At 44.7% G+C, this 144,179-nt stretch overlaps 3 protein-coding genes and 1 pseudogene across 10 annotated transcripts in view; 2 read left to right on the top strand and 2 right to left on the bottom strand.

Moving 5' to 3' along the window:
* LOC142566227 (uncharacterized) overlaps positions 1-10,706 on the top strand; it is a 113,550-nt gene extending 102,844 nt beyond the window's left edge. The window contains exon 3 of the mRNA XM_075677064.1: positions 2,738-10,706. Within this exon, the coding sequence (XP_075533179.1) occupies positions 2,738-2,970 (233 nt within the window). The 3' untranslated portion in view covers positions 2,971-10,706. The remainder of the gene's footprint in view (positions 1-2,737) is intronic.
* Positions 10,707-34,333: 23,627 nt separating this feature from the next.
* elgi (E3 ubiquitin-protein ligase NRDP1 elgi) lies at positions 34,334-90,475 on the bottom strand. 7 transcript variants are annotated; one of them, XM_075676627.1, is made up of 8 exons: positions 90,285-90,475; positions 89,828-89,941; positions 85,646-85,945; positions 77,809-77,919; positions 63,747-63,829; positions 51,740-52,008; positions 43,939-44,013; positions 36,827-39,663 (listed from the first exon to the last, which is right to left on the bottom strand). In XM_075676627.1, exons 2-7 carry the CDS (start codon positions 89,915-89,917, stop codon positions 43,961-43,963), a joined length of 906 nt encoding a protein of 301 aa, XP_075532742.1. In that variant the 5' UTR covers positions 89,918-89,941; positions 90,285-90,475; the 3' UTR covers positions 36,827-39,663; positions 43,939-43,960. The 7 variants fall into 7 exon arrangements, 5 of the variants coding, with proteins under 5 accessions (XP_075532742.1, XP_075532744.1, XP_075532741.1 ...); XM_075676629.1 differs by having other exon boundaries at positions 51,767-52,008; XR_012824938.1 differs by lacking the exon at positions 36,827-39,663 and adding an exon at positions 34,334-34,683 and having other exon boundaries at positions 43,939-52,008.
* Positions 71,869-73,799, bottom strand: LOC142566199 (uncharacterized; annotated as a pseudogene).
* Positions 90,476-90,668: 193 nt separating the features above from the next.
* On the top strand, positions 90,669-137,331 carry Rcd5 (microspherule protein Rcd5). 2 transcript variants are annotated; one of them, XM_075676752.1, is made up of 15 exons: positions 90,669-90,833; positions 91,376-91,466; positions 109,743-109,843; positions 111,345-111,590; positions 112,025-112,066; positions 112,189-112,269; positions 112,349-112,458; positions 112,531-112,639; positions 112,706-112,844; positions 116,522-116,597; positions 119,956-119,987; positions 126,647-126,739; positions 129,126-129,208; positions 129,323-129,538; positions 137,104-137,331. In XM_075676752.1, exons 2-15 carry the CDS (start codon positions 91,391-91,393, stop codon positions 137,182-137,184), a joined length of 1,485 nt encoding a protein of 494 aa, XP_075532867.1. In that variant the 5' UTR covers positions 90,669-90,833; positions 91,376-91,390; the 3' UTR covers positions 137,185-137,331. The 2 variants fall into 2 exon arrangements, with proteins under 2 accessions (XP_075532867.1, XP_075532866.1); XM_075676751.1 differs by having other exon boundaries at positions 109,743-109,858.
* The last annotated feature ends 6,848 nt before the right edge of the window (positions 137,332-144,179 follow it).

Genomic DNA, 144,179 nt, shown 5'->3' with positions numbered 1-144,179 from the left:
AAAGAAATCATCGGTTTTTGAGTGCCACTGTTGACCGAGACCTCTCTTGGAGCCCTCAGGTCGCCCACTTGAAGAAAAGGCTCAAATCTGTTGTTCATGTTTTCAAATTCATCGCTGGCAAAACATGGGGATCGTCATTGGGCTCCATGCTACAGTAGTACCGAGCACTTTTTATTAGATTCCTACGCTATAGCTCTCCCGTGCTTCCTAAAACATGAAAATCGAATCGTCGAGAACTTCAGACAGTGCAAGCACAGCCACTACGCGCTTGCCTCGGCCTTCTGCGGAGCGCCTCAACAGCAGCAACTGTTATAATGGCTCAATACCATCCAATCACGACTTACATTACCACCGACACGCTTAGTCACGTTTCACGGATGCAGTCAAGCTCTCTTGCCAGCCTTCCAGAACGACGACTACATGCGTCATTCTGTAACGTGGTCAGCGTTCATCGTGACTCCCTATCCATCGGGCTTCACACCCTCGGCCTTGAAGCACTTTGGCCTTGAAGCAAGCAGCTCTGGATTGTTTGCTCACTTTCTATTTTGACCGAGTCCACATATGTACGGATGGCTCTTCCACTCAGACCAGCCCCACTGGCGCAGTGGTCATACCATTACGATCAATAAGCACCACATACAAGATTTCTCACGTCACAACATCGACCAGTTCGGAGCTTGTTGCACTCCGAGGTGCCGTTGATTATATTAACAAACAACCGGCTAATCTGTGGGCGATATTCTGCAACTCGAAGGCGACCCTACAATGTCTTTTGTCAGCTCTTCGTCGCGGGTCCTGTGAATAGCTCGTGTCGCAGATACGAGAAACGCAGCATCATATAATCGCGAAAGGACACGACGTCGGGTTTCAGTGGCTGCCGGGTCCATTGCGGTATCTCCAGCAACGACCTCGCCGACGAAGCTGCTAGGAAAGCACACGAAGGAGCAAACCTTGTTTCTGTACCATTATCAAGGACTGAAGAAGTCCAACACTTAAGCAAGCTAGCTCACCGTATGACATTGCATAAGTGGCACACACGCTGAATTCATCCAGCATCCATTGCATCCCCTCGACCCATCTATGCAACTGCGGCTGTTAACTAGGCTTCCGCGAAATGAGAAAACAATGCTGTGCCGCTTACGCTTGGGCGTCGCATTCACCAATGCATATACGTGTTTCATTGGAATGGCTGATAGCGCCGAGTACAATGCCTACTGTGTCGAGAAGACTATAGAACATGTACTGTGCTTCTGTCCATCTTTTGAAAATGAAAGACATGACGTCTGCACAGCTCTAAATCAGTTAGATTGCAAACCGTTCACCTTGACCAAGATCTTGAGACCGTGCCCTCGCATATCCCAGCTACAAAAGGTCACAAAAGCCCCTGCTGTGATATTTGAAAGCTGCCGGATTGAGCGACCGTCTTTGATCCCGACTGAGTGACCGTCATTGGATATAGAGCAGAAAACTTTACCACGTCAGCGATACTGACTGTGGACTTTCTCTTCTCCTGTTAATCTTTCCCTCCACTTTCCTCTTCACCCAGTGTAGAGTAGCCAAGCGGGCTCAGTCCTAGTTAACCTCCCTGCCTTTAATTTTAATTCTCTCTCTCTCTCTCCGCTATGCCAAAACTATCTAAAAAGTCAAGCATGTAGATTTGCGAGTCCAGGCTTTCTAAATTTTATTTGGGAATATCACGATGCATGGCCAGCGTCCGCTGTTCGCACATGATTCCCTAACTGCTTACTGAATTTGACTTATTTTGGGAAGCACTAAAGTTTCAGTGCTGCATTGCAGGGAGTGGGGACACATCGGAGCTATTTTGAAACTGCTGTCTCGTCAGTGAGAGCATACAACCCTTTTTATTCTATCTCACTATAATATTGTTAGCGCAATGTATCGCGGAACAACGAATAAAAACAGATGCCAGACCCTTCCGTCGCACTTGTTGTCATAACAGAGTGCATGAAAAGAAAACTGTCATTCTAAAGTGTATGTTGCTCAAAGTAAGTATATGTGGGGACATGCTCTTTCGACTGCCGCGGCGCTTTCCGAGAGGTACATAGGGCATGTACTAGTGAGATCGTCTCGCGTTGCATAGATCCCCTCGGAAAAGTTTTCATAACACGTGCACCCGTGAAAAGGGAGAAGAGCGAAAGAAAATAAAAAGAGCTCACGGCCCGAACGCAGCCAGAGGCGCATAACGCATGCCGCACACAAGTGGTGAAGCAAAGACATGGATACATGGGTGAATGATCATATGACATATTCGCATTGCTAAGGCCGCAATTAAACGGGATGGGTACTGAACTTCAGTGGCCCCCTGTCGATTTTCTGTCGCGTGTCCATCTTTGCGCTAATATTTGCTGTGACACTATTACTAGCCCTAACAAGACTAACGAAAAAAAAAGTTGGGACAGGACCTAGCGCTCTATCCTGTCTCAACTTTTTTTTCCGTTAGCCTTGTTAGCGCTAGTAACTGTCACAGCAAATGCATCAACACCAACTAGCCCAACTTTCTGCGTTAATTGCGCTGATATGTCGTGCTAGTCCAGCATCCTAACAGTACAGTTTACTGCATCTCTACACGCGAGAAGACGAGGCCTTTCATGACTTGTGCATTCCAAAAAGCTTGTGTGAGCACGTCTTGACTCACCATTGAGCTCGCGCGTTCAACCGCGCTCAACATCTGCGGTTTCTGGACGCGGAGGCGTGACACTTTTTCGTGCCCTTGCAGCCCAACAAGGCTTCTTCATCGAGAAGAAGTGCGCCCTGGGTCCCTGCAACCTGCGCGACGAGAAGCAGAGCCAGGGCTTGGGCCTGGACACTTGCGACCGCTCCAAGGACTCGTACAGCTGTTTTGAGTGCTGCAAAGGCGACGGCTGCAACACGAACGCCGCCGGCCGCCGCTCGCCGCTGCTCTCGGTGCTGTTGCTGCTGACCGCTATGCTGGCCGGCCGGAGGGCGTGAGCTCGCGGCGCCACTGCCGAGCCTCCGAGCGCGCCCCGGCCTCTCTTCTCCCGCACCAACCCCACCGCTCGCGTCTGCCACTGCCTTGGCCGCCGAAGGCCGATGGGCGGGCGACGGGCACTCTGCGCACCGCCGCGCGACGTCCTGAACGGTACAAATCACGCCGGGAGCTCTCCCCTCGCCTCCTCCGCACCCCAACACCGCAACACCACGAGAAACCCCGGGCGCGAGGCCGGCGGACGGAGCCGCTGCCTGCAGCCACAGGCATCTTCAGTGAACACCACAAAGATCCGTGCCGTGATCGATACACACCCGGCGGCATGTACACACACGCACAGACACGCGCATACCGACACACACTGCACACAGAAGACTTCGCCCGCGCCTGCCTTTCTGCTCGGCTGACGTCGAATACCAACAGTGTGGCCTCGATGAAACACGACGCAGCGTGATGCAGGCGCACGGAACGAGCGAAAACAAAAGCTGATTTCATTAGTTCGCGCTCCGGCCCAGCTAGTTCTTGCTTGTAGGTCCAGACGCGTCCGTAGTATGTAACGCTTGCGTGTCATTGCTGTGTGCCGACATCGACATGCAAGGACAAGCAAGCTTATCTAGACGTTCGAAAGCGCTCGGAAGAACAAAGCACGAGCGTTTGAGTACTAGTTTGGCCAGCGCCTCTGCTGCCCGCGTCGCGTCGCCGCGCAGCACCATGGCCGAGACTGTGGCTTCCATACTGGTACCTTGGCCTTCATTCCAGCCAAAGCTCAAAGAGTAGAGCATCTTGTGTTCGAGCGCGCTTGTGCGTTCATTTATCGATAGGTTTGCCTCGCACAACCGTGCACGACCCTCCGAAGCGGCTTCAGATATACTTCATTCCGTTAAAACTGTATGGAGACCTCTGGCGTTTTCAGTCGTCGACATAGCCAGGTTCAATGGTTGTCCCCTAGGCCTTTGGAGCCTAGCTGCTTATCTTTCCTTCTTTCGTTCTTTCTTTCTTTCTTTCTTTCTTTCTTTCTTTCTTTCTTTCTTCCTTTCTTTATTTCTTTCTTGAGTCTGTGTGAGTGCTCACGTACGCATCCTTCCCAAAGTCACCAATTGAAGAAAACTTTAAACAATGTTCGAAATAGTATCGCGAGAACAATTTACAAAAGATAACACGAAAATAAACCCCTATTCCTCGCTCAAACAGGGCTTGAAGTAAGATCTAATCATATCTGAGGGCATTTTATTTCATTTCGTTATATATGACCTGGGGCCGTATAACGCAAAACTATTCCAATCTGCTTTTATTCCAATTTCTTGACGTCAAATTTACGTAAACACTAGCGCGAGGATCGGGCGGTAACCCGGAGCTTTGTTTGAAAAACCCAATCAAACGCGCTTCTCGTTTATAGGATATGACTTTCTTTTGCTTTCAAAGCGAATAGCATTGCCTACATTGAGCAGTTTTTCTTATCTATTGGTTGAGAAGAGGCGAGGAGCACGCTCAAGTAGAGAGAGTTCGATGGGGCCGAGGAAGCACAGCGAAAGTAGACAACCAGATGAGGAGGGTGGTGCCAGCGTCTGCGATTGGTCTGCTTCCCCTTACTTGGCTTGCGGTGGCTGGTAGAAAATCGCGGCAGTGTGCAACGGAAGGTTAAACATGCCGTTAAAACGGATCCTCGGCAAAGTAGAGTGTGCAGGGCGATGTCGTATACGTGCCGAGAGGTCTCGATAACCTTATACTGCCACATAAAATCCTTTATTATACGCAAATAAATTCATGCTCCCCGGCAGCTCCGAGTAGCCAGTGCCACAGCGATCGGCGGGCAGCCATCTTCTATTCCTTTTGGAACGGGGCAGTCTCCGGCTATTCAGAAAAACTTTCAGTTTTGTTCGGCATATTAATGCGTCTTTAACCCGTACACGTCATTCTGACGGGGTGAGTTTTCGTGATTTTGTGACGTCGCGTGAGAGACAGGTAAAGTGAGCGGAGCCCGAAAACGTTGGACCAATAGCAATTGGTCAAACGACGCCTTTTTCGCTAATGGCGAAAAAGACGTGGAATCAGAAATTATCATTTTCCTTTTGTTCGGTCTAATCGTGCATAATCAGTGTGCACATATCATAACAGACGGGGCGTCATCACGGTTTTCGTGACGTCGCGTGACAGACAGGCGCAGTGGGTGGTGGCTCGAAATTTTTCTGATCAATTGTGGAGGACTGATTGCAGAATTGGAATAGATAAGTTTGGAATAGCTTCATGTTATAGCGCCCCTGCTCAGACAGAACGACTGCGGGATGGGGGAATCACGGCTTCTCTGTTATCCAATACCCCCATGCAGTTAATTACTTTGAGTAAACAGACGATCGAATCGTAAATGACGTTACGTACATCTACAGATAGATCAAATGACAATAGTTCGAAAAACACAAGACGCGTGACGTTTTCTCCGCATTAACTTTTTAAGTACTGTGCCCACTGAAAGATAGAAACACATCCCTCCTTACTGTTTGTTCCTTTCTTCACGTGGCCAAGTGATCAAGACTCGGCGACGAAATCCGCGCTGTCTCTGGAACCACACTTGAAATATACGCTACACAAAGTCGAACAGTCGAGCCGGTTTTATTAGCATCTTTTTCTTTACCTGGTGTGTTCCAGAAACATATGCTTCCTTTGAGACATGCGGGATATAACGTTATGTCGCACTCATGGAAGCCTCCAAAGATAGTACCAATAGCAAAATTTTCTCGGTTAAGAACTACTGCATTAATAGTACTACAATCGCGCCTCTTTCACCCTTCGTCTCATAGAAAAAAAGAATTGCACGCTATTTGAAAACCATCGTAAATAATTCACTGTAGCTTCTGTACTTATCCAACTACGTGCATCTATGTTGGTTACTCACCAAATTGTGACAGTGTTGGCAGAAAAGTGCGACCCGTTGCCTGTATATGGTGCGCCTGCAAGCCTGCCGCCAGGTCCTCCCGTCGTTATGGCGAACTGCATTTGCTGCGTGAGTCTTCACGTCCGCTTGAAAACGTTAACATGCTCGATGTGCACGGTATTCATATTCCGCCTGACGTATACAATTTATACGTGTGCGGTATATACAAGCATATGTCTTACACAATGCGGTCGAGCGTGGGCATAATACGCTTCGGGCATCCTCCGAAAATATGCACGGCCAAGGTCCACCGAGGTGCCCACCATGGTCAGCGTGAGCTATACAGTATATGTTGTAGTCGGCATCAAGTAATTTCACGCGCATCGATAGCGTAACGTTAACTTTGCTTGACTGTTTTCTTTCCACCGGGCAAAAGAAGACGCATTGCCTTTACGGGAGAAGAGTGGCCGCCATTTCGCTAGTCCCTGCATAACGGATCCTCTTTTCCTCGTGCATAATATATAGGCAAACAGTTACATCTGTACCGTCTGTTCCTCTGCGTCTGTGATCACTCAAACACGAGAAGCAGACGACGTCTTTCGCTACACGCGTTCGTGGCCGCGCGTCTCGCTTTATAGCAGGAGCTTTTTATGATGATTTCGCAGCCGTTTCGGTGTTGTCTAGTGAACGTCTCTACCCCGCCGCGGCTAAGTCCTTCTGTGCTCGCCGGCGATCACGTGTTGTGCGAAGGAGCTCGCAGTAGCGTGGCCCCTCTCACCATTCAACGGTTGTGCCGCAGCCCTGTCTGGTACCGCCTACTCCCCATTTCCAAGCCAGCTCCCCTGCTATCTAGCGAGCGTGCGCAGAGGTGCTTGTCTCGTGCGTTCCAAATCCCGGCCAGCCAAGGGTTGAGAGCGAAGCATCGCCACATTCCTTCTTCGTGCACAACCCTCGCATGGTAGGCCTCTTCCCGCGCGCACGAGGCCTAACTTACTGCGGGCCTGCTTGCACGAATAGCCCAGGAGGCCTAAATATCCCAAAATCCGCATCGATCTTTGCCTTTGAATAGGCAGCCAATTCGGACAAACGTGCCGGCTACCAGTCATCGAGTCCAAAAATTAAGCTGGTTCACTCTTTCAAAATTCTAGAAAATATCAGCAGCTTCGTCGTCCAGAGAGAATGCCGGCCAGTTGAAAAGTGAATTCCGTGTACATGGGGGTAGGTAACTAATTGGTAAAGCGAGTAATAATCGATGCAGAGCTCCTGATGCTTTGACTCAAAGGCTCCATTTGTCGGGCTCCAGGGCAATGGAATGGTTAAGTTTCGCAATTTAACGGAGCCTTTCACATTGCATTCGCTAAGACATGTAATTATGCTCAAGCCTGTGTCGACGCAGTAATGCGTATCCGATGGTAATCCCCGGGTTTTCTTCGTGCAACCAAGCCCCAATTCCCGAGTACATTAACTGTGTACATACATAAAGCTCTAAAGAGTTTGCATCGCTAAGTGAAGTAGTGACCTTGCTCATTATTGATACTCACCACTAGAGGGTCAAGCGTAAGTGCTATTCTAATGTTTTGCATTTGTTCTCTTGTTCCTGTCGGCAGATTTTTTTTTTTACACCGCAGACACCAGGACGTATATAAGTGGGATGCACCCTCTCCGATGCCAACAGACTGAGATGCTTCGCGTTGCGTCTAGCCTACTTTTCATGAGCACTTTTTTTTTTTTAGACTCTGTATGTTCATGTCTAACGTGTGCCGAGATACGCCGAAGGGCGCATAACTGTGGCAGCGCATTGTCTGCCGGCACAGGCGCTTGTTCAAGTGCGGCTTGCTGCCTGTGAAAGACTGGTTTACAGTAAAAAAAAAAATGTACAATCTGCAGGCTCAAGGCTAAAGTTTAATGTATGTTTGGGTTTGTTTCCCCTGTGAGTAGGCGGTTTAAATCGAAGTACTGTGTGAGACACGTAACTGTTGACAGTGCCAATTCTGACAAAAGAGCCGTGCGTTCTTTTTCGCCGACTACCATTTTCATTGCCACCAAGGAATGCTGTACGACGTCTTTGTGTTCCTCGTGTTCATAATGCTTTGTAGTGGCGTCGATTGAACAATGTCCTGTGTTAGTTCACAGCCCCCCGGGAGATCTCATCTGTACAATGTTCGCTGTAAATAGCCCCTTCGTTTTTGTTTTTTGTTTTTATGTACACGGTGAAAGCTCTGTGTGTATAAGCTGGTGCAGCTATCGAATAATCGCGTGTATGTCGCGTCGTTGGTGTCGAGTCTCGTAATCTTTCGGTGCAGTTCGAACGTATGTATCTTCCACCGTCTCTCTCTCTCTCTCCTTTTTGGCATCGCCAACAACTACTCTGCAAGCACAAAGAAATGTGAATATGCACGTGTGGCTTCGAATTCTGACCTCCGTGTGTACTACGCCTGTTGTTCTCCCGGCATATCGTGTGCGTATATAGTATGTCTGTTGTTCCCCGCAGACGCCTGCAAATATAGCGCGTTCAGCTGTAAACACACAAAAAAATAATTGAAAAAAAATGGAGCGCACTTCTTTGAAAGCCGTGGCGTTTGCGTATTCCCTGAAAGACCGCGGGGGCTTTGCGTTTACGCCGCATAGAAGTGGCCGCGTGTACTCTTCGTTCTGGCCGTAGCGCCGCGATTTGCGAGCACTTTTTCGACCTTCGCCAACTGGCGAGGGCTGGGAGTCTGGCATATATGGCGTCCGTCGAATCCTTCTCTGACGTAATGAACACCTGTCGGCTAGCGTCTGGCCTGGAAAGAAGAATGACAGCGCCGATGTGTGAAAGCAACACGATCAGACCGACGCCAGACCGTGAGCAACTCCGATGTTTATATAGAGCTGATCTCGGGCCTCCGGTGACGGACGCACCGGTTACCTATTGCCCTTCACTTTTCTAAACTCTTTCGTCATATCTTCGCAAATTCTAACCTTTGCATGCTATAGCTCAACTGCATGGGTGAGACTGGCGAATGAAAAGGACGCAGAGAGACACGGCCAGATTCCTTCTTGCGCGTGCAAATCCGCGAGCTTATGTAACGCGACGAAACTAACGTGGACGAACAGCTAGCCGTCGTCAGCGAAATGCTTGGGTGAATTCTTTGGCTTTTGCACAAGTTTGATGATTAATGACTGTGGCGCCATTCACAGTGCTTTACTTTTTTTTTATGCGTTTCGCCCACATAAAAGTCGGTTTCACTCAAATCATTGTGAGGGAGCTTCCATGTACCCTCTTACCGATCTATCCAAGTGTTCGGTCTGTCTGAAGTCAGATGTTTATTAAACCCATGCGCGCGATTCTTTAAGCGTATCAGCGGCAGAAACAAAATTTCTCTCTGCAAGCATTTAATGACGACGTGATTCTATTTAACATCAGTTATTTCACATGATAATTGCATTCATATTATTTTAGCTCATCGGTTAGCGCCGCCTCCCAGGTATTAAACACGAAAACATCATGCCTGTTTGGAGCTTCGTTTCTTTTTTCCCCGTCACCGATTCCGTTCCGAGATATTGCAACTCGCTCGCTTAATTAAAATATTACTCCTCGTCTTGGCTTTAGAATAGTGGATTAATGTGAAAATACTTGAGTCAGCTGAGCAAGGCCTTTGCCGTCTGGGCGTAGTATTTACCTCGAACCTTAATTCAGCGAACACCGGTCTCGTAATCGAGCGACTTCTCACTTATCGTTCTATGTGCACTGGACTAGCTAATGCAGGTGCAGTCCGTGTGTACAACGTCAAGCCGGGCGCACACGCAAAAAGCCACTGATGTAATCAAGGTGTGTCATCGTGGGGTAAGAGTGGGATTACGTTTCTAACTTCTGAATCACTACTGCTGATGAAATTTGGCACATTTGAATCGCCACTGCAGGTTCTCCGAGAGTGACTGTTATTCCAATAAAGCGTTTCTCCAGCTCAGACTTTCTACAGCTTTTGCTTGTTTGGTTTTGATGTTTCGGCCCCAGTAATTCGCAACAGTATCTCTCTCTCGTAAGCTGCTCATACCAACAGCTCTCCCTGCGATCATTACGATGAAACTGTTAGAGAACGCAGTGGCACACATTTCCTGAGATATAACAAGACCGCGTATTTAGGAAGTTACAGCCTGTTTCGGTGAAAATCCAAACGTGAGCAAGCGCACGGCTGACATATATAGACATCTTTTTTTACATTGAGCTGTACATGAGTAACACATACCATGGAGTATTTTAGACCATTTGACGGACGTGAATGCCCCAGGATGCTCTACGCCGCTGAAACTTCAAATCCGTCGTGACGGCAATCGTAGAGAGACTGAGTTATCAGCGTCAATATCAAGACGGCTCATTTCAAAGTATAGTGCGTTCAGCGGGTTTGCGTGCGCAACGGGAGATCTGACATGAAGCGCACACGCGGAGAATGCTGACATGCACTTTGCACATTGCGCGCGCGCTACGCTCAAAGATGTAAGTGCTTTGAGTGCGCGAGTCCAGACCTGCTATTCCTCTATGGGTAGGCGATTCCGCTAAGAAGGCAATTCAGGTTATCGACGCTATACAAAAACTTGTAAATTAATCTCTATATGTGATTCTTCCCTTAGCCACTGCGTCTCAAAAGATAAAGCTGTCACGTTGGCGTGCCATGCACGGTGACTTCCATCACACACGAACATTATGAGAAGCAAAAAGCGCCTCATCGTTCGCGGTCTGCACCCATGCACTTGCGCCGCACGTGCGAAATAAAAGAAAAGCGCGGCGTTCTTAAAATATAAGGCTCGATCTATGCCGAGCTTTATACTACCATGTAGCTACAACTGATACTGGCCTGATGTGTTTAATAAAGTTTTTTTCCCAAACTTTCCCTGTCTCTCGTGTGTACCTTATTTGAGTTACTGGCAAACGAGCAAGCGAGAGGGCGGAAGGGTCATCTGCAAGGCCCGCACACATAGGCTTGGAATAAGAATTTGTCGTCGTAACCTTACAGTATATATGTAGTAAAATCCACACGATACAGCGGGAAACAGGAAGAACAGTATGCTGATGAGTATGTTCTCGGTATTTGCCACAGCGCTTAAGCGCTTATGAAGAGCAGGTGATGGCAGCGATGTGATGAAGCATTTCATTTTATTTCCTTAAAGACCCCGTAGTTGGAGTATTACATAAGGGGTGGGACAAACACACACCACGAATACTTCGCCGTTCCTGAACACGTACCTTGTAGATGTTGCCAGCAATTGTTCCACCTAATTATGCGGCACTTAAGTGTTGCTGAGTCTGTTGCCTGTCGTAATACGTATACAGGGAAGAATAATGGCGAGGACAAAGTCGAACTGCGGCGTAGCAGCCTGCGCGTCATCCGTTTTACAATTGCTGTAAAGGGAGCCACGAAAGCGTACACCCAGGAAACATATACAGTAAGTCCAATCCTTCCCTTCTTGCCCTTGCTAACCGTCCACGCTGCTCATCATTCACATTCCCGCTCTGTACCGTGGAGTAACAGAAACACTTGCCTACTAAATGTACACTGCATGCCCTCGTGGGTGCACTCATGTCCAGGAAGCAAGTGATGGGTTTTGTTCCCTGAACACGAGGCCAACCACACGAAGCTTGTTACTGACGCATCGGCAGCAAAAAGGTGACAGCTTTCTTCGGTTATTTCGTCCGTTTCCGCTGTCGGTGGTTGGTGGCCGCAGGTCGGGCTTGGCGCCGACGCCATCCGTATTACTCCACCGAAGTATCGGGCGTCTCGTCGTGAGCGCGCAAGCGTTTCATTCGCTTCGAACGTGCAAGCTAAAGTGGTTAGTAGAGGCACAATAAAGAAATCATGCTGAACTGTTGGACGGAACAACACCTTGGCGACTTTGTTTACATTTGAGAAAGTATGACTACACATAATATAATGTCCAACCGTCAGAGAAGGTAAAAAATGACTTTTCGTAAAAAATAAAACAGATGCCAAACTCGGCTAACGATAAAGGTTAAAAAATTGATTGAACCCTGGAAAAGTAGTGTTTGGTTCTGTCCTCCGAACTATATTTCGAAAATTTTCACGCTCTTAATTAACGAAGCTGTAAAGTGCAGCTCAAAACTGCAGATTCCAGTGCAAGTGCGGCTAAAACGCATTCCCGATACATTTAAGTAATTTCTTCATGCTCATGACCTTTTGCAGCAGTGGACTGTATACACAGTCCACAGACGACACGACGGGAACACTCCGCCATGGAGTATCCTTTAAAAATTCATGGATTTGTCTGAACTTCGTGCTTTTAGCTTTCAACGACTTTGTGCTATTCTAAAGTGATCACGTTCAACAAAATATTGCGTCACAAATGCAAGAGTTTCCAATTATTATGCATGTGTGACTTTTCTTACTGCCTCCTGCGTATGCCAGGTTTACTATTTTTTTAACTATACAAAATTTTAAAAATCGCCCGTAGCAAATAGCATAATTGTAGTCCTCGAGCAGGATTATTCAAAGAGGCGGACATTACATGCACGAGAAATCGAAATGCATAATCGACCCATTAGAAAACAGTTTCAAGGTAACGTTTTCATTCATTATTTCAGGGCAATTATCGCAATTTACGAATTGTAGCCGGCGAGTTCGCAAAGCCTGTCCACTTGGAGCGAAGTTTCAGGGTGACACCAATTTCCCAAAGTGTGTGACGAGATGCATGGGCGTTTCAGTTACTTTTGTGCTTCAATGCTTAAAACCGCATTTTGTTAAAAAAGTAAGTGGAACAGTGCATTATCTTTACCGCAAGTTTGACGGCGCATATCTCGAAACCCGTGCCATCGTCAGAATTCGTTCCAAATGAATATGCCTTGCAAACCCATCGGCTATTATTTGTAAATTTCAATATGTGTTATAAGTAATACGTTATAAAATTAACTAGTCACCTTGTGTTAGTTAGCCGAATATCCATTTAGTTGTCTCGGGCGAGTAATGTCCACCACTTCGAGTAATTCATCTCAAGAGCTACAATTATCCTGTCATTTGTAACTTTTAAAAATTTTGTATAGTCTACAAAAAAAAACATCCTGTAGAAGAATGTGAGCGCTTAGAAATTTCGGCCGATAAAGGGATATAAAGCGTAATAAATAAAGCCACCAGAACGTCTGAAGCCACAAGCACGACGGCTAGACAAATCCACACACTACCCATTATTTTCATGGTAGCTCAACGACCACAGCGCCCTCGAGTTGAAGGAAAATCTATACGCGCTAGGCCACATATCATACGCCAAGCTAAAGTTGCACTGACGGAAATGTTATCGAGCATCATCTGAAATTTTCGCAAGAACCCAATCAGTAAAATTCCGTACTGGTTTTCCAGACATTTAAATTCCAATGAGGCCACCGAGACAGCAAATCGCGGCGCCCCTTGCGGACATCACGAACCACCAGAACTGCACCACATTTCGACGCTGCGGTCACCTACGACGCTGAATAATCGCGATTTCAGACGGGTTACCGAAATCATGAGTTGTCGGCGAGACAAAATAATGGCGCGAGGCGCGATCCACAGAACGTTAGTATCAAACATTTTCTAAGCAAACGCAGCGGCAGATCCATTTACGGATTCTCTTCCTTCTTCCTCTCCTTCTGGTGAATGTTAAAATATGTATGTCCGACGTTATCTGCTTCGGTGTTTCTGTATGTTTCGACAATTTTTTTCCCTTGCTATCTAGTCAGAATCGAATGGCGAGTACTGTACTGGCTTCTGACTGACGCAAAATCTGAACGAGAAACGAGTACAAACTACGCTCCAACCTCCAGTCACAATGATGATGAAGTAGATCAGTTTTATGAAGATGTTGAATTAGCGATGCGAAAAGTGGAAACTCATTATATTGTAGTAATGGGCGACTTCAATGCAAAAGTGGGGGAAAAGCAGGCGGGTGAACAGGCAATTGGCGACTACGGTGTCGATTCTAGAAACGTAGAGGAGAGATGCTGGTAGAATTCATAGAAAGAAATAATCTGAGAATAATGAACACCTTTTTCGGGAAACGTAGCAACAGAAAGTGGACCTGGAAAAGCCTTAATGGTGAAACAAGAAATGAAATTGATGTCATATTTTCTGCCAATCCCAACATAGTGCAGGATGTAGAAGTGTTAGGAAGGGTAAAGTGCAGTGATCATGTGTTAGTGGGGGCTAGGATTCACCTCAATTTGAACAGAGAAAGAGCAAAATTGGTCAAGAATAAACAGGCCAACCTAGACGCAGTAAGGATAAAAGCAGACCAATTCAGGTTGGCACTTGCAAACAAATATACAGTCTTAGAACAGAGAGAAGAAGATGACAAAGAGGCAATGAATGAAACCGTAAATAGTCTGGCTTCAGAAGCAGCAATTTAAGTGAGAGGTAACGAACCAAGGCAGCCAGTAGGTAAGCTCTCCCAAATAACAAAGGACCCAATAAAGAAACGACAAAGAATGAAAGGGTCAATTCAATTCAAATCAAGTTTATTTGCATCTATACATGTACAGATGACAGGAGTACAGACAAAAAGCCAAATGAATTCGGCTTGACGGGGTCTGTACCCCCTACAGAAATGGCACTGTGCACAATAAAGAGAACACAAACATACAATAATGGATAAACGAGAAAAAAAATGAACATTAGTGAACATTGTAAAACAGAAATGCATACGGGTAATGAAATCAACAATAGAATGCTGGCGTCCAACTCACGAGATCAGATAGATTTCGCGGAGGTGTCAAAACTAATCAACAAGGAGAAAATAAGGAATATTCGAAATTATAACGTGAGAAAGACTGCGGAAGCAGTAAAAAATGGACGCAGCCTGAAATCAGTGAGAACGAAACTTCGTATCGGACAAACCAAGATGTATGCAGTGAAAGATAAGAAGGGTAATATCATCAGCAATCTCGAAGATGTTGTAAAAGCAGCGGAAGAATTCTATACTGACCTGTACAGTACCCAAAGCTGTCACGATACCTGCGTTCGAAGTAGTAATAAACAGGGTACAGAGGCTCCTTGTATAGCTAGCGATGAAATTAGAAGGGCCTTGAAAGACATGAAACGGAGAAAAGCGGCAGGATAAGATGGACTACCAGTCGATTCAATCAAAGATGAAGGAGACATAATGCTTGAAAACCTAACGGCCTCTTATATGTACTATCTATCGACTTCAAGGGTTCCAGAGAACAGGAACAATACCAACATTATACTAATTCATAAAAAGGGAGACGTTAAAGAATAGAAAAATTATAGGCCCATTAGCTTACGTCCAGTATTATATAAAATATTCACCAAGATAATCTCCAATATTATACGGGCAACACTGGAGTTTAGTCAACCAAGGGAACTGGCAGATTTCAGGCAGGGATACATTACAATGGATCACATCCATGTCATCAATCAGGCAATCGAGAAACTCGCAGAGTACAACCAGCCGTTCTATATGGCTTTCGTAGATAACGAAACGGCCTTTGATTCAGTAGAGACACCAGCAGTCATAGAGCCATTACGTAATCAAAGAGTACGGGACGCTTACGTAAATATCTTTGAAAGTATCTACAGAGAATCCACAGCTACCTTAATTCTCCACAAGAAAAGTAGGAAGATACCTATAAAGAAAGGGGTCAGACAAGGAGACACAATCTCTCTAATGCTATTCACTGCGTGTTTAGAAGAAGTATTCAAGCTGTTAAAGTGGGAATGTTTAGGAGTAAGGATCAACGGCGAATATCTCAGCAACATTCGATTTGCAGATGACATTGTCCTGTTCAGCAACACTGGGGACGAGTTACAACAAATGACTCAGGACCTTTACAGAGAGAGTATAAAAGTTGGGCTGAAGATTAATATGCAGAAGACAAAAGATAATGATCAATAGCCGGCCAAGGGAACAAGAGCTCAGAATCGCCAGTCAGCCTCTAGAGTCTGCGAAAGAGTACGTTTACCTAGGCCAATTACTAACAGGGAACCCTGATCACGAGAAGAAAATTCACAGAAGAATAAAAATGGGTTGGAGCGCATTCGGCAGACATTGTATGACCTGGACTTGAAGCACCCCTTACCATTATCATTAAAAAGAAAGGTGTACAATCAATGCATTCTACCGGTGCTGACATATGTTACAGAAACTTGGAGACTGATAAAGAAGCTCGAAACCAAGTTAAGGACCGCGCAAAGAGCGACGGAACGAAGAATGTTAGGCGTAACGTTAAAAGACCGAAGAGAGCAGCGTGGATCAGAGAGCAAACAGAAATAGTCGATGTTCTATTTGACATTAAGAGAAAGAAATGGAGCCGGGCAAGTCATGTAATGCGTAGGTTAGATAACCGGTGGACCATTAGGGTTACAGAATGGGTGCCAGAAGAAGGGAAGTGCAGTCGAGGACGGCAGAAGACTAGGTGGGGTGACGAAATGAAGGAATTCGCAGGCGCTAGCTGGAATCGGCTGGCGCAGGACAAGGGTCATAAAATACTGGACAGTGGCCATAAATAGGCTAATGATGATTATGATAATGATGACTATGATGATCCTCAAAATTCCGAGGAATAACTTTCTAAAGAATGCAAGAGAAGGTATGAGTAACTTTACTGACAGATCAAGTTTAGGGCCGTATAATATATATAGGGCAATTTTCGTTCGCGGGACGCCAAGCCGGAACCGCATTTTCTGCGACACGGGGCCCTTAACGCTATTGTGTTAATAGCAAAACCCTGCAAGGCTCGTAACATGAAAAATCTCAGGCCGATGTCATGCACGTCTTGCCTGGGAAAACTTTTTGAACGAGCTCACACAAGACTTACAGGCTTGTCGACACGAGAAGTCTTTTTATGACTGAAAAAAGAAGTACTGTGCCACACAGGAAGTGAACATCTGCTAGCGGCCCTAGACCTCAAACTCGCATTAAACACCATCGCGCACAAACTGATACCGCAAGAACTTGAGGAAACCAGGTGCGGTGAAAATACCTATAATTATAGGCATAGGAGAACCCGATCCGACTCCTTTAATATGCCAAATAGGGGCACACCACAAAAGGTGCCATCCACTCGCCCGTGCTATTCAGCTTGGGGATGCCTAACCTAGCCTATAGGCTGGAAAAATGACCAAATCTTCATTTTGTCTTTTATGCCGATGGCATTACTCTTTGGGCCACTAAAGCTCCAATCGGAGAAAAAGAAATATTTCAAGAAGCAATAAACATAATTTTCGATATCGCCACTGAGAATGGAATGAAATTTGCACCTGAAGAATCAGAAAGAATTACGGTGCACGAAAAATACTACAACTCTCAAAAAAGCTAAACTGGAGCTTGGAGATTCGACACTTAAGGAATCCCAAAGTGTGAGGATATAAGAGATGCGGATACAACACAATACAAGAGCAGACCACATCCTAAAAACTCTAAAGACTTCGGTCAAACAAATCACCAGAATGATGGGGAGAGTTACGCGGAACGGAAGAGGACTAAGTTAATCAGACTCAATATCACTACTTCAAACTTTAACTATAAGCAGAATTACCTACAGCCTCCCGTATCAAGAACTCAACCGTGAAGAAACAGAGCAGGCAGACATCCTAATACGCACTGCGTATAAGACCGCCCTGGGTATACCGCTACGGACATCCACGGAGAGACTGGATGTTCTCGGTATGTACAACACCTTTGAAGAAAACAAAGCAATGACAATGTTCACACAACGAGAACGCCTAAATATGTAACAGATAGGCAGGAGGATCCCAGAGGAGCTGGAATACCCGACTGACCCACAATGCTGCAGCAGCGAACTGGTAGACATACCCAGGGATATACAAGAACCCAAAATCTACCCCATACCTCAGAAAATGAACCCAAAATTTCATGAAGGCAGGCATAAAGCCCGAGCCCAAGAATCACAAAAACGATTCGGCAATGAACCCGATACAATGTACGCAGGCGCAGCACGCGACATTAGGGGACACGTCATCATGGCTGTTTCGAGACCCTCCGGTAAACCAAGAACCGTGACAACAGCTTCGGTCCGCACGGGTTGCACCAGCACAGTGGAGGCGGCTGCAGCAACTCTGGTGATAAAGATACGGGAGGGTGAAGATAGTCCCGCCTACGTCCTTGCGGAATTTCAGGCGGTCTGCCGACTATTCGTCTCTACGGAAGAATCCTTAGTATCGCCCATAACATCTTGGGCGATCGACTAAGAACATGACATTGTATGGTGTCCGGGGCATGTTGGTATCACCGGCAACACAGAGGCAGGCGCTCGTGCTCCCGAGACTTCAAATCCAGCAAAAAAGGACACTCCAATCGAAAACAACCAAATACTAGCGTGCGATGTCTTAGAACATCAATGTCGTTCACGCCAATAACTCGCCGCGTTAAACCCTCAATGAATAGTGGAGGAGGTTCGGCTATACAGAAAAAATGCAGACAACCACCTGCCCACATCTTGGGCGATGGCATGCCATTTTGTCAGCCAGACATGTCAACCGGTCAATGCCCCTATATAGTGTGGGGGGAGGCCATCTTTGCCCTATGTGACATGGGAACAAATCATGGCCCCAAAATTCAAATTCACACCAATTAGCACAAAATTAATTTAGGGAGCCATCCTCGTCCGGACTGAACTGCAGGCTCAATTGAGCCTCCTCGACCAGACCCGGTGCGTGGTGGTGGCCACTGGAGTCCTGGACTGAGGACCCACCCTCCGGCCCCCATAACCCTATTTTTACCTTACTGAAGTTCTCTCTCTCTCTCTATTGAGCTGGATTACTCAAACAGGCGGACATGTAGGATAAATCGAAATGCACAGTAGACTAACTACCGAAAACCACTAATTTATTTTATTTTGAATACGGCCAGTCTCGATATCAAGACAATTCTCTATATCGAGACCAAAAAGAATTAGCCTCTTAATTACTTTACGGCGCATGTTGCAATTCACGAATTGTAGCCGGTGAGTTAGCAAGGCGTGTCCACCTAAACGTATTTTCAGGATAACACCAGTTTCGAGATATTCATTCCCAAAGTGTGCGACGAAATACATGGGTGTTGCTGTTACTTTTGAGCTTCAATGCCTAAAACGGCGGTTCGATAAAAAAATTCACGCTGGAACTTCTCTGTGATTTTTCTAAGTATGCGTAAGCATTGCGCCACTTGCTCCTCTCCACGGCGAGAGCGAAGAGAGCGCGAGGGGGAAAGCGGTGGAGGAGGGTGCAGCTGAAGCATGACGAGGAAAGCGGAGGAAGCCAACTCGAAGCCCCACCAGATGGCGCTCACGTCCACACATCCGCGGCACCGGCCGAGCCCGGGACAGGAAAAAAGAACCAAAAAGCTCGCCTCCCCACACAGCATGCAGGCGAGACGAATTCTGCTCGTCTCTCCCTAGCATTTTCATCTATTTTTCCAAACTACCCAATTCTTGGCCGATCTTCCCCCTCCCCCCGGCGGATATGTGCCATTTGCAGGCGTGGGACTGCCCAAAGTCGTTTAGGAGCAATTTGTGGGTAAGTAAAATTGCGTTTTAGAGCAGTGTGGAGCAGAGAAAATTGCAATTTAGTGTAGCTTGGAGCAGATATAATTTCATTTTGAAGCAGTTTGCTGCAGGCCAATCTGAATTTTGGTGGAATAATGGAATATGAAATATGGCCAGCGCACTTCGAAACCGCGACAGAACACAAAATAAACCAACACGAGCGCTGTACTGCAACTGTTTTAAGCAACGTCTTAGCTGAATTTTGAACCAGATTACCCTGATACTCCGGACAGGCCGCCAATGGAATATGAACCTGGCAACGTTTAACGCTAGAACGTTGTCTAGTGAGGCGAGTCTGGCAGTGTTATTGGAGGAATTAGAGGGCAGTAAATGGGATATAATCGGGGTCAGTGAAGTTAGGAGGCCATAAGATGCATATACAGTGGTAAAACGCGGGCACGTCCTGTGATACCGGGGCTTAGCGGAGAGACGAGAACTAGGAGTCGGATTCCTGATTAATAAGAATATAGCTGGTAACATACAGGAATTCTATAGCATTAACGAGAGGGTGGCAGGTCTTGTTGTGAAACTTTATAAGAGGTACAAAATGAAGGTTGTACAGGTCTACGTCCCTGCATCCAGTCATGATGACCAGGAAGTCGAAAGCTTCTATGAAGACGTGGAATCGGCGATGGGTAAAGTCAAAACAAAATACACTATACTGATGGGCGACTTCAATGCCAAGGTAGGCAAGAAGCAGGCTGGAGACAAGGCAGTGGGGGAATATGGCATAGGCACAATGAATAGCAGGGGAGAGTTATTAGTAGAGTCTGCGGAACAGAATAATATGCGGATAATGGATACCTTCTTCCGCAAGCGGGATAGCCGAAAGTGGACGTGAAGGAGCCCGAACGGCGAGACTATACATGAAATAGACTTCATACTCTGCGCTAACCCTGGTATCATACAAGATATGGACGTGTTCAGCAAGGCGCGCTGCAGTGACCATAGGATGGTAACAACTCGAATTAGCCTAGACCAGAGAAGCTATTAATGCCGATCAATGAGTTAGCTGTAAGAGGGAAAATAGAGAAATTCCAGATCAAGCCGATCAATGCCGATCAGTGAGTTAGCGGTAAGAGCGAAAATAGAGGAATTCCAGATCAAGCTACAGAACAGGTACTCGGCTTTACCTCAGGAAGAGGACCTTAGTGTTGAAGCAATGAACGACAATCTTGTGGGCATCATTAAGGAGTGTGCAATAGAAGTCGGTGGTAACTCCGTTAAACAGGATACCAGTAAGCTATCGCAGGAGACGAAAGATCTGATCAAGAAACGCCAATGTATGAAAGCCTCTAACCCTACAGGTAGAATAGAACTGGCAGAACTTTCGAAGTTAACAAGCATAAGACAGCTGACATAAGGAAGTATAATATGGATAGAATTGAACATGCTCTCAGGAACGGAGGAAGCCTAAAAGCAGTGAAGAATAAACTAGGAATAGGCAAGAATCAGATGCAAGCGTTAAAAGACAAAGCCGGCAATATAATTACTAATATGGATGAGATAGTTCAAGTGGCTGAGGAGTTCTATAGAGATTTATACAGTACCAGTGGCACCCACGACGATAATGGAAGAGAGAATAGTGTAGAAGAATTCGAAATCCCACAGGTAACGCCGGAAGAAGTAAAGAAAGCCTTGGGAGCTATGCAAAGGGGGAAGGCAGCTGGGGAGGATCAGGTAACAGCAGATTTGTTGAAGGATGGTGGGCAGATTGTTCTAGAGGAACTGGCCACCCTGTATACGCAATGCCTCATGACCTCGAGCGTACCCGAATCTTGGAAGAACGCTAACATAATCCTAATCCATAAGAAAGGGGACGCCAAAGACTTGAAAATTTATAGACCGATCAGCTTACTGTCAGTTGCCTACAAACTATTTACTAAGGTAATCGCAAATAGAATCAGGAACACCTTAGACTTCCGTCAAGCAAAGGACCAGGCAGGCTTCCGTAAAGTCTACTCAACAATAGACCATATTCACACTATCAATCAGGTGACAGAGAAATGTGCGGAATATAACCAACCCTTATATATAGCTTTCATTGATTACGAGAAAGCGTTTGATTCTGTCGAAACGTCAGCAGTCATGGAGGCATTACGGAATCAGGCTGTAGACGAGCCGTATGTAAATATACTGAAAGATATCTATAGCGGCTCCACAGCCACCGTAGTCCTCCATAAAGAAAGAAACAAAATCCCAATAAAGAAAGGCGTCAGGCAGGGAGATACGATCTCTCCAATGCTATTCACAGCGTGTTTACAGGAGGTATTCAGAGACCTGGATTGGGAAGAATTGGGGATAAAAGTTAATGGAGAATACCTTAGTAACTTACGATTCGCTGATGATATTGCCTTGCTTACTAATTCAGGGGACCAATTGCAATGCATGCTCAGTGACCTGGAGAGGCAAAGCAGAAGAGTGGGTCTAAAAATTAATCTTCAGAAAACTAAAGTAATGTTCAACAGTCTCGGAAGAGAACAGCAGTTTACAATAGGTAGCGAGGCACTGGAAGTGGTAAGGGAATACATCTACTTAGGGCAGGTAGTGACGGCGGATCCGGATCATGAGACGGAAATAATCAGAAGAATAAGTATGGGCTGGGGTGCGTTTGGCAGGCATTCTCAGATCATGAACAGCAGGTTGCCATTATCCCTCAAGAGGAAAGTCTATAATAGCTGTGTCTTACCAGTACTCACCTACGGGGCAGAAACCTGGAGGCTTACGAAAAGGGTTCTACTTAAATTGAGGACGACGCAACGAGCTATGGAAAGAAGAATGATGGGTGTAACGTTAAGGGATAAGAGCAGATTGGGTGAGGGAACAAACGCGAGTTAATGACATCTTAGTTGAAATCAAGAAAAAGAAATGGGGGGGGGGGCATGGGCAGGACATGTAATGAGTAGGAAAGATAACCGATGGTCATTAAGGGTTACGGACTGAATTCCAAGGGAAGCGAAGCGTAGCAGGGGGCGGCAGAAAGTTAGATGGGCGGATGAGATTAAGAAGTTTGCAGGGACGACATGGCCAGAATTAGTACATGACCGGGGTTGTTGGAGAAGTATGGGAGAGGCCTTTGCCCTGCAGTGGGCGTAACCAGGCTGATGATGATGATGATGACGCTCATATTAACACCGTCTAGTGCATGTAAATGTTAGTAATATAGTGGCTGTAGAGCTTCAGTTAGTGGTAGCAATGACATAAGACATGCATTCTGCCGTAGGGAGCCCAGAATTTCGAAAAGTAATTCTTAAAGACATTCTTTATAAATGTGTTTGTAAATGTCTCGACATAAAGTGTGGATGAAGTGCCTGGGAATCCGCTTCACCAACATACCGTACGAAGGAGCCAGAGTTATGAACTACTGTGGTTTATTGAAAGCAATCTCTACATTTAAAAAAATATAGTTTCGCCTTGCCGCAGGCCAGTCAGGATGCGGGGCGGCAGAAGCGAACTTTGTAGTTATTAAAGCCCCTTGATAATTTGAAAGCAGCGACACTCTCCTCCTCGCGGCGCTTTCCTCCTCGATTCTCCTCGCCCACCGGCTGCGCACGGCACGCTTTTTCTCCTGAGCTCCCGCGGAGGGACCGCAGCATTCTATGGAGGCGTGTTATATTGGGCCAGTTGCGCGCCCCAGTGGTGTTGAAAATTTTGAGAAATGCTGATGACTGCATCGATAATGCTGGAGGCAACAATTATGAGGTTCGTTTTTTCTTAAAGCCGTATGAACGGGACATACTGATGTAAAAGGAGCTTTGAGGCGAGTTCTATACTCCAGACAATTTTTCTGCAACATGATGAGATGCTTTACTTCGTGCGCCTGCCCTAGTATTGCTTCTGGCATATCCCTTTGTGTGGGGCTTATAAGCGAAAGCGTTTGATCTCTGTTTCAAGGTCGCGTTGTGAGCTACAGAAAATATTACGTGAACGAAGGAATGCCGGAAGCGAACGAAAGCATGCGCAGCCGTGTATAAGAGATCATTACTGATTAGCAAAGTTAAGTAATGGTTGATTAGTGATTTGATTAAAACGAATTAAGCCGTCTTGAGGAGGATTAAAGTGTATTAAAGAGAATTTAGGTGGTTAAAGTCGATTGAAGTGGATTAGGGTGAATGAAGGTGCATTAGGAAGAATTATGGTGGATTAGGTTGGATTAACGAGGATATAGGTGCCTTAAGGAAGATTAGGGTGATTTAAGGCGGTGAACGTGGATTATGGTGGATTAAGGATAATTAAGGTGCATCATGGCCACGCACGATTATATCGCCCTTCGTTTCTCTACCACGGGTGCGCTTTAAAACCACGGCGCTGGAATTTTGCTTTCCTTTCCTTCCTCCTTCTCCGCCTTTAAACTGGCCCTCTTAACTACTACACGCAGAGCCAAAGCAACAGCGCGCGCATGCGATCCCATAGATGAGATGATATATATATATATATATATATATATATATATATATATATATATATATAAAATTATCAGTCAGCTCTCGTAGTATAGCCCTCTGGGCCGTTCCCTTTTTTTCGAAAATAGTCCTATTAGGGTTATTATAATTACACGAAGGTATTTCGCCCTCGTCAGCAGCAGTCCCTGAGATAGTTATTCTGGCGGCTAGCTTCCCACGCTATGCGTGCCGCCCTCGCACCTGTTTAAGCTTTTCCTAGACGCTAGAGTTATACTAGGTCCGCGCAACCTTGAGCGATCGGAAAGGGCGTTTTCCCCTCTTGGCCGGCGGAGAAGGGAGGCTTTGTTCCGGCCGTAGAGCCCTCCCCGTCTCAGTAAGGTGCCTGGTGGTGGTCTCGCGCGGACAATGCCCTCTCGGTGAGCGCTTATTCCCCCTCATCTTTTAAGAGGTTCAATACTTACAAGCATTTGTCTCGCAAACCATATTTATTTCAAGAGAGTTTTCCACGTCTCAATAATTTCTCTCGTTGTATTCGAGTGCTGATTGCCGTGTTATAGTTTGTTAACGAAGCTTTCCCTCAAGTCGAAATATTTTAAGGCAGTTTGTCGTGTGCGTATCATGGCCACGCACGCTTATATCGCCTTCCGTTTCTCTGCCACGGTTGCGCTTTAAAACCACGGCGCTGCAATTTTGCTTCAGAGACTTTCCTTTCCTTCCTTCTTCTCAGCCCTTAAACTAATAATAATATTTGGGGTTTTACGTGCCAAAACCACTTTCTGATTATGAGGCACGCCGTAGTGGAGGACTCCGGAAATTTTGACCACCTGGGGTTCTTTAACCTGCACCTAAATCTAAGCACACGGGTGTTTTCGCTTTTCGTCCCCATCGAAATGCGGCCGCCGTGGCCGGGATTCGATCCCGCGACCTCGTGCTCAGCAGCCCAACACCATAGCCACTGAGCAACCACGGCGGGTAGCCCTTAAACTGGCTCTCTTAACCACTACACGCAGAGACAAAGCAACAGCGCGCGCATTAGATCCCATAGATGAGATGAATATTTACAATTATTATTAGGGTTATAATCATATTCGAGTGCTGATTGCTGTGCTATCGTTTGTTAACGAAGCTTTCTCTCAAGTCTAAATATTTTAAGGCAGTTTGTCGTGTGCGTATCATGGCCACGCACGCTTATATCGCCTTCCGTTTCTCTACCACGGGTGCGCTTTAAAACCACGGCGCTGGAATTTTGCTTTCCTTTCCTTCCTTCTCCGCCTTTAAGCTGGCCCTCTTAACTACTACACTCAGAGACAAAGTAACAGCGCGCGCATTAGATCCCATAGATGAGATGAATATTTACAATTATTATTAGGGTTATAATTATATTCGAGTGCTGATTGCTGTGCTATCTTTGTTAACGAAGCTTTCCCTCAAGTCTAGATATGTTAAGGCAGTTTGATGTGTGCGTATCATGGCCACGCACGCTTATATCGCCTTCCGTTTCTCTACCACGGGTGCGCTTTAAAACCACGGCGCTACAATTTTGCTTTCCTTTCCTACCTTCTCCGCCTTTAAACTGGCTCTCTTAACTACTACACGCAGAGACAAAGCAACAGCGCGCGCATTAGATCCCATAGATGAGATGAATATTTACAGTTATTATTAGGGTTATAATCATATTCGAGTGCTGATTGCTGTGCTATCGTTTGTTAACGAAGCTTTCCCTCATGTCTAAATATTTTAAGGCAGTTTGTCTTGTGCGTATCACGGCCACGCACGCTTATATCGCCTTCCGTTTCTCTACCCCGGGTGCGCTTTAAAACCACGGCGCTGCAATTTTGCTTCAGAGACTTTCCTTTCCTTCCTTCTTCTCCGCCCTTAAACTGGCTCTCTGAACTACTACACGCAGAGCCAAAGCAACAGCGCGCGCATGCGATCCCATAGATGAGATGAATATATATATATATATATATATATATATATATATATATATATATATAGAAAATTATCAGTCATAGCTCTCGTAGTATAGCCCTCTGGGCCGTTTCCTTTTTTTTCGAAAATAGTCCTCTTAGGGTTATAATTACACGAAGGTATTTCGCCCTCGTCAGCAGCAGTCCTGAGATAGTTATTCTGGCGGCCAGCTTCCCACGCTATGCGTGCCGCCCTCGCACCTGTTTAAACTTTTCCTAGACGCTAGAGTTATACTAGGTCCGCGCAACCTTGAACGATCAGAAAGCGCGTTTTCCCCTCTTGGCCGGCGGAGAAGGGAGGCATTGTTCCGGCCGCAGAGCCCTCCCCGTCTCAGTAAGGTGCCTGGTGGTGGTCTCGCGCGGACGATGCCCTCTCGGTGAGCGCTTATTCCCCCTCATCTTTTAAGAGTTTCAATACTTAGAAGCATTTGTCTCGCAAACCATATTTATTTCAAGGGAGTTTTCCACGTCTCAATAATTTCTCTCGTCGTATTCGAGTGCTGATTGCCGTGTTATAGTTTGTTAACGAAGCTTTCCCTCAAGTCTAAATATTTTAAGGCAGTTTTCCTAGTCTCTAAAGCCGCTCAAGTTCGCTCTTCTCCTCGGGCGGCCATTTTTCCAAGAAAGTATGCCTTCCAACCAAAAGCGACTATCGCGGACAACATCAGTCCCTTTCCACGTAAGTATGAGGCTCGGAGCAGGAGCTATGGCGCTTGAAAGTAACCTGGGGCCTGACGAACCAACCGACTGAGCTATCTTTCCGGACAACATCCAAGGGTCACGAGTTCAATTCACCTCTTATGTTCCTTTTTTTCCCCAAATTTTTTTTCTTTTAATGCCTTTTCCTTTATTTTATCACTGTACGGGAACCCTCCTTCAAAAAATATATATATATGGTCAATTATATATGGCCACACATGTGCAGGTCATAAATACCAGGTTCTCTAGCCGAGTGCCATCCGTGCGGTATAACCGAGCTCAGATTGGTCCCCCTTGACTGATCAAATAGGGCACCACTGTAGGTGAAATGAGGCGCACAACTCCTGCGGGACCCGCCGTGGTTGCTCAGTGGCTATGGTGTTAGACTGCTGAGCACGAGGTCGCGGGATCGAATCCCGGCCACGGCGGCCGCATATCGTAGGGGGCGAAATGAGAAAACACCCGTGTACTAAGATTTAGGTGCACGTTAAAGAACCCCAGGTGGTCGAAATTTCCAGAGTCGTCCACTACGGTGTACCTCATAATCAGAAAGTGGTTTTGTCCCGTAAAACGCCATAATTTAATTTTTTAATTTAACTCCTGCGGGGACGGTAGAGTATCCGCCTCCCGTGCAAGAGGACCGTGGTTCAAATCTCGGTGCCGCGCAATTCTCCACCGGAAAATACAAAAAAAACCATGTGTTGAGAAAATTGCACAAACAGGCCTGGAGTGCGGCCTGATCCCGGTGACCAGAACCGGTAACGCACTCTCTCACCAGAGCAGGATTGGCCACCCTGGTGCAGTACTTGGCCACAACCTCCTATATGAATACAACAATCAAACCCCGGCCCTCAGTCCCCAGCAGCCGCGAAGCAACTGACCACGGCGGCGGTCAGATCTGTGACGCTGCAGAGGGTGCTAAGAATACCTGGCTCCGGACAGGCCGCCATTGGAATCTGAACCTGGCAACGTTTAACGTTTGAACGTTATCTAGTGAGGCGAGTCTAGCAGTGTTATTGGAGGAATTAGAGGTAGTAAATGGGATATAATAGGGCTCAGTGAGGTTAGGAGGACAGTGCTAAACAGTGATACAGTGCTAAAAAGCAGGCACGTACTGTGCTACCGGGGCTTAGCGCAGAGACGAGATCTAGGAGTTGGATTCCTGATTAATAAGGAAATAGCTGGTAACATACAGGAATTCTATAGCATTAACGAGAGGGTGGCAGGTCTTGTTGTGAAACTTAATAAGAGGTACAAATTGAAGCTGATACAAGTCTATGCCCCTACATGCAGTCATGATGACCAGGAAGTCGAAAGCTTTTATGAAGACGTGTAATCGGCGATGGGTAAAGTCAAAACAAAATACACTATACTGATGGGCGACTTCAATGCCAGGGTAGGCAAGAAGCAGGCTGGAGACAAGTCAGTGGGGGAATATGGCATAGGCTCTAGGAATAGCAGAGGAGAGTTATTAGTAGAGTTTGCAGAACAGAATAATATGCGGATAATGAATACCTTTTTCTGCAAGCGGGTTAGTCGAAAGTGGACGTGGAGGAGCCCGAATGGTGAGTCTAGAAATGAAGTCGACTTCATACTCTGCGCGAACCCTGGCATCATACAAGATGTAGACGTGCTCGGCAAGGTACGCTGCAGTGACCATAGGATGGTAAGAACTCGAATTAGCCTATACTTGAGGAGGGAACGGAAGAAACTGGTACACAAGAAGCCAATCAATGAGTTAGCGGTAAGAGGGAAACTAGAGGAATTCCGGATCAAGTTACAGAACAGGTATTCGGCTTTAACTCAGGAAGAGGACCTTAGTGTTGAAGCAATGAACGGCAATCTCATGGACATCATTAAAGAGTGCGCAATAGAAGTCGGTGGTAACGCCGTTAGACAGGAAACCAGTAAGCTATCGCAGGAGACGAAAGATCTGATCAAGAAACGCCAGTGTATGAAAGCCTCTAACCCTACAGCTAGAATAGAACTGGCAGAACTTTCTAAGCTAATCAACAAGCGTAAGACTGCGTACATCAGGAACTATAATATGGATAGAATTGAACAGGCTCTCAGGAACGGAGGAAGCCTAAAAACAGTGAAGAAGAAACTAGGAATAGGCAAGAATCAGATGTGTGCGTTAAGAGACAAAGCCGGCAATATCGTTACTAATATGGATGAGATAGTTCAAGTGGCTGAGGAGTTCTATAGAGATTTATACAGTACCAGTGGCACCCACGACGATAGTGGAAGAGAGAATAGCCTAGAGGAATTCGAAATCCCACAAGTAACGCCAGAAGAAGTAAAGAAAGCCTTAGGAGCTATGCAAAGGGGGAAGGCAGCTGGGGGGATCAGGTAACAGCAGATTTGTTGAAGGATGGCGGTCAGATTGTTCTAGAGAAACTGGCCACCCTGTATACGCAATGCCTCATAACCTCGAGCGTACCGGAATCTTGGAAGAACGCTAACATAATCCTAATCCATAAGAAAGGGGACGCCAAAGACTTGAAAAATTATAGACCGATCAGCTTACTGTCCGTTGCCTACAAAGTATTAACTAAGGTAATCGCAAATAGAATCAGGAACACCTTAGACTTCTGTCAACCAAAGGACCAGGCAGGATTCCGTAAAGGCTACTCAACAATAGACCATATTCACACTATCAATCAAGTGATAGAGAAATGTGCAGAATATAACCAACCCTTATATATAGCTTTCATTGATTACGAGAAAGCGTTTGATTCAGTCGAAACCTCAGCAGTCATGGAGGCATTGCGGAATCAGGGTGTAGATGAGCCATATGTAAAAATACTGGAAGATATCTATAGCCGCTCCACAGCCACCGTAGTCCTCCACAAAAAAAGCAACAAAATCCAAATAAAGAAAGGAGTCAGACAGGGAGATACGATGTCTCCAATGCTATTCACAGCATGTTTACAGGAGGTATTCAGAGACCTGGAGTGGGAAGAATTGGGGATAAAAGTTGGAGAATACCTTAGCAACTTGCGATTCGCTGATGATATTGCCTTGCTTAGTAACTCAGGAGATCAATTGCAATGCATGCTCACTGACCTAAAGAGGCAAAGCAGAAGGGTGGGTCTGAAAATTAATCTGCAGAAGACTAAAGTAATGTTTAACAGTCTCGAAAGAGAACAGCAGTTTACGATAGGTAGCGAGACACTGGAAGTGGTAAGGGAATACACCTACTTAGGGCAGGTAGTGACCACGGATCCAGATCATGAGACTGAAATAACCAGAAGAATAAGAATGGGCTGGGGTGCGTTTGGCAGGCATTCTCAAATCATTAACAGTAGGTTGCCACTATCCCTCAAAAGGAAAGTGTATAATAGCTGTGTGTTACCAGTACTCACATATGGGGCAGAAACCTGGAGGCTTATGAAAAGGGTTCTGCTGAAATTGAGGACGACGCAACGAGCTATGGAAAGAAGAATGATGGGTGTAACGTTAAGGGATAAGAAAAGAGCAGATTGGGTGAGGCAACAAACGCGGGTAAATGACATCTTAGTTGAAATCAAGAAAAAGAAATGGGCATGGGCCGGACATGTAATGAGGAGGGAAGATAACCGATGGTCATTAAGGGTTACGGACTGGATTCCAAGGGAAGGGAAGCGTAGCAGGGGGCGGCAGAAAGTTAGGTGGGACAACATGGCCACAATTAGTACATGACCGGGGTAGTTGGAGAAGTATGGGAGAGGCCTTTGCCCTGCAGTGGGCGTAACTAGGCTGCTGATGATGATGATGAAGGAGAATTAGGGTGGATTAAGGTCAATAAAGGAGGATGAAGGTACATCAGGGAGGATTAGGGCCGATTAAGAGAGACGATTGATTTGTGTGGAATAAGGTTTATTACAGTAGGCTTTACAACCTTAATCCTTGTTCACGCACCTTAATCCTGCTTAATACACCTTAATTCACCTCCATCAACCCTAATCCACCTTAATGTATCTTAATCCTCCGTTATCAACCCTAATCCACAGTAATCCTTCTTCATCCACCTTAATCCTCCCCAATACTTGTTCATGCATCCTAATCCACCATAATCGGTCTTAACACTCCATCAACACTAATCCACCTTAATCTACCATAATCCGCTTAGTACACTCTAATCCACCTTAATCCTCCTAAGACACCCTAATCTACCTGAATCTTCTCTAATTCAATCACTAATGAATCATTAATTGGCTAATCATTCTCTTATACAGGGGTGGACACGCTTTGGGTCGCCTCTGGCCTTCCTTGGGTCATGTGATATTTTATGTTCCCAACGCGACCTTGAAACAGAGATCTAAAGGCTTTCACCTTAAAATTTTAAAGAAATGCAATGTGGACTAGATAATGCTCATCACCTGCAAGCCACGGGTATACTTGCCACTAATTTTTTCAGGGCTTGCAATCATTGTATCTGACTGACGCACAGATCGACGTAAGCTAGAAATAATAGCTCCTCTACAAGCCGCTATTTCAATTTTCAGTAAAAGTGGAAAGAGAATTTATAGTGCTGCGTTTTCGACTGAATAACAACAGTTGGCGACGTGCGAGGTGATGGAGCCGCTGCAGAATATTAAGCATTCTGAGGGCAACCGCATTTTTATTCAACGTACAAATTGCTGCAACAAAAACGCTGGTGAGAAGGCTGGAAGAACGAAAAAAATGCAACATTACAGGATGCTTTCCTACGAGCAATAAGAAAGACGCTTCTTCTCCCAAACAATGCTGTTCTTTGTCGGAACAAAGTATTTTCGGCCAATGCTATGCAGCCACTGCTTCCTGCGTAAGCCCTCACGCTTTCCTTGTAGTATCATAAAAACGGCAGAACCATCTTCAGGCTTCTTGCCGCAGTTATATGCGCAACAGCACGGCATAGCGCTAGCACAAAGATGAGAAACACAGCGTACAACGTTCGTTACGCCAAGCTAAAGCGCAGAGCCAGCCGAGCTGAGGAGAAAAATGGCGCGAACGAAAAAGAAAAACGCAAGATCCGCGCGTTTACAAGGGCAACGGCAGGGAGACCAATCGTCGCGCAGAAAAACGGGGGCTGAACTGGTTGCCGCTAAAGTCCCTTAGTTGCCGCGGGGGTGGCGGGGGGGGGGGCGCACAAGGGGCGAAGAGGCCGCGCGGCAGCGGTAAAGTTCAAAGAGTGGCGCTACTTTCAAATTATCAAGGGATTTTAGTTATTGGGGGCGAGCTCCACCACTGGAAAAGCTGGCGCCCCCGTCCGCGTGACGTTATGAGGGATCACGTGGACACAGCGGCCGCGTCGGCTGCTTCGGAAGCGCCGAAGCGAGCTGAAAACGGAAGTTTAGGGTCTCACCTGCGCGGCGGTTCTGATCAAGTGGGGAGGTTTTCCCGTTTCGGGTGTGTGCTTGACAACACGTGAAAGCCATACAATACGTAGTGTCTGCCTTTGAAGGTGTCCAGCATGGTAGGCTACTGCTCGGTGCCGCAGTGCCAGCCGCGTCCGGTCTCAGCCTTCCCACGTACCCGCTGGACAAGAAGCTGCGCGAAGCTTGGATAGCGCAACTTAGAACCGGCAATCAGCCATTGGCTACAACTAGGGTGTGCAACAAGCACTTTCGCAAGGAAGGCATCTGAAACGGCGTCGGGATTGCGATGCTCGGTGAGTAGCATGCAGAAAGCGCGCACCGAGACGCTCGCCAGCGCGCGCTGCCCAGCTAATGCCATGAAGATTTGGTCTATGAACGTGTTTATGCTAGATACTGGCAAGTTCACTGGAATGGAAAGGCAACAGCATGGCATATGCTCATGATTGTGTAGCACCAAACAATGAAATGTACTGGATTAAGAAAAAGCAGCAGCGGGTAATTGCTCGTTGAGAAGACCGATAAACATACAGAGCGACGCAACTTGAGAAATAAATATATTGAAACGTCCAAGTGTTTAGAACAAAAAGAAAAAAAAAGGATTGAGTCGTCTCGACAGCACATCACAAATCGCCGTCGTATAGGCGTCGAAGTCCCTAGATATAAGGACATATTTTTGAACAGCTCTGATAGTGCCTACGCGACAGTGGCTGCTTGTGTACTGTCAAATATTCATATGATGCGGCCTAAAGCTCACGGCACGGTGCGAAAACGCGCTCGCAGCGACACATATTGCGCGGACATGCATGCAGACGCGCAGTCGGTCACCGCGAAGCCGTGCGACCGCTGCATCGAAGGTTCATTTTATGGACCATTTGGTTATACAGACAGCCCTCTATAAGAACATATTTCACATAGTTCGCTCTCAGCGATGGCCGACCTTTCACGCAATAAGCCAGTTCGGGTGACTCCATCGCGGCGACTGCCAGCAGTGGGCGTTCGTTCACTGTACCTATTCGGTAAAGAGTGTATGTAAACCATTCTGTGCTTTGTTTGCCCAAGGTGATTATTTTAACACTAAAAAACTCCCACCGTTTCGAGAGTACTTACAGAAATGTCCAGGAGGGCTCCTGCGTGGTGTTTTTATTGAGCGCCGACAGCCACACTTATAAGGAGCGCGCCCCGTTATCCCTCTACTACGCAAGCGAGGCGCTTCCGATCGATGGCGATTCCGTAAGTCTTCGCCTCCAATAGCGTACTAGAATATGAAAGAGTGGGTAGAGCGGCGACAAGGCGCATGCTTTTCTGTAAATCCCAAAACATCGGTGGCACTACGATCAAACTATATAGGCCCGCGCCGACGCTCATGATAGCGGAAAATGATCTCAAATTATGCAGTCCAATTGACGCGGCAACATAATTTCTGGTTCACCATATGTCACCACTGCTTAGTCACCACAGACCCACAATCGACCCTAGACTGGTATAACGTAAAACTATTACAATCTGTTTTAGCCTTTCATGATAGGTAAAAGTGGCTCAGGCCTCGCCCATATGGGCAGAAAAGCAGATTGGAATAGTCTTACGTTTTTCCGGTCGTGGGCCAGAGACGCCCGCCCGCTGAATCTGCAGCAGCACACGATCCCTAATAAGACGATGACTTATTGGCATCTCCTTTCAAACCTGGCGGTGACAAATAGTCACCCAGCCTGCCTGAGTCACTAGCTTTTTTGTATACATCTCCTTAATATTATTTTTTTCTCTTCCTCAAAACTTTGTCTACCTTGTGCCACTACGTGCCTGTAACGGATCCGGTCGTATCAGTCTCTTCCCTGCTTTTCCTCTGCCAATACGTTCGTAGTCTCTTGCTTATATATGTCGACTGCTGACCGGTTGATGCTTTCATCCACTTTAAATCCGAGCGCTTCTGGATCTAGTTCTGGATAGTTTGCTCTCAGCCCCTTAAGCCTACTTTTCGTTGTTTTGCGCCTCAGCTACAGAACGCTTGGCCTACTCAACCGTGTTCTATAGCAGAGCTGTGATGACAGACGGGAGTGGACGCGCGCATGCCGGTCACTTGACGGAAGCGCCGAAAAGTGCAGTGTTATAAGCGCAAACATTACGAAAAACTGCGCGGGAGGCGCCGTCGCGCGGTGTACCGCGAGTGTGAACGGCTGTATACTCTTTTTCGGAGAACGAATGTTGTTCGCAGTCACTACCGGAGCACACATGCCGAAGCCACTCTGGCGCAGCGTGGCACAATCTCGGCCAATTTTCTGCGGTTGGCGCAGTTTGGTGCAGAACTTTGTGTTTGTATCAATGTGGCGCAATTGGCGCAGGTGTCCCACCCCTGCATTTGTGCAGAGGAACAATGCAGGGAGCTCTGTCTGATGAAGAGGTGTTTGGGGAACGCCTAGGATGCCTCGATGGGAGCCGGCACTGACATCGAGGCACTCCGGTAACACTGGCCCCATCCCCAACAGGTTAATTACCACGTCATAGTGAAAGCAACTGGAGCTGCGCCGCCGCCGTGATGAAGAAACCAGTCACCCGCATTCCACAATTTTTCGTGCTTTCCTGTCATATTCTTTCTTAATAGCCTTAATAATTCAAAGTAAAAATTGGTAATTGACAGTCTGTCCAGGAGCAAATTCCTACTGCACAATTCCACAAACGCCGAAGAAAAACAAAATGTAACGATGACCATCATCTTCCCACGAGCGCACCTGATGCATTTTTTCAGCCATGGTAAAACAGATGTCTTCAGCTGGCTCGAAACTTGCTTGGTTTTGGAGTCATGCCCATAGCACCTGTTTATGTCAACCATGACGATCTTGGAAATAGGGTGGTCACCTTCGACATCAGATTTTCAAATCCTGGCACAAAATCAAAAGTGTCTTTTTTTGTCCTCTGTAAGCAGGCAGGGAACAAACAAAAATAAACTCAAATGAGCTCCAATTTATGTCAGTGGCTTATGAAATCTCATCAATTGTACAGGCAATACAGGGTCCTGCATATTTCGCTGTGCCTGTTCGAAGAAAGATTTTGTGCTCACCGCTGCACTGGTGTTGCTCAAATTTTGCAGAAAGATCGCGTTTCTGAGTCTACGCCATTTAGTAGAACACTTGGCACAGTTAATTGCCTGGTTTTAAGAAAAAAATGCAAATTTGCCTGCACTTTTGGGGATGTGAGCTCAAGGGTGCAAGCATTAACTTGCGTCGCCGCCTGCCGGCAGCTGCAGAAAGCAGCATTTCAGGGAGGGCGGTCGCATGTTACCCGCTCCTGGAACCATGGAGGAAGGAAAAAGATAGGCGGGAGCATACCACAACATGACTGAAGCCAAACCTGGTGGCCCAACACGTGATTGCACGTCAAAGTACGCGGTTGGTATTAGTGTTCCCACTCTACAGGCAAAGTCACGGCAGGGCAGCCGAACAAATGCGCACCGAATAAAAACTGCTGGCATAGGTACTGTGAACTAAACGTCTCTGCAAATCTTGATTCTTGCTCCGTGATCTTGACACACAAGGTCACAAGTTGGGCCACCCCTGTGGCTTCACGGAGCATTCGCTTGCCAAGGCTGGCTGCGTGACGTAATGCTTCCTCCTATATTTTTCCCTTCCTCCATGCCTAGTGCACACACACACACACACACAAACCTTGTGTACGGCTCAGTGCCTATTCATAAACATCGTTTGAAGCATTTCAAGTGTCCTTTGGTGGCTTTTACAAGGAGTAATAGAAATCTCAAGGATATTCGTCATTCGTTATAAACAGACGTCACAATTTCACTGAGTAGCGCGACGACAGTTGGGACACCACAAATCCATACATTTTCCAATGACGTCGGCTTGGCTACTGACTTGTGAATTATCTAACTATACCTGCCTAGCGGGAGACCACAGCAATATAAAGGGTCCCATGGAGCCAGTACGTTTTTTGGAGTCCCCCCTTCATATCCAAGTAATAACTCTTCCATAGTTTACTGGTACAATAGGTCCGAGGAAGGCATCTTCAAGCGATCTTCAAAATGTACAAAATTTTTTAGTAGTAATGTAACAAGATAGCAAATACTAAATTAATTTGCTTTGCTCTGAAAAAAGGCAGTGTGCAAAGGGATGGAAGAATTATTATGCAATAAATGCATCAAGTTCAGACATGCGTTTTTCAGAAAATAGAAATTAATGGTTGCAAGTACTTTTGTATAGCATGTTGGTAATCTTGTTCTTGGAAACTTAAGTTCAGATTTGTGTTGACATGTACTTTTTATTTCTGCTTCAACGAAAAAAAAAATTGAATGAGGGATGCTTTTGATGTCATTTGAAAATGACGTTCACATGAAAGTTATTAAAAAATGGACGCTAGAGATTTACACACACGTGCAGACAAAACTGTATATGTACAGGTGCCGACAAAAGTGGTATACTCCACGCAGCGCGAGCCGGAGCAGCGGCGTCACTCGGCATTTTGGCGAGCTGAAGCACGAAACATTGACACGAGTCAAGCGACAAGCCTGCAGATAATAAAGGGCACCCATTGGCTGTCTTGATCCCAGATGCTGCCTGTAGATGGCGTTGCGATGCAGTTTGCCGTTGCTCCGGCTCCTGCTGCATGGAGTATACCACTTTTGTCGGCGCCTGTACATTTTCTAAGCAATTACATTTGCTTGCTTCTATAAGAAGTCAGGATTCCTCTAAATGATTCATAGAAATGGCACTTGTCACACCAGGCTTAGATTACTGACATTAAAAATGATCTGTCAGATGTTGATTCATCGTTCAAAAGCATACCATTCTGCACTGTGTTACCCCTTAAATGACTTGGTGTAAGTGGAGGAAGCAGATGGATAGAAATGGTAGTGGAATGTTTTTGCAAACAGCATAACCAACTGAGAGACAAATGAATATGTTTGTCTGCTCCCTTGTTTCTTTCATGCTGTTTTCAAAGAAGTAGGCAGATACAAGGAAGAGCTTCATTGTATATGTTCAAACAGCATTTCCACAGTGCTGAAAATGTGCTGGCTAGGTCACAAATAATGCCACTAACAAGTCCATCTTCTCTGAAAGCATTTATTACAAGACAACGCAATACTTTTTTTTATATGTGAACAAAATAGTCGTAAATATACTTCCAGAATAAATAGTCTGACATAACCGGTGATCAGTTGTGAATAGAGCATGAGAGCAGAATTTTAAAAAAAGGAGCATGGGCAGAGAGGAAGTTCACTATTATGTCCAAACACCATGTTCAGAGGAGACCACCCACACATTCGTCTAAGAGATTCATCTTAAAAAGAAACTATATGGAATGTTGAGCCTGACACATATTGATATCCAGGGGCTGCAAGAAACATGGTAGAATACTCTCATTTGAGCTGCCTTATAGTAATAATAAAAACTGAGCTCGTAAAAGTAGCAACACCAACAATGGAGGCTGTACATCACTGCTTAGACAAGAAAGAACACATAAAAAAGGGGGGAATAATGAACATAGTGCACTATCTACATTATCATCATGATCACACTCCTCTCTCACAGACCAACAGGGCAAAATAAATAGCGAGCTTGCTAGGCAATTCAATTTGCATAGAAACTACCCTGATCTCATACAGACCTCTGACAACACATGGGAACAACCTCAGGAGCTGCAGGAGCAATGAGGGCATACATGAACCAGCAGTCCAGGAGACCAGAATAGAGCACCCAACCATGCTGGTTGCTTGGCCATTCTCTATACAATTGTAACATCTCGACTCTCAAAAATGCAACCATACTGGTTTCTATCACAGCTTCTTCAGAGCAAACTACACAAAGCTGAGTTAGTTTGCTCTTCGCACAATACAGACTCCGACTGTAAACCAGCAGCCGCTTAGCTACGCTCTCCGCAAGGGCACAGTGTTACACTGTAGACAGGCATCATGAATTCCAGATGCCCCTCTACATTTGAATACACAAAATGCTATTAGAACACTTAACATACGAGGCATAACCTCCAGAATAAAATGGGCAAGAAAGTGTGAGTTCAGAAGCCACACCCAGATGAGCAATCTGAACCATTTTAGTGAACAGCTCAGAAGTTACTTGGAACTAGAGAATAAAAATGCAGCAGAGAGATATAATGTATGCCCATTAACACTTAAAAAAGAAAAAAAAAACCCAATATCACATGAACACTCTTCCTCAAGAGGAGAATGGGCTTTAAAATAATGACCTAAAAGCATGAAGGGGCTGACACTGTCAAACACACATTCTACAGGGAACAGTCTAGTTCACCAGAAAAAAACTGAATGACAAGAGATGCAAATGCATGTGTCAAAATAGAAGCAAATTTGCATGCTTTACCCTGCTCAAGGCTAGCCACTGCTGCCAGCACACGGTGCATACCAATTGCAGATGCTGTCAATAAAACATTCAAGCAAATGAACATAGGCAATGTTGTGTGATCTATTTCCCACAAAGCTAGTCAATACAAAGCTAGCCAATACAACCAACAGCTGATGCATGAAAGCTGAAAAGGCAGCCAACAAAGCATTTGAGCTCCTTATGAGTACAGCTACAGTGAACTATAACAGCTGCCAGCAGTGTGAAATTGCCAGTACTGCATTATCAGCTGAAACAAAGTAAGAATCATAAGTGCCAATCTGGCAAGCTTAAAATTTGAAGTATAATTAAAATTTTTAATTCTTAAAGGGACTCTGAAACCACATTGACAATTTTGTAGAAACGTACCGAGTCATTAGAGTAGGTCCTTCTGATCATTAACTGGCGCATCTAAGTGCTCTGCATAAAGCATGTAATTTATTATAAGGTTTTAAAAAAGCACATCACTGCTGATCGCAGCACACTCTTGGCTGAATTTTCACTGCCACTACCCATTTGATATAAATTTGCCTAATGATGTCAATATGGCAAGCTATCTGAGCAGCTGCCCAGGGCGCGTCATCGATAATCTTTCCACTTTATGGTGAACAAATGTTCGCAATAGTTAGAATGTTAGTTAATTTATTTCTATAAAATAAAAAAGGAACAGTAACAATTTCTCAGTAGACTTAAGAACTTCCAGCACACGGCAAGTGTAGTCTGCTTGTCGTAGTGTAGCAAGTGTAACTTGCTTCGTCTTGACAAGAGCTCAGCGGTCAGTGTCGGTCTGTCTTTCGTGAGCACCATGAATCGCCTTTTTTGCATTGTGGGCTGCAAACATAGCGACTGGAAATATGTCAAGCTGCGACATTGTCCCACTACAAGGCAGCAGATGAGCGGAGTGGCTGCAGCGCGCATCGGACTGTCGCTATCCGATCAGCGCCAGGATTTGCGCGTTTGCAGCTGTCACTTTACACAAGAGGATTACTACCACAATAGGGTTTCGAGAGTTCGGTATTCGGGTAAACGCAAGCGAGGGGACAGGGCCTGGATGCTTGACCGTGCCGTTTCACAGGATGAGCAGAAGCGCTAATGTGAATGATCTGCATGGTACAGCCACCTGGTGGCACAGAGCTCAACTAAACACAGTAGCAGTAATGCTGCTGGTGTAAATTTTTTGCAGGAGCGTAATCGTTAACATGCTGTTTTTGTAAATGTTTAAAATGTTTTACACTTGGTTAGAGCAATATTAGCCCTTTCTTTGGCTGGTTAAGCTCTGCGCCAACAGGTGGCTGGACCGTGCATACCGATCAGGCCACTCACGTACGTCTACACTAAATCTGCTTCATCAGCTTGAGTTTATGCCTCCAACCACCCGTCGAACGCCCAGCTCGCCTGTCGTTACCGGAATACCAGACAGGTTAGGCACTGCGACAGAATGCTTGCAACACACGCTGCTTCGATAGCTCTCACTTGGGGTCGACTGCCAAGCAGCTGGCGGAGAGGTTGGTGACGATTCGCGCGCTTGCTCCTAGAAAACCAGAAGTAGACACAACGTGCCATCATCACGCACAGCCAGTGAAGGTGGAGCTTAGCCCTGATCACTCAGCGAACGAGTTAAGGACAAAATGCATGGCTATGGAGTGCAATTTAATGGTATGCGACAAATATGTGTATGCACACGATGTATCTTACTTTGTACTTGCAACTGTTATTCATTTTTCATTGGACCCGCAACTAGCCCGTGGCTATGGGTCCAACCAGTTTTGGTATTTCTGTATGTTCTATGTCTGCAAATAAAGAATTCCTGTATGTTACCAGCTATTTCCTTATTAATCAGAAATCCGACTCCTTAATCAGAAATCCGAAGCCCCGGTAGCACAGTACGTGCCTGCTGTATATGCTGTATAAGCACTGTATATGCTTCTTTTGTCCTCCTAACCTCACTGAGCCCTATTATATCCCATTTACTACCTCTATTTCCTCCAATCACACTGCTAGACTCGCCTCACTAGATAACGTTCTGACATTAAACGTTGCCAGGTTCAGATTCCCATGGCGGCCTGTCCGGAGCCAGGTATTCTTAGCACCCTCTGCAGCGTCACAGATCTGACCGCCGCCGTGGTCAGTTGCTTCGCGGCTGCTGGGGACTGAGGGCCGGGGTTTGATTGTTGTATTCATATAGGAGGTTGTGGCCAAGTACTGCACCAGGGTGGCCAATCCTGCTCTGGTGAGAGAGTGCGTTACCGGTTCTGGTCACCGGGATCAGGCCGCACTCCAGGCCTGTTTGTGCAATTTTCTCAACACATGGTTTTTTTTTTTGTATTTTCCGGTGGAGAATTGCGCGGCACCGGGATTTGAACCACGGTCCTCTTGCACGGGAGGCGGATACTCTACCGTCCCCGCAGGAGTTAAATTAAAAAAATTAAATTATGGGGTTTTACGTGACAAAACCACTTTCTGATTATAAGGCACGCCGTAGTGGAGGACTCCGGAAATTTCGGCCACCTGGGGTTCTTTAAGGTGCACCTAAATCTAAGTACACGGGTGTTTTCACATTTCACCCCCACCGAATACGGCCGCCGTGGCCGGGATTCGATCCCGCGACCTCGTGCTCAGCAGCCCAACACCATAGCCACTGAGCAACCACGGCGGGTAAATAAAGAATTGAACTGAATTGAACTTGTAATCGTCCATAGCTCTCTTAAATATGAGACAATGCACACAAATTGTGGTGCAAATGATTAACTTTAGCTGTATCCTACGTGTCTACAAAATTTGCCCGAACCGTTTCTGGGGCCCTTTAAAATATATTTGACTGTCCAAACTGGTACAAAAGGCTGTCGAAGCACCACTCCCACTACCCGACTGACTGAGCTCATAATCTCATAATGCTTACACTGAGGGGCTGTGTTACAATGCACCTTTGACATAATATTGGATTGTTGGTACCTGGTCACAGGCTTTGCTTTTTTGAGGTAGCAGTTATCAAGATGTTGGTGAAAAACAAGCAGGCACTTGCTGCACTGCTTACCCTGCATGCTGGCCAGGACATAGATATGCCAAAAATGCATGCAGGTTGCCAGTACTGGCACTGCATTCATGGGCTCCCAGTTCATACGAAGTGCTTCATTCATAAACCATGAGGTTTTGTTTACCATAAAAATTTTTTTTTGGTACTAGCTCATTCTGAACAACGTGAAGAAGCATGCAAATCTTTTCTCGTACAGCAGCCCAGAATTTACCGAATGTGGCATATATGAATCTTCTTGAGCGAAACATTATATGCCACCAATTTCTTCGTATCAATTTATAAGCAGGCACATATGGTGAACACTGCTTGCCACCCATAATAATATATATGCTTATTCAGCTTAAATTAAAATTTATAAGACAATAAAATGAAAGCAAACTTATAAGTTTTCGCATTCCTAAGTAAAATACCGCTAAAGTTTAATGTGTGAACAAACTCCGTTACCGCCCTACACATTTTCTTGAGTGCACATTTCAGCCAAGCCAAGAGGTCCCTGATGCCGACTTACACAACATAGCATTAAGAGACGCCAACCTATTTTTCAGAAACAAAGGGGACCACCATGGATATGTCCAAATTATTGGGCAATCCAAAATATGAGTATGAACTTTTTTTTACAGCAGTGTACAGAAAACTTCAAACACATTTGATCACTGGTTTGCTTCAATTAAATAATATCTACTTTAACTTTCATGACAATCAGGTTGCAGTCGGCCTAGGACTGTCGTGCATTTGCTGTGAAATGTGTGCTGCATATTACTGACACTTTCGGCAGTGCTGTGCAATTACAGCTTGGAACTTTCTGCCTAAATGCTAGCTTTCACGATTTCATCAAGTGAAAACACAGACAAAGTCAGTAGGTGTTTATGATAGTTGACGGCCAAACACACATGGCCCTGAATATTGCCTAACAGCCATCAGTATAGCCCTTCTGTGTGATCTAAGTCTGAATGACTGATTATGATCATGATAGCTTTCCACTTGCCACCATGCCAGCTGATTGTCAATTTTCGCCAGGGCCACTGACCAGGACCACTCAGCTCGACCAGTGATGGTTTGGTGCAGACTTGACAACAATTGCTTCACAGAGGTCAAACAGCATGTGGAAGGCCAAGAGGCCGACTTGCCACCAAAAAGCAAATGGCTTCCAAAATGTCAATGACAGTTGCCTATACGTCTATCGAGTAGGCAGTTGTGCCACAGGGAAGTCTGAATAATCAGTCGGCAGCTGTAACAATATTAAATCTGCAAATATGGCAGAGAAACCATACCAAGAATGAAAGGCATTATTAAAGGAACACTAAGTTGAAACACTCAAACACATTCAATTGATAAAATATTCTCTCAAAACTGTATTTTTGTTAATTTCGAGGTACAGTAGAGCCTCAATATACAGACAAGGATATAACATATTATTGGAGATAAGGAAGTAAATATAAAATTTGGTTGGTCATGCTTCAATTCAATGGAGTACTTTTCTGCAATCATGAAATCCAGCACAGTATCAGTTATGGCAAATCAAATTTTTGTTTGCACATCCTTAAAAATATGTATTTTGGCAACAAAACTTTCTAATACAGTCAGTGACAGACTTTCTAGATGCGCCAATTTTTTGGACCTGTGGGATTATTCAGACTTCCCTGCGGCATCGCCACTCATAGCCCCAATCCATAACAGCAATAACCAAAAATGCTAGATCCTGCACGGTGTTTAGAGCATGAGTCGTGTGCACAATGCTGCACACATGGCAGCCACGAATACAGTCGCTGCCATGTCAAGTAAGCACAAAACAGCAATTTTGATTGCGTACTCCCAACAAAGCTGCACCGGTTAGGCTTAGTGGCCTAAGCAATGTGGCTGGCAGGGTGGCTGGTGACAAGCCAACATGGGAAGTTTTCTGTCAATATGCCCGCGTAGACTTTATCGGCGATTGAATGAGATCAGATGTACATGCTAGATTGATTGCGGTAGCAGCGGAGTGCGGATTCACATGCGGTACCCTATGCAAATAAAAAGTTTGGCACAGCAGCGACTTGCAGTTGATAAGCCCATGTACTGATTCAGTGTGATGACACCAATCACTCAGTTGTGTTTTAGCAGCGGTGCGTAGTAGCATACCGTTGTTCCCATGCCTTGTATCGGCACAGTGCAAAATGCTGCCATAGAGCCATCAAAATCTGCAGGAGACACTTTGTTGGCCCATCAGAGGCACTCTGTTTTGAGTCTCTTTTGCATAAACCTGATCATATTTTTTTCCGCTGATATCTCCGTGTATACTTCTAGAACACGGAATACTACTATATACTACTAATACTACTATATATGCTACTAGAAGAAGAAAAAGGTCAAAGTTCCTTTCTTTGTGCCAAAACTCCAGTGCTGATAGTGTGACAACAAGGATTATAAGGTATTTTTTTGCATGTGGGTCAATGTGGTTCAGCAGAAGTTGTTGAAATTTTTCAAGTTCAGTCTTTGGCTTTTTTAGAATACTACGCAGTCCATCCTTACAGATAAAGAAACTAAACCATTCAGACATCTTCAAAATCTATGATGTCACACCGAGCTGGTGCAGGAACACCTTTCATTTCAGTGTCTTTTCTAGCTTTCCCAGCCTCCACTAACAGTAAAAGTGGCTTTTTTTGGTACTGTAGTAGGGTAATTTACATATAGTACAGTCTAAGTAAATTTTCTTGCTAGTCCCCTTAGCACCACAGATTACGGCAAACCTTCTAGCAACACTAGCCTTGTAGGATATAGATCACAACAGCCCACCTTTAAATGTCAGTACTTCTTGCTACAGACCCGCTACACCACTGAAGGCATCGTGGTTGGCTTCACAACTGGTGTCTGCACAAGAGTATAAGAACAGCCTCTGACTTCCGATCTTATGCCCCAAAACGGAGCACACATACTATTTCTAAGTGAGGAAAAGTCAGACTGAAGAACAACAAATGCCTGCCAAGTAAACCCTGCGAATACTTGCACCATACAGAGGCAAAAACACATGCCAGCAAGGTAACATTCCGTCTTCCAATATTCTGGAACATTTAAAAGAACACTAGCATAAAAAGTGGGCAGAATAGATATTAACTTTCAAGAGCAAAGCATGATAAAAATGGTGGCAGAGAAACGTCACGTGCCCTAGTAAAAACATAGCCTGGCAAAGTACCCTTAATTACTAAGCAATTCAGGAAACACTAAAAAATAAAAATAAAAAAATAAAAAGGAAAAATTTACACCAGTTGAAAAAAATTTAGGCACGAGATTAAAAATGGTCCCAGTTCTCACGCACACGACCATGTGAGAGACGCATAGCAGAGACTTAAATTATGGGGTTTTACGTGCCAAAACCACTTTCCGATTATGAGGCACGCCGTAGTGGGGGACTCTGGAAATTTCAACCACCTAAGGTTCTTTAATGTACACCTAAATCTAAGTACACGGGTGTTTTCGCATTTCACCCCCATCACATAGCACAGACTTCTTATAGCAATGGCTGCACAGGTGTTTAGGGGTGAGTTAACGGGCAAGTTAATGCCTGCATTGTCAAATCATTGAAGTACGATGGACGTTCTGAAAGTAAGTTTAGTCATTTATTTTCACACAAAAACTATTGCACAAAACACACACACATTATGGCATCATGAATCTTGCACTATTTTTCCACATAGTTGCCACAAACAATGAGACATTTGTCATATTGTGCAATCAGTTTGAAGAAACTGCTCTGGTAAAATTCAGTGCCCTGCGATGCAAGGAATTGTCGCACAACCTGCTACACCTCAGCACTGTTTTGGAAGTGACGTCCCGAGAGTGCGGCCTTCAATGCAGGGAACAGGTGCCCATTCATACCGGATAACAGCATGCACTTCCATTGGCAACCACGTTGTCAGCACACGTCTGTCTGCTATCGTGATTTGTACTTGAATAACCTCAGGCATGCCGGTCTGCTGCTGCTCTCTCTTCTTCGGCAATTCCTCCTCCACTGACACTCCTTCCGTCGTTGAACCAGCAACGGGCATGGACTCTTATGGCGATTATTTGTTTCACCTGGTGTACCTTCTCCTCTTAAAAAAAAAAATGACGAAACTTACTTTTAGAACGTCACTCGTACATGTACTTGTTAAATTATGCGATGGATGCAGCTTTGCTACTTGTAGTATAGGAGGCCGACTTCAACTTGCTATCTTATAAGAAACTCCAATACACTTGAATCCGGCTTAAAGGGGCACTACAACAATTTTTAACCAAGTTGTAGAATGTATCTGACATTAAAGGGCATCACTTCACAAGTACCCTCCAGCAATGAGCTTCAAATCCATTCCATACAAATGAAGTTATTGGCAATCAGAGATTATCCTTCAACCCCTCTGTAATGTTACCCAAAACTTTACCCTCAATACGTCACCATGATGCAATTTGCTTTTATTGCAGAAGAATTGAAAAGCAAGAGAGTTGGAAATAATGCGTCATTCTTTTTGGAAAAGTAATAAAATGTAAATTTTTTTCCAGCTGTAATAAAAGCATGTTTACAGGACAAACTTGCTTTTATTCATTCATAATATCACGGCCAAGACTTCTGGTTCTGCCACCAATGACTTGCTAAACTAGGAGGCACCTGCATGGCTTACAGTCAAGTTGGTGCTTAGGCACATTTTGTATGCTCACACCAGTAATGCAGAACCAATGCCAAAATATACAGAGCTGACACAACATAGCAAGTCGAGGGAGTCTATTGGTACCTCATTTGGCTGGTCCCTACCGTGTACTGACTCAGATTGCAATGATGTGGAGCCCTCTCTTCATCGGAGCCAGAGGCAGCATGACCAAGCCAAACGTGTAGATGCGTGCCAGAGCAACCGAGGTTGGAAGAAGAAACACGTCAGCCCATCCTCTGTTGTAAACAAAAAAGGCATGCTGGCATCAAGGAATGCTGCCATGATGGAATGATGCCACCAAGGAATGATGCCAACAAGAAAGCTGCAAGAGCCACGTGACTGGAACTCTACCAGATCTTGTCATACTCCCAGGTTGAAAGTGAGATTGCCTCCAAGCTGGAGCGCAGTGCTCTGGAAGAACTAGCTGAATATGTTTAAGGCATTCAATTTTGGCCAACTGAATGTATCGCGCTGTCAAAGTGCTCCAGCACAAACAGCCAAAGGTAGCATATAATAGTGGAACATGCTGCAATCTTGAGATGCCACATTTCCTAGTTCAATCGCAAATGTCCTTCATCAGCTGAATGGATAACAGCACAGATTTTGCATGGCTGTACGGAAGAGTTCTAGCTTGACCATAGACGTTTACATGAGCACCTGTGTTAATGGTGCCATCTTGTGAAGCAGACTTCAACCAAAGGATATGGAGCTATTGCCAGAGCAGCCTACCATATGCTGCTTAACTGCTGTTTTAAAGCGTTGGGAGTGAAATAATCATAGAGTTCTTTAATAACTCGATTTGGCAAAGATACTCGCGCCACACAAGAATGGCTCAATGGCTCAGGTATGTTATAATTGGAGACAAAGCGTCACAAGATGTCGCTAGCACTGTTGCTACTGTCATCCACCACTTCAGTAACTTTGCATTCCATAAAGGATACTACATTTACAAACAAGCTATAACTTTCTAATGATGCACTCAAATGCGAGAGTGCATGCAATTATATGCTTGCTCTGAGCCATGGACTCAGTCTGGCTGTGCACACCAACAAGCAATAAAGCAGGCACGAATTTCTCATAGCTTTACATACTGTCCTATCTTTTAGAAGGTTCAAATGATTGGCATTGTGAACTGCCACACAAGTGCTGCCTGATGCACTGCATGGCATTTGCCAGAGTTCAGTGCCTTGCATCATTGGATGGAGGACCTTTATATTTCAATGTCTCTGCCTTTGTAGCTCTTCCAAGGATGTTCTACTGCCCTTGTATACTAATTGCAACAAGACTACCAGCTTTCAAGCTGCACATCTTAAAACAACAAACCTTGAAGAATTAATGACAACATTTGCTTGCATTCAGGTGATAACAGGTACTTGAAAGAATTACAATGCAAATGTACACCAAAGCACACAAATGCCATTTTGGCATTCAACAAAATTTAGCAATGAAAAGCTCTTGCACTACTGATGAAGTGGTATAGCTCAAGCAGGCAATAGTTACTGAAGACCAGAAATTCAGAACTGAAGTTTTTTTATTATGCTTTTCGAAGGAATGGTATTTTATTTTTGAAGCAAAGCTTTCTTTGCCCCTTCCTTTGACTTTTGCGCTGCTGCTGTTTTCTTGCATCGCATATCAAGGGTGCCTCAGAGCGTGTAGTATATACATGGCAGGAGCATTGAAGAAAGGAAAGTCAATGCAAGAAACTCCTTTCGACCTTTCCATCGCATGGCATGTGCACAATGCCCTCTGGACTCCCTGGGTGTTCCCACATCACCCTCTTGACAGCTGTAATTATTCGTGACCGACCGCAAAAGCACTGCAGAAAAGGGCGTCAGAATGAAATGTTTTTCGTTCTGGTTTTAGTTCATTCCACTGAATAAAGTTCCCTTCCGGTTCTGCTCCAGAACGGGAAAAAAAGAAAGATTTGTAATGGCTCAGAACAGTTTTGGTTCACATACAAAAAATTTCGAAGCAAGGAAACGACAAATACATAGTATTTATTTTTCTCATTAAGTGAACTATGATTTCTAAGATCATACTCAGTGCCTTGAGTCAAAACACTGAGCATTATCTCAGAAGCAGCGTCAGAGTGTACTTGCAGAAATGCGAGACGGCTGTGCCAATAAAACAAACTTAAATGAACATAAACGAACGATAAAACTTTGGTAACAAAGCGTTGTACCTGTAGTAAATGAATCAAGCTCTTCAGTGCACAAGCTCTGGGTTTTGCAACGATGCTGATCTGCTACTGCACCGAGCTTAGATTAGTGGAGCACTAGACCACCAGCTATCACTCGCGTTATCCCTGCCCGAAATACGCGCTTTCGCAGACCCCTGGGATATGCACTAATTCTAATCAGAATTAATAATTCTGACGTTACCTGACGTTGCTTGTTTCATACTGCCGACTTTCTTCTTGAACTAAAAACCAATCAAAAATATTTCAGTTTCACTCCAAACAAAATAAATTGCATTTCGCTCACATTTTTGTTCCAGGCAAAAGTATTTGGTTTCATATTTTTGTTTTTTTCTTTTCCGACACACTGTTGCAGAAACTGCAGCGCTTACCCTTCTACTATCGTTCAAGTCCAGAGGGGACATAGATAGAATTGTAGAGAGAAGGGGGCTAGGAGGCAGAGAATGGGTAGAATCGACGCAGTCTCAAAATGAGTGAATAACAGCCTTGCCACTCTCACAGGTCCCATACAGGGTAAGAGGGTGGGAGAGGGAAAAGATGACATGAGAAGGCAAGGAAACAGTGGTTGCGGGCAAGGTGAAGGTAGGCTACAGTACACTCCCGCTATTTCTTAAAAATAAACATCATGCAATTTCGTCAAGCGGATAAACGACGCAGGGCATGCAGATAAAGCTGCATTAAAAGTCGGAGGACGCTTAAGCTTCGCCTTTAAGAGTGGAACGAGATAGCACTCAAAGATCCCCGACTACTTCTGGCACTTGCTGGCAACTGCAGCTTATGTAACCATAATGTTTTCCTGGAAATGCTGGCGGCAAATGCTATGCATGAAAATGAGCTTTCTGGTTCTTTTTTTTCCCCCCACTACGGGCGGCACCGCTGCAGCAGATGCATGGCGGTGAGCGCCATCTGGATGGTGTTGCAAGGAACCGAGCGGGGCACGCCGCTCCAACTCGGACAGACCTTGTGTTTGTGTTTGAGCGAGTTTCCTCGTACAGTCGCCGACCGATTTTCCGGACTCCAAAAATTCGGACATGCCCGATTATTCAGTCAGCTTCGCGGTACCGCCATTCTCCCCATAGATTATAATGTATAACAACTGCCGAAAGTTCGGACACGTTGCAACCTCTCGTCTGATTTTTTGGACACTCCTTGAGCCAACTCGATCGAGAGCATTATGCGCCGACTATGACTGGCGCATAGTTCGACTTGCTGAACGCCGTTTTTGTTTTGAACAGAGCCTCCTTGCTGCCCCAAGAAGTGGCGCTACTGGAAATCCCCACTCATCATCATCGTTTCTGCCTGGTTGGATAGAGTGGCTCTACAGCAGTTCCGGTTTCAGCTTAGTAAGCCGTGTCAAGACAATCTAGCAGCTGATTTGTTTCTTCGCGCACGACGCTGCGAGCAGGCTACGCTTTTCGTTTGTGCGACTGGTGTCGGCACGGTGGTGTTTGCTTTGTGTGCTGTGTCGAGGTTTCGGTGATCCAACGCAGCGTACGGAAACATCGCGTCAAGTGTCAAATGGCGCCGACAGTGCGCGCGCAGACTGCGCTGGGGAATGCCGGCAAGCGGGTGCTGGGAAGCCTAAGATTTGTCGCCTTCCGATGTGCTCCCTACTGACGCAGAAAATGTTCTGCCGAGACCTGCGCAGTGGTTGCATTGCGATTCCGGACACCGTCTCATTTGACAGTTTCACAGGTGCCGACACTGCTGTACTGACATGCGCAGAACTCGACGACGGCGAGATCATTCGTCAGGTTTCTGCTGCACCGCCGGACTCCCGAGTCGGAAGATGACGCACCATGTGCTATGCTGCCGTCGCATGTGGAGCATGCACAAACAGTGACTGTGCTTTCAACCGCCTATAGTGACCGTATGACCCTCTCCGAGATTCAGGCTTATCTGATTGCGCGTAAACAGAACAGCGTGCAACGGTGCATTCACGATTTCTTCAATCCTGCTGCCGAGCCCGAATAAGCGCGTGGAAATAAAGGATTTCATTTTTCTTTTCTTAATCTGCTTTTTCGGACACCTGTTTATTCGGACATTTCCGCAGTCCCCGTGAGGTCCGAATAAACGGTCGGCGACTGTAGCAGAATTGTGCTTTCACATATATTCAATTTACAAACCGGCACTATCATGTCTGTAGGTTGTGTATAAGTTGTACTTTATGAATTTTCAGACGCACTTCGAGAAATTCAATTAGTTCAGTAATGCCTACGCACCATGCAGAGGGCCTGCATGGATCAGGATGCGTGGTTCTAGAAGATTTTTTGTATACGGACATGAGCGCCGGCACCCGATTTTCTGCGACACGGGGCCCTTACCACTCTCGTGTTAGAACACTGTAGGGTCTAGGCAACACTACGGAAGCGGTCACATGTCCAATCGACACTTCTGCTCATACTGCAGCAGCTTTAAGCTATGGCATTGCTTGAGGTTGCGGGTTCAATCCTGACCGTGGCAATGTATTTCGCCGCGAGTGAAATACAACAACGCTAGTGTACTGATATTTAGGTGCAAGTTAAAGAACACAATGGTGTCAAAATTAATCTGGAGTCTGCCACTATGGGGTGCCTCATAATCCGATCGTGGTTTTGGCACGTACAGCCCCATAATTCAATTGCGATGCCATGTGAAGTAACCCTTTCAAAGATTATGAACAATGGCACACAAGAATGCTTCAAGCAAACATGTCTCCCTGTGTGTTCTGTGCACCTCGCAGACAAACAGCAGTAGTTCACACAAGGTAACATTTAACATCAACTCACCACTCTCATATTAGACTAAATGCTGAAGAAATTGTACATTAGCCGTCAACATCACGTCTAATTATTGCCAATCAAAGCAAACAGCATAGAAAGCTTTGCTTATATTGATTCTCACAGTGCATGGGATCTGCATATTTTTTGATAGAGCAAGATCATATTAAGAATGACATTTTTTAGGACTTTCTTGCTTTTGTTCAAGAAAGTTGTTTTTCATGATGTAATCCAAATGTGCCCGATAGTTGCAGTGACTACACTGTGCCATTGTGTAAGCTAGTGGGATCTTAAGAAGCCAAAAGAAAGCTTGACTGAACTTTGAAGCTCTATTGCGCAGTCTTTGCTGTGCACAAATGAGTAATATTAGGCTTAGATGCTCACGGCAGCACTCTCACACATATAGTATTTACCACGTCAAAAAATGTTGCAGTGCCCCTTCAGAGCTGTTCAAGCATTACACAGCCAATCACATCATGGTAAAACCATGAATACGCTGTTTCCGACTGAAGGCTAACAAGCTTTGCATCTCTTGACAGACTGCACTCTCGCGGAGTAACATCAGCTACCTAGACTGGCAGCTGAAAGCCCTACCCCAGCATTTTGTCTTTAGGTTCTGCCTGTTCCAATAAAATGAACATGTATTTGCCATGCATTTAGGTACTGAAGCTCATGTTGCTTCTGCTTGTGAAATCCCACAAAAATAAGGCAGTAGCTGAAAGTGGCCAGCTGCGAGGCTGAACCCTCTTTATGGTAACATTACCAAGAGCAAATTCACTCATCAGTGGTTCACTTATTCAATTGGCCAGCACCTCAGCTGCTAAATTTATGAGGGCCATACCAACCACACGCAAGACAACACTATTCGCACCCGTAACATGTTCACTCAATGCCATGAGCAAAGATCATGACTAGCCCCGGCTCAAGCACCATATCGTCATTCATGTGCTGATTCTCACATGCTACCACAACAACAGCCTGCTTGCCCGGGATGCGCTTGCAGACGTAGGCCTCGTAGTGGCGTCGATTCATCTGGCGCGTCTCAAGTGTGCTCAGGCCTGGGGGCCAGCGGCGTTCATGAGCATTCTCAATTAGCACCTGCAGGATGTGCTGGGGGCAGCCACTCTCAGTCAGAGCACGCTTAACCATGGCTTGAAGCATTGCATCTGGCGTTGAAATCATGCTGCCCCAACGTGTAACTCTCGCTCGTTGCAGCTTGGCTGCCCACCTGCGCACACACAGAAACTAAGCATGAAAAAGCATGCAAAGGACGCAGAAGCTTATGCACATGTGCACTTTTGTGTTCTTCACGCATCATCCCACATTTAATCCTGCAGAACCATTTTATTAAATGGCAAAAGCAGGTTCGTCTTTGCCACCCTAAACAACATACCGGCAACAGCAGAATAAGCTCTTTCTTGACCAAGTTGCAAGCAACTGATAGTTTTCAAGATGCCATAAAAGCCAAACTATCTGATTGTGCTCTTAGATAAGCAAAATTATTGGGTGTGCAGCTTAAAAATCGGCCATTGAGATTTATTCTTGTTTTATGCATTCTATCATGCTGAGAAGAGATGAAGAATAAATTTTGGCAAAAGGTTGCAACTTCAATCACCAAATGTACTATTTGGCATGCCAGACATTGTAAAACAGGATCAATCGGGCATTCCAGCCACCTCTAATAGAGATTTTCATGTCAGCATGAGAACTTTACATGGCCAGCTACATATGACATTTCATTCCAAAAGACTTGGACGTTCTCAGACAAAGTGGTCAGCCCTGCAAGTGTCCTTCATATGCTGCCCACAGTTAAACCTTTCAGTGTCGGCGTTTTTTCAAAGGTTATGCAACCCCAGCATTGAGTTTTTTTCCTTGGATATTACAAAGCAAATGCAGTAGTTTATTTTTGGTTGTGCAGAAGTGAAAAAAATGAGACGGATAATGGCAAATGCTCTCTTGGTGTGGTCTTCCCATTTCTATCCGACAAAAGGAATGTCAAAAGGAACATGGTGGGACAAAAAAAGCGGTAAGTCAGTGACACTGAAAGGGGTTTTAATGTATCAGAATGCTTTGTGCCCAACACTACGGTAAAGTAAGTGTAACCTTTGGAAACTAGTGGCAATTGTTAAAGAATGACACCTTCTTGTCTTTCTCCTCTGTCAGTCTTGTCATTGAACAAGTGATACTTTTTGTTTGCATCATACTCTTTGTTTGCATCTTCCCTCCTTCTTTTATGGGAAAAGCATGCCATTTTCCTTCTAGCTGTCGATTAGGAACCCTTTCCATTGTTAAAGGCTCTGTATGTGTGGATCACGTACGTGGTATGCACATCAAAGTACCTCGTGCTCTGGTGCACATCAGAGTACCTCATGCGGGCATTTTGATGTGTTTAATCTGCAGATGCACTGATTCTTGTAGTGATGAAAGGCTGCTGAGCACTTGAGTATGTAGTTATTGAAAAGATGTGTGTGAAACGTAACTCAAAAACTTCAAACCCATTGACTGCATGTGGTCCTGCAAGGTGAGAAACGTGACTTCAATAGCAACTAAGACGTTAACTTGGTACTTGTTCTAGCAGAAACAACACTACTGCTCCAATTCTAGTAGCTTAATAAAGTCAGTGTACTTACTTTTCACTACACAATTGACAAATATTACTTTGTCATGGGCTACATGCTCTTTCAGGGTAATTCATGCTGTCATTCAGGCAAGCCAAGATTGTGAGTGGTTGCAAAGCAGAGTGCTGTCAAAGGGAGGGCAAAACTAGGACATGTTTGCTTGCTGGCAAATGCCACACATAATATGGGCTTTAGTTAGAAGAAATATAGCTAGAAAACAAGCAATCAGGAGAAGAAAAGCGCCCAAAATGTTGCTATTCCCACCAAAAAACACTCAGTGAATTCATATAAAAGTGGACATTTGTGTAAGGTATCCACTCAGTTCAAGGCTGTTGCCATGCCTATCTAACCCTTTGCACACAATGCAAAAGAGAGTATTTCACCTAAAAAAAATATGGCTCTTACTGTCTGTGATCAAATACCAGTCTAGAAACATGCCTGAAATTTACGCTAGGTTCCCATTCAATGAAACGTGATGCAAGCAAGATTAACAAATGAAAAGGCACGTTCAGACAGTGTGTGCGCACTTTGGCCCAAATTCCATAAAGAGTATTAATATGTATACACCAACTAAGCTGGAAAGATATGCTATTTTCTTGCTTGCTCTGGTACTGGCAGCCTTTTTCTACCAGTGTAAATTAAGTTCTGTAGTTATTTGCATCCATCAAAAGTTCAAAACCCATGTTGCCCTATTTAAAGGGGCTTGAACAAAACTACTAAACAGATGAAGGCAGTGGAATTACATTTATAACACATATTTAGGTTGAGAGACAGCCATTATTTCACATACCTTTGAACATAGGGCTCTATATTTTGGAAGGTACCGTATTTTTGCACGTATAACCTGCACCAAAATTTTTAAAAATTTAACAGTAAAGTTGAGGTGCGAGTTATGTGAAATTGTGCGCCAGCTACACGGCAGCTGGCGCACGCTGCTGTGTAGCCACACCTTGAGGCAAAGTTCTCCACTATTTTCGTTACCTCTTAGAGAACCCCACCCTCTCCCCACCACTACATGTTGTAGCTCCCTTCTCTCCTCCTTCATGGTCTTCCATTCTCCTCCTCTTTACGGGTCAGCATTGTGTGTACAGCGAATAGTGCACATGGCGCCGACGAACTCGAATGTCATCCGTTCCCACGGTGCTTCCTCGGTTCATGCGAAGTGCTTCACGATACAGCAAAGAGCGAAATGATCGTTGCCCATGCTCCGGCCACACTGTATTCTTTTGCCGTGTGAATGCTAGCTGGCTGCACCTTCAAAGTGATCCGATTCACGTCAGACGTCACGTGACTGGTTCATCCGCGATAACATCCGTCATGTGAAGCTTTATTAGCATCGCCAAATAGGCGCGGAAAAGAGTCGCTGGCCGAAGATACGACGTGGACAAGTTGTGCATACGTGAATCGGCTGTTTTTAAAAAGAGTTGAGCGTTGTTCTATGAAGCTATTTCCGCGAGTTATACGCGCAGACTTTTTTCCTTTTCCGGCTGTTGTAATTGGGGCTGTGCGTTATTTGCGGTAGCAGGTTATACATGGAAAAATATGGTACGTGAGTATGCACCGGCAGTATGCCTGCCAGCACATGCCTACACATTAGCGGGTATGGCTTCACCATAGCATAAATGTATAGATGCAGACAGGCTGTGTTTAGCAGATTTTCTTGCACTATGCTTTGCGAGCTCATAAGTATACAAAGTGATATTGAAATTGACTACACGAGCAGGGATTCTGACTCTATGTGGCAAGACTTCCTATATGGATGTGTAAAAGAGAGCCGTACGTGTATAGCTTTTCTGTTTCATCGAGCAACAGCAACAATGACCAGCCACACATTCCCCATATTTGTGTCTAGAAGCAGAGACCAACAAATTGGTATGTGCAATAATCTGCTTTGACAGAGAAATTGCACTTGTATGGGTGGAACTAAGAAATTGAAATACAGCCAACTTCCGTTAATTCGACCCTGACAAATCAACAAAATAAGAGAGATAAAAAATGATGAAACATACTAATGATTCATTTGGCCGAATTTGTCCGATTCTAACACGTCCCCGAATCGAATGCACACCCAAATTTTATGGGTTTAAAGCAGTAAACTAAATGTGGAAATGACAGAGCTCCTAACACCCGAACAGGAAAAATGCAGCACGCCTCCTATTCTAGTAATCATGAAAGGATGAAACCAGCAACTTTACCTTCACAGAATGGAAATTTATTTACACTTATTGTCCATCGTCATCACTTCACACAGCACTTTATTATTGCAATAGCAATTATATGGATACCCCAGGTGAATTTTCGCTATCAGCATCATGGTGAGATTCCATATAAAGTGCAAGTGCAATAAAAATATATCACGCCCCACACGCCGTATGCTGACAATGTGTGCCCTATGTTGGAGCTCACGTGATAAAGCGCGCATATGGAAGAGGGGGAAGAGGCGGGCACGCGTCTCTACTAGCCCAGCCATGGCTGCGCATGGCTGTCTGCATGGCTGAGCACATACACTGCTTTATCGCCGCTGGGTTCAAAGTCTGGGTGAGCCAAGATGGTTGGTGACTGCATGATGACGGTAAGCTGCATTTTCTCTGAGCCGTCGGCATTCACGCAAAAAAGCATGGTGATTCTCTCCTTAGTTATTTAGCCGCCCTGGCAAGCCTGGCCCTTCCCACACAAGCTCCACTCTGGTTGTAAATTGAAAAAGAGGCCTGCCTCGTCAGCATTAAATACGTCGCGCGGTGCATAGTCTGAAATCAGCGCCGGCAGCATGTTCAGCCAGTCACTGACAGCTGACTGGTCCACTTTTTTTCCTTCACCGCAAACGACTCAGTAGACAAGTCCATGTCTCTCTTTAAAATGATGCAGCCATCCCCAGGAAGCTTGGAAATTTTCAATTCCCAGGGAAAGCGCAATGTTGTCCGCCTTCTCGCGTAGCACCTTGCTGTCCACGTTGACGCCGGCCGCTGTAACTTCACCACACCATGTCAGCAGGACATTTTCCAGCTTCACGTGTGTAGCTGCGTTTGTGTGTTTGACTTTCACGCTGAAGTGCTGGGCATTCTTCATCATAACGTCTCACTGCCCAACAATGGTGCACAGTGTCGACGGTGCTATGCCTAGCTCCTTTGCCTACTCGACATGTTTCTTCTTCGGTTTGTTGTTGACCTTCTTGAGTACTTCAATGTTCTCCTTAAACGAAAGGGCCTTCCGTTTTCGCGACATGGCGAACAGCAAACGCGTTGGTCTTTCCACGTGCACTAAACTTCCGTCGGTCACGTTCAGGTAGTCCACGTTGCAGCGCTGTTACAGTTACCCGAAACCATGGAGTAAGACATATAGGAGGTGAAACTCCCGTCAGCGCGAGCGAGCGCGGGCGACCAGATAAAGTCACAATTGTTGCATGCACCGACGCTACCGTATACAGTGGCGGCACCATGCGGCGCGTCGTAGAAGCCGCAGCGGGGGGGGGGGGGGGGGGGGGGGGGGGAGCAGCGCCCGGCAGGCGGCTCGGCGGCTCCGGGAGCTCCGGCCACTCCGTGGTAGAAGTCAGGCGCGCGCGGCCGAACGGGAGCAACACGCTCAACCGGTTGCCTTGGCAACCGAAACGGCGGTAATTTCTTCCCATGCCGCCAGCATGAAAACATATCCACGGGCTTGTGACCTTTACTGGTCGCCGCAAACAGCAAAGTTTCCACTCCTAAATATTTCTTGCTCCGTGCCCGAAACGCACAGGGCAGCAGCAGCACGCAGCTTCCTGTGAAGGTGATGGCGATTCGGCTTTTCCTTTCATATCAAGTCGGCATGCGCAAAAGCGCGGCGTAGCGAAAAAAAAAAAAAAAACGCTAGCGTAGGCCGATGAGCTGCCAGGAAATGGCCGACGCAGAGTTGTCAGGCACGACTCACCCTGGCTTGGCAGGTTTCGTGCCGAGCCATGTGCCGAGCGCACTATGCACGTTACGCTATGGCGGTGGCGACATGGAGGTGAAGGGAGGCGTGTGGAGAGGAGGGCCTGTGGCCGCTGCCGCTCCGCCGGCAGAGGGTGAAGGGAAGCGGGCGTGAAAAGACGTGGAGGTGAAGCGAGACCGGTGTGGACAGGAGGGCCGGTGGCCGCTCAGCCAACAGAGACTGGAGGTGAAGGAAAGCGGGCGTGAAAAGGGCCAGCGGCGGCGCATTAGCCATGGTGGCTACTCTCCCCCTCCGAGACTAGCCGCGTTGCCCCGCTCGCGTGCGTCGGTCATTGGCGCGTTCGTATCATCTGCGAAGGCTTGAGAAACTGTTTGTGTAATTCCAAATCATAGTGTATTCTATATAACGTAGACCATCCAAAACACTTTTGAAATTCGTATCATCGCGAAATTCCGATGAACCGTAATCGTATCATTGAGATTCTACTGTAGAATTCGTCAGTGTTGCCCACTATGTCCTCATGGATTAGGAATTTTACGCCGTACTGCTTCTTGTCTGGAAGTCCTCTATAGCAGAAGACGTGGCCCTTAGTGAGCACTGCATAAGCCTCACTAGTTCTTCTAACCTCACTAAGGCCAATGATATCCCAAACAATGCCTGATAGTTCCTCAAACAGGCCTGCTAAGAGTTGGCTTCACTTAACAGAGTTCGGGTGTTAAATGTTTCCAGGGTCAGTTTCCATTGGCGGCCTATCCGGGTCCAGAGATTCTTGGCACCCTCTGCTGCGTTACAGGTCTGACCACCATCTTAAAATCACGAACAGAGCTTTAGTGACCGAGAAATTGAGATAAATGCATGACACGATTTGAGACCCCCCAGCGACATTCCAGTACTAGCCCTATGACGAAGGCACTCCTCATCATAATTTATGTCACTAGTACTCAACTACTCGTATTAAAGAGATCATTTCATTAGGTTATAAGACGAAAGAAAATGCTACTCGTCTACTTCTATTTGATTCGAAGAAAAAATAACATTTTGACGTTACCCTTCAGTAGTATGGGTGGTCGAGAGATTTCGTTTTCGCTCGACTCTGCACCGCGTGCGCTTTGGAGTTTCAGTTGTTTCGTTATTCTGCTGTGCTGCTCTGGTTCTGCTGGCTTGCGAAACTTGCATTTGGAACAAGCAGTGAGAATGCCACGTCCATGTGATGTCGTGGGATGTGCGAATGGTCCGCGGAACTTGGCCAAGGGCAGTTGCAGTGGTGAATTCAACGTTACTTATCCCTGTGTGCCAACGAGTGAACCTCTCCGTTCGAAGTGGTTAAGTGCCGTACCTCTGCCACAGCACGTTGGCAAAGAGCCGAAAAATTGCATAGTGTGCTCGCTGCCCTTTCGTCCAGAGGATTAAGAGTTCAAAGCTGACTTACTGAAGTCGTGTGGAGTGCCTTTCAAAGCAATGCTTTCCCGTAGCGCTGTTCCGCCGGTCTTGCCTGCATTCTCCGAAGCACAAGAAAAACTGCAAGTCGAAGACGGGGCGGTGAGTCCGGCATTTGGTTTTCACGAAGGAAAAGCTACAAATGTGCGAATATATACAGCCATGCCATACAGTAGCCGTCGTAGTAGTACGCAATGATGCCGGCAGTGTGAGCCCTCAGCAGCAGGTTACGTTCATCAGTGCTAATGATGCCGGCAGTGTGAGCCCTCAGCAGCAGGTTACGTTCATCAGTGCTTATATCGCTGAAGTCGAGCCCAGCATCACGAGCCAATGTGTCATTGTCAAGTTCACTATGAGACCATGATTTCACCACTCCTCGATCGGATGGCGGGCGATTTGAACTGTGCGAGACGTACGCGGGCGCTTCGAACGCATTTTCTCTTAAAATAAGTCTCTTCTTCGCATGAAACAAGCGTTTCGAGGTTTCTGGGATGGTGTTTTATCAGTCCACGTTGACTAAATATTAACCTTTCGTGTCCCTTTAATGTATGGACAATAAAAAAATATTAAAATTGAGATACAATAATCTGGTCCAACCATTGTGTGCATTATTCATGTAGCTCAGCACTGCAACAAAAATTACAATTCTAGGTGCTTCAATTACTGCGAAATCACTTCCGGAAGGACGTAAATATTCAAAAATTGATGTTTTGAGAAAACGCAAAAAATTAACAAGCTCATTTTTATTCAAATACAGTTGCCGACTGATTTTCCAGACTCCGAAAATTCGGACATGCTCGATTATTCGTACTGCTTCGCGGCACCGCCATTCTCCCCATAGAACATAATGTATAACAACTGCTGAAAGTTCGGACACCTTGCAACCTCTCGTCCGATTTTTCGGACACTCCTTGAGCCAGCTCGATCGATAGCACCATGCACGGACTCTGACCGGTGCATGGTTCGACTTGCTGAGCGCCATTTTTCTTTTGAACGGAGCCTCCTTGCTCCCCCACGAAGTGGCGCTACTGCAAATCCCCGCTCATCATCATCGTTTCTGCCTGGTTCGATAGAGTGGCTCTACAGCAGTTTCGGTTTCAGCTTAATAAGCCACGTCAAGACAATCCAGCAGCTGATTTGTTTCTTTGCGCACGACGCTGCGAGTAGGCCACATTTTTCGTTTGTGCGACTGGTGTCGGCATGGTGGTCTTTGCTTTGTGTGCTGTGTCGAGGTTCCGGTGATCCAACGTGGTATACGGAAACATCGCGCCAAGTGTCTAATGGCGCCGACAGTGCCCGCGCAGACTGCGCTGGGGAATGCCGGCAAGCGGATGCTGGGAGGCCTAAGATTTGTCGCCTTCCGATGTGCTCCCTACTGACGTGGAAAATGTTCTGCCGAGACCTGCGCAGTGGTTGCATTGCGATTCCGGACACAGTCTCATTTGAGAGTTTCACAGGTGCTGACACTGCTGTACTGACATGCGCAGAACTCAATGACGGCGAGATCATTCGTCAGGTTTCTGCTGCACCGCCGGATTCCCGAGTCGGAAGATGATGCACCGTGTGCTACGCTGCCGTCGCATACGGAGTGTGTACAAACAGTGACTGTGCTTTCAGCTGCCGATCGTGACGGTACGACCCTCTCCGAGATTCAGGCTCATCTGATTGCGCGTAAACGGAACAACGCGCAACGGCGCATTCACGATTTCTTCAAGCCTACTGCCGAGCCCAAATAAATGCGTGGAAATAAAAGGATTTCATTTTTTTTTCTTATCTGCTTTTTCGGACACCTGTTTATTCGGACATTTCCGCAGTCCCCGTGAGGTCCGAATAAACGGTCGGCGACTGTATAACAAAAAGTACTGATATATCCACATATCTAAATGGTCAGCAGCCACCAGTGATGTAATATGTCTGCCTACAGCTACCCAAATGGCATTTTTTGAAGGCTTGTCGCAGATTTTCTGCAGATGCACGCTTGCGGGCTGATGCTGATGCTCGCCGGTTATCTTTCTCCGCCATTCTCATACTGTTCGGTAGCTCCAGGTTCAAATGAAGCTCCTGGAGTATGGCAGATGAAGCTCTCTCATTCCCCGAATTAAATTTCATTACTGCCTCAGCCGCAGTAGCTTCAACCACAAAAAGCGAGGCATGCTGTTCCTTAGGTGCCAATGGCCAAACCATGGAATGCAAGCATTCATTATTGCTTTGAGTCATGCTGCGCTGGCACGTTTTAAGCAATTTTTCTACCGAGAGGCACTCATACACTGGTAGAAGGGCTTGACAAACATGGACAAGCAAATTATCTCGATGCTTTGAGATGGGCTCATTTTTTTGCTTGCGCAGCATTCTGACAGCACCAAGAGTCTGGACGAGATGGGCAAAGACTGTGTCGTTTGACGTGATGCGGTGGTATGTTGCCATCGCAGTCTTCTGCATAGCCTTCACATCCCCTCTGTTGGATTTTAATGCCCATCCATAGTAGGCACTGAGTTTGGTGATCAGGTCACCCGTCAATTTTCCTTTGCCACCAGGCATTTCTGAAGCGGAGCACTTGTGTTTGGCAATGAGAGTGGGCAAAGCAGTCTCCATCCTTTTTTGGACATTTCACGCAATCTTCCTTCTTGACTGGCACAAAGCTGTACACTTTGGCTTGTCTGAGAGCAAGAAATGCGCGACTATCAACATCTGAGAGGACTGTGGTGTACCTCAGTTTGTGCAGCTGAAGTGACCTCTTGAACAGTATGAGCGCCGCTTGAACTTCCATCTCCCCTGCTTTTTTTTTCTGTATTTTTTGGCACATATGGCTTGCCTTCCAATCTTGGTAGTCCGGGTCACCAGGTTTCGAGCCGCGCACACACCCAGCACAGAAATTGCTCAGGACAACATAGCCGAGCACAAGTCCGGAGAATCGTTCGAGGACCTGCCGACTCGTATGTGTGACAAATGGCCGCGCATCATCCACGAGCCCTCGTAGAATACCGCTATATTCGCGGAGTTCGCAAGTTTCAAGTCATTATACAATGACTTCACTGATAGTACACACGCGCCCATCAGCTTTTGGGCTGCAGACGACACCACCGGCGTCAGCTTCTACTTGAGATAGCCTTGCCACATTTTGTTATAAAGGACACAGTGCGAGATATTCATTGCAGCAAACACCTTGTTCATCGCTCTTCGTCGATTTCCAGTGCTAACCATCGCACAAGCGTTGAGAATGTTCTTTACGAAGGGGTTGACCGTTCTGCTGTTTTTCATGCGCGACGAGCTTCACTCGGAAACAACATCGCTGCAGTTTTCACAAATGGTGAGAAGCTTGACGGCAAGGCCGTATTTTCGCTCTTCTGAGTCAAAAGCCACAGGTCGCCACAGAGACTGCGCTTTAGATGCGAGACCAAAGCACTTATAGCTTCCACACTGATAACATAAAAGCGTGACTCCATCTTCGCTGGCCCGTCCGCACAGTCGTTGACGCTAATACACGTCCAATTTCCGCTTCGTTGCCGAAGTTCCCGCCAGTTGTTGGAGGTTTTCCCCTGCTTGTCCTGCCGTTGGAGCAATTCCGCTGGCTACACCATCTTTGTGTCATGCCGAACGCTGCTCTGTGATCACTATTGGGCGGCGACGTCGTTAGGCCTCGCTCGCTCTTGCCAAGTCCGTTGCACCCCACGTCGCAGCCGTCGCTTGAAACTGCCGGCGGGTGGTCGTCGCTGTGTTTTTCGGCAGGGTTGGAGCACTTTTCGAAGTTGTAGCGTGCTCGCTTTCTTTTCTTGCCAAACTTGTTTCGAGTGGCAAACTTCCGAGATTCCAATATCACTACACGCTACGCTAGCAGTTTTCAAAATGGCGTCGCGGTTCGCTTTTCAAGCGCATCAGTGCGCCGCAGCAGACGACGCCAGCCGCCTAAGCCAATTGCAGGACTTTATTTAGTCATGTGCACTAAATGGGCGAATGGGGTCGCACATTGGGACTTTTTTTCGATGCGGCATTTCTAAATGGCGAATAAGGGGCCCAACGAAAATGTGGTGGGAAGTTGAAGAAGAGAAGAGTTCTTTCCAATGCGACCAAGATGGCCGTGATGGCATACGTCGTTCAGCAGTGGCATGGCATGAAAAAAAGAAGCCCCCTTTTTTTTTATGCTTCTTTCTGTCAAAATATAGCTCGCGGTGGTTACATAAATTGATATTGTGGCTAAAATATTGATCCATGACTTGGGAAACTTGGTCAGAATATGCGGCAGTTTTGTATATTACGAAAATACCACTTTCAAAAAACCAATTTTTTTTTCGCGACTTTTGGTTTTTACTTCCGATAAGTGTCCTTTTGCTGTCGCATTGTGAAATTCACTAAAAGAAGGTTTTTGGCTACATTCCGGAAGGTTCGCCTTCATTTGTCCACGTGGAGAAATCTGTGCAACATTTATTTTGTGGAAATGTACCGTATTGGTATCAGGATATTAAAATTTCACGGCGTGTCCTCAACTGTTGTAATGTCCAGTGGTAGCCGAACACCGCCATCTTGACTTTATCTCCTCAAAGTGGACTTGACTATGTTAACGGCATGAATCAAGCAACTCCCCAATGTTGATCTCACTTATTATTGACAGAGAAGACACTGTTTCAACATACCGTACTCACAAGTGAAAAGAAAGCGCGTGCGGCTTGCTCCATCAGCCGCTATTTTTGTTTTGATCTCCAGCAGTGTGGCAGCGCCTGCTGCTGGTTGTGTCAGCCGCTTGTCATCCCGCAGTGAGTGCATTCCCATAATTTCGGATATGATACGCTTCCATTTGTGTGAGCGGCTGAAATGCACATTTTTCATCTCAACTACCACTTGTTTGGCCCATTACACACAATAAGCCTTCCTAGTGAACTACACCATTTACATGAGATGCGATACACTTGAAAAGTTAATACAATACGGTTATGTTGTGTTCATGTAAACGTGGTTATTTATGCACAGTACAAAACAAAAGTTTTAAGATTTCAAGAGAAGGCACTCGTACCCCATGACTTCATCTTGCTCAACAAGGGAGTCCAAAGCAGGAGGCAGGGGAGAGCTGACTGTCCGCATTGATCTGATGTAATCCTGTGATGGAGAAAGAGTTTCCATGAAACATGATTAACAACAAGGACTCGGCATACATTCAAAGTTGGGCTAGTTAATTCTTGGTCAAGATGGTGAACAGCACGCACGACGGGAGATGAAATATACTAACTATTTTGTTTGAAATATCTCTCCCCCAACTTCTGTGCTGTTTACCATGGTGATAAAGGAACCAGAGAGATACTGCATATGAAATACAGCAACTCCTATTTACTAGAAGTTATAAAACCATGGAAAACATTTGAAATAACCAATAATAAAGTTCACTGGAAGCATAAAAAACATATTCAAACAAAGCTCTGCAGAGATGTGGTGAAAACTCAGCATATTTGGCATGAGATAACACCTTTTCACTGGCATTTCCACCTGTGCCATCTAAATACAACCAATGACCGATTTTCTGGATGCCAGATTATATGGACACCTTCGCGGCACCACCTATACCCCATAGAGCCAACAAATAAGGACGTCTGAAATTTTGGATACTCAAACCCTTTGCTGTCCGATTTTTCAGTACTTTTTGTGCGACACCAGGTCTGAAGCAACATAAACCAAGGCCACCATCATTGCCACTTTGATTATCTCGCAGCCTCTAACCAGTGCTCTCACACGCCAATCCGCTGGCAGCTATAGCTACTATATCGAATCGCAACCTTGAACCAGTGTTCTCACATGCTGATCCACTGTGGCAGTAGACATCTGTGTTTTGCTACCTGGTGTTTGGTCCATTTGGTGAGCTTGGTGCACAGTCGCGTGATCGTGTTGTGGTGTCATGAACTCTGCAATGCTAGGCCTAGCTGCTTCAGTGATCATTACCAAGCTTCCTGCTGTTTAGTGCCTTGCTTTTCATCAAGAGGAAACGTGTTCTCATCCTTGCCGATTGCTTCAAATCGCACAAAGCCCTACCGTAGGTTAATGATGGAAAGGAAAGCCACCATCATCAAGCAAGCTGAGAGCACCTGGCCACAAGTCAATGTGGACAAGGTGTTCGGTATTTCCAAGCAGATGATTTCGGATTTCCTCAAAAATTAGGTGAAGGTCTTGGAAGCGGCTGGAAAATCAACAGGGGCTCAAAAAAAGAATGCGAGGCAGGGTGTCCACCTGAAGCTTGAGGAGGCTCTCCTTGTGTGTCTAAAATGCCATGACCACCAAGGTCTCAAGTTGCATCTTGAAACAAAAGGCTTTAAGTGAACGACGAGCACTTCAAGTTCAGTGATGGGTGGCTGAGAAATTTCAAGAATTGAAATGACCTCATATTCAAGAAGATATGTGGCAAAAGTGGTGCTGTCTTTCCAGCCACCATGCAGTATCACAATGGAAAGATGCAGTTGTTCCAACAGTTCGCGTCTGAGAAAATTTTCAACTGCAATGAAACTGGGCTGTTTTACAAAATGCTCCCAGAGAAAATGCTTGCATTTGCTGGTGACTCCTGCCTTGGTGGCAAACCCAGCAAGGAACGGCTGACCGTCCTTGTCGGCAGCAACCCCCATGTCAGGCTGTAAGAAACTTCTGATAATCTGTTTGCAAGTTCGACAAAAGGTTCAAACACCAGAATTGAAAAGTTCCAATGTTTATCGACAAGTGCGCGCCGTATTTCTTTGGGGCCGGCCCCAAAGAAATAGCGTCGAAGCCACTGCGCAAGACGCAAACTGCCTTTGGGTTTTGCGTTGGGAACGCTATTTCACTGATTTAGCGGGAGCCCAAATAGTGGCCCCGAAAGTTTTGCGTCGGCAAACATGGCGGCACCCATCGAAGCGACGGCTCTAACCTAGCGCCAAACTGGGTTCGATTTGCAGTGACGTGTGAAGTTCGCAAGCTAGGAGAAGTGACTGCGGTTATCGCTTTTTCTCAACTAGCGTGTGTTATGAAGATTGACCCATAAGACGCCGCTGATTTTGAATTCGATTGTGGATTTTATGGCTCGTAGGCCTAACACGGCTAAGCTTGGCTGGTGAAGGCTAGTAAAGTTGGTTTGCTCAAAACTAAGCTCAACTAATTGTTTGCTGCTTACAGAATAACCTCTAAATTGTAATTAAATGTGAATACACGAAAGTCAAAATTATTATTCCTATCATAAAATGGTATATTTTATTTAATTATTTCTAATAGCTTTTCTTTGACGGCGTAGTGGCGCTGTCAGCACAAGACGCTATCTGCAAACGTAAAACCCTATTCTAAAACTCTTCACTCCTACATGCCCCAACGCTAACAAGCGCAAAGCTCTTTGGGGCCCCAAACTATTGGGGCCCCTATTCTAAAACTCTCTAATAAGCGATAAGCGACGAGACAGCGCTGTGCCAACGTGTGTACATCACCGTACCTCTAGGCTGTCGGCCACATTCGCTGCGTATATGGGTGGGCTTGTATGTGTTTCTTTTCGGACACATTTCTCAATTTCAGAGATACACTGTTTGCCTCTGCGTCAAGCGGCAAACAAGAGACGCTGTATTCGGTATACAGCAGCATAAATGACCGCCTCGTTCATTTATACCAACGCCGTGTGAGCAATGGCATCCGCGCGTTTGCTTAGAGAACATGGCCTACAAATGAGCACTTATGCGAGCACAGTTTTCTCTAATAATGCTGTATATTATGCTAAAACTGTAAGTATGATGGAGTTAAAGAAAAGCGACAATGAGTTAACAGCCCGTAATATATGTATCTTGATCACATTTGCCGTTGTTTAAGTGGTTCGGCCGCTCATATTGACTCGTCTCAGGGTGTAACAACATGGCACATATGCGCAGATATGCATGTTTTGCTACATTTTGACACTATTTCACATCAGTGATGGACCTTTTCCACAATACTTGACGATAACAATGACCTGCGGCTGTAGATGTCGATGTAAACAAGTGCACCGCTTTAATAAATCTCACGCAGAAGGCTGCGCTAGAAGACTTTTTGAATATGCGAAACGTCTAAATAATGTGTAAAAAGAATAAAAAAAGTGATGTCCAAGTGCAGAAATCTGACAAATTCCAAGGCAGCCATTCCGCCAAATGGAACTCAGCGTGCCTTCATCGGCAGCACTGTTTGCAGAACAGCGCACTCAGGCCTGCTGACCCAGTAGTCACCGAGTTCGACGTGGCTTCAGGAACGACATGCTTTCCCGAAGAAGCCATTAATAATGATTGGCGATCCACGAAACGCACAACCGACGCGTCTTCAACGTGGGCGCAGGCACATAAAGCAACCGCCGGAAGCCCCGTGACCCTCCCAAAATGTTTTCAGTAGCGTGCGACAGAGGGCAGCACAGCAAAATGAAAGAGGCGGATTCTCCAGCGAACGGACAAAGGTGCGATCTGCAACATGAAGTTTCTTGGCAAGTAGCGCGTGCTCAGCCGCATGGTAAAACTTACAGCATTGACTTTAGGTTTGCTGTTGGCATGCTTGCGGATGCATGAAAGGAGGTAATGCAAGACACGCTTGGTTTGTGGGCATCAAACTCGGCACCGAGATGGAAATGGATTAGTTGGATTAGTCCCCTTCCATGGACTTTGTGATCAACAAACTGGGCAAGGCTGCAGTTTTTATTCCCACTGAGATAACTTTTGAACCATTAGCTGATGCTGACGAGTGATGCTGACAATGAGCTCGGCTTTTTTGCAGAGTTAACTGACAATGAAATAGTACACCAAGTGATGGCAGATTTGGATGACTCCTGACATTGAAAATGAAGAGCCAGCACGTGTGCTGCAAACGAGCTCCGAGTAGGCGTGAGCATTGATAATGTTCTCATGAGCGTACAGTGCTAACATGACTCTAGCCAAAATTAAAGCAGACCTCATTGCTTGCAAGTGGAATACCATACCGAAGCGAATCAACAAATTTTTCAAGCCACTAGGACAGTAACGTGTAGCGCTGAAGAGCATAGTTGACGATAGCACCCGCTGTCAGCGTTTATTTTTCTTGTCCTTCCCCCCTTCCTTTTTAATCAACGGCTCTTTTCAGAGCAACCTCAACAATGCAATGGCAGAGTTGCAGAGGTATAATGCTCTGTACTTGACCCTCTTAATCCAAGAAATTCAGCCAACGACCAATTTTCTGTACGCCCGATAATTCAGATGCCTTCGCAGCATCACCATATATCCCATAGAGTCAACATATAAGTATGTCTGAAATTGCGGACACAAAAAACATTCGCTGTACAATTTTCTGGACTTTTTTTCCATGTCCGCAGGTCGAAAAATCGCCGAAAAATCTAGTGCAAAGCGCCACCACGCATTCGTCACTTCACACTCCATGCCACCGAGAGCGAGTGATCGCTGCTAACCGTGCGGTCGACGCAGCCCCCGAGAGTCATTGAGGCCAGACAAGCTAGATTACGAAAGCGATGTCAGCAAACGAAAGCAGAAGGTGAAAATGAGCCTAAACCAATGTTTTTTACATGCAAAATAGGGAAAATAACTTGAAAAGGTGCGTACATAAGTGTTCGCTGTTAGGCGGGACCTATTTAGGTTGCTGCATTTTTTTTTATAGGGGACAAGTTGGTATTTAGCCGATACTTTCCCTAGTCTGTGACCCTGTGTTTGTTTATGGCTCGCTCCGTTCGCACGCAGCTAAGTTTTTCTCCTGTCTGCAACTGCCTTCGAGCCTGCCCTGCAATAGAGGAAACATGGAAAGCTATTTATGTTACGACAGACATGGCAATCGTAGCCAAGCGTCACCAACAGCAGCCAAGTGTCAACAACCAAAACTCCCTCCGACAGGCAACCAGTGGTCTGATTGGTCCACGCTCTCCGCCATGCACGACGACTTTCTGTGGCGGTGGTTCACTGGGCGGCACATAGCTGGGAAGAGTGGGTCGGTGGTGAACAGCCAATTTTTGGTCGCCGAGTGATGGGCAGCCGTCGCCGAGGAGCCGCTCGGCGGCAGCCGCCGGAAGTTCGGCGTTTTTTCGTTCCATGGAGGTTGGCCTTTACACAGTAAAGCATAGAAGTATTGCAGTGAAGCATATCAGGAGTGGGAAGGGGCAATTGTCACGGGACACGGTATGCATTCCATAATTTACATGCATGCCCCCACCGCCTCCTATCACAGTACGAGCACCGATATGCCTAATATGTGTACTGACAGGATTTCAGAGCTATTTCAGATGTGCTTATGGCAATATGAGCTCCTGGATGCAGTAAAAGGCATGCACTCATTTTTTTCGGACTGCCCGATTTTTTTAAAACATTTCTGCGGCCCCTATGTAGTCCAAGAACTCGGACGTTGACTGTACAGTTGCCAATTGATTTTTCGGACTCCAAAAATTCGGACGTGCTCGATTATTCGGTCAGCTTCGCGGCACCGCCATTCTCCCCATAGACCATAATGTATAACAACTGCCGAAAGTTCGGACACCTTGCAACCTCTCGTCTGATTTTTCGGACACTACTTGAGCCAACTCGATCGAGAGCACCATGCACCGACTCTGACCGGTGCATGGTTCGACTTGCTGAAAGCCATTTTTATTTTGAACGGAGCCTCCTTGCCGCCCCACGAAGTGGCGCTACTGCAAATCCCCGCTCATCATCGTTTCTGCCTGGTTCGATAGAGTGGCTCTACAGCAGTTGCGGTTTCAGCTTAGTAAGTCATGTCAAGACAATCCAGCAGCTGATTTGTTTCTTCGCGCACGACGCTGCGAGTAGGCCACGTTTTTCGTTTGTCCGACTGGTGTCGGCATGGTGGTGTTTGCTTTGTGTGCTGTGTCGAGGTTCCGGTGATGCAACGCGGAACGGAAACATCGCGTCGAGTGTCTAATGGCACGGGCAGTGCCCGCGCCGACTGCGCTGGGGAATGCCGGCAAGCGGGTGCCGAAAGGCCCAAGATTTGTCGCCTTCCAATGTGCTCCCTATTGAAGCGGAAAATGTTCTGCCGAGGCCTGCGCAGTGGTTGCATTGCAATTCTGGACACTGTCTCATTTGACAGTTTCACAGGTGCTGACACTGCTGTACTGACATGCGCAGAACCTGACGACGGCAAGATCCTTCGTCAGGTTTCTGCTGCACCGCCGGACAATGACTCTGAGTCGGAAGATGACACACCATGTGTTACACTGCCGTTGCATGCGGAGCGTGCACAAGCAGTGACTGTGCTTTCAGCCGCCGTACGACCCTCTCTGAGATTCAGGCTTATTGCGCGTAAACAGAACAGCGTGCAACGGCACATTCACGATTTCTTCAAGCCTACTGCCGAGCCCGAATAAGTGCGTGGAAATAAAGGATTTCATTTTTTTTCTTAATCTGCTTTTATAGACACCTGTTTATTCGGACATTTCCGCAGTCCCCGTGAGGTCCTAATAAACGGTCGGCGACTGCATCTATAAAATTGCGAGTTTTCTACATGCATTCGTTTCTTCGGACTGCTCGACCTTTTGGACGTTTTTGCGTTCACTAGAGTCCAAAAATCAGACATTGACTGCCTCTCTCCAGCCCTCTTCCTTTCCATTGCCTTTCCATGCAATCATCCTGCAGGTTCACCCCACTTTTCCCCTGCCTTGGAAAAAAAGAAACACTAGAAGAAAAAATGAAAAGGAAATTACACTAGTGAAAACTTGCCACCAAAACCATTTTCCCCCTTGTGTTATATATATAGTTCAACATCAATATAACAAAATCTGTAAAATCAGCAATTTGTTTCATTATATTGAAAGTTTATTAATATTGCACTATGGACCTTTTATGTAAGTACAGTCATTGACAAATTTTTCTGACGCAGAAGGGCCCGTAAAATTTCCCATGTTATAGAGCAATAGCAAAAAGGAAATTTCGATGACAAAACATTTTTTTTTGTTAAATTTGAGTCAACGACGAAATATATGGTTTTACGCTGTGTCAACGGTATTTTCACGTCAGCGGTATGAAGCAAAGCCAGCATCACTTTAAGGTTCACTCTGCACCAGCAGTTGATAGCATTGCCCCCATAGTGGGATGACGCCAGCATGAAAAGCGCCAGCAGAGGGGAGCAGCGAATGCTTCGTCTGCCTCTCGCTTTAATTAAGGGGGGAGCCTACCCTTGAGCTTCAACTTTTTTATTTCTCGAGATATCTCGATGAAATTTTCAGGGTAAGCTTGTAGCACAAACACATGAGGAACTATAAAGCTTCATGGAGCTCTGCTCACTAGTTCTCAAGTTACAGGAGTATATAAACGTGGTTTACATGGGTTCCTTGGGACATGCCTGGAGAATTTGCAAAATATGCTGGCACTCTGCAATTCAGCATAGTCATTCCTGGATACCTACCCCAGGGCAAGACAAGGCCCTTTTTCTAAATCTCCTTGCTGAAAAATTTTAGCACAGCCCTGAATTTAGTGTTACTAATTAGGCCTGCATTAACCAAATTTTAATTGTTTATTACAAATTCCAGAGACAATATCTTAAAAAAAACAGGCTTGTCTTGCCCTCAGAAATTTATTCAGGTACGGTATAAAAGAAGCCCCATGAAATTCCGATAAGTGGTTACCAAGATATGGCGTTCCCTAGCAGCCACACCAGGCAAAAAATTGATTCTTAGAAAACTGCCTTAGAAGATTGAGAGAACACCAACTTTTTTCTTTAGATATCTTGATGAAATTTTCAGGGTAGGCTCACAGCACCAACATATGAAGAATTACCAAGTTTCATAGAGTTGTGCCCACTGGTTCTCAAGTTACAGGAGTATATCAAGGTGATTTACATGGGTACTTCGGGACAGGCCAGGAGATTTGCAGAATGTGTTGGCACTGTGAAATTAATTATGATAATTCCTGGATGGGCACCTCAGGCAACAAGGCCCTTCTAAATTTCTTTGGTAAAAAATTTTAGCACAGCACCAAGTTTAATTACTACTTAGACATGCACTAATTAACCAAATTTTATTTATCAACAATTCCAAACACAATATCTTTAATAAGTAGGCTTTTCTTGCCCTCAAAAATTTATTTATGTACAGGATCTGATGAGTGGTTTCTGAGATATGCTGGGATGAACAGCCATACAAGAAAGAAAAATAATTCCAAGAAAATGGCCCTCGAAAGTTGGAGACATTTCCGGGCTTAAAATGATCCTGCTGAATAGTTGGAGCTGTCTCTGTGCTCTTTCTTATTTTGCCGCCTCCGAGTTTTCACTTCATTCTGTTTCTCAGCCTTGCCCATGCGCAGGGCATCTCTCTCAGCCGCTCGCTGGATGGCTAGGTGGCCAGGTGTGAGCCCCACCGACACAGAGACTTCTTTTGTGGCCCTGCAGCATCCAGATCCAGTATTATACCTTAGCACAGCTTCATGCAGTGCTGTCTCCACAGCAATTAAAGATGCGTGTTGCTCCTTGGGCATCAGGGACCACGGGACTGAGCGAAAAGACTCATATGCGTTTTGGGTCTTCGCTCCCAGGCAGCGTCGGAGCAGAGAATCCTGCGAGAGGCGCTCATATATAGGCAGCATGGCCTCAGCAACGTAGCCTGGAAGATTGTACATATGTATCGGCTGGGCTGCTCCTTTTTGCCGCAGCAGCCTTATGCCGGCACCATGAGTTGGCACCCTCAGGACAAAGTTCATGATGAGGCGCTGCTTCAGTTGAAGTGACGTAGTGGTATGATGCCATCACCGCACGCTGCATGGCAGCCACATCATTAGAATTGTTCCTGAAGGCCCAGCCATAGTAGACTGTTAATTTGTCAATGAGGGCCTTTGTAAGCCTGCCCTTGCCTCCTAATGGCTTCTCACTTTTCTGCACAAGATTGCGCAGTGCAGTCCCCATCCTTTTTTTGGACATGGTTCAGGCACTCCTCTTTTTACGACGGGAACAAGTCCATAAACATTCTCTTGTACCAAGGCAGAGAAAGTGGCACTGTCGCCGTCAGACAGAAGTGTTACATAACGGAGGTTGTGTTTGCCGACAGAACGTGCAAAGAGAATCAGGGCTGCCTCCACCTCCATCCTCCTGGATTTTGCATCAGTGTTTTTTGGCATACATGACTCTCATGCCAGCTTAAGTAGTCCGAGTTCCCAGGTTTCAGTCCTATCTGACAACCAAGGCACTGGTTTGATAGGACTACAGCATCCAAGATGAGGCCCGTGTGGTATTCAATGATCACCCCAACTCCAATGTGGGACATGTGACCACGCTTGTGCTAGGTCCCATCATACATGACAGTAATGTCCCTGGAAAAAGCCTGGGTCCATCTGCTTGTAGGCTTCTTTCTACCACAGCTGCAGATTCAGCGTAGAACTTTTCCATGCACTTAGCCTCCGGGTCCCTGAAGGTCTTCTTCAAGTGCTTTTTGAAACGTCCGATGGTGAAGACCTCTGTGCGACACATTCATTGCTGCCCAGAAGTCATTGAGAGCTGTCTGGCCCTTCCCTATTTGTTTCATCGCCATAATTGCTCGAATATTGACTTCAAAAGCCTGTCCTTCAATTTGACGCGCAGAATTCCACGCACTCGGAACAATCCCACAATGTGGGCACATCAACTCAAGTTTTGTTGCCAGTCCAAGGTTGGTGCCTTCTTGAATTTTCAGCCCACTTGCAAGGCAATGCTGGCACAAGGTGCTGGAGAGCAGGTCGCCCAGCACATCCATTTGCACAAGGCAAAATTTCCTGCCTTCAGTTGTAGCGCTGGCGGGTCCGGGCGTCATGGCTTGAAACGTTCTCTGTGTGGCTGGCATGGCGCCAAGTTGATCCTGAACGGCAGCACGTTGTGCCTCCGTCGCCTCTATCTCCCCGGGTGTCAAGAAATGTGTTTTCAAGCAAACGGTGGACGACGCATTCTTGCCCTTAGGAGGAGATGCGGGACCGGAGCTGAAGGCCGCGGTCGCTGATGTTGGTGGGCTCGGGTCACCAGGTGCACTTGAAACCACGCATTCTTGTGCCGATGAAGCAGATGGTAGTACGTTGCTGGCTGCGGCGACACATTCATCCTGTACCATTGTAGCAGGTCCTAGGATGCTGGAAGCGTCGGTGCAGTCGTCGGCAGCGCGCTTCGCCATGTGGATGGACCTTGTAGAATGCTTCCGTGCACCGAACGCGTGTCGCGTATCGAATTTCGTCGTAGGCATCGTGACCAACCACACAACGATCAACAGGCTGCACGAAACTGTTCAAGGGGCACGGCGACAGACTGTAAAGACGGCGATAGCGAAAATGGCGAAAGGCGAACGCACCGCATAAAGGAGAGAAAGAAGCCACAGCAGACAACGCTCAGGGGGAAGCCGGCGGAGACCATTGCATCAGCGCGTGCAACAGCCAATAGCAGCCGCCCATTCCCCCGCGTCCTCAAGGAGTGCGCGCTTGGTCCAATCATAGCCTCGGATTTCAGACACGGGAAACTCGAAAGCCGCCGCGAGGCCCCCAATCAAAAGCTAGCCACGCCTCGAGCACGCTGCTGCCGCCGCCACCGCCGGCAGCAAAGAGTAGCGCAAGAATTCACGAACAAAACAAGACCAAAATGGCGGTGCTCGGTTCAGCGGGAGAGGAATGGCGGGCGCGCATAGTTGGGGCATTTTCCACGCTTGCTCCGGCTCGCGGCTTGTTATATATTTAATTTTCCAATATTTTTATGGCGAATTCGACATTGATAACTACAGAAAAGGTAGTTTATAACACATACAACCGGAATATCTACTTTTCCAAAAATCGACTTTTTCGCGATTTTTCAGTTTTCAAAGGTCGTGTCCCGTCCCCCCTTAGAGCGTCTTGGAAACTCGAGATTACACAACCTCCAGTACTGAATGCGTGAGTATGCACTTGATGCCACACCTTCTCAGCACGGCCACTCTTAGCAGAGATGCACCAGCGTGCACAACCCCTTCCTCCTTTCATGCATGCTTGATTGCGGCACCTCTAGCCTCACTCTCCTCCCCCATTTCTCCTTGGTCGCGTGGGAAGACGGGGCTCAACAAATTACCATCCTTCTTGGCTCACCCTCGCACACTTTCACTTGATAGGACCTTATCACACTTGTGGACTTTATAGGCAATATGATGCTGCTACGCATCGCTTCGGCGGTCGCTCTTGGTCCTGCGGCATGCAATTTGAGAGTTGCGTTCACAAGCAGCAGCTTATAATTCAACCATATGATCATCTGCGTCCGCAGAGGTTTCCATTTATTGTCTCAGTATTCCTTCATGAAGGCAGTGAAATTATGTTATATATAATTATGTATAAACACACTTCGTTGCATTGAGGTTCTAAGTACGTGGTGTTCTGTGGACAAGAAGAAGTTACAAAAACTTCATTATACAGTCGAACCCGGATATATCGAATTATTGGCTATATTGAACACACAGATTACCCCCTTGAAGATACTATGTAAAAGTATAAAAAGAGGAAGAATCTGGACTTTGCAAGAAAGCTTGAAGTAATCCGGCGTGTCGAGAATGTAGAAAAGAAGTCCTCCGTGGCAGACGCATTCGGCATTCCGCGAAGTACTTTAAGTACGTTGTTAAAAAAGAAGCAGGACATTAAGCTTAAAGCAGGTGAGGAAAGTCGCTCGGGAGCGTGTCGTGTGCGCCCTGCTGCTTTTTACAAAGTGGAGAAGGCACTCTATACCGTATTTACTCGCATAATGATTGCACTTGTGTAATGATCGCACCCCTAAATTTTGTTGTCAAAATTCAATTTTTTTTATTTCCCGTGTAATGATCGCACCCAGAACTTGCCGCAGTGATATGTCGTGTGCCAAGTCTAGCTAATAATGATCGCGCTTACTATCTGTCGAATGCTACGCGAACGACTCATCTGCACGCACAAAACATTCTTAAGAAGATGCCTCATTTCATTACTTTCATCACTTTCCGCACTTCCATGAGAAAAAGAGGTACAACCAAACTTGCCTTTATTATGGGTAGGCTTTATAATGGTTGTGGTCAACAAAAACAAAAAAGGCGCCTTCCGATTCTTTTCATTTGCACTCGTGAGCATGCAACAAATCACGCGCGGCAATGATAGTAGCTACGTTTACACTGACACGTTAAAAGTGCACCCTATTCATACGCCGACGCTTGTAACACAGCTAAGATATTCGCCCACCCTTAGCGGAAACGTGCCGTGTTAGGATAGTAGTGAAGACAGATGCCGCAGTTTCCGCAGCACGCCGGCCATGCGCTTCTGTCACTGGCAGCTAAGTGCACCTATCTGTTTCTGTCCCCTCAAAGTGGACATGGCTACGTTATTGCCACAAACTTGCCAATATTAACAATATTATTCATCACTGATACGGAAGAAACTGTTTCAATGCCCGTAATGTACTCATGAGAAGAAAAAAAAAAATTGTGTTCGGCGCGTTCCGACTTGCTCCGCCGGCTACCATTTTTGTTTTGGTGTCCCACACCCGCATCCCGCAGCAAATGCGGGATGAAAAAAAATTTTTTTTTTCGCGGGAAATTTAACCCGTGTAATGATCGCACCCTGGAATTTGCGTCAATTTTTCTTATAAAAAAAAGTGCGATCATTATGTGAGTAAATACGGTATGTGGTTTCTTGAAATTCGAGCGAAAAATATTCCCATGGATGGCCCGATGTTAATTGAAAAGGCCAAATGGTTTGCTACGGCTCTTGGCGAAGATAACTTCTGCGGTGGCACTGGATGGCTGCAACGGTTTAAAAACCGCCACGGCATTGTAGGAAAGGCCATTTCAGGTGAAAGTGGGGCTGTCAGAAGCCAGGAGATGCAGCAGTGGCTTTCTGAGGAGTGGCCGAAGATCACTGAGAAGTTTTCGCCTGCAGAAATCTTCAATGCAGACGAAACTAGTCTCTTTTGGCAAATGTTGCCGAATAAGACACTCGCTCTTCGTGGAACCTCGTGCCATGGCGGTAAAATGAGCAAAGTGCGTGTGTCGGTGCTGCTTGTAGCCAACATGGACGGCTCGTGCAAGCTACGGCCATTTGTGATCGGGAAGAGCAAGTCACCGCGCTGCTTCAAGAACTGTAAACAGCTTCCCGTCCGCTACGGCTGTAATAGGAAGGCCTGGATGACAAGTCAACTTTTTGTTGAATGGCTGCAGGCTTGGGACGCTGAGTTGGGCAAGTCGGGCCGCCGAGTTTGTCTTCTGGTAGACAACTGTTCGGCCCATCAAACGACTTGCAAGCTGCAGCACATCGAATTGAAGTTTCTCCCGCCGAACACCACAGCGAGACTGCAGCCCCTCGACCAGGGTATCATAAAGGCATTCAAGGTAGGCTATCGGAAGCGACTTATTCAACATAACGGCTCATAAACCTCCGCATGGGAACCGATCTCAAGATTGACCTGCTCGGCGCGATTCAGATGATTATTGGCGCTTGGGGCGACGTGAAGCAGGCCACAGTAGCCAACTGTTTCGGCAAGGCAGGCCTTGAAGCGGCCGGAGATGAATGTCTGGAAGCTTTAGACGACGATGAGTGCTTGGAGGGCGCGTTCCGCGACTTTTCCAATTTTCCTGGCGCCGTCCCGTCCGAAGTTACTGTTGATGACTTCATTAATGCTGACAGCGAAGTTCAAGCGGTGGCCGACCTCGCTGATGAGGACATTGTGGCCGGAATGTGATTCGCGGCTGTTCCAATCGGTAAGCCACAATTTTTTATGATCGCGAGTGCTTTTTTGGCCTATATCTGTATATCGAATTTTCGCTATATCGAACTATTTTCCGATCCCCGTCGAATTCGATATATCCGGGTTCGACTGTACAGAAAATTTTGTTATATTGAAATTTGCCATATTGAGGTTTAATGGTACAAAGTTTTCCATATGTCATGTGTTAAGGTTTATTCAGTGTGCGGGTTACCCATCATCAGCAGCCTTTCCTAGTGAGTCAGGGCTTTGAGATATCCCTACCAGAAAAAGCACTAGACATGAGGTGGTGAAAAATAAAGGGTGCTTATGGCGGCTGACCGTACACCATGAATTTTTTTTTACTTTGTTTATATTTCGAGATTTGAACTAATTACATTAAATTAATCATAGATGCATAGTGACACATCAAGTCTAGCACAAATAATTCAAAGAACACTCTTGTTTACCTTGAGCAAGTTGATCTCTCGCCACTGTTCTCTGATCTCCAGTTGGAACTCATTGAGCCTTTGCTGCTGTGACTGCACCAGTGATCGAAGCTCCTTCACACAGTTGTGATCCTTCGGATAAAGAACAACAAACCAGTGAAGAGCAGCACAAATTTCACAAAAGTAAATATAAGCAATACATTTAATCAAGCCATGCTCTTGATTCGCACCAGAACATCATTAGATGTGCTCACATGAGATGCTCAGTACTGAAAAAGGGTATATGCAAAATTGTCAAACGGTATTACCGTATTTACTCGAATCTAACGCGAACCTTTTTTTCTGATAAAACTGGTCCAAGAATTGCATGCGCATTAGAATAGAGTATGACCCTAAATCCGCGTTACCATATCACCATCGGCATTCAAAAAATGACCGCCTCGTACACGCTTCTAGCCTAGCTGCTGTAGCTTCCTCCATGTGCATACCACCATGTTGTATGTGTAACCAGGCGCTGGTGTAACCTAGTCTACCGCCTGTCTTCCCGTTTTCTGCATTTATTCAATCAGCGAGGATGCGCCGACTGAGAAGACACACCGAGTCCACCATGCTGCCGCATTTAAAAGGAAAGTTATAATGTGTGCGGAGACTGACGGAAATTGGGCCGCATCATGGGCGTTCGAAGTACCCGAAACTTGCGTGCGGGACTGGCGCAAGCAGGAGGATAGTTTCGCCAGCAAAGCAACAAGGAAGGGTTTCAGTGGACCGAAGCAGGGCCGCTTCACCGAAATAGAAGAGTTGCTCGTGGAATATGTGCAAGAGCAGTGAGCGGCACGGCGGCCTGTGACGACCGATCTGCTCAAGGTACAGGCGATGCAGTTAGCCCTACAGAAAGGGCTAATGGGGAGTGACTTCAGAGCGAGCAGATTTTATGAAAAGAAAAGGCTTTTCTCTTCGAAAGCGGACAGCGATATGCCAAAAACTGCCCGAAGAATATGAAGAAAAATTGCACAGTTTTCAGCGGTACGTTTAGAAGTTGCGCCATAGAAACGGCTATCACTTCGGACAGATTGGAAATGCTGATCAGACGCCGCTCTACTTTGACATGCCTGCCACCACAACCGTTGAGAAAAAGGGGGCAAAGCAAGCGCACATTTTGTCTTCCGGCCACGAAAAAAACTAGTCATCGCTATGCTTTGTTGCACTGCGGATGGGCACAAGCTGCCCCCGTATCTTATCTTCATGTGGAAGACGTTCCCAAAAGGAATCGTGTTTCCGAGTGGCACGATTGTGCACGCAAATGAATGAAAAAGGTTGGATGACCAAGGACTTGGTCGCTAACTGGATTGATAACGTTTGGCGGAAGAGGCCCGGCAGCAGTTTGGGTCGGCGTGGGATGCTTGTGCTCAACGCGTTCAGGTGCTACCTTGACCAGCGCATCAAGGACAAGCTGGCTGCATGCAACACCGACCTTGTCGTGATACCTGGTGGTATGACATTGCAGCTCCAGCCGCTCGATGTTTGTTTTAACAAGCCAGTGAAAGATTGAATTTGGTCGCTCTACACCAAATGGCTTGTCAGTGGCTGCCACGAATTTACGCCTGCCAACAAAATGAAGCGTACCTCGCTGCAGTACTTTGCTGGATGGGTGAAAGACGCATGGTGCATGATCCTATCTGCCATAGTCAACGAGGCCTTTAAAAAGTGCGGGATTTCGAATGTCATGCATGGCTCTGAGGATGAAATGCTTTGGTCTGTTGATACCGATAAGGAGTTGTCTCACAGCGACGGCGAGTGATATCTACTGCCCCAAGCAACTCGTACCGGTGCAGTGAAAATCTTGGCGGCAAGGTATGCCACTTCCATTTGTGTTTTTATGCATTGCAACTTTAGTGTATTGGGAATAAATCTGTTTTTTCCAAATGAGAGAAAATAGTATTTCTATATGAAAGCACAAGGTGCACAGTATTGTAATCCACCCCCCCCCCCTTTTCTTTTGGTCCCGGAAAACGGGTTCGCATTACAATCAAGGTTTTCAATTTTTTTTCTTTAGTTTTTGGTCCTGGAAAACGGGTGTGCGTTAAAATTGAGGGCGCGTTAGAATCGAGTAAATACAAGAATAGAGTTTTAGAAATATTTTATCAGCCTAAATTGATTTAATGCTGCTCTTTAGTGTCCCTTCATTTCCCTTTCACTTTTTCACAGAAACCCATCCATTTAAAATTTTGTTTAACAAAGCAAGAATTTTCCAGGAATGGACATCCTGAACCCCCCCCCCCTTTCTTTTTAGTTTAGAATAAAGCTTTACTGATTACTTTGTGCCGGTGGGATCTAGCAGTGCAACACCAGGAGTAACATGCCTGATCTGTAAGTTTCAAAGTCGAGTGAGGTGTCTGCCACCTGGCATTGTGTCATAATGACCATACTTCTGAACCGGTAACCATTTTACTTCTGCACTGTACTTACTCAGTAGCATTTTGAATCTCACGCTGAAACACCAGCACTGGTACATTAGTGTGATGCCATAAATTTCAAAGTATTTTTTCTTACCTGTGTCGTTCAGGAGCAATAAAAGTTCTTTAAATTTGCTACTGTATTTATTCGAATCTAGGCCGATAGTTTTTTCAAATAATCATATTCCAAACTCTAGGGTCGGCTTAGATTCGAGGATTTTAAAAAACGCACCAGTTTTTCATTGGAACTGCTAAATATGATGCATAGTTAGCGCCATTTAGAAAAGTCAGTATCGCAGCCGCTACTAGCTGTGCCAGTAACCAACTGCACACAAGCGAGGTCGCCATTTTGACCTGTGTCGTGTTAGCCGTATCGGTGTGCAGCGTGGTGTTATCACGATGGCACCAAGCAGGAGATGCCACTACAGTGCCGCTTTCGTGCGAAAAGTTGTGATAGCTGCAAAGGCATCGTTGAACCTTCAAGCCAGGCAGGACTTCGGTGTCGACGAGAAAAATGTCCGTCGTTGGAGGGGACAACGACAGCAGCTTTTTGCGTGTGCCGCAACGAGGATGACATTTAGCAGACCAAAGAAGGGCCGTCACCACGAAGTGGAGACAGTTTTGGTCGACTTTGTTCGGACGCAGAGAGCAGCTGCCCTTCCAGTGACAAGAGAAGTGCTCCAAGCGAAAGGTAGGGAACTTTCGAGGGAGCGAGGCCTAATGCCGAAGGATTTCAAAGCCAGCCAGGGCTGGCTTCAGAAATTCATTAAGTGCTTCGGCTTCAGCCTCCGACGTCGCACTTCAGTCGCCCAGAAGCTGCCAAGCGATTTCGAAGAAAAGCTGATAGCTTTTCAGCGCTACGTGCTGCTAAAGAGAGAAGCGACAGGCTACAACCTTGGGCAAATCGGCAACGCCAACCAGATGACTGTGTATTTTGATATGCCAGTGGCATACACCGTGAATGAAAAGGGTGCCAAGGAGGTGAAGGTGCACTCTGCAGGCTACAAGAAGCAGCGCGCAACTGTGATGCTGTGCTGCACAGCTGATGGACATAAACTCCCTCCTTATATGATATTTAAAAGGAAGACACTGCCTGCTCGAGAAACTTTCCCTTTGTGAACTTTGTGCGGGCAAATGAGAACGGGTGGATGACGGGTGCAATGGTGGAAGAGTGGGTTGAGATTGTGTGGCGATAGCGTCCAGGAGCCCTTTTGACAAAGAACTCGCTCCTTGTCGTCGACTCTTACCGTGGGCACTTGATCGACAATGTGAAGGTTGCGCTCGCCCAAGGGAACACGGACCTCGCTGTCATACCGGGTGGTATGACGGGCCAGTTGCAGCCACTTGATGTCTGCATCAACAAACCTTTCAAGGATCGTCTGTGAAAATATTACACGGACTGGTTGACTGACGAAGACCACATGCCAACGGTAACGGGCCGCATCAAAGGTGCATCGCTATCGCAGCTGGCGGGCTGGGTAGCTGCAGCGTGGGATGAAATCCCAGGTACTTTGATCATGCGTGCCTTTAAAAAGTGCAGCATACCTAATGCGCTTGACGGTACCGAAGATAGTGTACTGTTTGACAGTGACAAGGAAGACAGCGACGACGACGTTGAATGAGCTCTGCACGTTCATGTTCAATAAATGCTGTTTGCATTTTGTGTACGCTGTCTTCACTTTTTTTGTTCGGCCTACGTTCGAGGTAATATAAATTTTTTTTTTTTGGCTTCGGACTTTAGGGGGTCGGCTTAGAATCGGGGTCGGCCTAGATTCGAGTAAATACGGTAAGTTCACTTTGTGGCTTCTTTAGTATACAATGCAGCCCATCTTTACCAAGAGAAAATTAACTAGGTCCAAGTGGACACCCATCAAAAGATATGATGTAAGAGTCAGCTGGTGCAGGAACTACAAGGCAGCATCAACCTCTGTCTTTCATTGTTTCAGCTTTTCTGGCTTACCAAGCCTCCTCCCACATTAAAATTAGCTTCTGTGGCATTCACTGACACAAGTGGACTTTTTACAGCGAAGCTTCATTTGCCTCTTCTTTTAATGTTTGCGCTGCTACTGCTGTTTCCTTGCACGGCACAGGGGTGGTGGTGCCTGTATATAAGTCCTGGCATGTGCACAATGCCCTCTAGAGTTCCCTGGCTGTCACCACATCAGCTTCTTGACAGCTGTAAATACAGTCGAACCCGACTACATAGAATTATTCTGTATATCGAACAATTTCTGAGCATGGTATAGTTACGAGTATATATAGCAAAAATTAGGCTTGCATCGAACAAAAATAGCAGTGACTCCTGATATATCGAATGACAAGCGGCGCAAGAGTGCCCACAGAAGTTGGCTTTCCCTCACGGCGGCGCAGCTCCATCCAACCGCTCTCCCTACCGTGACCGCGCTGCGTTGGGTGAGCCATTGGGTGAGCGTGGAGTGAGCTTGCAGGAAATTATCCTGGACCACCTGCAGCGCTTGCGCAGACAGCCAATCAGAGGCTCTTAGGCTATCGTCGTGCAAGATGGCACAAGTGCGAGTTGTCTCGCTGCTTTTCTGGTTCATTGTGCTTGCACCTTGTGGGCCTTCTCCCGCAGCGTTGCCGTGATGAAGCGGCAGAATTTGCTTTTTGCCGTATAGCTTGAACTGATAAATCGGGTCGAACATGGTGAGAAGTCGCATGACCCTGCTGCATGCAACATTCCAAGGAGCACTCTCGGATCTTGAAGAATAAGGGGGAGATTAGGGCTAACCGCACAAACTCGCGACTCGGTGCCCGTGGCGCCCGACGTGTACGCACGGCCGTGTGCAAGTGGTTAATCTGAAATTGCTTCAGACGTGCCGGCTTCCGCGTACCCAGTGATGACTGTAAATTCTGATGAGTGCGACGAAGCCGTTGCCGGTGTTGCTGAAGTTTGGAGCGAGCTGTCGGAATTTCTGGAAGCCGTTGACGAGTCAACGGTCGATGAGTTTGTGAGTGCAGATGATGGTGTCGCGACCACAGGAGATCCCATAAACAAAGACTACATTGCAGACATCGTACTGAGCACAAGTGAAAGTGGGCACAATTACGAAAGCAACGATGGTCCTTTGCCCACATCCTCCGAGGTGATTGGTGCACTCACACTAGTCCGGTGCTTCTGTGCGAATGTGGAAGGTTCCGGCCTCAGCTGCTCCGACTCCTTAGACAATGTGGAGAAGTGCATGCGCCGCAGGCAGCGAAATTGCCCAAGCAGAAGTAAATACAGGACTATTTCATGCAAAACTAAGCTAGTTTCATCAATAGAGTGATTTTATAAATGGTATGTGCTTTTATGATGTCTAATTCTTTAGCAGGCTTATATCGAATCATGCCCTATATTGAACTGACAGGCGTTTTTTTGCAAGTTCGATATCGCCGGGCTAGGCTGTATTCGTGACCCCCCTCAAAAGCATTGCAGAAACTGCAGCCTTTAGCCTCTGACCTGCCCTGCGGGATGCCAAAATGCCTTCTGAAGCTCCCTGAGGGATGCAACAATGCCCTCTGGACCAGGCATAGCCAGGATTTTCTTTTTTTTTTCAGAGGAGGGGAGAAGAGGGCTAAGGTTTCACAATTCCCTCTTAAGTGTCCCATGTTTGGTGCATAATAATAAAACTATTACTTTGAGCAAGCCTTTGGTCAGGTACCATCCTGTACTTGTCTAAGGCGGGCGTCTGAAGGATATTTGCCTTTGTACATAGGCGACGCGCCAGGCATAAAAAGGAGCAGGGCACTGGCCAGAAAAATTTTGGGAGGGGGGAGGGGACTGAAGCCCGATAGCCCCCCCTGGCTACGCCACTGCTCTGGATGCCATAATTAGGTGTGACCCTCGCAAAAGCATTGTAGAAGCTGCCACACTACAGCAACCACAGTCCGAGGAGGAAGTAGGGAGTAAAGGGAGAGGAGGCAGGGAATGGGTACAATTAGTGATTAACCTTACCTCTCTGTGATTGTGGCAGTTCATCTAACATGACACGGGTGTAATCAGAAAGCGTTCATTTGGGCTCTCTTCAGTAAAGAATTAGTGAATGAATGACATGTCTCTGTGTTCTGTGTACTATGTGGACAAACACAAGTGGTGCAAGCAAGGTAACATTTAGCATCACATCACGACTGTTGTATACCGTCAACGATGAATTGAATTGAATTCTGGGGTTTTACATGCCAAAACCACAATTTGATTATGAGGCACGCCATAGTGGGGACTCTGGATTAATTCTGACCACCAGAGGATCATTATTGTGCGCCCAATGCACGGAACACGGCATTTTTGCATTTCGCCCGATCAAAATACGACCGCCATGGCCAGGATTTGATCCGGTGACCTTGTTCTTAGCATACCAACACCAGAGCCACTAAGCCACCACAGTGAGTCAGCCATCAACATCACTGCCAAATACCATCAATCAACACAAATAGCACACATAGCTTAGCTTACATCGATTCCCACAGAGCAAGGGATCTGCATTTTTTTTAGCGTTCTTTTCAGATTAGTTAGGTTTTTAGCACCCCATTATCATCAAAGCAAGTCATTATTGTGCACAATGTTACAGTGATCATGGCCTTCCGACATGATTGTAAACACACGAAATGGTGTTCTAGCGTTGGAGTGCCGTGATGATGCACTTGTTCACACGATGGCTGACAATGGCAACTAGTACTAGGCACGGAAGCTTTGATCTCTGTGCAACCTGTACCGTATGTGCCAATGCTCTTTATCCTGTAATCATCTGCCATGTTCGTTGCAGGATTCTGTTCGTCAATAGGTATAAATAAGATATTACCCACCAGGGCTGCTCTGAGAACATGCGAAGCAATTTTTACTGCTGAAACATAGAAACCTCGGCTAAAATTCATGTTTTAGCAATGTTTTTGCTACAAGTACGACTTTGGTAAATTGAGCTTTGACTGCATTGATTTGTCATACACCCTATCACAAAACACACCAAACCCTCTTCTCCATGAGTTCCTCAAAAACCAAACTTCATAGTTCAATGTCTATTTTGGGAAAATTGAAACCTGATGCCGCTAATATCATGGATTAATGGCACTGACTTGCTCAGTGATACAATTTCCTTGCAAGTTCCAGGTATGAAAAAGAAATGCTATTCAAAAATTTTCTCACATATGTCGGCATATGTTCAACTTCACTGATGCGAAGTTATTTCAGGAAAAGCAAGAGACTTCTGCTTTGGGGTATGAAATTACGTGAAGTGATTGTTATAGTGTTTCATAAACATTTTGTTAGACGTCCAAAGGTGAGAGAAAAAGCTCCAGCCAGGCAAGGCTCTCTCGCTACAATTACATTTCAGTTTTAAACCTAACTCTGAAGGAGGGTATTACATTCTAACAATTCTCAATGAGTCTACAAGAAGTGAAGGCCAACAAACCTTCAGTTCATCTTTTGGAATGACAAGGCCACAGCCCTGCTCGCATGGCACTGGCCGCCGGGGATTGTGCTCACAAGTCTCTCGGTGTGATGTCAGACAGTCAAGCTTGACAATGGCACTGCAGCCAAACTGGGCATTGTCGCACGACATTTGCAACCTGGACAGCAAGTTTCGCAGAATGCGTGGCACAGGCTTAAGCTGCGCTGCAGTGATGGACTGCCGGTCAACAGGACATGTCTGCTGGCGCGACAACCATTGGCAGATGCAGCCCTGGCAGAAGGCATGCTCACACTGTGGTGCCTGCAGAGAGTACACATCTTTAGCACAGGTCTGAAGTTGATGGCAATAAAAGTGTGCAGCAAGAAACACATCTTTAAGCTCCCAAATCTCCGAATAAAAAATGAACAGTACCGTGACCATCTCGTGCAAAAAAGAACTGCATAATACTGTTCAAATACTACTAGAACCCCATGTTGCACACCATTGTTTTGCATAAGTTCAAATATTGGGAGGGGGGCAGAGCAGAATGGAACCACTAACAAGGAATAAAAGCTATGGTAGAGTCACCAGTAGTGTTTATTGTGAGACAATGGTTGCATGGCTGTTTTGCTGCAATTCTACTACATAGGGTTGTTGCTTTACAAACTACTGATTAGTAACCTAAAGCATCCAGATAGACATTCAGAGGCAAGAACCATTGTTGTATGGAAATTACTAATATGTTTATACCAAAACTTTGGTCACATTTTTATGAAAAGCAAGGCAATCAACCAAGGTGAATTCATTTGTCAAAATTACCATACCACTACAGAGCTACTGACAGATCCATGGCCCAACTTTTGCACCATACATTCACTTCTTTCTACGGCTGCATGAGGTGCATTACAATATCCCCGCAATCTGATCTGCAGTGTTATGAACAAATAGATTAGTCACTTGTTCTAGTTGAGGACTTAATTGGGCGAAATTATTGCTCCCCACTTTTAACCATAGAGGGAGCTGATCAACTGGGTTGTGGGCTTCACAGCAAGGATATCATGTTTCCAACACAACTGAGGTGGTTGGGAATGAGCTTGTTTGCTTTAGGCATTAAGGTCAATTTCCCAGCACTGCAGTGGCAGCCTAATTCAGTAATGCTGCGTGCAACTGCCACCACAAACATTGGTACTGTACAAGTCTCCTGTTCCCTGAACAGGCAGGACAGATAAGCCAACACTGCACCGCAGTTCACTGTAAGCATAAACTTTATACATGCCAATACCAAATCCCTCACTGTGACCAAAGGCAAAGACGAAGCTCCAGTTTGAGTATGCCCTATAGTGGTAAATAGGCACAAGTGCACCATTGGTTAATCATTACAAACAAAATGGTACTTAAGGACATGTCAACTCATTGCTAGTGCAACCCTCTTTCTTGTAATAATGTAAACGTTGCTCTGCATAAACATATCTTCCTTTTAGCTGGCCTTGGTCCTCCTGTCCATATGAACAACAAAACAGTGACATAACGCTAATTATCAACAAGCACGAGATCCGAGCCTGAGTCTGGGCCTCTGAGCCACTGTCATGGCTAGCAGACTAAATAGCACAGTTACTAAATGCATATATGCAAAGTAGCTGAGGTGGTATTAAACCTAATGCTGTTGTCAGACTAATTTAGCATCCTTTTGCGTATGCACAATTTGCCTAACTGAGCAGAACTTTGGTGCTATGGTGTTATATGGTGAAACAAGGCGTAATTCTAAATTTATAGCAACTGTGACTGAAAGAAAAACACACGCGCCAATGGAAAAAACAAGTGTATTTTCTCCTTTTCTTCTCCCATTGCTGATAGTACACTTTTCGTCAACCATGTTCTTTCCTTGTCAGACAAGCTTCAAACCCTTGATTATATAGCAATCATGAGCAATAATCACTAAAGATAGCTTATGATGTAAATAATTAGGTTTGCTTTAATACAGTGGACATTTTGATCACTTTAAGCAAAAACCTGCAGAGTGAATGAAATGCACATTGATTGCAACAAGGAATACTGCCACTCTCTCTTCTAGGTGGGTGCTGCTGACTGCCATGTGCATCTGTGGCAGCATGTATAATGAACACCATTTGTAGAAACCTTAAGCATGAAGCAGTAAGCAACGATGATGCACTGCCACCAAAAGAAAGTTGCATTTTAAAGCTATGCTCAGAGAATGTGCTCCAAGTTTTGTAACTCATTCAGATAAAGCAGCAGCAGGCCATAATTGAATCAATGCTACAGTAATGTCACCAATGCACTGCTAATGGCAGGTCAAATGGCACTTTGAACAAAAAGTGCTGTACCAAAGAGATGGGTGTACATTTAAGAAAATTGATGCTAACGAAATGCAGTCAACAGCTCTTCATTCATAGCTTTTCTCCTTCCATCCCCACTATCCACCATGAATAATCACTGCCTCCCAGTGTTCAAACCTGCATGTTTCTTGAGAGTCATTCTAGATTCATGTTTGAAATACAATCACACAAAGGACGCACAAGGGAAGCCTCAGGCTGAAGCCAATGTTTCGAGAAGGGGACTTCTTTTTCATCAGGGCAAGTACCTTTGTCAAAACGTTTGGCTCTAGCCTGAGGACCTGAGGCTTCATCTTTTTCACCCACTGTTCATCACTTCAAATGAGCCCTTTATTGCGCCTGTATTGCAATCACATTTTGCACCTAAAGGAGAGAATCGCTCGCGGACATCGAGACATAGAGTATGTCCACATCTTCAATTTATCGACCAAGCCATGCCTGTTACAACATTCAGTCCACCTTGCACGAATCATTGGTTGAACAACCCCAAACAAGAATTTGTTCAAATATAGCCTTTCAATTATTGTCCACAAATAATTAAATCAGATTAGATTTGCTGCCACCAATTTTCTCTCACTCACTTCTACGAATAAAAATTTACATAAAGTTACAGAACTGCATTCTGATGACCTAATATGGCAAGACTATTTGACCACAAAACCGAGAATACAGCAGTGAGAAACATACAGGCTTGTGGCTCTCTCTGTTCGCACGAGCATCCAATGTGGTGTTCTAAGGTTCAGATTTGCATAGGGACAGATTTGAAGAGCAGACCTCCAAGAACAAAGTGAACTATAGTGTTCCCTTGGTTATTACAGTGTTTCTTTTTACTCAGAAATGTTCTAAGGTGTGTTCTGAAACACTTGGTGTCCTTCAAAATGTTCTTCATACAGCTATGTTTTTATTTGTGCAGTCCTGAGTCCTCACATGGGGCATACATAAGAGTTGTATTATTGGTACCATAAATTTGGAACAGGTGTACACAATAGGCATTAATAAGAATGCATGTTTCTCTAGATTTAGTGGAATATAAGAATTGTGTTCTATATGGTACTATGGCACACCACTAGGGCATTAAGACAAAAATGGCAGCCTCTATTGGGAAAGTTGGTTGAAGCATGGGCAGTGATCCAACATCCTGCATCTTGAGGGACACAATGCTAAAGAGATTCATGCCACGCTGGTGGCCATTTACTGTGACCATGGTGGAAATCTTGATATCATGTTTTTTTTTTCTTTTTGCTAATTTCGTGAACTAATTCATGCACCTGCGATCGTTCTTCAAAGCTTGCTTGTTATTTTATTATTGTGCAGTTTGGGGTACCTGTCATATTGAACTGGCGACCAGTTATCACAGGTCGCCAGTCCTGGTTGTCTCCTTACCTTGGCTGCCAAAAGGCTGCTCGTAGTACTAAAAAAATAGATAAAAATAAATAAATAACGTGCCTGCAGCTGAACGCTCAGTTTTACAAACATATGCCATATGTATACAGTGTCAAAGCATCAGATGCCTGCTAAGTGGCCATAGCTAAAGCCTACTAAGCTTGCACGTTTTGTTAACAACACCAGTGCCGACCTCCTCCTGCACAATCAACATGTTGCTTAAAGCGATACCATGTGAGCCTGCAAATATTTTGCGAAGATTAACGCCGCCATTCGCATACACACTACATGATGAATACAGTGGACACAGCTGAGTAATGAAGTGCGCGAAACAGATTCTGCTAAGCACAATACGCTATTCACTGCTAGATCATGACAATACAGAGCAGAGTTCAGCACGTACCAACCACCCATTAGTCCAGTAGAAAATGAACAAAATGTAACAAGGATAGCAAACAATTTTTTGTACCTGAAGGGGTTCCTCCAGAACACCAGAGCAGACTGGGCAGATCAACTCTTCATCAACGTCGCCTTGAAAACGGCAAAGATCGTAACCCATGGTCGTGCAACACGGCAGACGTCTCTAGAAGTACACAGACTTGGTCAACAGCCGCTGTCAACATCGCTTGCACGAAAAAAAGTGCAATCTGGGCATGAAACATCAGCTGTTATTCAAAAAGAAAACTGGAAGCTTGTCTTCAATACGCAAATCATAGGAGGTTGCCATTGTTAAAGATCACAGTTTTTTCACGCTATGGAACCTCAGCCATGTCACAGCTTTAAGTGTAACGAGAAGAGCCCATTCGGAATGCTGCTGAGATCTGACAGTGCTGAGAGCTCTAGCGTAGAGTAACAAAGTGATACAATAATCTGCTGAACTATCTAGGCTTATCCAATACTCTACTCCAAGATTGGTTCTCACTTACGCTGAACACGGCCCAGAAGCTGACCGCCGTCGAATAAAACAACTTCAGGAGACACACATTGAAAAGAAGGAACAGGTGCAGGCTGTAACGACACGAAATCACGCTCCAATCTAGCACATTTGCATCACATCCAAACTAAACAATGAATTCCTTGACCCGAGGAAGAGGACACCTGAGAAGCACGCTGCTCCTTCGGCCGGTGGCTGTCAACGTCATTGCCGTAAACACATGCCGTAATTATCATTGTTTAAGAAAAAAGCATTCAATTTTTTATAAAATATGCTTAAGTTATGTAGCAACATACTTTTTTTAGTTTTGTCAAATAAATGTTAAGCGTGAACAAAATTTCTTGGTACGTCTTACTTGCGTAATTGCGGCTACTGCGCGGCAATCAGCGTGTCTCCGTGCTTCTCGTGCTGTTAAAAGCATGTTAAAGTGCTAGCGTCTTAAGGCAATGTCGAAGCGTTGTTGCTACCGTGTATTGTTCTGCAATGCGAGACGATTCATGCCTGATAGAACTGTAGAACTGCGCTAGTTCTGCAAAAATAGGTGAGCAAACTTTCCTGTGGGGTTTAACTATGGCTTGGAAACATGTATTCTAGGGAACATATATTATTTTGTTGAACGTTCGCTCTGACTTTCACTAGGTGCGCGCCTTTCGAACGTAGGTTTGGCATAAAATGTTTGCATTACTTTAGTACACTGTTCACTTTGCCATTTCTTTGATGTAGGACACACAATTTGCATATCAGGCTCTTAATACATGTTGTTGACTTGTTCGTTATGATCATTTGTTACTCACCTTGTTCGATTTTTATGGGCGAGTGAAGTAACGTTATGTCTTATCTAGAACAGGATGCCAAACAGATAGCGCAAAAGCCCGTTTTTTGGTCACCTTTGCATTGCCTTGTGTATCCCTCATTTAAGTACTACCAATGAGAGTCTTTGGGAAACGCTTCCTAGAACCAAACCGCACAAAATTTGCGTATCATTTTGCTGACTGATTGTCAACAGTCTGGTTTCACCCCAGTTGTCATCCTACTCTCTTATGGGCTCCAGGCAGTTATGCTTTTCATGGCTTCTGTTTACAGACTCGCGCAGCCGACATGTCGTCGAACCTTGTGTTGGGTAATGTTGCGAGTGATAACTCCCAAGATGTAAGCGAAGCATCGCAAGCACCAGGTGAGCCTACTGTTGCGCTTTCTCTTTCTTCTTTAGTCAGTTAGGAGTGTTGAGTAGGAACTAGAATTGGAAGGTGAGGCTCCAGCATTGCGCAATGTTCGCAAGAACTGTTTGCAAAATCTGCAGTCTTGCTTGATTTCTTCTTCTTTTTTTTGTATGTGTGTACCAGAGTAATTAATTGTCATGGAATAATCGTTATAAAACCCCGTAGCATTCTGTGCAACCCCTAGTGCAAAAGGGCAATCATGTAGTCCATCTTCTGTGTAAAAGTTAGGCTCTGAATCTATAAAGAAGTGTGTCTACATGACTGCAGCGTGGCCGACCGAGACCTCTCGCTCGTTCTTTTTTCTTTTCTTTTTTGTTTTGACACTATCAACATGTCATTTATTAAATAAGCAGACGGTATTTACTCTGCTTTCACACAAAAATCATAGTAATGGGACTAGCGCAGTGTTCCCAGTTTGCAAGAACTTGTAAATGCTGCAACCCCTTCTCGTGCAGCATTCTTAATTGTACATGGCAAGGTAATGCTTCAGAATTATGAGGACTGAAGAAAACATGTACTTAAAATGTATCGCTTGCATCATAAGACTTCTTTAATTATTGACATTGGATGGTCATGGTGGTGACAGTATGTGGTTGTTTAGTGGGTTCTTTTATTTTGCTAAGTCTGATGGTAATGAGTTATATTAAGGAAAAATTTCTGTTTTCCTAGTATATGGTACAAGAAATGGTCAATTTGTTCTCAATAAGTATCTAAAGTATTTTTTTTTAGAATAGAGTTGAAAATAATAAATTTTAAAACAGTTCTTCTGTCTTGTCTGATGCTGAATGCAAAACAAATGAGTTAAAACAAAATGTTTAACTGCTGAATCGGGTGTAATCTATTGTCGGTGGTTCTTATAGCGGTCCTTATGTTTTGCCTGTTTGTTGGAGCCTTGGCAGTTGCACTTTCTGACAATAGGGACTGCATAATAGTGTCTACTGTTGTCTACAACCCAGAGGCCAATGTTCCGTGACATTGGCATTTGCACAAATCTTGTCCCCATGTGTCAAGTCTGATGTCAGCATTACTTCTTAAATGTGATGAAACTTTAAAGTTGCATAATCTTTTGAAGCACAAATGTCTGCAGATATCTTTTCTGCATCATACTGTTTTTGCTGATTGCTGTTAAAATGAACATTCTAAAAGTTATTTCTGTTTTTCATATTTGAATGAAAATGCTAAACTCTGCAAGTGAGCACTTGTGTTAAATGCAGCAAAGCTTGTATGCTGCATATTTTGTAGTTTGCACCACTGAGGAACTTTCATATTTACATTCGTTGTGATGCCGTGCTATGCTTTATGATGCTGCGCTATGTGCTGCTTAGGTTTTTTTTTTGTTAAGCATTTGTTTTACGGCTGTGCATGCGTTGAAGCAGTAGTGTTTGTCTCAAGCACAATGGAGTTTTTTTTATTTACAATCTTGTACTTGCATACTTATGTTAAAGCAGCACTATATGAAACTAGATGAAAGCTGTTCCTCTTTTCAATTTTTAGCAGCCATGTCTGGTTCTGTAAAGCTGCAGTTAAAGTTGTAGCTTCATTGTGTAAATGTATTTAGCTGCCAGTGGATCAACACTTATAGCATTCTGCTGTTGAAAGTGTAAGATTGTGGGCTAGGATCCTTGCCATAGCAGCCACAGTCTGATGGAGGCAAAAGGGAGAAATGCTTGTAGTGTTCCTTAAAGGGCCCCTCGCTAGGTTTGGCCATATTAAGCAGAAAAACATTGTTTATACTTCACACACGGAAGATCGTGTCTGCAAACTATTACAATGCTGCACACTGTGTAAATGGCTGAAATTTAAAACTGAATGCCATGCATCCACCTTCTCGAGGAAGCACCACTTCCAGCCAGAGAGTTGAGGCAGCATGCACAAATGGTGTGATGTGAAATGCAGTCTTAGCAACATCACTCTTTGATACTTGATCACACTTTTTTACTTTGATAAATTATCCAATGGAGAACTCGCAACTGTTCCACCGGAAATGCGCCATGCAGCAAAAAAAAAAAAAAAGAGGCACGCCTCGTTACATAAACCAGATGCGATCCCTCAGTTCCGGTATGTGAGAAGGCAGGAACGTCACTTGCAGGTGTTACACTAGGCAGAGGGAGACAGTGGCCAGTATAATGGAAAACTATTCCAATCTGTTTTTATTCCAGATCCACCATTAGCCTCCCACTATAAGTTAGAATAGTGCCATACTCATATGGGGCAGAACCCACGCCATTTTGTCTTATCAGAGGAGGCTAATGGCAGACTCGGAATGAAAACAGATTGGAATAGTCTTACGTTTTACTGGCCAGTGTCTCTTTTTGCAGTCGTGCTCGCCTCCTGACGGTAGGTAACAGGGCATTCAATGTTTTTTTTATCGCCTCCAAGAGTAAACCATTTTGAAGAATTCTTCTGGTAAAACGAACTGTAGACAGCTTCACTGTCTTAGAACTTACTCTAGTTCTAGAACTTCTAGTGTATAGCTTAAGTTTATAATGTGACCTAGTGATGGGTCTTTTAAATAATTGCAAGTGGTCATAATTAATCCACAGTTCAACTTTACAGTGTGTCTTACTTTCCTTGAAGCCCTTGGGTGTAACTGTTAGTGTTGTAACATCCACGCTCACATTCTATTTATATGGACTTGCCATTATAGAAATTGCAGTATCATCTGACGTTCAGTGGATGTGCATTATCATCTGCGCTCATGTGGGCATAACCATGACAGAAGCACATTGTGTTTAAGTTGTCATATGTGAACAGATAATTTGCCAGGGAAATATTTCGTATATAATAGTTAAAGCAGTTTGCAGGAGAAGCAGGTTTGATGAACATAAGTTAACTGTCCTACACTGTCTCTGGAACAATTTGCATGCTTCCCTCTTCCATGTGCCCCTGTTGTCAAGCCCCAGGAAATTTTTTTTCAACAGAAACTCTAACAGTGTTGCTCCTGAGTTGCTTTTCAGCAATGCAAATAAGTGCATATAAACGATTAATTAGTTATGGCTCAGTATCTATGGTATTCTGCTGTGGATCACAAGGTTGGGTGTTCTGTTTTTTGCTGTAGCGGAATAGCATAGCCCAGGGTCTGCTTTTTTTTTTCTTCTTTTTTATCATGGTTGTTCATCAAGTTATCATCATTGAATCGGTTAGCATGTCAACAATTATGGTGCTGTGCATGGCCTGGATGTAGCTATGCTGTGTTCATGCAAACATACCTATATTCCATGTAGATTGCACTGATCATGTGCACAGTTCGTTACTGTCTAAAACTTCATGTGTCTGTCTGCATGCAATGTGCAAATGGTGCGTGATTGCCTTTTAGCATATTCACATTTCAATCTGCATGTTTCCATTGGTTGCACTCGCTGTTTCTTCAAATTGAGTTCATGAACCTCTTCCGCTTACACACTTGGGCCACGATTTTGTAGGCATGCCTTTTCCCAATGCTAATGCCTTTCTAGCTTTTTGCGTTCGTGAGTGGGCAAGAGACACCCTGCCCTGGGCAGAGCGTTGAACGTGGCCACTCTCGAAAGTAAAAAGCGCCAAAAAGCATTAGCATCAGGAAAGGACATTGCTACAAAATCACAGCCTTGGAAATAATACCTGCCATGGTGGCACTGTGGCTCTGACATTTTGCTTCTCAGAGTGAAGTTGCAGATTTGTTTCTTGGCCGTTGCATTCTGACGGAGGCAGGATGCAAAACTGCTCATCTGCAAAGCTTTAGCTGCATGTTGAAAAAAAAACCAGGCAGTCAAAATTAATTCAGATCCTTACACTACAGCACTTGATATGATATGATATGATGATATGATAGTTGCTTTGATATGTTAAATCCAGTTAACCAGTCTTAGCCTCGCTTGTGAACAAAAGCAGTCATGGATATTATATTTTGTGATTGGACCTCTTGCGATTGAAGCTCTTTGTGATTGGACACTACGGGATAGGTGGTGAAACATGGGTGTCAGGGTCGCAACAAGTGAAGTTTAATGAAAGCCTGATATCTTTCTTTTGTGCTGCACATTTCATTAGTGAATGAAGAGGGGTTGTGCAGAAATAACAGAATTAATAGCTAGACACTAATTTACTTAGTAATCATGTGTTGGCCCAATTTTCCAAGCCTGTGGTTGTGGTTGTTTAACAGGGTGTCAGTTTCTGTCATAATTACGATAGTGCATGCATGTGTAGTTTTTTTGTGCGCATGTGTGTGCATGTAGTTCTTGATACCTTGTTAACTGCAATTGTTACATCATATATGTGATGTGTGCACAAATGCAATATATTTTGTTCTGCATTTTTTTATTGCACTATGTGGGCTGTACATTTAATATGTGGAGTACCTCAGTCTGGAGAACTATAAAGATAAATTGGTATAACCATACCTATTGTTAATCTAGTCTTTCGACACTGCAGCAGATATTTTTTTCGTTCCTCTTCTGTCAGCTAGTCTCTACATTCCACCACTTTGTTAACTGGTTCCTGGACGATTAGAAAATTTTATTTCCATATATGTGTGGAAGTATTCTCCAAAATGTCAACCCAAAGAGGTGCCAGAATGGTGAAACTAGCACACAGCACTGGTGGGAGGGTTGGGTGGGTGACGCAACTTGGTTTATTCCTTCGGTAACTAGGTGTAGAGTTTTTTGACAGCTAAGTGGGGCATCATGTTATTGGGACAGTCCAGCATGTTTCTTTCAAATGGCCTCCTTTACTCCAACAAATTAGCATGAGGTAGTGTTCAGCATTCAGTATTGCCTCTTCCTTTTCTAGGAAAGATTGTACACAACATTTGCAATGCCACTACATTCTAAAGCGCAACATTGCTTCACTAGCTTCCACTCACCTTCACGTTTTGACATTCATGGGAAACATCCTCGATGCATTCATGATCTCCATGAAAGGGCTTGTTCCTATCTAACATTGTGTGAGGGCTGTTCGCCAGTCTCAAAAAAAGGCCTTGAACAGTGCTTCGCCAGGAATTTTTTGCCATATGCCACTGTTAACTGGTGTGATGCCATCTTGAACAACACAGCATGTAAAAACATTAAGTTCTGGGAGCTTCTACACTAAAATGGCAGACATACATAGTTAACTTTGGAATAAATATAAAATATGGGAGACCCTTATGTTCAGGTTATCTGGGCAAAACTTCTGTATTTACTATACAGCCCTAGTGCACAATTTGCTTGAATGTTTTCAACTGTTTGGTTCTTGACTTGGACTAAAGTTATTTAGTTGTTCTTTTCCTTTTGTTATTAGCAATTTGAAATTATGTTCATTGTTTATTTTTGTCCTTTGGTTCTATTGTATTTATTGGATGCCGCTTGATTGAAAATCGCCCTGTAAGACTGCATAATTGTCTTGGTTTAAATCTTCTGTAAGCTTTCTTACCGGAAGGTGCAATGTTATGCTGAGCAAGCATGACTGAAGGACCTTGTTTAAGAAAAAGAACTTCAGTGACTGTGTGTTTTGTACTTTTCTCGAATAACTGGTAACTTAATAGCTGGATAAATAGCAGCTGCAAAAAGTCTTTTGCATGTCAGTGTTCTAGGAGACTTTGTATAAACATGTGTGAAGCCAGAAACTCTGGCATCACATTAATGCAAGCATATTCCTTGTGAACAGAAAGTCCGTTCACTGATAATTATATACATTAGAAGGCCTGATCTGTCAGAAGTGCTACACTGCTGCCTTTATCTGTAGCAATTTTAGGTAAGCATGGGAGTGCCACCATATTAAAGTTCTAACATTGAGCATTCTTTTTCCATATCTAGCACAGTTTCACAGTCAATGCAAATGGAAAAATAACTAGGCAGGTTTCGTTAGTTGTTGCATTGGTGCAATAATGAGTACTACTGCATCCAAAAGCCAGAATATGCTTGTACTAAGAGGCTAGCTCATTCAAGCTGGCAGGCAGCAACATGTAGTTGGCACAGGAAATGGAGTGCCATGTCATGTGATGGGGCGCTGGCTATAAGGGAAACCTGACAGCCGGCGCCTCTTGCTAGGGCCCGAGTTCCTGGGCCTTCGGCCAAGCCTGCAGGAAACAGGGGCCATGGCACCCCAAAGCCCGACAAGCCCAGCTGGTGGAAGCAGCAGTGGGCCCACAGCAGCACCAAGGCGCGAGCGACGCCGCCTGGAAGAGCTCCAGGAGATGGTGCTGGAGCGTGAGCTGCGTCGTATGGAGCTTGAGGAGAAGAAGCTGCTTGTTGAGACACAGAAGCTGCAGCTCCAGAAGGAGAATCTCCAGCTCGAGCGCCAAAAACTGCAGCTCGAGATTGGCGACTTGGAGGCACGCCTGCGCCATTCAAGGCACTCTTCTGGCCGCTGAGCCTGCATTGCCTCCAGACAATGCTGCTCTGCGGGCCAGCCCGCAAGTGGTGCTTGTAGCACCAATTGACTGGGAGCAGTTAGCAGAGATGTGAACAAAAGGTGTCACTTGAGCATGCATGCACATGATTGCAAGGCACCTGCTGCTTTTCTCACGGATTTTTAGGCAATACATGCACGTGGCCGAGAGGTGATAACCTGGCAGATGCAAGCCAAGGAATGTGGGAGCAAATTTTTAATTCTACAATTTACTGAATATAAGTTGCCCACGAAATAGCTACAAATTCCTGGTGAAGTGCTGACCCTTTCCCATAAATGGACAACCCCGCATGCATACCTGTGATGACAACTGTCTTAATTTTTTTAATATATGCTGAGAAATCACTGTAGTTAACCCAGCTGCCAAAATGTGTTTGGCTTGCAAAATGATTGGGTTAAAGCTGTCTGTACTACTCTCTTCAGCATCTCATATTTTTATGTACTTTTAGGAATTAATGACAATCCTGCCTTGTTTGGTATTCTGTAGTTTGCCTCTTGTAGGGTGACCATTAGTATATATTTATTAACATCAGTTGTTTTTGTGAACATAATATTTTGTTTGAATTTGTCGCTTTAGATGCATATAATTAATCTCTTTTTGGTGTGAAATAATGGTTGTGCCTGAACATTTTCAAGTCACTGGCCTCTAAATTGTTTTGCTGTTTTATTTATTGTTTTGTCCTCCCATAGTATGAGGAATATGGGGCCGGTATAATGTAAAGCTATTTCAATCTGTTTTTATTCCAAATTGCCCATTAGCCTTCTGCGACAGGTCAAAATGGTTTGGGCTCTACCCACATGGGCGGGGGTGCACCGCCAATGTGGGCTGGACCCGAACCATTCTGACCTATTGCGGAGGGCTAATGGGTGATTTGGAATAAAAACAGATTGGAATAGTTTTACATTATACCGGCCTAGTTCACATTCTGGGCCAGTTACCTAGTTTATTGATGTTAGGTAGTGATGCTCCTTATATGTATTGAATTATCTGTATTATTTATCCAATATTAATTTATTATAGTTATTTATTATTTAAGTACTCTCCTATCTGTATTGTTTCTAAAAAACTCAGATGTTGCAGATTCCTCACTAAGTTCAAAGGATTTTTTTGTCTTATTGTTACTTGGTTTTCTGTAACATAGGCTACTCATGCTGTAGCTTTGGGTGTTAAGGTTGGTAGCCTCACGCCCAATGTGTAGTAGAAAGCATCTTCTATTTGCCGTGCACATCACGCATGTGACCCCTTCACATAATTTGTTACATTTTGAAACATTTGCAATTAGACAGAGCGAACATTAGGCAGTTTAATTTATGATAAGTGGCAGCTCAGTCGTCCAAGAATGAGATTAGACACACTTAAACTAGGCATTGTATGGGGTATTATTGGCCTTGGTGAACTTAAAACTGGGGAGGCTTATACAGTGCTGACTAACGGGCACGTCTGTTACGTTACAGAGGGCTTCCGCATAAGAGGCAATATGGAGTAGGATTCCTAATTCATAAGGACATAGCAGTCAACATTGACGAATTCTACAGCATTAATCTGAGTCGTAATAAAGCTGAATAGGAGGTTAGAATAAGGCAGTTCAAGCCTACGCTCTAACCTCCAGTCACAATGATAAAAAATAGAACAGTTTTATGAAGGTGTGAAATTAGCGATGAGAAAAGTGCGAACTCAGTATACTGTAGTCAGGGGTGACTCCAATGCTAAAGTGGAAAAAAAAGCAGGCTGGTGAACAAGCAGTTGGCAACTATGGCATCGATTCTTGAAACACTGGAGGAGAGGTGTTGCTAGAGTTTGCAGAAAGGAACAAGCTCCAAATAATGTATACTTTCTTCAGGAAGCGTAGCAACAGGAAGTGGACCTGGAAAAGTCCTAATGGAGAAACGAGAAATGAAATAGATTTCATACTCTCTGCCGATCCCAGCGTAGTGCAGGATGTAGAAGTGTTGGGCAGGGTAAAGTGCAGTGATTGTAGGTTAATGAGGTCTAGGATTTTCTTCAATATGAAGAGAGAAAGAGTAAAATTAGTCAAAAGAAACAGGCCAACCTAGATGCAGTAAGGGTAAAAGCAGACCAATTCAGGCTGGCGCTTGCAAACAAATATGCAGCTTTAGAACGGAGATGAAGATGACAGAGAGGTAATGAATGAAACCGTAACTAGGCTAATTTTGGAAGCAGCAATTGAAGTGGGAGGTAAGGCACTAAGGCAACTAGTAGGTAAGCATTCCCAAGTAACAAAGGACCTTATAAAGAAACGACAAAGAATGAAAGTGTCCAACTCAAGAGATTAGATAGAATTTGTGGAACTGTCAAAACTGATCAACAAGGCAAAAATAAGGGAAATTATAACGTGAGAAAGACTAAGGAAGCAGTAAAATATGGACACAGTATGAAATTAGTGAGAAGGAAACTTGGCATAGGTCAAACCAAGGTGTATGCACTGAAAGATAAGCAGGGTAATATCAGCAATTTACAAGATATAGTAAAAGCTGCAGAACAATTCTATACTGACCTGTACAGTACCCAGAGCAGCCACGCTACCTCCATTCAAAGTAGTAATGAATAGGATACAAAGGCTCCTGAAACTGGCAATGAAGTTAGAAGGGCCTTGCAAGACATGATCCAGAAATGAGCGGCAGGGGAAGATGGAATAACACTCAATTTAATCGAAGATGGAGATATCCTGCTCGAAAAGTTTGCGGCCCTTTATACACATTGTCTCACGACTTCAAGATTTCCAGAGAACTGGAAAAATGCCAACATTATACTAATCCACATAAAGAGAGACCTTAGAGAATTGAAAAAATTATACGCCCATTAGCTTGCTTTAAGTGTTGTATAATATATTCAAGATAACTTCCAATAGAATAAGGGCAACACTTCAGTTAAACAAGAGTACAGGCTAGCTTTAGGAAGGGATACTGTACAGTGATTCACATCCATGTCATCAATGAGGTAATCGAGAAATCTGCAGAGTACAATCAACCTCTTATACAGCTTTTATAGATATTGAAAAGGCATTTGATTCAGTAGAGATACCAGCAGTCACAGAGGCATTATATAAACAAGGAGTGCAGGAGGCATACGTGAATATCTTGGGAAATATCTGCAAAGATTTCATAGTTACCTTGGTTCTCCACAAGAAAAGTAGAAAGATACTTATAAAGAAAGGGGTCAGGCAAGGAGACACAATCTCCAATGCTATTCACTGCATGCTTGGAAGAAGTATTCAAGCTATTAAACTGGGAAGGCTTAGGAGTGAGGATCAACGACGAATATCTTGGCAACCTTCAGTTTGAAGATGACATTGTCCTGTTCAGCAACACTAGGCACGAATTACAACAAATGATTGAGGACCTTAACAGAGAAAGTGTAAGAGTGTGGTGGAGTAATATGCAGAAGACAGTGTTCAATAGCCTGGCAAGGTAACAAGAGTTCAGGATTGTCAGTCAGTTTCTAGAGTCTGTGAAGGAGTTTATCTAGGTCAATTACTCACAGGGGACCCTAATCATGAGAAGGAAATTTACAGAATAAAAATGGGTTCGAGTGCATACAGCAGGCATTGCCAGATCGTGACTGGGAGCTTACCACTATGATTTAAAAGAAAGGTCTACAATAACTGCTTTCTACCGCTGCAAACATATGGGGCAGAAATTTGGAGGTTGATGAAGAAGCTCGAGAACTAGTTAAGGACTGCACAAAGAGCGATGGAATGTAAAATGTTAGGCATAACGTTAAGAGACAGGAAGAGAGCAGTGTGAAGTGAGCAGAGAATAAAATATAACTGGGCAGGCCATGTAATGGGTAGTATGGATAACAGGTGGCCCATTAGAGTTACAGAATGGGTTCCAAGCGAAGGGAAGCACAGTTGAAGACTGCATAAAACTAGGTGGGGTGATGAAATTAGGAAATTCACAGGCGGAAGTTGGCATCAGTTGGCGCAAGGCAGGGGTAATTGGAGATTGCAGGGAGAGGCCTTCGTCCTGCCGTGGACATAAATATGGGCTAATGATGATGATGAAGCTAGGACAAGCACAGAAATTTCTGTACTTTCTTGATTGAAATTTGTAGCATTGTGCTACTTGCATGTAATTCATTTCACTTTCATAAAAGCTCCAGGAATTTAGGTTGCACTTCATTCACACTCAGTGCTCTGTATGTTGGGTACCATCGCTATTTAGTGTGAGCAGTTTGCCAATTATTATCTGCTCAAAATACGGGCAAGCTAGTTCTTGAAGAGGCACTTTGAGGCAGCAAAGGGGTTTATCTTGCTGTGCATCATAATAGTCACGTGAACCCTTAATAAGACAAAGGAAACATTGTTCGGCAGTAGAGAATCAAAATGGTCTAGCACATTATGGCCTGTTGCCTCCCCCTCTGACCCTTTTTTTTTTCTATTTCCAGCTTAGCCATTATGAAGCATCAGACAGAGATAGAAGAAAGATAACTTTAGGTCAACAAAGTAATTATTTGGCTGAAAGGCAGTGCTTTTGTGCTGCTGATTGGTTTGCAGAAAATGCAACAATGCATGCTACTATGAATGTGTGCAAGCTAAATAGCATTTCAAGATGGTTTCCTAATGCAAGGCAAAAAAAAGAGTGCTCCTTTAAAGCTTTCATCGTACACATTACTTAAAGGGACCCTGCACTACTTTTTATCAAAGTCTGGAAATGTACTTGAAGTTGAAATAGACTACTTCAGAAATACTTTGCCACAAGAAGCACTTCAATGTGTTCAGCAGAAGCAGAGTTACGGCAATCAAACGGCCCCTACACATTGCTTCCGCTCCATTTTCAATGACTTGCGCTGTGGAGGCTATGGCGGAGTGAGGCTTGTTCACAACACTTTGCCTACAGAATGTCCCCATGGTGTGTAGTTCAAATATGATTTTGGATGCTCTCGTAGACACCTTTGCTTCTAATTTTGGCTTCTACAACGCGCCATACATGATTGTCTTCAGCAAGCCGCAGTGTGCTCAGTCCGCAGGCTCGTCGCGGCACCCCGCAAAGGCGATAGTGCACAAGAGGGCCTGAGTGTGTCCTTACGCTCGTATGTTGCAGTCTGGCCATGCTACGTGGTGCGGACCAGCTTTATCTTGCGACAATTGACAGACGGATAGTAACCACACCCAACTTGCACGTTTTCAAACACTATCAACAACTTAGTAGAAAGCGAAGTCTGCCAAGGCATCTAACCAAGAGCGGCCAGGAGTGAGCGCGGGCTGGCAAGCATGCATATGGTCTGACCAGAAGTTTTGCATGGTTTGAGGCTAGTGACTGTTCAGAATGAATCGAAAATAGCAAGATCCGATGGCTACGACGCCGATAAGCAGCCACAGCCTACTGTGAGCAGATGACAGTGGACTTCTCCTGAAAGTACATAACTCTTATCGAAATTCAAAAGCAGATTTTCACTTGCTGCAGCCTGTTTATTAAACTGCGTCAATAAATATACAGAGTAACAGTACAAAGAAGCACACTGTTCCAAACATCCTTTTCGATTGATGTCAGCTATTGGCCAATAGCAGCCACATATAGGAATCTGCTATAGTACGAAATAAAGTGACCAAAAAATAGTGAGATGCAGGCTTGTGTTGAAAAGAAAGCGTTTTAGAAAAAGCTGACTTCGCGCTCTGCTTACCTGCTCTAGACGTCGTGCACAACTGCAAAATTTGGCCGAGATGGTCACAGCAGCATATGCTATCTGCAAACCGTTTTTTTTCACAAAGCTGGAGGGATGGTGCAGGATCTCTTTAACAAAGCTTCTTTTTTATTTTTATCACAAGAAAAATGTGCTTGCAACAGATGTGTCTCCTTATTGTATCTGCCGAAAACAGTTATGCTAGAAATGGCTTTACTTGAATAAGGAGATATACTAAAGGAAAAACGTAAATGTGCAGATCCCTCCTACCTCGCAGTGCATTTGCATGCCTGCCAACTCTCCTGATTTACTTTGGAGGCTCCCTATATTCCAACCAGTTGTCCAAGTTGTATGGGCACTGCCACAAATCTCCAAAATAACCCAACCCCGCTGCGAAAAAAGGAAAAAGGAAACCTTATGCAGAACAGTCGCATCGTAATTGCCATTATGTAGGTTGCTAGCTTAAGTTAGATTGAAATCCAAGCCATTTGTGTTCTGCACTGAAGGCCTAACTCAGTTCACTTCAAATTGACATTCGTTGAGGAGTGCATGTGAGGCAAGTGTCTGATATATGTTGCGTAATGGCTAGTTTTTTTATGTCAACTTTGTCATAATACACCTGTGTTATGTGGTGAAGCATAACAAGGGTGGAACAGGGCCACTGTTATCGGACATAGTATGTGTCTTAATTATATGCACGTCTGCACCATCACTGGTCACAGTAGGAGCACCAAGACATCTAGTAATTGTACTGGGAGCTGTTTCAGAGCTGTTTTTGACGTTGCGGTGGGACAGGGGAAAAAAAGCTAAATTTTGAATTATGTTCAACAACAGTCAACAAGACACAGTAAAAACAGCACATTAAAACAAAAATATAGCAATATGATTTCGTTAAATGACATCAGCATAATAACACCTTTACTGATTGCTATTTCAACTATGGACTTCTTTTTTTTTTTTATCTATCAACCTGAGTTGTTTGCTACTGTCATATTTTTGCTTTTAGTATACAACACTGTTCATTTGAAAATGCGGGTTGTGCAGAATGTTTCTCCAGGCTTTGCAGTGTTGACACAAAGTTTAAAATTGTGTATAGATATAATTGTTCTTATACACTTTAGAAACAGTACACAATACTCAGCAGAGCTTTATCCTCACTTACATGTCTTCAGTGTTTGTAGTAGTTCTTAAAACCCTTTTTTCCATTTCTGCATAGCTCAGTGGATTTTGTTTATACATATAGCCATGAAATTTGTGTTAGTAGCTTTGTGGTGGTTGGCAGGGCTAAGAGTATGCTTGAATATGGGCATATTCTAGTACACTGTAGTGATGGTTTACTTGATAAGCTCTGTCTCCTACCCCCAACCTCTGCCCTTTTTTTTTTTGTACTGTGATAGCAATTATATGGACACTCCAAGCGCATTTCTGCCGTCAGTGTCTGCGTGAGGTTCTATTAAAGTCTAAGGGCGATAACACCATCACTGCATGCTCTGTGCTGTACGTGCGAGTATAAGCGTGTGAATTGAGTCGATTATCGCGGCTATCATGCCCGCGTGAAAGAGGTGAAAGCAGGGAGGAAGCGTGCCATCTTTCGTCGTGCAGGAGGCACCCAACGTTACGAGGCACTGGGGAGGAAAGGGGGCCGACGTTCTACACCGGCTGCAACTGCACATGTGGTGTCTGTGCCCAGTCACACGGCCATATCTTGAGAGCAATCTGCATTGGGGACAGAGTCTAGGTGTTTTGCGGCAGCTTGTAACTTTGTGTGTGCTGTGTGTTCTCAGCACTTACTTTCCATTGAAGCGATAGCAAAAATGTCACTTCACTCGCTGCTGCGGTTGGATTTTCTTACAACAGCCTTTTGGCAGCGAGTTTCCACAGTCATTGAGTGAGATGTGTTCCATTTGCTTGTATGTGTGTGACACCATGCTTGTTAATTTAGTTAGTACGCCTATGTTTACAAGTTTATACAGCTGATAAAGCTAGTATCCTTACTTCGTATAGCTGCCCACTAATTTGCCATCATAATCGATGCTTCGCCTTTCGGGCTAAGCTGCCACTTTTGTCGATCTCGGTGACCACCGGACTAAGTCACATATTTTCAGTAGCCAGCTTTACTTGTGCCTGTGTTTGGCTGTGCGCGCATTACACCATGCTTGGTAATTTAATTATTAAGCGAATGTTTACTGCGATTTATACGGCCAGTAAAATTACGAACCATACTCTGCTATCGCTCTGAATGCTTCACCTTTCGGGCTAAACTGCAACATTTTTCTTTGTGTGTTCTTTTCGATTATGTGAAAGAAAAAAAATTTTCCTCTTTGTTAAAGACATCATCTTGTTTTCAAGCTGTCAAACATGACATTGCTTCGATCCTTGATATGTTGTCTGGGGCTTAGAAGTCCTTAAATCCTGAGAGCTTTTTCGCACAATAATATGGTAAACTCAGTGGCGTACTATTTTTCGAGTCAGGGGACAGGCCATCTCTCTCTCTCTATCTGTCTATATATATATATATATATATATATATATATATATATATATATATATATATATGCTTACACAGGGTGTCCCACGTAGCTGGACAGAGCCAAGGTAATGTTGTTTGCTGTCGCTCGGCGATACTCTGATTACTTTTTTTCATTCTGCATACATCTATAATTCGTCCTAATTAATTAACTTCTCAAATATTATAATTAGATGAAAAGTGTCGATGAGAAAATTGTCGAGCGACATGAAAAGCTCCCAATACAGCTTTCTGTTTCTCAATACGTGCTACATAAAAGTGCTTTTCCGAACGTGAAAGAAGCCTACGAATACACACACGAAGTGCCTTGAGCAGCTAGTCTCGTGGTAATTTTGCCTGTATTCGCGGGCTTCTTGCATTCTCGAAAAAACACTTTTATGTGCACATATTGAGCAACAGAAAGCTGTATTGGGAGTTTTTCATGTTGCTCGACAATTTCCACATTGACACTTTGTGTCTAATCATAACAATTGAGAAGTTGATTAAGTAATTATGACTAATTATATAATTAGGCGGAATGAAATCTGAACACAATGTTTTCTCCATTTGGTTTTGGTGAATTCACACTCTGACACTTCTGCACATCTACCAATCGAATGGATTTGGTGACACCACTGAACCTGCACTGATTAAACACAATCAAATAGGTTTTGTAAATAATAAAGAAACTTCAATTTTATTAGCACTATGATGACCACTGTGCTATGGAGCACAATCACAATGTGAAGGCTACCAATGTGAAGACAACCATTGGTTCCTCATGGTCATGGAGCCTATGCTTCATACAGTGAGTTTCGGCCGGTTACATCTATCTTTTGAATATTAAACTGCATTCTAGAAGGCCATTTTTCAAGCAACCTTTCTAACTTATAAGTTGTTAAAATATCGCCAATTGTTCATTTAGGTCATTAAAAAAACGTCGCTGATTGCTAAATAGAAAACTTTGCTGTAAACAGACGAAAAAGTCACTAAATCCAGTGCACGGAGTAAGACATTTAGGAGGTGAAACTCCCGTCAGCGCGAGCGAGCGCGGGCGACCAGATAAAGTCAATTGTTGTATGCGCCGACGGGGCCATATACAGTGGCGGCGCCATGCGGTGCGTCGTAAAAGCCGCGGCGAAAAAAAATGCAGCGCCCGGGAACCGGCGCGCTCTCAACGGCGGTAATTTCTTTCCAGGCCGCCAGCACGATAACGGCTCCGCGGGCTTGTGACCTTTTCTGGTCGCCGCAAACAGCGGAGTTTCCTCTCCTAAATGTTTCTTGCTCCGTGATCCAGTGACAATATTGCTAAAATAGTGGCACTAATGAAATACTGGTAAATTATAAAAAGCAAATGTGATTTTGTGTTTTCAAAGATGGTTAGATTAGATGGCCCAACAAACATGGGATGATGCAAGGGATGGTAGAATAAACTCGTCTTGGACTGCCCAGTGACGGCTTTCTCGACAATTCAGGCTTGCAAGGCACGTCCCGCAGGTGTCGTGCTCTGCAAAGTATGGTAACCCTAACTGCTTAGTGTGGCTGGTCGAGTGTCATCTGCTACAGCACATGGTGGTGACACCCGAAAAACAATCCTAGCTGCCCAAGCAGGGGATACGTAATTAAGAAGTCGCCCCCATTGGCGCAATTCTGAGAGAAAATTTGGCACCAGCTGTTCTTTTGTTGGATTTGTCAGTGTGCAGCTGACATTGTCTGCTTTCAAAAGTGTGTGTGTGTGCGTGTGTTTGTGTGCGTGTGTTTGTGTGTGTCGGGGGGGCCAAATGGCCTACTTCTCCCTTTCACTTCTGACTGTGGGGCAAGGGGCATGCCTCGCCCCGAACCAGTATATATGCCTAAGACAAGCATGGTGTCATGCACGCACAGGTAAACATAAACACATCTCACTCGATAACCACGAGCGCTTGCTGTCACAACGCTGGTGTGATGAGTGCTGGCAGCGATAAGCAAATGCTTCGTGCTGCCTTAGTTTTATCGCGAGGACACCTTTCACGGCCGAGTAAGTGAAAGCAGTCTTGAAAGTACGGGAACTTCAATTGCATTATTGGGGTTCTATTGCACTGTTGACAGACCAAGTAGTCTGAATCAATGCCTAGATCAAGAGTTGAAAGGCTATACTGCAGACTTGCAGAGGTGGGGCAATTTACCAACTGGAACCAAGTAGATGCTGTGTGCTATGTACATACCGGAGATGAGTGCACTGAAGAATCAGTGTGGCTGAGACTCCGCATGCATCTGGTGGAGAGGCCAGACCTCCCTTATCACGGCTTCAAGTGGCTTTATGTAGGCTTGAGTGGTCTTAGTCGAGACTCCAGGCGCCGTGCTCCCCAATTTCAAAAATGGGGAAAGGGAGGCAAATGACCTACTCCCCCCCCCCAGTTCTGAGGGGGGGCAGCCTCTCCCCCCCTGGTAGGTATGCCTATGCTTAGACCATTTAGTGATCTGAGAGGTAGACACAAGCACCTGAGATTTGTGTTCTGCATTTGTAATAGAATGGCCACTTGTTTTTGATAAATGCACATTTGCACTGGAGTTCTAAATATGGGCTTCTAAATTTTCTGGAATATATTGTTGGTATTGTGTCATCTTATGTCTGGATATCAAATGTAAGCAATGTCATTTCACATTCCTGGCTATTCTATAAATATTTTTGCACACATTCCTAGCCATGGCACCATAAGTTGCAAAGTCCTCGTGTGCATCTTTGTTAATGCTGCAATGGTGTAGTAACTTATACTTGTACAGTGTCAGTGTAGCACTTCTGTAATGTGGTGAATTTCAGTGCTCTTCAGAGCTGCTTCTCATTCCAAGTTCTGAGAGCTAATAACAATATATATCATTGTTGTGCACTCTTTTTTTCAGTAATCATTCAGTAGTGGGCCTATTATATGTAAGATAGGATTGTGTGTGAGTAGAGATCAGCAAGTTGTTGTGACCTGTTTCAATGCTGCTAGAATTGTAGTTTGTTATTGTTAAAGTATCATTGTGCTGAGCAGCATCAGCTTTGATTTCATCTGAAAGCGGCTCTGTTGCAGTGCTTGATAACTGTTGAGTCTGGTGATGCTTGGTTCTCTTTTGAAGAGGATAGAAAGTGCCTCTGTGATGTATCAGCAGTGGAAGTTCAGTAATATAGTTAGCCTACTGGGTTTCCACGAATCTTTGGTAGTAAGTAAATTCATGCTATAAATTTTTATGGTTTCACTGTTGTGCCTATCGGGAAGATATTTATTGGTTATAAGGCACGTTTGGTAGTGTGTTATTGGCACAATTTGTTTGCCTTGGACTGCAGTTCTTGTGACCTTTTTTTTTTTCAGTAAAAGCTTTGGTAATGCTTAAATTGCCTGTTTAATCTTTTTCTGAGAGAGCTAAGCTTAAACCCATTACATTGTCTGGCTGCTTGATGCTTGTGATGTAATTTATGCATTGTTTGTCTTTTGCTCATGTAATTTGCTACCCTTGTCAGAAATAAAAAAATGTTTATACCTGTATTGTGTGCTGTTATCTCTCTTAACAGCCCTTTGTCTGAAATGATAATTCTAGGGAGGGGGAGGGGATGCAGCACTTGCACGTCTGCTTTATTTGCTAAAATGACGTTGAGGCATATTGGTACGTCAAATTTTTTTTTTTATTTAAAGATATCTTTTGCATTCAGTTTTGTCCTCTCTCCTTTTCAATGGGATGACATAATGCTCTTCATTTCAGAATCTCCACCAACAATTGGAAATGTGAAGGGTGCTTTTTCAAATTCTGACGGTGAATCGGCACCTAGGTCTGCCCCGGCTGTGCCCCATTCTAGCCTTAAGGTCAGCACTTACTTGGTAAGGTGCCGTTGTGACATGTTTGTTCCATCAGCATGACTGGCACTTTGTGCAGGCATGTGTTTGTTGCACAGAAAAGTCTGTGTGTCCAGAACATCACAAGTGCCAAATATTGGAGACCTCGGCAGTTGAGAAACAATGTCAGCTAGTTTGGGAATAGTGCTGTTATAATACTTAATGCAGCCACTAGGAACCATTTATTTGTTCCTGGCCATTATCGAGTGCCACAAGAAGTCACTGGCATGTTTAGTGAGTACGCATATTGGTTAGCCGTTTTAGGTAAGTCTTTAGCAACTTGTGGAAGTAACTCCTGAATGTCCTGTGTTGAAATTTAGAAGGTTGAATAGTGGTTGTTGCTCATAAATAAATGTACTGTATTTGAACTTTGCCTCTTGAAAAAAAAAAAACTGAGCCATTTTTCTGGACTGCTATCTGTATTTTAGAATGACTAGTGCTGTTTTTACATGAGGATGTAATATCTTTTAGACAAGCCCTTCCAAACCTTTTGCGAAGACTGTGAATTAGTCTCACATTAAGGGATGCCTACTCATGAATCTTATCCATCAGTTTTTGGTGTTCCTTGTATGAAAGAGTCACTGAAAATTAAATGCTGCCACACCTTGGTGGCCTTCCTCTACTTTTTGTCGGTCCAGCTGCTCATTTCTACCAATATGATCATGTTCCAAGTTGCGTACCATGCTCCATCCATCATCATGCTGAGCTTTTGTATTTCTAGGATCCTTAATGCCGTAATCCACCATCGCATTGCCCGTTGTCGAAAGCCATTGTTGGCGCAGTGGTATCATACGCCACCAGATCGTGCCATTGCCCTATCAGTGATACGACTTCTGTTCTTCCCTCAGACAGACGTGCTGCTTAGTCACGACATGTATGCAGAAGTGGGGCAAGGTCTATTATGCTTATAAATGCATAGGAATGTACACAAAGTGGCAAAGATTTCAGAAAGGTGAAAGAGCAACCAGTCATTTTAACAAAGCTGTAGGCTCCCTGCTGCTGATACAGGAATAATATTTGGCCTGAATGTTCATGGTTGTATTGTCTAGTTACTTTGCTGGTTTATTTACCCTGTTCAAAAGGTGTTACAAGGAAACCTTAAGGTTGTGAGAAAAAGAAATGTTTTCTATTGTGAGCAACTATTAAATGTCACTCACATGAATGTGCATTCTTCGATGATAACTGACGCTGTCAACACAGATATGGGAAACACCTGTTGGAAATCCGTATAGACTAAAATGAAACTACTGCGATTCTCTTTAAATACTTGGCCTGTGACTTGTCCATATTTGACTGAACAGCTCATATCTGTGTGCACAACTTTTGTTGCACAATACTGTTATATCTCGAAGCAATAAGCAAAAATAATAATAATTGCACTGTTGATTTATTTGCGTGTTCCTTAAAGGTTTAACCAAACTTTGCTTGACCAGCATTCGCATGCTTTCTTTTTGCTCCCTTGTCTGTATAGCCTGAGCACTTGCAGAAGCGACGCAGCTCATCCCGATCCATCAAGCGCAAGAAGTTCGACGATGAGCTTGTCGAGAGCAGTCTGATCAAGACACCTCGTACACGACCTTTGCCTGGCACTCCTTCAACATCGCTGACTCAAAGTGTCGCCCCCGTTGGTGGCTCTGGTTCAGCGCCAGTGCTGGCCACTTACTCAGACAGCAGTCAGGTGGACTCAATTGTCCCCATATATTCAGAGCGGAAGAAGGTAAGCACTGGTCTACAGTGGCATTGCACTTAAGATGAGTGATTGTAGGAGCTCACGCCGACCGTTGGTGCTGATAGCAAGCCTCAACTACATTAATCTTGAACTAATCTTGCCTATTTTACAGTTTGCAAAGAGCCAAAGTTATCTTTATTTGTGGCACCCTTTTCGCTCAATAACATGTACTTTAAGTTGGGCCATTTTTAGAGGCTAGGATAAGGCAAGTTTTGTTAAACAAAGCTTTTGTGCTCTTTTAACAGATTACAGCACACAGGCAGTTTAACTACTTGATACCGTTTTCTTTGGTTAAAATTTCTAAAGATCAGAGGGTGAGAATTGCTATAATCTCATTATGTGTCCATTGTTTCTTATCCTTTCTTTTTTCCATACTAGGCCATTTTATGAATAATTTAAATAATTGTGGCTTTTTCTTTTAGACATCGAAGTCCACACCAAAACGAGTGAAAAAGTCTTCCAAGGTTTGTACTCTAAGAGCCTTTTTATTTTCTCTTGTTTTACTATTCATGATGTGCACCCACGCGAATTAGTTGTGTGCAGTTTCATTACAGAGACAGTACCATGCTGCAATTTTTTTCTGTAGAACACTCAAGCCTTGGTTACAAAGGACCTTGGTCGATGGAAACCTCTTGATGACTATACGCTTTGTTTGGCCATACAGCAAGTAAGTTCAGAGTTAAAGAGCTTGTAATTCAGTTCCACTGTGTATGCATCTTATTTTGTATTGCTTCTAATACTACTAGACAACAGACTTGGAGACTGTGTTCCGTGGAGTAAAATTTTCCTGCAATTTTACCCTGCAAGAAATCAAAGAAAGGTGGTATGCACTGCTGTATGACCCAGTTATATCCAAGTAAGGGTAGCAATCAGTTTGCCTTTGGTTATGCTTTGTGGTTGATATCCTCACACAGAATTTTTTATCCAGAATGGCTGTGACCTCAATGAAACAGCTCCACCCAGATGTATTGGCTGGTGTACAAGCCAAGGCCCTTTATAGTCAAGAAGAAGAGCGTATCTTGTATACCTTTCCATCGGTATGTTTGTGAAGATATTTGTATATTTATGTTGGCCTGGGACTTAAATGTGTCCATCCTGTTCAGACAGCACAGCCCACAATTGAGAATTTCCAAGAACTTCTCATCAAACATCCGGATGTGTTTCTGCCCTCACGCACACCGAAGGAGTTGTCGTACCATTGGACATTAATGAGGCAGTATTTCGTCTTGCCCGATCAAATAAGTATGTACTGCATTTTCTTCATTGTTCTCAGTAATCCGATAACCTTTGCTGTGCAAAGTTTAAAAACATATATAATTGCATTTCTTGTGTGCCTATTAACTGAGGTTTGGTCATGTAATAAATAGTATATTCATTTCAGGGGATTCTGAGGGGGGAGCATTAAGATAATCTGGATTGATATGTTACAATTCGAGAATACCAGAAACTCTACAGAATGGGCACAAAAATGAAAGATAAGTTTGGCAGAAAATTTCACATGGCTCCTAACTTATCAAAATGCATTTTGATGTCTTTTACCCAAAATCACTGTGCCTGTCAGTCTGCCTATCGCATTTACTCAATTCCTATAAGTACCACTTAATCTTACAAGTGCCTTGGCCTTCATAGGATATCGCCTCTCTTGTAAATAATGCACACTGAAAAGATTCCGGCAGGGCCTGCCTTACAGTGAATGTCTGCATTAATGCAATTATCAGTGAAGCAATGTAGCAACACACCATATTGCCGCCGCAGACACCCATTGTGTATGAGGCATGTACGCAGCCGGGTTCCTTTCTTGCACTTCTTACTGAACACACTGTGCCATATAGAAGCAGCACTCTTAAGTTTGCATGTGGCACTTGTGTGGATATAGGGGGTGTTTTTTTTTTTTTTTTTTAGAACCATACACAATTAAAAAGAAATCACCTGTGGCAGGTAGTGTAATTGTAGTCCTTGCAATCAGTTATTCAAAGTGGCAGACATTACTTGCATGAGAAATTGAAAGGCATATTTTGACGAATTAACGAGAAATCACTAATTAATGTTTTCAATAATTACATTGTGGCACAAATTGCAATTCGCAAAGTGTAGCCAGTGAGTCTGCAAGGGATATTTTTTTTAAAGGATACCATTCTTTTAGCAATAATGCACCTGAATTCTTGATCAAATGGTTGCAGCTTGCACGTTGTGCCTGTATGCTAGACACAAGCCTTGTGATTGCCATTGTAGTGAAAGGTGACAAGACTTTGCATAAAAATTTTGTTTTATCGGTATTGCTTTCTTCACAATAGCCATCTTTTCTGTATCAGAAAATGTACTGCTGAAGTGAGTGCCGTGGCCAAAATGAAAAGTAAAGTTGTTTTCACCCTATGTGTGCCCTCATTTTCCCTTGAATGCCTACCAGGCTTACTAGACTTTGAACATTTTCTTGGGCTTTCTTTTAAATGCAGACAAAATGATACAACAGAAGGTTGGGTATTGCAAGCAACTGATATTGGTGTATCCTAATATGGGTCCTGAGCCTGGTATATTGGCATTGTGATCATAAAGAGTAGTCCTTCATTAAGAAGAACAAAAATACTCTAGGCTTTTTTCAGAACATTGCTAACTACCTACAGTTGGTTTTGTCTGTACAGAAGCCTTTGCCTATTTTTCTCTTTTAAAACTTGCTCTGTGTTAGCTGGGACTCCATGTGTACGTGTGTAGTATGTGTGTGCATATGTATTTGTCTGCATGTTGTGGCAGACCGCACTTACTAAATCCTTTTTGTATCTACATCCATAAACCTGTGGCATAGTTCATTGGCATTTCACGTATGATTTTCCCAGAAAGCCTTGCGTACTATGGGACAACACTGTTAGGACACTCACAGAGCTGATGCCATTTTATTCCAACCTTAGCACACCTGTTCGTCCCCAGCTACCACAGCTAACTTTGGTTGGTTACAAATATTGTACGTATACGAGGTGTGTCGCAAAAGTTTGTGCAGTTTGTGCACAGACTTTCAGGTACATCAATGTGGTCACCTTCACAATACTCTTCATTAGACACAATACCCTGGTTCCACCTCCTCTTTCTTTGCTGAAACCACCCTTTGAAGCCCTCTTTTCTTAAGCACATCAGCAGCGAGGCCATTTTCTTTTGAATTGTCGTCTCATCTCTAAAATGCCACCCCTAGAGCACCATTTTGCAATCGGTAAACAAAAAAAAGTCACAGGGGGCTAAATACGGTGAGTAGGGAGGGTTTTCCAGCAGTGGTGAAATTACATGCCATAACTCGCACACTGTCAGTGCAGAATGCACAAGGGCATTATCATGGTGCAGAATCCAGTGCCTCTCATTTGACAAATTTGTTTGCATGTGGTGCACACAATCTTTGACACTTCAGTACCTCCACGATAAAAAGCTGCATTGACAGTTTGACCTTTGGATACAAATTCATCATGCACAATTCCATGGCAGTCAAAAAGCACGACCACCATGGCTGATTTTTGCTTTGTTCTACTGTGCTATTTTTTTTTTTCTGCCTTGGCTCATCTTTCTTTTTCATTTTTTGCTCTGTGACTTCAGCTCAATGTATTCGTAAATCCGTGTTTTGTCACTGGGGATGACCCTTTGCAAGTATTCATTGCTGCTGTCAGAAGTTTTCCAAACAATGCACCATTCTTTTCATCACAATTTTTGCTTGGGAGTTGGCAGTTTCGGCAACATTTTGGCACAGACCTTTCCTTTTTCTCTGTTTTCAGTCAAAATCTGGTGAATGTACTTCTGCTATCATTCTAACAGTCATTTGGCAATCATTGAGCACTAGAAAACGCATACAATCAATGTTTTTGTCTTTGCATGAAGTAGAGGGGTGTCCTGATCTTGCATTGACCTTGGGGTTTTCACAACCTTCCCGAAAATGCTGGACCCATTTGAACACAGTTCTTTGGGGCATCCTTTCCATAGGCCTTTTGCAACATTTGATGAATTTCTGTACCACTCTTGCCTACTTTCACACGAAATTTGATAATGACCCTTTGTTTTATCTGCCGATCTCCATTTCAACAAAGACAAGAAGGGGGTTGCACAAAAGTGCATGCACAAAATTCAGCCTTGTCATACCGCAGTCTGGACTCATAGCAAAGGTCAACTGGGTCCTTTTGAGTTTAAAAAGTAACAAAGAGTGGTATGACTATACTCCCTCTTTTTGCTGGCTCACTGCGTTGGGACGGACCTCATACCTTACTTTTTTTTTCATCCATATTTCTGCCAAGTGGACATGCCTTGAGCACTGGCTGGCTTGAATTCTGCAATTGCAACATACTTTCTAAAGCACGAATAATTAAAAAATAATTATAATTGCTTAGTTTCCTTGAGTTTGCCACCCTGAACAATGTGTAACCTTTTCCCTCCTTCACAAAAAAAGAAAAAGATATGTTGCTAATATATATATATATAATATGGGTTTTTATGTGCCAAAACCACGATCTGATTATGAGGCACACTGTAGTGGGGGACTCCGGATTAATTTTGACCACCTGGGGTTCTGTAATGTGCACTTAAATCTTAAGTACACGGGTGTTTTCACATTTCGCCCCCATCGAAATGCGGCTGCCATGGCTGGGATTCGATCCTGCGACCTCGTGCTTAGCAGCCCGACACCATAACCATTGAGCAACCACGATGGTGTTTTTTTTTATTATTCTTTTTTTTTTCAAGCATCTGTTGTTTTGCAGTGAAATGTGAAGACACTCATGTACTTAGGTTTAGGTGCATATCAAAGGACCAGGTGGTCAGAATTAATGCCAAGCCTACCACTAATTCATGCCTCATTATCATATGGTGGTTTTGGTTCATAAAACACCAGAAATAATTTTTTTTAGCTGTTGTTTTCTACTTGTGCATTACATAACTGTCTCCACTTGGTGCAGTTCCTGTGAAGGAAGAAGGGGACTTTTCGCTGAGCTTCTCTGATTTAGATGATGATATTGCAGATGAGCAGCTTGTGTGAGTAGTCTTTCTTGTATTAAGCCTGTAGTACTGTTGAACTCTGGAGGGAGCTTTAGCTTGGGCCCTTCCCTATTCAAATACATGGTAAATGCATTATTGAACCACTTTGGACAAATCTTGTTACATTTAAATGGAAAATTCTGCTTCTAGTGACTTTTATTGTATTCTAACTTAAACCCTCAATTTATTTTACAAACATTGGCAAAATGCAACATACGCATAAGACTATTCTGTGACTGAATTTATTAGCATCTTTTATCTTGGCTGTATGTAGATGGTATCTAGATGGTCTGTATCTAGATGTTACTGTCATATTGTCTACTAGACATCACAAAATTTATCCAGCTGAATGTTTATGAAGCTACAAATTAGTTACATTCATTTTGTCTTCCTGAAATTAAAAAAAAGAAAACGTTATTTCACATATGTGTTCCTACATATGAAAGTTACGCAAGAGGAGGTCCCATGACTCATAGCTGAAGGGAGACCTCCCTATAAAATAAATGGATTTGATAAGTTTAAAATTAAAAGTGGCAGAATGATAACTGGAAATTACTGAGACACACTTTCAAACACAGAAAAATGGCAATTGGAAAAACCTGCACTTAAGGGGTTATTTGCAACTTATTTAAAATGTTACAGAGCCAAAAATATTGTTATAATCAAATAATGAAAATAGTTTATTGGAAAAAGGTACGCACTTGTATATCTGTTAAAATTGAGATGAGCTGTTATATGAATACTGGTAAAGATGCAGTTCTAAGTGGTATTCCAGAAGGTAAGAGCTGCGAATAATACAATTTATTTACTGGGCTTCATTTTTGGCTAAGGAATATTATATATAATGGCAGGCAAATCTATAATGGATATTATAAAAATGATTAACCTTGTTGAATACATCAGTGGTCAGAGGCGTAGCGAGGGAGGAGGGGAAGAAGAGCACATCGAGCACGTTCACTCCGCCCCCTCCTTGAAGTTTCTGTGCACCAGGGATGCCTGGCATACGATGGCATGTTACAACACCTGTCTGCCCCGCCCCTTTTCCCCTGTCAAGTGTGTGGCCCCTCCACCGAAAAAACTCTTTTGACTACACTGCTGCGGTGGTTAGAATATTGGTGCCTGCTTTGTACAGAAGGATAGTGAGGTTGAATTTGAGCAGGATGGCAATTTCTAAAACATTATGTTGTAGCAGCAGAAAAAAACACTGTTTTGGAATGAACTACAGGTTATAAACAGCATCATTTTATTTTGCATTGTTGAATCATGACATATGAGGACAGGTATTACCCCAAGATGGTGTCCCATAGGTTAGAGTTAAAGGGACCCTGAAATGATTTTGATGATTTTTTACAAATGTACAGAGTCATTAGGGTAGGCGCTTCTGATCATTGAGTGACGCATTTAAGTGCTCCGTGTAAAGCGTGTAATTTTTTATAAGGCCTTAAAAATGTGTACAGTCAAACCCACTTATAACAATATTCAAGTGGCAGGAAAATTCCATTGTTATAACCGATAATTGTTGTGACCGGGTTGCATGAAAAAAAAACATGAATATGGGGGTGGCTGGCTGTTCCAAAAAAACTGTTATGGCAGAAAGGCCAGTTCTCCACCCCACCACCTTCCTCCATCCAGCTTCTGATTGTGGTGACTCCTCTAACTATTTAAATCTGCTTCCTGCGTGCCGCGATCGCATGTTGTTAAGTCGCAGCATTCGGCGTTCAAGAATGGCACTGCTATAACAACTGCAAACAAGGGTCACGGGCGGCAAGTGATATATGAGCTCCACCGGGGCATCGCTTTGGTGGCACCAAACAGCGCCTTTTAAAATATGCAGTAAGGTTGCCGCGGCAGCATCTCAGCTCGAGAAATCCAGAAGAAACGCTGGGACGAGATCGTCGCAAGCATCTCGCCATGTACTTCCCACTGGCTTGCCTGAGAAAACCGCATGTCAGTCCTGCTTGCTTTACGTGAAACTTGCCGACATCCTTCTCCAAGGCATCCAGGTGCTCCACGTAGTGAAGCAGAAGGTCCCTCGCGAAAACAAGCCCATGAGGGATTGGATCATAAACAGGACCCCCTGCGGGGTCAACGTTGAAGCAGCCTGCCCTACCGCGTCAGCGCTGCCGTCGTGGCCGTCGCTGTCGCTATCCGATGCAAACACATTCACGACGATTGCGTCATCAGTTAGAAGCACTTTGCTTCGAGATCTATAGCAGTGCGCTTTCTTCAGCAACGTTGTTGTGCATTGCCGATGATCAGCGGGTGGATCAGCCATCTTCTATTTCAGCAGCGAGTCAAACGAAGCTGATAAACTAGATGGCCAGGAACGAGTTCGATGCAACGAACAAACACAAGCATGAGTGACTTAATCTGTTAGTATAATTGCGCAGAACGAGGGCCCAGCAAGCAATCTGGGAGCAGTGCCGGCAGCATTGTAACATAGAATAAAAAACCGTTGTAACTTGTCAGCACAGTTGGGGCAGTCCATGTTTCAGAGGAGTGGAAGGGCGACGGCAGAGATGCATGCGAGGCAGGCGGGCATCTCTCATGGAGAGAAGCATGCGGCAGCAGTTGCGGTGGCGGGCGATCGTGCAACTGCTTGCATTTCACTTTTTTTCTTTTCAAGGATTTCACATTCCATTACCTTTCAGCATGGGCACCCAGCAGCCAGACTTCATCGGTATAACCGATAATGCAGCATGGGGACATTGTAGTACGCAGGTTATTTCTCCCTAGAAAACATACAAAAGTTGGCTGTGCAGCAGCTTTTCATTGTTATAACCAATATATTGTTAAAACCGGTATCATTATAAGTGGGTTTGACTGTATTGCTACCAATCACAGCGGCGCTGCTTCCCCGTGTTTTCAGTCACCCCCTCCCTGTTGTCGTAGTTATCCCAATTGGCATCAGTAAAGCCAGCTGTTGGATTGGCTACTCAAGTCGCATCATCTATAATTTTTTCAGCTTCATGGTGAACAACTGTTCATGATAGTTGGAATAGTCATTAATTCGTTTCTACAAAAGAAAGCAAGAGAATACACAATGACAATTTATCACTACACTGAAGCACTTCCGGCATGCAGCAAGTGTCGTCTGCTTGTGTTACAACAATCTCAGTGTTGACACGAGTGGGCGGTCAGTGCCGGTCTCTGGCTTTCTTTTCATGAGCACTATGGATCGTCCTTGTTACATTGTGGGCTGCAAATCTTTTGTGTGTTTTTGTGTGTTTATGTCTGCTTGTGAGTCGGCTTATTACTAAAACACTTAAATGAAGATATTCCAGTTTAGTGCAAGCTATGAGGCTAGGTTTAGGAAAAGAAGCTTAAGGCAGTTTTCTTTTGCTTCCTTCCATAGTGATTGGGTGAAGGATGAAGCCCTGGAGCATGGTAAGTCTGACTGAGGCCCTTGCTGATGACATATCAGTGTTTTGTTAGTTGCTGTAGGTTTTTATTACTTCACTAAGCTGTGGTACAGCTGCACTAATTGCGCCAAAGTGCTAATTTGCGAGTTACTGGGCCAAGTTGCCCCAAATAGTAAAAATGCCTCGAATTGCGCCCAAGCTGCCAAGTGCTTTTGCCTGGTGCCCTAGGTACTAGCACCAAGGGCCAGTGGCGTAGCAACGGGGGGGTGCCGGGGGGCTGGGGGGCCGTGGGCTCAATTGTGCGCTCTGTAGCCTTTGACCTCGGAATTTCAGTTTGTGTTCAGGCATCATATTCTCATGATCAGCAGCAGGTGGAAATGGTAGTTCCACGTGAAATAACCATCTTGCACCTTTGTTTGAATAACGAGTTTTTTTTTTCTATTTAACTTTGTAATTGGTGCCCAAACACAGTTCCACATCAATTAAAATTAAAATGGCTCTGACAAACTTTATTTCTGGCCATGGGGTGATTCCACGAGAGATGAAACATGCATGTCTGCTTGATATTTTTGTTTTGTTTGTTTCTTTATATGTTATGTAGGAATATTCAAACTGCATGGAACCGAAAATTTTATTCCCGAAAGGCTTTCCCAGCGAGCCAAAAGAATATCCGAAGTTGGCGGCGTGAGCGTCATCCTATTGCTTACCGCAATATTTTCCTATTTCATGGCCACATTAAATGCAAACTAAAAACACTGTGCCGAAAACCTTTTCTGCTCATTTTAAATCGCTTCACAGTAAATTGGTTCCATGCTTATTTTTATGCTGTCGAGAAACGAAAATAAGGTAAAGGAAATTCCAAACATGGCCCAAATAAGAAAAATTTGTTAACTGATACAACTTGGCATACTTTCTATTTCACACAGAAACTTAAAGAAAGTGTCAAACATAGAACATTCTATTTGCAACATTTATACAAAATATTATCATCCTACATAAAACACAAGAAAAAAATAGTTATGCAATCACTCGTTCCAGTTTGTTAACATTTACTCTCCTTTAAAAGAAGAAAAGGTAACAGCTGCCACAAATGAAGGAAGGTTTGCATGGGTTTTTTATTGTGGCAAGAACAGAAAACGTGTTTTCTGCTTTGTTTTCGGAGGCGCAAGAGAGAACAAACTCGACACTACTTGTGGTGCTCGAACGAATTTATTGCGTTTCCTTTGCAGTTACTATTTAAAAGGGTTCGATCAAAGGGTTCATCTAGCTAGTGGCAGCCCTCGCAACGGACAGCGCGCGTGTCCACTTGACTGATCACAGGCACACATCTACACATTCCATGACTGAATTCCCAGCACATGTGGCACTGACTTCCACTCCACTGACTTCTGCCGACGATGCTCCTCAATGGCTGCAGCAGGTGCATGAAGCAGGGCCACATTCTTGATGTTGCCACTAAGTCTGGAGAGCATCTCATGTTCCGACTGAATGGAGGCGGTGCTTCCAGACCTCAGGTTGTGCAGGGAAGTTTGGTGCTTAAAGGGACCCTGAAACGATTTTGACGATTTTGTACAAACATACTGAGTCGTTAAAGTTGGTCCTTCTGATCATTAATTGACGCATCTAAGCACTCTGTGTAAAGCGTGTAATTTATTATAAGGTTATAAAAATGTACATCGCTGTTGATCGCAGCGCACCGCTCGGCTGAATTTTCAGCCGCCCCTAATCATTGGATGTAAATTGCCCTAATGTCGCCAGTAGAGCGAGCTATCTGATTGGCTGCCCAGCGCGTTATCGATAATATTTCCCGCTTTATGGTTAACAAATGTTGTTCGTTACAGTTGGAATGTTAGTTAATTTGTTTCTGTAGAAGGAAAGTAACAAAGAGAATGCACAAGAACAATTTCTCACTACACTTAAGCATTTCTGGCGCACAGCAAGTGTCGTCTGCTTGTGTTACAACGAGCTCCGTGTTGACAGGAGCTCTGCGGTCAGTGTCGGTCTGTCTTTTTGTGAGCACCATGATTTGCCCTGGTTACGTTGTGGGCTGCAAACGTAGCGACTGGCAATATGTCAAGCTGCGACATCATGTCCTACTGTAAGGCAGCAGATGAGCGGAGTGGCTGCAACGCACATCGGACTGTTGCTATTTGATCAGCGCCAGGATTTGAGTGTTTGTAGCCGTCACTTTACACCGGAGGATTGCTACCCCAGCAGTCCAGTATTCAGGTAAATGCAAGCTTGACCGTGTCGTTTCACGGGATAAGCAGAAGCGCAAATGTGAATGGTCTGCACGGTGCAGCCACCTGGTGGCACAGAGCTCAACCATACACAGTAGCAGTAACGAAGTGTATTCTTCTTTGCTGCTGGTATAAATTTTTCGTAGGAGTATGATCATTAACATGTTGTTTTTGTAAATGTTTGAGATTTTTTACACTTGATCCATAGTAAAATATTTAGCACGCACAACTAACAAGGACACAGTGAAGGGGGACACACGAGCACTTCACTGTGTCCCCCTTCACTGTGTCCTTGTCAGTTGTGCGCGCTAAATATTTTACTATGAATTCGTACCAACTTGCCCAACTATCAGTTCTGCTGTTTTACACTTGGTTAGAGCAATATTGGCTCTTTGTTTGGCTGGTTGAGCTCTGTGCCACCAGGTGACTGGACTGTGCAGACCGATCAGGCCGCTCGTATACGTCTACGTTAAAGTTCCTTCGTCAGCTTGAGTTTATGCCTCTACCCCCTGTCTAAACGCCCAGCTCGCCTGTGGTTACCGGAATAACAGACGCGTTTAGCACTGCGACAGAATGCTCGCAACGCACGCTGCTTCGATAGCTTTTGTTTACCCTGTGGGTTCAGCTGCCAAGCAGCTGGCAGAGAGGTCGGAGAGGCTTCGTGCCCTCGCTCCTAGACAACCAAAGTTGACAACACAACATAGCATCATAACGCAGAGCCAGTGAAGGCGGAGCTTAGCCCCGATCACTCCGTGGACGAGTTGAGGAGAAAATGCATGGCTATGTAGAATGCAACTTGTAATCATCCTTAGCTCTCTTAATATGAGACGCTTCACACAAATTGTGGTGCGAATGATTAACTTTAGCTGTACCCTATGCGTCTACAAAATTTGTCTGAACCGTTTCAGGGGCCCTTTAAGGAATCTGCCCACACCATCGCCAGCATTCTTCCCGTGCCCAGTAGTGAAAAATGTAGCACCTCACGGATGTATACTTGGAGTTGCACAAATCGTACAGTTGGTACCTATTTTTAATATGGATCGATACACCATCGCTGACGTACGTATGTTACGGGATAGTAGATGGGTAGCTTTTCATCTAACACTTTGTGCACTCTACCTAGGGCGTAGCAGGCATATGCGGCGTCGTGATGCATGTCGTCGCTTATGACAGAAAAGCTGTGTGTTGCTTTCCTTGTTGTGGCGACACAGGTGAAAATGGAGATTTGTTTCTTGTGCCAGTGGTACGATTGTGCTTCATTTTAGAGAAGGACAGTCCAGTTCTTTGCAATGTCAATGTGCAGAACAATGCTTCCATGCTGCTTGCACTTCTTTGCCTCATGAACAGCCGTGGCTTGAGTGCGGCATATGTGTTCGTGAGGAATCCATTTGGTCACCCATTTGCCGAGCTCTTTCAGAAAAAGGGTGGAAGATCACGTCTTCTTGATCAAGTCGCCGCTTTCCCATACAAAAAATGTGACCAATGTCCTTGTCAACCATTCCCAGACTGGCCAAAGTGAGGCTTTCACACCATGGGCAGCGCTCGCAGTCACCTAGCATGCAATCTGTGGTTGGGGAGCCACAAAGGCTCAATGCTTTCATGCCTCTTTCATGCCTTCCAATGAGATTTCCAAGCTGGTTACGTGCTCAAACGCAGACACACAAAGGTTGGCATTAGCACAATACACAAACCTCTTGTTGTGGTGCGAGCAGCACCCATTTTGGATGCTGGCTGTAAAACTTTGACAGGGTGGTGGAACTTTAGGCCGAGCTGCTTTGAACATCTGGAATGTCTCGCAGATAGATGAATGGAAGATGGTAGCTTCAACGGTGAACCATCAGAAGAAAGGTGGACGTACCTGTTCAAGTCATCAATTGCTTCTTCCTGAAAGAATGCCTCGTCTGCTTCATCGCAGGTGTCACTAGGTGAAGACGGTATCCTTGAGGCGCGTAATGCAGTGCTGGCAGACCTCATCAGTGTCGCAAATATCCTCAACCTCTGGCAGTAGCTTTCGCAATGAGGCAACATCCAAAATGCTTACGGAGTGAAAATTTATTTTCTTAGCGATCTTCTTCTTGTGAACGTGTAAATAATCGGCACAGAATACTCACAGAGCTATGAGCCACATGCATCACGTGTAGACGAAGTCGAAACGTTTATGCTGATTGGCACCGCACCTTTTCTATTGCTTTTTCTGCGCTGCTTTTGTGACTGAGCCTCTAGAATGCTCTAGAATGTCTTGCAGTTTTATGAACAAGGCCCTCTAAAGCTTTTCACTATGAAAAAGTGTCGGCCACGCTCATTATCGAAGGACAATGTCCATCTGGTGCCACCCATGACCTCTTCTGTTCTCGGCATGGGAAAGCTTGTCAGGAAGGTGCTGACAAAACATCATCAATTAGGTAACTTCATCAGCCTTTGGTTCAGTCATTCTGCGCTGCTCTTTTTCAGGCAGGTCAATAGAGAGGTGAAGATAGAGGTAAAATAGTAAAACGTTATCTGTGAGCAACACGGAAAACATGTAACAACGGGCAATGAAATGCATAAACGGCTTGGGAAGTGTCTCGGATAAGTTTTTAGAAAGGTACAGTGTGAGTCGCATGTGGTGGTGCCGAAGAAGGTTACAGTATCTATTACATGTGGGGGATGGGGAGCAGGCAGTGAAGTAGCTCCTCCATAATGGCGCACCTGCCGATTATAGAAGTGCTCCGTCACTTAAGGATTAGCCTGCCTTGGCACCGTTTACAGGTGATTTACTGTCTGCACCAGGCGGGTTTTGGCAAAGGCAGCCACAATGCGCACTCGCGGTGTCTTGCATGCTGTTGACAAGCGAATAATGGAGGTGTAAGTGCGATTCCTGCAGAGATTGTAGGCTGCAAACTCAGTACGCGTTAGCACTTTAGAGGGTGGCATCCCCCCACTCCTACACCCCAACTAGACACAAATAAAATCTGACAATACATTTTTGTTGAGAACAAGCTGCCAGAGTGAAGTTCTGAAGTAGCAAAAGAAATTAGGACTAGATTTGTGTGCAATGCAAACTGACCAGTAAGGCTACTCCTGAGGTACTCAACAAAAAAGTACTCAGTAAAGGTACTCAACATAGACCAATTTGGCCTGTTATATTTTGGAAATAAAGCAAATGAGGAAACATATTATGGCACCCACATTTTGCTCGACATAATCGTGCTTCCATTTAAAAAATTTTCAGAAATTGGTACGTTTTTTATTTTTTTGAAATTAGTTTTTTTTACTTGTCTATTTACCGGTTTCATGTAGGAAGATAATATTTGGCATTAATGTTGCAAAGAGAATGTTCTATGTTTGATACCTTTTTCAGGTTTCTGTGTGAAATAGAAAACGTGCCAAGATGCATCTGTTGCAAAATTTTTCTGATTTGGGCTATGTTTAGAATTTTTTTTGCATCTTTTTCATTTGTGGACAACATTAAGATAAGCATGGAACTAATTTACTGTGGAGCGTTTTAAAATGAGCGGAGAAGTTTTTCAACACAATGTTTTTAGTTTGCATTTAATCCAGCCGTGGAATTGCAAAATATTTTTTGATTTCATGTTTATTGCTTAGTAAGCATAGGAAGACGCTTGCGCTGCTATCTCCAAATATTTTTTGGCTTTCTGGAAACCCTTTTCGGAAATTAAACTATAAATAAAATAAATAAAATATTCCTATAAGACATAAACCAGACAAAACAAAAATATCAAGCGAATATGTGTGTTTGATCTCTCGTGGAATCGCCTCATGGAGAGTGCATTTGCAGAAAGAAGAAAAAAATACTAAGAAATCGTATTTCAGTTGAAACTGAATTAGCAGCCTGTAGTAATTAATTAGTAATTGGTTTGCTGCATATGAAAAACTCTTCCAGTGTATCGAAAACACTGCTATAGGCTATACATGAAGTTTCCTGTGCTTAAATGCTAATTTTATGTCCCAAAATCAGTGTAGCATACATGTTATGTCAGGCATTACAGGGTTAAATGTTTGGAGTCTGGATTGGACCCAAAATGCTGTTTGAGTTATCTGTTAGTTCAAACTATCGGAACTAGAATCACTTGGATTTCACTGTGTCTGGTAAAAAATAGAAAATTGAACACAGTGCTCACTCTTTTGCACCTTCTGAAATCTGATCTGATGGCAGGAGTAATGGAAAAAGGAAGAGCTATAACAAAAATTGTGATCACTTGTCTGAGCTGCTGGAGATTTAGTGTGTTGTGCTGTGTGTTTGCATGCGTGTGTGTGTGTACATATGTATGTAAAATAAGTTGTCCAAATTTAGAATTTGCAGCTCCAAAAATGTAATTTTTTTCTTTGTTAACCTGCTCCAAATGCAAACTATGCTGCTCCAAAACCAGGATTTTTTTGCTCCATAAATTGCTGCAAAAGCTGTTCCTGCTGTCCCACCCCTGTTCACTGTATTTACTTGCAGAACACCATCTGTTAGAGCGCAATTCCTTGCAAGAGATTCGCCAGCTGGAAAATGAACTACCGAAGTGGCACGTGCTTGTGGACAGTGTCACTGGTATGTTATACACATTTTGCATCTGACATCAATTGTGTACCCTCTCCATAAAATGCTGCTATATTGTGCTAATCAACAATTTACTGTAGCCCATATTTGAGTTAATGAGAGGCAAGTAATATGTTATACACATAATCATCATCATAAAATTCCAATGCAGCATTCTTATTTTAAGGTTATGCTCATAAATTGCTGGAAGTACAGTAATACCACTTGCCAATAAAAAAATTGGGCATGCTTGAAACTGGCTCTCTAGCCAGATAGGGTCGAAGAAGATATGGTTAAGGGTGAAAAGATTAAGTTTTTAAGGTTCGTGACTACAGTGTACAATTTGTGGTTACTTGTATATTTTCATTTGTCAAATTTTTGAATAGGCAGACTAGCTTGGTTATCCGTTTGGCAGACCTGTAAGTATGTGGCTTACAGGAAAGGTCATTGTATTTAGGCAGCAGGTGCACCATGCAGTGAGCCAGCTTCTATAGAGAGACATAAAAACTTATTATGACAGAATAACACATAATTCTTACCGCAGGCTTATTGCATTCTTCTTTCTGAGCGCATTGCTTGGTGCTCTGCTAATTGGAGGGGGTCCTTTCTTGTGATAGAGCCACGAGTATTCCTTAAATTGGGAGCCCCACAAATAGGCTCAATTTTGGTAGTGACATCAATGTGTCAATTGATGGCCTTACTAATACAGCCACCTACTTACTTTCGGATTTACTAGATTATTCAAACATGCCAGGGGCACCACTTCCTACTTCATGAAGCCATTGTATAACAGAGACTGAAATTTTGAATACCGCCTGGTGCATCACTCAATTTTTGAGATGGATCCGCGAGTTCCATGTCGCAAAGATGACGACTGTGAAGATTTGCTGCCTTTCAAGAAGGCTGTTGCTTATGGTATTCCGTCCCTTGCTTTCGTTGTTGAGGCAATTCATCAGCATTCCGAGTGCCATATGGCCACTGTCTTTTGTTGCACCAAAGGGCAATTTTGTCACTGACTCCTGATGAAACGACACTGGTTAGGCCTGGTGGGCAAGATTGGTGTGCAGCAATGTGTTCTTACCCATGGCTGCTTCAGAGATCAGGCATGAAATCATGAGCTTGGCTATCGACTGTGCTTCAAGCAGAGTTTCATTCTATGGGCCATCATTTAACAACTACATACTACAAATGCCTACGCAGTTTTTGTCTGCTTACTCGACAAAACAGTGCAAGCTTGTGTGTGGGCATGAAGCTCCAAACTAAATTTGTGCAACACTACCTAAAGTGACAGCGTCGTGGAATCAAGGTTGCACACTCGCTCCTTAATTGGTGACGATGCACATTGGGCTGTGTAACGGGCGAATGCAAAAGGTACCCGCAGCCTCAATCGCCACGAAATTGTAAGTCAATATTATTTCAATAAATCACAACATAAAAAACACCTTCAGTGAATTTTCTGTGGTGCTGGCATTGTAAATTACTATTCTACTGTCCAAATTCGTTTTTCAGACTGCCTGGTTATGCCCATTTCACATGCTGCGACTTTGCACTGTATTTTTCAATGCTGTGATTTTGCTAATGTGAACTTAGAATTGCCATTTTACATGCACCGATCGCAGCAGCTACTATTTTCAACTTTGCAGGCACCAAATCAGTCCACCTTGATAATATTTAAAGTAAAGCAAACTAGAAACGTCTTGTAGAACGAGTTTTGTGTTTGAACTTGTTACTCTGTCAAAGAAAAACATAAGTAGGCATGCCAGGGTAATATTACGTCCACATTGTTATTGGTTCCCCGCCCATGCTGCGTATGCAATTTCACAGAATTCAGCGCCTCTGACCATCAAAAAATTGCGTGCATGAAGGGGTCAATGGTACATTTGCCATACCTGCGAATTCACAGATGTGAATTCGTAAGCGACATCACACAGTGTGAAATAGGCTTTATTTGGACTTTCATGACCCTGCCACGTCCAAAAATCATTAAGTGCTTCTGTATCTGGAATGCAGATACATTTCTGGCCCTCTATTACTTCTTTTCTTCTTTTCCCCTTTTTTCTTTTGTCTGATTATAATTTACATTCCTGTTCCATATTTTTGTGAGGTGATGTGTAGCAAAAATGTCACTGTTTATTTGGAATGCAATAATAGTATCGCTCTGTGTGATAAAATTTACTCTGCTGTGAATGGGGACTGCAGCATGCCTGCCTGATTTCAGACTACAACGTGAATTACCGCCTTGCTGATATGGATTTGCTGCTTTATTTTTGTATGTCTTCTAGTATAGTTGTGCCAAAATGGTGCCTCTTTTCTCACTCACAAATTGTATTGAAATGCCATTTTTTGGGTGGTTTAGGCCTTGTGCCGTTATGCCACTTCTTTTTTTTTTTTTTTGCAGGTGTATCCCCACCTGACTTTGACAATCAGACTCTTGCTGTACTTCGTGGTCGCCTTGTGAGGTACCTTATGCGATCTAAAGAAGTAAGTACTGAATGTGCAGCCACACAAGCCTACCTTGTAGATTTTCTGAAGCGCTCCAGAGTTAGGGAAAGTGGGCTTAAGCTGCTGCACTGCTAAATGGTGTTATAATTTCAGATAACAATTGGGCGTATGACAAAAGACAATCCCATCGACATTGACCTGTCTTTGGAGGGTCCTTCATGGAAAATATCACGTCGTCAGGGTGTGATCAAGCTTCGCAACACTGGGGAATTTATCATTGCCAATGAAGGAAAGAGGCCAATCTACATTGATGGCAAGCCAGTTCTAGCTGGGAACAAGCACAAGCTGAACAACAACGCTGTTGTGGAGGTAATGAATGCCTTTAATTGTTTTTTGTTGTTGTTGTTTCTTGTCTTTTGTATTACTCTCTGCCCTTTGCTTTATTTCACACCGTAGTTTACTTCATAATATCACAAGTTCTCTTGCCTTTCATGTAGCTTGAACGTGCATTACAATGTATGAAAATATGGTGCAGAAAAACTTGGTAGGAACATTTAAATGGAATGGTAAAGGCTCATTCAAAAGCCACAGCTTGACTTTTAGGGGACATGGTAGGTTGGAGTGGTGGGGTGGAACTTTAGATTAATTTGGGGTCTGGGATTTCTCAAGGTGCACACAAAAGTCGGTGCACTAGATTTGCATTCTGCCACCATCAGAATGTCGCTGCTGCATTGGCCGTTAATTGAACTCGTGACCTTGAACTCGGATTTGAATGCCATGGCCACTAAGCCACTGTGCTGGGCGGCTGAATGGCTCATGTGAAACTAGTTTGACTTCATATGACAAGCTTAAAGCATTACTGCCATTGGCATACCTGCCAAATCTCTCGAATTTTTCATAAAGTTTATAGATTAAGGCTCGTTCTACAATTTGACTAATGTTGCGTCAAGTTTTATGAAAAATAAATTCTGTTCGCAAAACCATTTAGCTCCTAGGTCTCTGAGTTTTCTATTGGAAGTCATCTGACATTCGAAGTATGCCAAAGGTGCTTTCCCAGTTATAGAAAGAAGTTTTTGAAGCTGGCGAAATTGGCAACAGCCAGCAATGTTGCAGAAAAGTCACTCAGGTGTTAAAACAATGTGTTGCTTCTCAGTCTCTGCAGTTTGCTTGTTTACTATGGCTTGTGTGCTGGTCTAAAGGTAAATTATAATTGCATATGTATCCCACAAAAGGCCTTTGCTCAGAACAAGATTTAAAATGAAATGCATGCTTGGAACTTATTCCTTCTGCTTTTACTTTCATATCACAGTAGCTGGATAGGTAATCAAATCATTTGTTTGCTTGTTTATGGCATTCAACCTATAGAATTTAGGGTGAGGGCTGTGGCCTTCCTGGCAGGCCTGTAGCTGTAGAGGTGCTGAATTGGAAGGTTGCATTTCCTTTAGTTTTGTGTTTTGTTGAATGGTTTTCCAACTGAAGTCTTTTTTTCTTTATATCCATTTTTGCTTAGCTTTTGTAGAGCAATATTTTTCTCCTTCTGATTTGAATTGAGGTTCAGTGAGCTTTTACTCTTTCCAATACTAAATTGTTTCTTGTATACTACCTAATTATGGTTAGAGACTTCATTCTGTTAGAACAGAGGCTTCAGCATGACACTACTATACATGCCACTTTTTTGGCAGGCATTAAAGGGACACTAAAGGCAAATATCAAGTTAACATGGTCTGTCAAAATACAGTTTCAGAAGCCTCGTAAAGCTTGTTTCGTGCTAAGAAAAGACTTAGTTTAAGAGAAAATCGCATCTGAAGGGTCTGCATACCTCTAGCACAATTGAAATCGCCCGTCCCCGAGTGAGGAGTCATGATGTCGCATGCGCCATCACCACCCTTTACTGCCATCGCTGAGTAAAACAGTGCCCGACAGCTGGTGCTACAGTTTGTTGCTAAAGATGCAAAAGCGCAGCTAGAAATCGAGCCAATACAACTGACAATACGAAAGAGAAAGGGAAAGTACAGGCCAAATTATAATCACAATCTTCGACAATCATCACTATGGGCCTCATTCTCTCCTAATTGCAGTTTTTGTGTTTTATGAGCCAGCAAAATCAGCGTAGCACTACGTGATAATGAAAGTACTGAAACATGAATGTGCGGGCCAGGCAGTGTCAAGCGAAAATTAAACTTTTCGACGGCCCGCATAGTTGTCAAGGGCTATGTAAAAAAGTTATTTTTTTGGTTAATCGAATAGAAGCAGACAAGTAGCATTTTCGTCCATCTTATAATGCAATGCAATGGTCTTTTTATTATGAGTGTTTCAGTACTACAGAATTATGATGTGTTGCTATATCATCAGGATAGTACTTGAATGTTCTAGTGGAGTCTCAAATTGTCCTCTATTTACCTAAATTTCTCTATTACTAAATCTCTGTTCTTGATAATATTGATGCCTTAGACATTCTCGCGCATTAATCTATCACTTCAGTAGATTGACTTAATATTTACCTTTAGCACCCCTTTAACTGGTGTGATAGTTAAATGGCATGTGTTCACGTATGACAGAGGCATATTGAAATGTCTTTCTGGGAAGGGAACGCACTGACACATCAGGTTGTCCACATTATGCACTGCCTTAAAAAATGTTCTGCCTCCATGTCTGTGGAGCATGAAAAGGGTAGTACTATAGTGCTTCAAGTTTTGTTCCTCTGGTAGCTAAGTGGTGATACCACAATTACCCAAGTGCTGCTACAGCCTTTAGTCATGATGCTTCGATTCTCTCTATGCACTCCTTTCCCCTTACTACTGGAGATTTACCAGCATAGCCAGTCATGAAATCTGCTAGTCATGGGTTAAAAGGGAAGTTCTGTTTTTATTTAATTTTTGGAGAGAGTTCAGTTTTTCTGAGGTTTGCTTAGAATCATATAGAAATTTCGAGTTTTTTTCGCTGGGCATTGCCATTTGTGTTTACCAGTTGTGTTTACCATTAACATAATTCTTGCTTTAGTTGCACACCCATAGAGAGAAAATCTGGTCATGGCCACACTCCTATTGTGCATTCTTTGTCGAGAATGTCTGGCATTGGGATTAAACACTACAGCTAGGATGGATGTGGCCTCGCATTTGATGATGCTCTTACTTTTTTTTTCAGTCTCAGAATATAGTGATAACATTGACCCTTGATAAACATTTGTGATTTAATTAATATTATCCATTATCCAATTTATCCAGTTTAATTGAACAAATTCATTGTATGTTGCATGCATGGAAGCCTTTAGACAAGCACACCAATAATGAAAAAAGAAGGTATAAAGTGAAGGCCAGGTCACATAGATTTTCTCACTTGCAAGTGTCTTCCCGCCTGTAAATATTGCCAACAAGCATGGGCAAATGACTTGAACAGAACGCGTCACTGTGCCATCAGTTGCCTTGGTGCAAAACTTGTGTTAAGTGTGTTTCTTTTGCACTAGAGTGCCATTGTGACAAGGACTTAAAAACTGGGAGCATCACATCACAGACTTAAGGCATAGCCATAAAAAGTGAAAATGATTCAGTTGGGTAAAATTCACTGCATGCAGTGTCTGAAAGAGCTTTCTTTCCATTTTTACTCCAGCTTATGAGCCTGCTGGCTTTAATGGTGCCAAGAAAACTTCTTTCTTTCATTGCTACTGGTATCAACTGGGAAGTCATCTGTTGCCGCCAGTGGTCACTGAGTCATCATTCCAGATGGGTGTTTCTAGTTGTGTACTAGGCTGATTGGCGAGATTTAACAACCCAAAGAAACACTAGGGCTGTGAGAGAGACACTGTACTGGTGGGTTCAGGATTTATTTAGATTGCCTTGGATTCTAACATCCACCCAAGGCTTGGGAAACTAGTGCTTTTGCAATCTACCCTCAACAGTGCGCAGCTGACCCAGGCAGGAATTAAATCTGCAACGTCATGCTCAGCAGCAGGACACTATAGCCACTGTACAGTGAAAGCTCGTTAATTTGACTTCCGTTAATTCAGAAAATCGGATAATTCGACCTTCGCGCCTGGTCCCTACAATTATATATTGGGGTCTATGGGAATAAACTCTTGTTAATTCCGATGGATTCCAGCCCACCTCGGATAATTCGGACGATTTTGGGCAGCCACTGAGGCTCGAAAATGAAAATAGGGCAAACGCAGCACAAAAGTGATACCCAAACACAGCATCGCCATTGACATCAAGTAGTAAACTTGGCCAATCCAATCCATTTGGCTCGACTTGTGGCTGGATTGGCGCTTTTCCTTGTTTTTGCACGTGTTGGCATTATCGACGGGGCCATTTTGTCGCTTTGTTGCTGTCGGTGTGCTACATCCTTGCACGCTGTTTTGCCGAGGACTGCTGGATTTAGTGCTGCTCAGTTATTGAACTCTATTGGTGCTTTTCTGTTGTGCGCCCGTGTCACTGCATTCTCCGAAGATGGCATCGCCGGCGAAGCGGCCGAAATACGAGGCCAAGGACTTGGCTACCAAGGTGGAAATGTTGCGGGCCCTGAAGAACGGGCTCTCTCGACAAGAAGCCATGAAGAAGTACGATGTGAAAAGAATTACCTTGAGCAGGTATGTGAAAAATGAAGAACACATTCTTCAGGTGTTCGAAAGCGAGAAGTTCCAAGCATCATGAAAGCATCTGCAAACAGCAGCTTATCCGGAGTTGGAAGAGGCTTTGCTTCAGTGGGTGGTCGACTCACGTAATGCAAACCTGCCATTGAGTGGACCCTTCACCATGGTGCAAGCCGAGAGGTTTGCACTGATTATGCATATCGATGCCTTCAAAGCATCGGAAGGGTGGTGTACGCACTTCAGAGAGCGACATGGCCTCGTTTTTAAGACTGTGTGCAGCGAAAGAGCTGCTGTCAACGAAGACGTTGCCAACAATTGGAAGAATGCTAAGCTGCTCGAACACATCGCCGCCTACAATCCAAATGATAAATTTAATGCTGATGAAACAGCACTTTAAGGCTTTGCCAGACAAGACTGTGACCATGAAAGGAGATCCGTGCATCGGTGGCGAAAGATGCAAGGAACACGCCACCATTCTTTTAGCCACCAACATGACAGGAACAGAGCGCTTGCAGCTTGTCGTCATTGGAAAGGCACAAAAGCCACGGTGCTTTAAGAACATGCCTGCTCTTCCGGTGGAATACCGAGCGAATAGAAAGGCCTGGATGATGTCGGAAATTTTTCAAGGCTGGATGCAGAAGTTAGACCGACAGTTTTCCACAAAGTGTTAATGGTGCTACCCGCCATGGTTGCTCAGTGGCTATGGTGTTGGGCTGCTGAGCACGAGGTCGCAGGATCGAATCCCGGCCACGGCGGCCGCATGTCGATGGGGGCGAAATGCGAAAACACCCGTGTGCTTAGATTTAGGTGCACGTTAAAGAACCCCAGGTGGTCAAAATTTCCGGAGTCCTCCACTACGGCGTGCCTCATAATCAGAAAGTGGTTTTGGCACGTAAAACCCCAAATATTATTATTGTTAATGGTGCTGGACATTTGTAGTGCGCATAACAGTGTCACCGGACTGGACAACGTGGAAGTTGTTTTCTTGCCGCTGAACACAACATCGGCCCTCCAACCGATGGACTAAGGCATAATTCAGTATGTCAAGACCAAATACCGCAGGCGCGTGCTGGAACATATGCTCCTGTGCCATGAAGTCAGCAAGCAGTACGACGTGAATCTTTTGAGCGTGGTCAACATTCTTGCCTACATTTGGCACAACACGCCCGCGCACATCGTCGCCAACTGTTTTAGACACAGTGGCTTCATTGTGCGTGAGCCTGGCAATGATGCAGTGGCCGAAGTGTCGCTAGATGACAATGGAGATGACTGCGAGGATTTCGGAGGAGTTCTGCCGGATGCGGTGACACTCGCTGATTACATCGGCATTGATGACGGCATTTTTCCAGCCGGCTCTCTTACCGATGAAGAAATTGTCAGGAACGTGCTGCAGGGTGAAGATTCTGAGGAGCAAGAGGAGCCGCAAGAGGAGCAGCCTCAGCCCCCTCACACTGTGAAGGAAGCCCTCGCTGTATTTGAAGAATTTTGTTGGGACTCTGCAGACAGCATGCGAGCTGCTAAGCACCTGAAAGAACTTCGAAAAATAGTATCTGCGTGAAAGCAGACGAGCATCCTCGATTACTTTGCACAGTAAAGGTATGTTGATGAAAGTCTTGCATTTATTGTTTTTGTTGTCCGCTCGATAATTCAGTCATTCGATTAATTCGGACATAATTTACTGTCCCTAGAAGTCCGAATTAACGAGCTTTTACTGTACTACCATGACAGGTGTTAGTTTATAAGATTTTGTTAAACACAAGTGGACAAAAGATTGTTGTTTTTAGTAGGGATGTTTAGGTATCATCTACTGCCCATTCATTTATATTGTGAGCACAGCATCTGCATTTCATCTTCCTTATCTGTATATACTCATCATCACCACTTGGGCCGTAATAGTAGTGGGTGGCTCGCTCGATGAAATAAAAGGAAGACCTGGGGCCTAACAGTTGTCTCGCAAGAGTTCAAGCTGTCAATGCCTTGGGCCTGGCCTTTCTACCTTTGTGGCTAAGTACATCACTTGCCCGCTTTGCCAACTGCAGAAGTGACCAACAACACCTCCTGCTGGCCTGCTACATCGATGTCCAGAGACACCTTTTGACATTGTTGGTATAGGCCTCTTCGGACATCTTCCTATGACGCCGACAAGACATCGATGGATTGTGGCTGCTGTCGACCAACTTACGCTATGCAGAGACCGCTCCTCTACACTCTGGCTCTGCGTCAGGTGTCGCCACCTTCTTTCTGGAAGCCATCATGTTACGTCATGGAGCCCCTCGCATCCTGCTTAGTGACTGAGGCAAGACGTTTCTGTCAACAGACCTCGAAGGAATACTCGGAATGTGTCACACAGTTCATAAGATGACATCAGCTGACTACCCACAAACAAATGGCTTAACAGAGCGATTTCCTTGCACATTAGCTGATATGATATCTATGTATATTGGACCAGACCACAACAACTGGGACACAGTTCTTCCATTTGTTACATTTGCACTTAACACCGCTGTTCACCAAACTACTGGCTACTCCCCTTTCTACCTCATTTCTGGCCGTTCGCCGATATTTATGCTTGACGCCTCTTTCTCTAATGTTCCTACTAGCCCCTCGCCGTCTGTGTCCAAACAATTCATCTCAAGACTTGACTAATGTTGACAACATGCTCGACTCAACACAGAGGCCGACCAACGAGATTTCAAGCAATGTTACGACAACTTTCACTGCAACATTTCCTTTCATCCCGAAGATGAGGTGCTGCTCTGGACACCCGTTCATATCCCAGGCTTGTGTGAGAAGTTCCTATCTTGTTTTCTAGGACCCAACATCATTGCAGAACAAACTTCCCCTGTGAACTACCGTGTCACTCCCATTGAAGTTCCTTCTGACCAGCGTTACTGTGGTTCTGAGATTGCTGACATTTCGAGTCTCAAACCGTTTGTTCGACATTTCTCGCCAGCCTAAGTAGGAGCCGGGCTGCCTGCTCTAGCGCGCGTGTGCATTTCATCTTCCTCATCTGTACATACTCATCATCACCACTGGCTCGCTCGCTCACTGAAATAAAAGGAAGACCTACGGCCTAACCATTGTCTCACAATACTTTCTTTTATTTTTTTATTGCTAGAGCATAGAGAAACATTGTTTTAATGCAAATTTTTGGCTGGAAGCAGTGGCGTAGCCAGGGCTTGGCATACCTAGCACATGCCCCCCCCCCCCCCCCCCCCCCCCCCCAAAAGAATTCTGGCTGCACCACTAGCTGAAAGTATACCTTTGAGATACCGATATTTGGCTGATCAGAAAATTTATATGCTTGCAGCATGCTGTGATATTGACTTAGACCTTGCTTCTTTTTCAGATGGCTAACTTGAAGTTTATATTTCTTGTCAACCAGGACCTGATTAGTGTCATTCGCTCTGAGGCACCTCAGTCATCATAATGGCCCCAGGGCAAAAGAATTGGGCTTCTATTTGCATTTTATAGGAAGAATGTAGTACATGGAAAATTTGGCATCACCCTTTCATTGTAGGAAGTGCATCATTTACATTGCTCTCTGCCTTTAATAAAAAAGTTCTTTACAAAGGTGTTTACATGGCACTATTCCATAAACTGCATTTTCTCTTGTTTTTTTTAACAGTTAAGAAACTTATGTTTAGTTTGGCTTTATATGTTTTACCTGGGAATATACACAGATTATATAAATTGAAAGGGAAAATTGTCATCCACCCGAATGTAGCACGAAGCTACAAAGGAAACCTATACGAGTTTCTCGGAAAGAAAGCTTCACAGGTGAGGAAAAAGTCTCCCTGGTCCGGGATAAGATTTTGGAATTTTACACATTCTTGCAGTTGACAAAAAATTCAACTGCAAAGGTTTCTTTCTGAAAAACTTGTATGGGTTTACATTGTAGCTTCGTGCTACATTCGGGCTTATGACAATTTTGCCCTTCATGAAGCGTCCTCCACCTTGCGGGGTTCTGCAGGAGTTATTAGCAAGATCGTATAAAGGTTCTTTTTTTATATATATATATATTAAATTATTTGCATGGAACAGGCTTCTTTATTGCAGTCAGATTTCCAGAGCTATATTGTACACGCTTAAACAATTGGGGTGCTTTTAGGAAAGACTTATTAACGCAAAAGCATTATATGGCTCATCTGCTGGCGTGGCTGGAGATGTAAAAAAAAGCCATGTGGTCACTGAGATGCACTTCTGCCACTGCTCGTGCATTCGTCATCGTCTTCGACAGCCAGCTCCGATTCCACTCATCATGCCAGCATTCCCATACTGCCCCTCCCTCTGCGAAGGCGCTGATGGCACTGACCTACTGCCAGTCAGTGCGGTGATTTCAGTGAGAGCTGTCGTGCGCTCCGATGAACGAATCTTCAGCTTCGACTTCTCAGTCAATAGCTGTGCCCAGCTCCTTTGGATGTCCACGCAAGTGCACGAATGAGAGCGAGGCACGTAAAACAATAAATCATACATACAAGGCAACATGGAGACAGTATCAATACTTTTCGTAAAACGAGTCATCATTGGGAAGACATCGCAATGCTTTCGCATTCTTCCATGTAGGGCTAAGTGCCCTTGACTTGTTTCTCTGTTTAGTCATTTATGAACATGACTTTAGTACATCAGAGATCAAAAATGAGCTTTCACTGCAGTGTTTAATAAAGTATTTATTTGACTATGCCTGGCCTCAGCCTTTGCAATCTCTGCAAGTTCAAATGCCTTGTTATACGTACACATTATCTTTTGCAAAATATATTTGCCTTGCATTTCCAGTGTCTGATAATAAATTGCACAGTGGTTTGTCAAGTGTCATCACTAATTATCGCTGCTGTTCTAGCTAGCATTTATGGCCCCAAACCCTCACGCTAGCGTGCAGGGACGAGACTTCCCAGGTGCCAGTTTCCAAGTCATCAGCTTGGAGGATTCGGAATGACTCGGCCTTTCACCCACACCACCTTAACCTGCACCAATGCTCGGAAGGCAGGGACCTGCATGTAATCGTCTGGATTTCTCGAATTAGGTGCTCACAAACCCCGATGATTCACCGGACTTTTTGAGCAACATCATTTGCACAGATGAAGCCAATTTTTGCAGAAATATCCAGGTAAATTTGCATAATGCACACTATTGGAATGACTCCAATCCACACTGGGTAAAGCGCACTGGGCACCAGTATCAGTGGTCAATCATTGTATGGTTCAGAATTTATGCCGGTGCTGCAGTCGGTTCCATATTTTTCTGTCACACACTGACTGGACAGCATTACGTGGACGAAATCCTTGGAGGGGTGGATGAGTTTCTCAGCGAAGTCCCGCTTTCACATCTTCCACTTCTGTGGTATCAGCAAGATACCATAGTGCACAGCAGCAGCCGGGCACGAAACTGGTTGGATGCAACTTTTCATGCGCAATAGATTGGAAGGCACGGGCCTGTAAATTGACTGGCTAGGTCACCTAACCTCGTTCCACTCGATTTTGAAGTTATGCGTGTTACATGATCAAAACAGACGAAAGATGAGCTCAAGGCAAGGATAACAGATGTCTTCCGTAGAATTCCAGCGTCGGTCATCAGATGTGATAAAGCAGATATCCGAACATGTCCTCTGGACAGCAGCTGGTGTTCAACGGTGCTTGCTAATTCATAGATAATTGGGGCACGCTGACATCTGATGTTTTTAAATGTGTAAGCATTTACTGAGAAACCGTCACTCTGTTCGTCCCGTAAGACGATCGCTTTCAACATAGCGCCTGCAGCAGCGAGCGAATTCACCTGTGTGCTGCCTCGCTTCAACACCAATGAAGCATCGAGAACACAGCGCTTAAGTAGCTCTCAGCACATGCTGCACTCTGCCGCTTTTGCAGTTTGCTTTCAAGGTACGGGCCACGCTAGTCTTAAGCTGGTAGCACGATTGATTACGGTTCATAATGGTTCAGTGTAGCTAATGAATGTTGCATATATTTCCTTCATTTGCTAAACCTCCTTGGTCATTTGATGCCACGTCCGCATCCGCTACGGGCTATCTATAACGCCAGTGAACATTGCTTCTAGTGGTCCCTTCTATGTCGTCTCGTGGAGGTCTCACTTAACAGTTCGGTGTTGCAACCACTCTTCTCCATTTCACCGTTCTTTCATGGTCGTTCTAGCAATAATACGAAATATCTGCACACTGCCACGAAAAGCCGCGTAAGTACTGCGAAGGTGCGTGGATTTCTTGTTCGTTTTCCTTTTTTCTCATATGTGCGTGTGTGTGTGCGTGCGTGCGTGCAAACGTCCCGATTGCCAATTCGGCTCATTTAAAAGCGGTAGATTTACTTTCTTGAACGCATCGTTTTTGCCTTTTCTCTACACGTGAGTCGCTTCCCGGTCTGTTTATTTCGATTTTAAAGCGAACGCTTTACTATCCGCGTCGAGCCGCTTTTCGCCGTCGCCAGCACTTTGACCTTAATTTGACCGCAGCTGCGCCACAGCCTTGGCAACGCGCCGCGCCGAGCTCCGCTGCCATCTTTGCGCATGTGCTTTCCGCAGCTGGGTCACCGCCATACCACATGACTCGCCGAGCGCCTGACCCCAGGGATGAACTTCCGCATGGCTGCCATTGACTGTTTTTAAGCAGACGCTCTTTCGACGCTAGCACCAAGGTCCCCTTCAGATCCGGCCCTAGCAGGAGGGCGATACTTAGGCAAAATGGCGGCGCACACGATTGTTTACGTTGTCACGGCAACAGGAACAGCAGCCGCTCGACGCCTCCTCACCCTGCCGCTCTTAGTTTTTTCTTTTTGTTTCTATTATGACTACCCACTCCGCCCCCTTTCAACCCTTCCCCCATGCACCTTTACTTTTACATGCCTATTCCTCAATCAAAGACCACGTGAAATAAGCCAACAACACGACTTTTCTTTCACCACGAATGCAATGCTTAGCAGTAAAATTACGTCACTTAAGGAGAGTGAACTGCTGGGCTAGTTGGTTATACGTCATAATGAACGAGTTTTGCGCCAAAACCACACACACAAGAAAGCGCCCGTGTTGTCTTTTTTTTTTTCTGCGTGAGGTTTTGGCACAAAACTCGTTTATATGTCACTTAAGGGACTACATGATACCCACTGGGCACTCATTTGTGTAATAAACACGAACTGCATAAATCTGCATATATCGACACTCTGCTTTCAAGAAAAAAGCGTATCATGCCTACCCATGAACGTCCTTCGCGCGGTTTTCACATCGGCAATTACTGAGATAATACATAAACACGAACAGTAATTTTTCAGCTGTTAGTACGTTTGTACAACGGTGACACACAGAAAGAGCACTGAGAGCGGATTGGAAAGCTGGGCGAGTTACTGAAGTTGCAGAAGGAGACTTGGCACTAAAAACACAAGTCATAGATCAGATGACAATGAGGAGGAAGATCTATTTGTCAGCTTTCTCTAATGGTAAGAGGGACGTGTAGCACAAGCGACGCGCAACAACATCTGGAGACTCATGGAGCACGCAAATGCACAGGGCCGTATTCGTGTACAGTACATGCACCTTTATGGTGTTAGGCTGCTGAGCACGAGGTCGCGAGATCGAATCCCGGCCGCGGCGGCCGCATTTCAATGGGGGCGAAATGCGAAAACACCCGTGTACTTAGATTTAGGTGCACGTTAAAGAACCCCAGGTGGTCGAAATTTCCGGAGTCCTCCACTACGGCGTGCCTCATAATCGGAAAGTGGTTTTGGCACGTAAAACCACATAATTTTTTTAAACATGCACCTTCTGATGTCCTTGGCTCTGCGCGCTCACCTGTTGTCTTTAGAAACACGGAAGAACCTTGCAGGGCTTGTTTTTGAGGTATTCGTGCACCACTGCTCGATGCACGAGCGGTCCGAGTTGTGAAACGGGTGAAACATCGCGGAGCACAAGCACACATCTATCGAGGACCACGAAACTGACGAAACTGCCCACGCCGGTCCAGGCACAGCAGCGCACGCTTCCCGATAACAGCAGATAACGAAACATGAAACTTCATGCAGCAGGCTAAGCTGGCGCCGGGCCGGCGGGCCAACGCCCTCTAGAGACCTTAAGGCCTTCAGGCTGTACCCTCTCCCCTTGAGCTATGTCAAGCGAAAGAGGCCTACATAGAAGATCCGTGCAGCGTGCTACGAAGCTACGAGCGGCGCACCTATGTTGAAAATGAGACGCGAAAGACCGCGTGGGCGACGACGGCGATAGCAATTCGTTTAGTTCCGGGTACCATGCCGCTCCTTGGATAACTTCAGAGTTAGAAAAGTCCTGGCATGCTGCGACATGCTTCCGAGCGCACCTTTTTTTCTGGACGTGAATCTTGCATGTAGTCTCTGCGCTTGTGCTGCGATTGCGGTTGTGCGTACGGCAAGGTGGTGGTGATAACTTTATTGCACACAGGGGAGTTGCGGACACGCAGGTCCTTGGGCCCCCGCACGGCCCCACTGCACTCAAACGTTCATGTCCCGGAGGCTCATGACGCTGGCAGCCCGGCCTGTGGCGATGGCTTGCTTGGCCGGGTCCTCGGAGCGCAGTAGGGTCTCCCAAGCCTCCCAAGTAGTAAGGTGCTCCAGGCCCCGCGGGGGAGGATCCGCCGGACAGAGGAAAAGAATGTGATCGAGAGTGGCAAGCCTTCATTGCCGCGGAATGTGGACTACGTTCATGCCAGGATATGCCTAATAAGTGCTGCGTGCCCAATTGCTGGAGCAATTACAAATCGGGGCCGAAAAATCATGCGTACATATTTCCGCAAGATTAATGACAGAATATAGGGTGCCAATGCTAAGGCAAAGAAGAGAAAAGCTGGAATTCTGCGGAATAAGGCAGCTTTTTCTTTCTATATAGTTGCACGAATGTTGTGTATCGCGCGCTGATCTAGGAGGTCGTGCAAGGGAAGCGGATTTACTTTCCCGCCCTCCTGATGGATGGCGCCAATTACCTCTGCCACCGAAGCGGCGGAGTTTCCGAGGCCGGGCCTGTCTAAGGAGCGCCGCGCTCGCCTAGTCGGCACGAGCTTGGCCATAGATGAGAGCGAGGCCGGGTCTCTTAGTGCGTTGCGCGAAAGCGGGAGGCTTTGAGCCGTCGTCACCAAACGGCGTCTGACCACCCTGCGGATATAGTCCGGCGAGCTGCTTCACTGAAGAGGGTCCGGAATGCAACAGGCGTCGCACCGCCAAGATCAATGTAGCGACCGCGTTCGCGTCCTGCCCGTTTGTGCTTCGACGCTGCCCATGTTCACGGCGTCTATTTGCATATCTAGCACTTGCGCTTTCTCTGTGGCGCAAAAGGCGTCGCACCGTCGAACGATAAGCGTCTACACAAGCCTAATCACAGTCATGTCTAGCCACCGACCTAGGCACAGCCGTCATACCGGGCTTAACGATGATTGTATACGTAAGTATAATAATTACAGCTAAATCAAAGGTTAACCCAGTGAAACCAAGACTTAAACAGGCTAAACCAAGCTCGTTTTGCATATACAGGGTTAGCTGAGCTAAGTCGCAGCTAATTTTTTATTTTTTGCCGGGAGCCTGTTTTTGCAGCACGTATACACTCTAAAGAAAAATAGAACTGTCACTTTAATTTGGGTTTGGTCCGAAGCAAGTTTCTGCCGCGAAGTATAGCTGCGCGCGCACTCTTTCGATGCGGTGCGAGCAGATCCGGGATTTTAAAACATTCTATGCCTGTTCCATTGCTTTTCGCGTTTCGTGCGTGGTCAGAGCGGCGCTTCGGCTGCGTTATCAAGGAGCCTCTGTTATCAATGTGATCAATCGGCCTCGAGAGACGGATAATAAGTGTGACGTAGCGAGGAAGGAATAGCTGTAAAGCCGCGAAATCTGCTGTTGGTGCTCCGCCAGTACCATTATCAAGGTGATGCGCTCTCTCTTCGGGTTTGCGACAGGCACAGTTCAGAGTCAGAATTCATTCATAGAAGTTGGGTCACATACAAGTAGTATACTGAAGGCAGTACCATAGTCAAAGACTGTATCGGGCCCTCCTGTTGCTTTAAATTAGCTTATTTGAGGGCGCTGTCTTATGATGCGAGTGGGAGCGCAGTCACGTGGTATTTTTATTTTCTCGTGGGGTTTCTTTACCAGTCGGAAAAAATGGTAGGCAATCAGTACGTCGCTGAAAACACCGCAGTTAAATGTCATTGGGGGTGCCTACAAATGCCTCATTGACACTCGGATAGTTACGACAGTACTTCTCGAGTTAGATAATTAATCGTTATTACCTAATTATATCTCAGTAACGAAATAATTACTGGCGGCTACTCCACTGTACTGGAAACAATATGCACTAGGTTTTCTTCGAATACCGCAATTACTCTTTCTTTTTTTAAGTCTTGGTGCATGATAGTTGGGATACCCTGTATACTCCCTGGACATCGAAATGAGGCCAAGCCGAATTCACGCA

This window comes from Dermacentor variabilis, unplaced genomic scaffold, assembly GCF_050947875.1.
Source record: "Dermacentor variabilis isolate Ectoservices unplaced genomic scaffold, ASM5094787v1 scaffold_12, whole genome shotgun sequence".
NCBI classification, from domain to species: Eukaryota; Metazoa; Arthropoda; class Arachnida; order Ixodida; family Ixodidae; genus Dermacentor; species Dermacentor variabilis.
Note: the sequence above shows the minus strand (reverse complement) of the source record. Positions and strands in the feature narration are given on the sequence as shown.

Excerpts from the sequence above, each read along its gene's own strand:
- Rcd5 (XM_075676751.1), top strand. The coding sequence starts at position 91,391 with ATGTCGTCGAACCTTGTGTTGGGTAATGTTGCGAGTGATAACTCCCAA. Across the intron at positions 111,591-112,024 it reads TATATTCAGAGCGGAAGAAG|ACATCGAAGTCCACACCAAA; the intron begins GTAAGCACTGGT and ends TTTTTCTTTTAG. Across the intron at positions 112,067-112,188 it reads GAGTGAAAAAGTCTTCCAAG|AACACTCAAGCCTTGGTTAC; the intron begins GTTTGTACTCTA and ends TTTTTTCTGTAG.
- elgi (XM_075676625.1), bottom strand. The coding sequence starts at position 89,917 with ATGGGTTACGATCTTTGCCGTTTTCAAGGCGACGTTGATGAAGAGTTG. Across the intron at positions 63,830-77,808 it reads GAGAGATCAACTTGCTCAAG|GATTACATCAGATCAATGCG; the intron begins GTAAACAAGAGT and ends TCTCCATCACAG. Across the intron at positions 52,009-63,746 it reads GAGCAAGATGAAGTCATGGG|GTGGGCAGCCAAGCTGCAAC; the intron begins GTACGAGTGCCT and ends GTGTGTGCGCAG.